Source organism: Polyodon spathula, chromosome 24, assembly GCF_017654505.1.
Source record: "Polyodon spathula isolate WHYD16114869_AA chromosome 24, ASM1765450v1, whole genome shotgun sequence".
NCBI classification, from domain to species: domain Eukaryota; kingdom Metazoa; phylum Chordata; class Actinopteri; order Acipenseriformes; family Polyodontidae; genus Polyodon; species Polyodon spathula.
Window position 1 is genome coordinate 14246542 of NC_054557.1, and position 136939 is coordinate 14383480.

Below are 136939 nucleotides of genomic sequence, written 5' to 3' on the forward strand. Positions count from 1 at the left end.
CTTTTCCTCTGGGCAAGAACACTTGACAACGCAGATCTTAATTGGTTAGAACAAGGAATGATTCTGTTCTTCAGCGTTTTGAACCATTTACTTGATACTGGTGTTTTTGCTAATAAAAAAGCAAAGCATCCCCCATGGCACAGTGTAATGTGTAGCAAACAACTCTGGCCAGAGACTTATTAACAGTGTTGCAACCTGAGCTTCAAATTCACTGGCATGCCTAAATGTGGTTTGTGAGATCTGAGGTTTTGACTGCCCAGCAACCTTCCTAGAGGAAATACAGTGTTTTTCACTCCTCATCTCGCGTCTTCAAAGGGCGCACCCTGACGCTGAAGGCAGGCTGCTTTGTTCTCGGCTGGGTCCCCTTTGAAGTAGGAGGCTAAAGGCTACACTGCAGAAGAACAGCACCCCAACATACTGCTCTCGTGCCATGGTCATAATAACTAAAGACTAGCTGACCCAAAAAAGCACACTGTAATGCAAATAGCCACGAGGTATAGAAAAGCAGTGGTCCTCACTTGTGGCTCTGTCAATCCATTCCAGTTGAAGCCTGGTCTTTAATTATTTAATGGAAATCCAGGTCCTGGACTGGAATGGACTGAGTGAGTGAGTAGCACTTACTAGACCCTAGAGCATGTGTTGCATTGGTATAATGCTGGCCAGTGTGTATAGGGAGATTTAGATTCTGCTTCTAAATGTTCTGCTTTTCCTAAATGCTGAGCAATCTGTCAATTGATTTACATTTGTAAATGATCCCTGTGCAGTGGCTATGCAATCCAAGAATCTCTTGAAGGTATTTTAGTCTATAAAAGTATGCAAACAGCAGCGAGGCTCCTATTGTACTATGTACAGAGCCTTGAGAGTTCTACATCTGATTGATTGATATTTTAACTATGTAAATGCTGGTGGTGCTATTATCTGACTCAGACTCCCTCAGTGTATGTCTGTGTGTGGGTTTTTTTTTTTTTCCAAATGAGATCGAAAGGCTGCACAGTGAAATTCTAAATTCAGTAATGCATTGCAGCACTTTGGGGAAACTACAAGCAATTTCCATTCTATTGATCCTGTCCAGGCACCAATGACACACTGAGTTATTTAGGAAATTTAATTCAAGTGCGTGATTTTCTGGAAACTCCAGGTTCGGTTAGCAAGCATGGCTAGACATTTTAACATTCAGATGTTAACAAAATGCATCATTTGATTACAAATCAGTTTTAAAATACAATTATGAAATGTATGCAGGTAGTTTTACTGGCAGATTTGGCTTTGTCAACCTTTGCATCATTTCAAAAACATGTGGTTTCTCATGCAGACAAACCCCACTGCTAAATAATAACCTGTCATTTACAAAAGCACAGGCAAGTACAGCAGTGATTTCTATAAGGAGATTCAGAACTGCTTGACTGGATTCAATTATAAGCCATCTATAAAATTGTTGCATATATATATATATATATATATATATATATATATATATATATATATATATATATATATATATATATATATATATATATATATATATATATATATATACCAGTTTTGTCAGTGTCAGTCAGTCATATAAAGCAACTACTTGAGGTCCTACTATTTCGACTTGCTGGCAAAACTAATTCATCACATCAGCGACGGACGAGTCAATGCATAAGAATTGCTACTCACAAAACCTCTTGCCATCAAAAAATCCCACAGAATTTTGAAATGTCAAAAAAAAAAAAAAAAACTTTCAAATCAGATTTCATAAGACAATATCATATATAATTTACTTCTTACTTCCATCAATATTCGTTTCAAATTTTTCATTTTATCACAAACATTTTATTAAAATCCGTGACTCAAAAATACTTTCTTTGAGAACTTGAAACTTTTACGAACAACAGCAGAAACTTTTCTTTGAAATATACCAGCTGCTTGACGACTAGGTTTAAAAGCAGGGAATTATGTTGATGCTTTTCCGAGCAGAACAGGCATGTGGGCTCATCAGCAGTATTTGTAAAAAGTCACTGAAGTCCTTGGAGAACCTCATTGTCATTAAGACAAACTAGAACAAAATTGAGCAATCCATTAATGACCAGACTGCTCCCCGTGGTCCCGATACTTCTAAACTGTCACTCTTATAAACTATCAATTCGGCAATACGTGAGCTTCAGTGAGGAGATCAGAAATCCTCTCTCCTGGGACAATGGTTTACCACAGCGATCATGTCTACTCAGCTATCTGGGAAATATCACTTATTCAGCCAACTGTTCCACTGCAGAAGCTCCTAGGACGAGGATTTAACATCTCAACCTTGCTTTGTTTAGTTTGTTTTCTAGCAATGTATAGCCTAATAATGGAGTGCAGTGTTACTTTTCAGAGTCCTCTTAGACCTGCTGCAGAGAATGCGAGCACAAAGGCTTAGAACTTGAATACACATTGCAGCAGACTGCCTCTCAGGATTCTTGCAGCTCCTAATGCACTTTACAGTGAATGCTCGGCCACTAAGAAAATCATTGAACAACACTGCCTCTCTCAGGAAGACACTCTGCCCCACTCCACAGGTGCACTATCTAGTGCCAGCATGAAACATCATTGAAGCCACGCAATCCTCTACCACTACCAGCAGCAGGCGCTATTAACTAAGATGAACCAAATGACATACAAAGCCTGGTGTCACTGTACAGTGTCTGCATAATAATCCAATGCCCCCCCCAATCTCAAAGAACAAGTCCCAATATCTCTTGAGATATCATGTAGGACAGAGGATGCACAATCCAGTCCTCAAGCTCCTGAGACCAGGTCTTCTGTTTAAACTCCTCCAGGTCTCAATAAACGGAACCTAGAAAACCAGGAGGGACTGGATTAATGGACCCCTGGTGTAGGAGACGCCCTTCTCCCTATCAGCTCCAAAGAGAAGGGAACAAAACATACAGGTAGCGATGGAAATGTGCGCCAGGTCAGTGATGGGCTATGGGCAGGTGAGCCATCAGATATGCATTGTAGTATCCCAGCGGTCCCCTCCGTTGAAAACGGAGTGGAATGGTGTGTCTGCTGATTGGTTTCCCATGGATGATGACAGGCTTGCTCCATCGTGGTAATTAAGAACCAGTGAGGTCTCGACTGGCATTATGACCTAAACTTGCAGGTGCTCTTTAAATGACAAATTGAAACAAGTTAAAAAAAAAATCATCATACAATGGAATGTACTAGCAGACTTGTTAGGCTGCCATTCCATTTCCTTCTCTCTCTGGAATAAAAAATGCAGTACAGTACATTATCACGCTTGCAGGTAAATGAGATAACTCCAAGTCCATTTGGTTTTGCTTCCTCGAGCTACAGCAAAGTTGGCAGTTGGCGTTCATAGCCCCCCGCTGCTGCAGATTCTAGCGAGAGCAAGTCTGTTTAGTTCAGAGTGGCAAAGTGCAAAGGAAGGTTTCAGGGGAGAATGTGCCTGCTGTGGAAATGTATACAAACTAGAGAGCCAACAAGGTCCAATTTCCAATGAGGTGGAGCTCATCATTAGAACAGGACTCTCAACTACAGAAGAATGTAGCAATCTGAACATATATATTGAAAAGGAATCTCACTCACTAATGTAAATATATGGCTTATTCTATATGTGTTGTTTTTCAAAAAGAATACCTAAGAATAGGCTTCTTTAAAGTCCAGATCCTTAAGGCAAGGGAGATTTTCTGAAGAATAAAAAAGCGTTAGATCTTGAATTTGAATGGTAGAAGAGGAACAGTCACAGGGATCCTCCTATCTCTGGGTGCCTGTGCTGTAGCACAATGCTCCCCATGTATAGAAAGCATGTAAACTTGAAACTCTATTTGAGAAATTGGTGAATTATTCCTTTAAACATGCACACTACAGGAGCTGCACAATTAGACCCAGAGCCTTGGCTGAGAAAATGCAGCTCCTTGATTTCATTAGTTTCTGTTAATGTTCTATTCATAGCTTCAAGGCATTTTCTAATAGAAAACTCACATGACTATTTCTGATAAGAACAGAATCAGATCTCAATCAATCATCAGCACCTCTCAAATCTAATTTCCTTTGATGGAGAAGAACAGCATCACAGGCAGATTCTCTGGAGAGTCACGGTGGAATTCTCTCCCATCACACACTCAGCGAAACCAGCCTGGTTAGTCTCTACTTCCCCTCCTTGGGGAACTAAAGTTTACCAAGTTCACTTTTCACAGTCATTTAGCATTCACCATAGTTTACCATCGTTTGCCTTTTTTTTTCTGTGCCATAAGATCAGATTTGATGTTTTCTGGCCTTTGTCCTATAATTGTGTCTGATGTTGGTCTGTCTTGCTAATGAAATATTAACAGCTGCAGGTAATGCAATGAATAAACACATTGGTAACTGGCCCTCCCTGTTCTGCTGTGCTGATTAGCTAGGACATGGTATCAAAACCATTTTGATTGGGAATCTGTACACCAGACCAGACTAAATCATTTATTTTCTACTGACAAATATGACATTTCCAGTACTGAATTATGATTTCCATTACATGAGAGTAGATGTTGAACTTCATGTTGATTGAACTCTGCCGTCGCAAAGATAAGCGCCAACTAAGACACAGCTTTGCAGTAAACTAATCGGTTATTGGGCAAATTAACCAACAACATTGAATGGGCATGAATGCAATTCAAGCCCACTAAATCAAGGAGCATCTCTATTATTAAAGGCAAAGTAGTAGCTAAAAGGTTCTACATTAATGGTGAGGCAATACCAACAGTGTTCGAGAAGCCAGTGAAAAGTCTACGGAGATGGTACGATGGGGATCTAAAGGACACCGTTTGTGTGGGAGAAGTTAGACAGCAAGCAGTGGAAGGGTTGAAGAGCATAGACAGCAGCTCTTTACCAGGCAAACTGAAACTCTGATGCTTTCAGTTTGGTCTACTGCCAAGACTGCTGTGGCAACTGACTGTGTATGAGGTTTCCTTGACAACAGTTGAGAAGCTGGAAGCTTTAATCAGTTCATACGTCAGGAAATGGTTGGGAGTTCCACGCTGCCTCAGCATGTCCTTTGTGTTCATCACCTGCAACACTAAGGCACATTTTGACAGGACGTAAGGTGGGTCTTAGCCAAGGACTGTTTACTTGGCGCCATGACCAGGTGCTGCGATGTTTGGCCTTAGCATTGGAAGACAAGCATAACCTGAGCAATAAGTTGCCACCAGTTCCATCAAAGCATTACACGCAAAAGACAATATTCCTCCATCCAGGAGAGCAACCATCAAGAAAAAGTGTTAAAACCAAGCCTTGCCCAGGACAACTGGAAGTTGCTAGAGACTGGAAGATGCTGGCAGATGTCAACAGCTTATTTTTCCACCTGAGATTGCCAGCACTAACCTTCAACCAGACATTGTCTTGTGGTCTGGATCAGCATGCCTTGTTCATTTGGTAGAGTTAACAGTGCCATGGGAAGATGCTGTGGATGAGGCATATGAGAGGAAGAAACTTCGGTATGCTCAACTAGCTGCTGAAGCGGAACAGCGAGGATGGAGAGTCCCTGTCTGGATGGGGATTTCAAGCACAATAGAAAGAAAGCAACGCTGATGTACAGTTAAGTAAGCTGGGCTGAGCTGAGTGGGGGATGGAGGGGGGTAATGCTGGGACACCAGAATCACTGTTGAGCCCTCTTGAGGTGTCGTGGGCTAGTTAAGAAAACACTGAGGATGGAAGGTGTCCACTTGAAGACCCCAGAGATGTATCCTACTTAGCTCAATCCAGACGGTTGTCATGCTGATGCGCTGGGGAGACCGCAGTAGGTTGATCCCCGGAGCCAGCATTGCAGCCGTTGTGTGTGCTGATGCACTGGGGAGGCAAAATGAGCTGATCCCTGGAGCCAGCATTACACTTCAGCAATCAATATCAGACAGAAGGATATCTACATCATCAGATCGAAAACAACGCAAATGGATGGAGATGCAGATGGATCACATTAGTTTACTGCAAAGCTAAGTCTTAGTTGGTGCTTATCTTGGCGAGAGCTGAGTTCAAATCAGCATTAAGTTCAATATCTGCTCTCATGTAACAGAAACCTGAATTGTAATTCTTTGTTGGTGCCAGTTTATTACTGGATTAGTCTGGCACAAATAATCTAAATAGTGCAAAGACTACTATTTAATTTCAATCCTATTTTTTTGAAAGGAGAAAAAAAAAAACATGTGAATGTTACAAAACGAGATGCTGAAGAGGACTTGAAATACAGAACTTGGTTGTTTGGTTTTAGTTTTGTGAAAATAGGAGTTTGTTAAAGGCTGGCATAAACACTTTGAAATATGTTCCTAAATGCCTTTGTGAAAGCTGTCTGACCGTCTGGACAAAACATTCGTTTTTTTTTTCTTTTATGTTATTTAAAATAAAACTCTAAAACTCTAGAGAAACTGTCACTATCCATTTAATCCTGGCTCTTTAATGGCCCTAATGCATTACTCTTTTCAGAAAATAGTCAGCAGTAATAACTTGTTTTGCCTGCATCCCTTTTTCCGAAGGGCATTAGGTCCTTGTAAAGAAGTAATGTATGTTTCCTCAAGTGAACTCAATATATTTCTTCTTTTGTCAGCTCTGTGCTCACACTGCAAGGCAAGAGGCCTCCTGAGAGCTAAAAGCCTTTTGCTGGGCTATTCAGCATATCTAACACTGACAGAGGCTCGCTCTGGTTTTGCGCACATTAATATCCCATTTGTGAGGGTGGAGGCGGGGTGGGGAGGAGGGCATTCATGAGCTTTGTTTCTGTATTGTTTTACCCACTTCCTGACCTGTCCTGCCAGCCAGAAGAGTATTCTTTGGTTTTCAGAATAAAGAGGCTACTGTACAAGAAAGCTTGGGGCGCAGACATTAAAAGAGGTTTTATTTATGTTGCAACCTCGTACCCTCTTGTGCACTGATTCTCCTAGCAAGCTGTTCTTATAACTGAGGCTGTAAATCTACATGAAACAGATTCAGATGTTTACAAGTTTTCATTCCTGTTTAAGCAGTCATATACATTAGAAATGGATTTAGTATTTATAGCCGTGCTTATTTATTTATTTTTTACTTCTGTTGTATTTATTACATTGTTTCATACATTGTTATTACTTTACAAGGACCTAATGCCACTGTTTAAAATAATGCGGCAAGACTACTTGCTTTCAGTGGTGTTTGAAGAACACAATCAACTCAGAACCATGTTACAGAAAGCATGGACATTAGTGTAGTGTGCAGCATACACCACACATACACGCTGCTGGTGTTCAACATGCTGAATCTCGCTGAAACTAAAAATAAAATGTTGTATTTGCAAAAGAATAACGCAAATTACTTCCCAGTGTAAACTGGAACATGCCTGGATGCCAATACATTTTGTCCCTGGGAATTCTCATGACTCTATTCCGCAGCCATACACCTTCATTAATCAACACTAATTAAATGTACTGAACCAGCAAACACTCGGATTGCTAGCTGAAAGGGTTTACTAGACTGCAAAACGCAGAAATGAAATTATGGGATGTATGGGAAAATGAACGAACGGCTGTTTTAACACTAGGAGAAGATTAATGTTACCTGTATTAGAAAAAACACATACGAGTGCTGAAAAGATGGCACTGCTGGCTAGTTTGAATGATCTAGACAGCAGTGCTGTCTATGTGAAAAAAATCTGTGCTTTTAAAAGTCTTCATATATTTGTTAAATACAAAAATATAGACCCAAACAAAAAAATCTCAAATACTGTACAATTAAATATAATCTGTTATATTACATAGTTGCGAACTGCTTTGATCAGGAATCTGTACCCCAGACCCGACTAAATCATTAGTTTTCCATTAAGAAATATGACATTTACATCACTGAATAATGAACTATTTTTGCCAAGGTAGTATTTGAAGTTTTCCCATGCTTTTTCCATGGTTATACTATGCATTTACCATAGTTGCCCTGCTTTGCCATGTTTGGTAATATGCTTTACCATACTTTGCTATTATTTATAATACTTACCTATGCTTCAACATGCTTTCACTATACTGTATTACACTTTGCTATGCTGTCACTAGGGGAAACATTCAGTTGCTACAAATACAGTATTTTGAAAGTAGCTTCAGATTACAGTATATTTGCACACGTTGGTGTTGCCTCGACAGTGTTTGCAGTGATTCTGAATGGTATTGGAATTTCACAAGTAATGCCCTGTTTTCAGTGTTTAATTTAATACTGTACCCAAGTTAAACAAAAACTTATACATTTTCCAAAATCTAAACAACAACACCAAAACCCACCGAAATGATACATCTTTACCAACAAAAACAAGAATAAGCATTTCAAAAATCTAACAAAAATCCTTCAATGCCATTACATTGATCTAACTATCGTCCAGGGGGAAGGGGTGGGGGTGTATTTGCCCATAACTAAAAAAACAGAATGAAAGTTGGCTGATGAATGTTATTAAAAAATATGCCATTTAATTAAGCTAAAAGCTTTTTTTTTCTTTCACAGTCAAAACAAAAGATGCATTACAAAATTGCAATGCAAAGTTATGACAAATGCCTCTAAGATAAATTGCTACTGTGCACGCCATGCTCTCATAGTAATATGCATGTGAATCTGCAGCGTGTGACCTGTTCCCAGGTCAGTTAGTCTTCATGTGCAGCCTGGGACTTTCTGATTTGCAGCCCACCTTGCAGCTCCTTAAAAGCCATCCTCTCACCCATTGTAACAAAACACTCATTGGCAGATTTTCCTGTAATTATTTAGTAGATTATTTATGTAGATTATAATAATAATAATAATAATAATAATAATAATAATAATAATAATAATAATAATAATCTTTATTTTGATATAGCACCTTTCATAGCGGACGAACATCACAAAGTGCTTTACAAGATACGAGACTAGCACAAGGAGGTTAAGCGACTTGCTCAGGGTCACACAGTGAGTCAGTGGCTGAGCTGGGATTTGAAGGTGGGACATCCTAGTTACAAGCCCCTTAATTATAACCTGCTGAAATAAGTGTGGTTTGTGATACTAGGGGAGGGGGGTCCATATAGCTATACAATAGGGTGCAAATGTATTAGAACACCTCAGATGTGGCATATATATATATATATATATATATATATATATATATATATATATATATATATATATATATATATATATATATATCCTTTATATACCTGCATGCATGAAAACCTCAGGGTGGGAGAATTTCAATCTCCGCTCAGTAATCAGTGATCTAGAAACAACAGGCACTTGTGTGTGAAAATGTTAGACCACTCTGTGCTTTAATCAGGCATCTGAAATAATTTCTAAAAGGTCTCATGCATTTTATCATTTGTGGCTATGTGTTTTTCCTTTCTGTTACTATTTTAAATGAACTGCATGAGTGGCCTATTAAAGTCATCAGTTAAATTAGACAATCGTTAATTTGCCTACATTGACAATTTTCCAAGACTTTCAGTTCCAGTGGTTTGATTTCATATGCACACCAATCAAAACATCAGAAGCAATGGGGTGTATAATACATGTGCACACGGCTGTATATTACACTATATTACTATTACTCAATAAGCGGTCAATTAATAAAAATACTAAGCGAGCCTTCATAAAATGCTGTTTATTTTAGTATTTCTGAACAGATCTATCATGATACTGAAGCAAACAAAACAAGGTAAATTCACAGGTCAAGTCACTGCAATCAAAATGGCACCTTTTACGCTTGCACTGTATTTACTGAAGAAAGAAACACATTTCACTATTCCTACATTGCACTGTATTTACTGAAGAGAGAAACACACCTCACTATTCCTACATTGCACTGTATTTACTGAAGATAGAAACACACCTCACTATTCCTACATTGCACTGTATTTACTGAAGAAAGAAACACACCTCACTATTCCTACATTGCACTGTATTTACTGAAGAGAGAAACACACCTCACTATTCCTACATTGCACTGTATTTACTGAAGAAAGAAACACACCTCACTATTCCTACATTGCACTGTATTTACTGAAGAGAGAAACACACCTCACTATTCCTACATTGCACTGTATTTACTGAAGAAAGAAACACACCTCACTATTCCTACATTGCACTGTATTTACTGAAGAGAGAAACACATCTCACTATTCCTACATTGCACTGCATTTACTGAAGAGAGAAACACATCTCACTATTCCTACATTGCACTGTAACAGGAGGAGATTCTCAAATAAAGACATGAATTAAATACAAAAGTCTGGCACTGTCATTGCAGTTATAAAGTGTAGCTCCAGTATGGCGGCGCCATCAACTTTGATTTAATTCAGGACTGGGGTTTCCAAATAAACTAGCTAGCTCAACCAGAAAAACAACAGCAGCCAAAAGCCAAACGGCAGCCAAATTTAACATTGGTATCTAAAGTAAGCCTAGTGTGTGTGCATGCGTGTGTGTGTGTGTGTGTGTGTGAATAAAACTCTCCTGCACTTTCTTTCTTTCTTTCTTTCTTTCTTTCTTTCTTTCTTTTATTATCCCAGCACAATGAATGAAAACAGAAAGCCTAATCCAAAGCCTTTCAGATACAATACAAAGGGGGGGGGGGGGACAGGGGGACACTATCCCATCCCCATGTTTATGCTTATTCTCCCCAGTAAGATAAAATCATCCGTTACAAACAGAATTATGAAAATGTGCCAGAGATTGCTGAAACACTGAGAAAAGAAATTACGTTATGAACCAATCAAATGGGCAGCTGGCGCAATCCATTCCCATTTCAGTTCACATTGGTTTCACATTCGCAATATATGACCCTATTCATAAAAATGCAGGCTGTTTTAAGGAATATTTTTTAAAAGGAATGTTTTTAAAGAATGTTTATACAAAGATTCCCACAGATTAAACAGTGCTTTGAAAAGAGAGAATGAAACAGCTGAAATGAGGTTTAATAAACAAAAAACTTGATTTAATCAATCAATCAATCAAAATTACTTTTTTTTTTTTTTTTAAACAGTCCTTAAAAATGTCCATTTAAGATATAAAATGAATAAAACACAGTTCTCTTAATTTGCTGAAGCTAAATTAAATCAAATTTCTGGAAATCCTTGACATTTACTCATATTTTCATGCAATTTCCATTTTATTCTTAGAATATAAAATATATTGTTTTAATAGTTATATTTTTTGCAAAGTGTACAAAGGTGGCCCTCAATACTTTGCTCAATGGGGACACCTACAGGCAGAGTGAGTTGCTGCAGTTTCTGTTTGCCAAAGCCCTGCTTCCATTCATTAAATAGAAGTCTTCCTGACAGCAGGAACAGATCGATAGTGATTCTGGGTTTTTTTTCCAGTTCTTGAAGGACAACCACTCACCTTATCTCAGACAATGGTGACCCTCCTGTCTAATACAATCAACACCCACAAACTGACATATCAATTTGAGATCAGCTTGCTCTGAGCCACTTCAACAGCGTGTACTGCAGTGCTGCCTCAATACATTGTGATCTGTTGGGAAACGCCAACACGTGTGCTTGCCAAATAAATAAATACATCAATAACATCAAAAGCAAATGCATACATCAAACAACGGAAGTCATGAAGCCAAATATGTTCCTGTATTTTTCCTTTAGTAATGAATTATGTATGTTTACATTATTATTTTATAATCTCATTATTGACATAAATTGAGCTTCAAACATGTACAATATGTAGGATATTTTATAATGTAATATACTGTATATGCTACACGAAATCCCGTTTTACTGAATACATCGCTGAAGAACACTATCATACATTATTATTATTATTATTATTATTATTATTATTATTATTATTATTATTATTATAAATAATAATATAATAATATTAAATTAGTATTTAGCTCACTTAATCGAGTGAATCGTATTAAATCTCTGGGATAATTTTGAAAAGGTAGCAACTTCAACTTTCATTAATATATATATATATATATATATATATATATATATATATATATATATATATATATATATATATATATATATATATATATTTTATCAGCATGTGAACGGCTGGTTTCACAATCCCCGATTATCATAGGCTAACCTCCAAGATCAGCTTTTTATCTGGATCTGTAAAATTTAGTGGCTCTTAAAGCAAAACAAAACCCAGACAGGCAACACGTCTCTTACTGGAATTAGCCAGGAGCCCTGCAAGGTGCGTTTGGCGACATGTTCTATTACTGTCTGCAGCAAACTTTCCCGATCGACGGACTGGTCATATGTAAAGTTCCCCTTCTCCAGCTTGCTCCTGGCGCCTGTGTAATGCGGTACTGACTGTACAGATTGCCACAGTGGAGCAGTGAGCGTTCTCTGTGTTCCAAACATTCCACACCTTCTGTTCAAAATCATCAGCATCCTATCGAGGCCAAAACGTGAACCTCCTCATCAGCTGTCTATTCGAGCTCTTCTTAGCATACAGGCATACAACTTGCATACGCGTAATGCTTACCAACTGCATCGCGCTGTGCAACAACAACATGCACCTTTAACTTGGAACTTCTGAGTTAACAAGACCAGCAACTGCACACGTTTCAACTGAACCGTTTGCTTTTTATTCTGAAGCAGCATGGCTCAGACACATTAACAAAGTGCTGACAAATTCTGTATTGCAATTCAGCGTGAAGCCCTCCTTAATCTAAGTGGGTACGCTTACTTCTACATTTTTACTGCAAAAATGCACAGTATGTGAAACATAACCGTGCATATATATATATATATATATACACACACACACACACGGTATAGAAGTAATACATGCAGTCAAGCGAATCCAGTAAAAGCATTCTAAGCATGCTATTGATGGCGAGTGATAACTTTCTTTACTCAGTATTAAGCACTTGAAATTTGTTCAATTACTTCTTGTTGCATCATAAATTATAATGGAAGAGAAAACTAGTTGTATATAAATGTCCGGTACAAACGCTCATCAACGAACCGACCATCGTGATAAACTAAGTGACTATGCCATTCTATTAAAGGAGATATTGAATATTTTACTCCGGAAATATACATTCACAATAAACATGAAACATGCACTAAATAGCGACACATTTGAAAATACAGAACTTATTGTTCTGTTTTTTTTTTTTTTTTTTTTTTTTTTTCAAAAATCAAATCTCATGCATCACCTTTCCTTCAATTCTAGCAATGTCTTGGTAAAATATTTGTACAACGACAATGAAGAGTGAATTTGTGAAAGAAAAGGTTACTACTTCAAGTGGAGTGGAAAGTTCTTAAGTGCACGCTGTCACTCAGATGCTGTGCAGTCTCTGCATACTCCTCATCCCTGGTCCAGAATAAGCGCAGCTCCCCCGGCTCATCTCCTCGCCTCTCTGTACCGCAGCTCGTCTGAACGGGGAAGAGAGCGGCCCACTTTAAACACGCCTTACGTCACAGACCCTGGTGCTGAAGCTGGCTGGGGCGGGTGCATCCTCTTCACCTGATGTACCATTTTGAAGATATGCATTTAAAAAATACAGAGACACACACAAACGCACACACGCACACAGACAACACACAGACACGCACGCACACACACGCACACACACACACACACATTATTATTATTATTATTATTATTATTATTATATTATTATTATTATTATTATTATTATTATTATTAGTAGTAGTAGTAGTAGTAGTAGTAGTAGTAGTAGTAGCAGTAGTATTGTTGTTATAATTATTTAATTTATCAATATGAGTTCCTTATTTAGTATTCAGGAAAACAAATAAAACATATTTCTTTCTGTCACTGCTGCACAGCTGTATTGAAATTTGTTGGATGACATGATATGACAACCAGCACCTTGAGCAAGATCTTACAGCTCCCTGATGAATGTGTCTTGTAAGTCAGGACCCCAATATATTAATATCACTACACTCTTGAACTATTTGCCATAGACCTAGCTTGACATCTTGTAATAAAACATGTTCTTTTTTGTGCACCACAGTAATAAAAGTTATTTCTAGTGCTGCACATGGCGGTGGAACTCATATAGCAATCATTTTTCATTTGAATCATTACTCAGGCTGGTTAATCAGTTAATTATAAAGAGCCCCACACTGAAAAGAAATACTCTTAAAGCAGGAGAAGCAATTATACCAATTATGATATTCTTAAGCAATAAGTGTTCATTGTTCCAGGGTCATTACTAGAACAGTGATTACATTAACCCTTCCAGCACTGCTTTGGGCTTAAAATTGATCAAATAAGAGTGTGCAAAAAGTCCAAAGAGACAGCCATCTTCAGAGTCCTGTTCCAAATCAGTAATTAGCAGATATTGCAAATCTGGAACTAATGCTAGCAGAGGATGTGGATTCCAGCAGACTAGCTAAAGATGTCTCATTTTCCCACCCACCTTCAGTTATTTTTGGTTATGCTTAAACTACCTGTCCTTATTCGTGTGCCTCATTGTAATTTTCAAATCTATAATCACTATCTCTCTCTCTCTCTCTCTCTCTCTCTCTCTCTCTCTCTCTCTCTCTCTCTCTCTCTCTCTCTCTCTCTCTCTCTGTGTGTGTGTGTGTGTGTGTGTGTGTGTGTGTGTGTGTGTCTGCTCACAGTGGGGAACCTTGTGTTGCTGATGGCAAGCTTTGTCACAAAGGTAACAGAATATGCTTTGTGCATGTTGCACAGTTAACACTCTCCTGTTGAGAACAGACCACCTAATTGAATCGTGTAATGTCCATGATTACCATCTGCAGTACTGGCCTCTGCAGAACTTAGAAATGTGTGCTCAATAAACAATTAACTGTGAACATTTTCTTTTTTACTGCACAAAATGCATTCGAAAAGCAAACACAAGTCCAAAACAAGGCCCTGTTATTGCTCCACTGCTCACATCATGTACAGTTTGATGCTGAAATATGCTTCTTGGGGGTTGTTTAGAATATTTGCACCACAGATTAATCCTATTTATTAGGGTGTCATGACTCCTGCACACTGGGACAGTTTAGGACAGTTCAGGCTTTTTTCCAGTCATATCGCAAAGAATACGCGTTTTCCCCCACAAATTGTGCTGTAGTTGACCAGATATTTCAGATGGAAAGGACATAAAACCCTTGTATATGCCAACACAAATTAAGCGTTTATACCTTTTATATGACTCTGAACCGTGTTACCCTTTTCCCGCCCAAACAGTATGACAATAAGCATGAATAGGAAAACGTTTCGTGTTTTAGTAGTAAACCCACAGCAACGACATATCAGCGTTATCTTGCATTCATTGGTTGTCTCTAAACTTCATTATTTCCGACCTGTCAACCGTCATTTAAGACTTAATTAGATTATGCTACTGACTTTTCGAGGTCTACACTACACAACAGGAGCTTCCTGTGACATATCGCAGGCAGCTCTTCCAGGTCCCAAAGCGAAGTGCCGATGGGCTCAATGTTTACAATTGCGTTGCACAGCCGCTGGTTTTATAAACTGTCAGTAACAGGTTAAGAAATCCGAATAATAAATGAACGAGAGCGGGAAATCCAGCAATGCTGTTGAAAACAGAAAGGAAGCTGCACTTGGAAAGCTCCCGGGGAAAGACAGTTCGAGGTCTCAGGGAGCACTATCTGAGGGAGCACGTCCCTTGCTTTAGTTCTCTGTGTCAGGCTTCATGTCGGAATGGTAAGGATTATTTGAACACGACGAAGCGTAAGAGAAATATCGCATTTCAGTTCAACACCGTAAATAAAAACTTTCGAGGATTTTGTCACTGTAGATATAATATAGTATAGTATATTTTGCCCACTGGTCCGCGATACTAGAGAATCACATTTGATTCCCCATCGTGCACCCACGCACCCAAACGTTTTAAATTATTATTATTATTATTATTATTATTATTATTATTATTATTATTATTATTATTTCTTTAATTTCTGAAATCGATTTGATTTCACAGAGAAGATTATTTCCATCAGCTGTAAATAGAGCTCTCCTGTTTGCTACATAGCTGTGGGCTCAGCGGCCAGTCACGTGATCTACTATTAACACCACTACATTAGCTTCAGCATCGTTTTCACCTACAATTAAATAGTTTTCGTTTCTAATACTGTACTTTATTTAATTTAATGGAAAAAAAAAAACTAATAAATGTAAAGGTGAAATGCAGGGGAAATGATACCGAGGCTGTCGAGTAATATCAGTAGATTCTGTAATAAGGACAAGAGCATGCTGTGTAGCCGAGATTATGTACCTTTGATATTTAACACACATATACTTTGGATTGTATTGATTTATATATTCATGTATTTATTTGTTTACAGATGGCAAGTTTCTTCTAGGTAACGTGACCCATTACCCAGTACAGGACAGTAGTAATAGTTATATTTCTAGACGCTCTGACAATTACACATTGATCTGAGTATAGATACCAGGTGATCCTGTTGTTTCTGGAGACACATTATAGTAAGCTAATAATAATAATTAATGTGATAGGTTACATATATACAGCAGTCCTATTCAGCACTATTCAGAAAACATATTTGTAAATAATACCAAAATTACACTTTTATCTGTCACAATGAATTTTGGTTTAAAAGAAAAATCTGCTAGATCCAGAAGGTTCTGGTGCATATAATATATTATATCAACAGAAGGATTTGATTGCTATGCCCCTTTTTCACTTCCATTGTAATGCAGGTGAAATCTGGTACTGTTCCACGTTAGAATAAATGTTGAGTTTGCATGCCTTACTTTTTAGGTAGACTTCCAAGTTCAAAGCATGTACGATGGCTGCAAAGTATGTCATTCATTGAGGTAGCAGATGGTTGATTAATGGTGGAAAAGAAGGTGTTGGTTGGGACAATTTGGCTGTATAGGTGAAATAACATAGGAAGTGCAAGATTACATTCAAATAAGTTATGTGACAGAGCTTCCTAGTATAAGTTTGCTGTAACGTGTGCTTATTTCAAAACTGCACACAATACCTGCATAGTGAATGGAAGTGCACCACAAGATAAGATTTACAGTGTGGAACTATTTTTATTAGCTAGAACCGCTTTAACAAAACTGCGCTGTCAGTAAATATCTGAATGTAAGGCAAGCCTTAACTAGCAAACTGCATATGTGTTTCTTACAAGCGTGATGCATATTAAAAGCTCAAGAGAATTTCTTTCGGTTTTTTTTTTTTGTTTTTGTTGCTTACAACACATTTGAATCTTTTGCATCATTAATGGGATGAGGCTTCGTTTTAATAACTCTGCCAGTAACTCTCCGTGCCTGATTCTGTGGTGCTAATTACTCCCCAGGTCTGGACAGTGAGAACCAGATGACGGTGAAGTCAGTGTTACTGCTGAATAAGCAGAGCTCGGGGAGGCTCTCTAATCCTGAAGTCTAATCTGTGTTTGCAGAATCTCACAAGGCTTGTGAGAACTAGAAGATCATTCACCTTGAAGTTGACCCATACACTTCTCATGGTTACTGCTTTTGCCCTTTTTATGAAATGGGTGCATTTTTTGCCTTCTGTGGAGCTGTTAGACTGACTGTGAAAGCTGTACAGTGAATGATGTCATTAATCTATGATGCCGAGAGTGGCAGGGTTGTCTTTTAAGTCTCCTTATTCCCTAGATGCATTTTCTGCCTTTAATACACATTTATTAAATGTATTTTGTTTTCAAAATACAGTATAGTAAATGAAAATAAAAGTAAAAGCATTTACATAATCTGTCCAAAATTAAATAAATAAATAAATACAATTCAGTGTTGATGTATAATGCAGGAAATCGCAGTATACCATCTAATGAGTGTTTCTAATATAAAATGTAACAAATAACTAGTGCAAAGCTAGTACAAAAAATACAGTAATGGAATTGTTATGCAGTGCCAAAAAAAAAAAAAAAAAAAAACCTGGTACTGTCTGGAGATATTTCTGAGATGTAGTTATGTTAGACTTTAGGGTGTCAGATGTGTCAGCTGCAGTGAGAAAATTATATAATTACTTTTTAGAAACAGCACTCAATGGTAATTATCTATTTTTTTCTGTCAGTAATCCAGCTTAGTTAAGAATTTGCAGCAAGGATCATTATCATTTTTTTTTTAAAGCCGTATCCCTAGGGCGCCTCTAACTTTTTTTGGTTTTGCAGGGCAGTGGGGTGAAACTGTTAAATAAATAAACATGTGCACATTTTGATAAATGGCTTAACCCAGACAGCATCCAAACACTGCATCTGCCAACACCCCAGACCACGGGGATCTCAAACAGCAGCTGTGCCAATCGACTTTATAGCGCGTGTCGGGATGAGAACCCTCTCATACTTAACACAACATGAAACGATCACTGCAGAAAAATGAGGAGGGCAGCGCGGTGTGTCAGGAGTCACGGGCTGGCTTCCTCATGGAAAGCACACGTGTCTTTCATCTAATTGGAATGATATAAAGCAGTGTGGGCTGCATATCACTGATTCCCATCAAGAGGCCGCTAGGCAAGTTTCATCTGGAAAACAAGATTGATCCCTTTCCGTCATGGATTATGTGTGAAGCACCTGTCTAGTGTGACTGGCACATACTTGTATGCTTCAATTATGTGTGCCTCAGATGATTTTTTTTTTAACCAGTAGTAGTTTGTTTCTGTTCATAAAAATGGTGCAAGTTTTGGTGTGTTTTAGTACAGGTCCATTTGTAGTAGTTGAGCTGTGAATAATAATATTTTAAAAGGGTTTATGATAACCTTAAGAAGATGTAATAAATCAAACCTGTAGAAGTGTGTTGAGCTGCTATCAACACATTTCATTTTGCTAAATCCAGCATGCGATTTTGTGTACATTGTATGTAGTTTGTCGCATGCAACCCATTTCTCTGTGTTTCTGGTGAACAAAGTCAACAGTATTACTTGTACTTTTCAGGACTACCTGGTGGGTTTCTGGCCAGACTTGAAGGCTGCCCACGAGCTGTACGAATCGCTTGCCCAGGCTCTGCGGGAGCGGGAGAGCGAGAGTCAGGAGAAGGAGTATGCAGAGCACCTGCCTGTGGAGATCCTGGAGGCAGGGATCAAGTCCTGGCGATACATCCAGGTCAGACCTGCAGTGCTTTCCTGCCACTGCATACAGTCAGAAACATCCACAGTGCTGCAAGCAGGCTCCCTCTAGTGGCTGATAACGTATACTGACTGTGAACAATGCTTTATGGGATGCCTGGTGTTTAAGGATGAATTCAGAGCACCATGCTAAACCGGCATGAGGCCACTAGTTCAATCCCAGTCGCTGTCCATACCTTAAGGAGTACAGTTCAATCTATCCCAAGAAATATGCTTTAAAATCTACCAGAGACCCTTTCTTATTGCATTTATTTATCTTTTGTTGTAGAAAGCCAAGGTATAACAGATTCGTTTCATGAGTTGTTTTATGTTTCAAATCCCAGGTCACGCTCAATGTAAACAAGCATAGAGCACAAGTAGAAGCCTTTGTTTGCATACAGGGATCTGCAAGCAAAAATACAGGTAAATATATACAAACTGGCTAAATTCATAACTATCTTTTTAGTTTTTTTTTGTTTGTTTTTCTTTTAAGTGTTCTGTTTAGTGCTCTTCTGGGACAAAATCAAGTATACAACACATCTTGTGTCATGTCACCTATGTATATGTAAATAAACTTTGTAAGTACATACATTCCTAGATACAGACATGCAGACATACATACATACATACATGAATGTGAGGGACTGTGGTACTCCCAGGATGCAGGTCGGCAGTGTATCTCTGTACTCTTGATAAGATCCAAGCAGATGGAAGTATTATTGTATATGTTATAAAAACATTGACTGCAAATTTGGTCACCTAATTATTATACTTTTTTTTTTTTTTTAAGCAATTGCCTCACTGTTACAAAGTTATTTTGATCCATTTGGTTTTAGAAAATTGAGAATACAGTAAGTTTAACTGAAAACCACTCAACTTGGCCAAGTGCAAATTCTCAGTCAGAAAAAACATCATTTTTCCAACATCTTTGCAATGCTGATGGAACAAATTATGAAGACTGATGCAAAAATCAGTCTTGAACAAAGCAAGAAAAATATGTTCAATTTTCAATGGCTTTCCTGGATTCTGCTACTATATGTTGCTCTACTCTGCACCTGATCGTTTGACTGCCTTTCTGTATCTAAAAAAGAAAATGTTGGGGTTTAAACGCTTAACTCTTGTCTTAATTCTTGTCTCAACTCCTTCAAACCCCTATCATTATTTCCGTTCTTTGACCTTGAATGCTTGTTTTCCTTTGGCATCACAAGTGGAAAACAAATCCCTGATAAAGGAGAAACGGCATTGCTTGTGTGCAAAGCTGTGAATGCTGTTTTCCTTGTTCCTTGCCCCTCAGGTATGCCATGAGTGTGATGTGGGAGCCGGATAAAAGCTCTTATGAGGTGAAGCGGGTGTGATACGGCCGCACAATCATCCGCTCCTCCTACAAGTTGTTCTACGAGGCGGCCCAGGCTCTGCTGGACGGGGACTGGAGCGTGGTGGAGCAGATCCTTGAGCTGGCTGGACTGGGCGGAGAGGCGAGGCAGGAGAAACTGGACCAGCTGGTCTGGGCCATTGGCAGCTTGGCGGACATCGCACACTACTTGAGGGCCAAGCGGGACAGAGGAGGCGCGCTGGAGCTGGAGGGCGTGGAGGTGCGCTTTCAGCTGGACGCCCAAAAGAACATCGCGCCCTGGTGCCCAGGCAGCCCCTGGAGGTGCACGAGACCGTGGCGGAGTGCATGATCCTAGCCAATCATGGGTCGCCAAGAAGATCTGGGAGCGTTTCCCTCACCAGGCCCTGCTCCGCCACCACCCCCCGCCAAGGCAGGAGTTCTTCACTGAGTTGGTGGAGTGCGTCAAAGCCAAGGGCTTCACCACAGACACACGGTAATGCTGAATTCGGTACACTTGTCCATCAAGATACAGCACCTTTTTTTTCTTAGGATATTCTGTCTCTTATTTATGCAGAGCAGGACAAATATGAGTTATTTATTTTGTTTTTGTTTTCATTTTGGGGGGGGGGAGGAGGGGGCAGATGAGTTGAAGCACAATTCCTTAGGGGAAGAGGATAGATAATTAGGGTCATTCACACAACTCTTTGCAGCATCAGTGACCTAGGAAGCCAGTATGAGTAGCCTAATGGGTTTACACCTGAGCTCTGCATCCTGGGGACCAGGGTTCAAATCCCAGCTGGTCCTCTGAGTTGAAGTGGTTGATCTAGCAACAGCTGCATTGCTGAGCAGTGCAGTGCAGCCTTTACACAACCATGGACATTAAAACTGGTTCCTGCCGACAGGGTCTGTCAAGTAATCGGACTACCTGTGCGATGGCTCCATACAATAATATCCAAATGAGTTAATATTTATAATTTTGCTATCGATTAACTAAAAATAATTATAAATTATCGGACTACCTGTGCAATGGCTCCATCCAAAACTTGAAAGGTTTCGTTCAGTAAATGCAGAAAAAAAAGATATACATTTATTAGCATTATATCTATATCTATATATATTATATATATATATATATATATATATATATATATATATATATAGAGTGACTGCTGTTCTGTGAATGGGAATTGCACTTTGCACACAGTGCCACATGATACAAATACTGCTATTCAGAAATGTATGTTCCCTCAAACTAACTTGTTATTGATTTTGGTTACATACCTAAGAGTAAGTCTTATTTATTTAAGTGAGCATTGATTCATTTTGCTGTTGATGCTAAAGCAGGAGAATGGTGTTTTGACAGTTCTTGCAGCTCTAACACGTCCCTGGCAGACTCCCTGGACAGGGCTGTGGACCCTGCTGACCCGCTCGTCAATAAGCTCCTGCGCTTCATGGCTACACAGGCCATGTCTAACACCCTGTATTCTCTACCAGAGCGTACCCTGAGGAGGAATACTGTCACTACGGTAAGCAGCAGCACTCGCACTCCTGTACTGAGGGGGAGGGGGGAATTGATCAATTCTACAACTTTAACTGCCCTGCTCTTAATAGGACAGAATCGGTATACTTCCTCTTAATGGGACCATTAAGAGAACCTTCACACTAACACTTGGGAGGTGGCATTGAAAAAAGACTATCATTGAGTTTATTCTGTTTCTTTGTGTTCCTCAGTACTGTGTTTTTTGTTTTCTCAATAAGATATGGAGCAGACCTTCCCTTACATGCAGGTTGCAGTGCTGCATTGCAAAACAGGTAGTGTAACGCACTGAAGTTCTTTATTTATTTATTTTCTTAAAGATATTGTACAGATTGTTTTCTAATGTTAAAAGTACCATTTTCTTTTAAAAACAGTAATTCTGTACTGAGCCAACACGTTTATACAGCTGCTCTGTTATAAAAAAAAAATAACACTAAGGTTGATAATGAATTGGCAGTCATAACAAGACTTTCTACAATTTAAAAGAAAAATATGTCTTGTTTAATCCCTGGAAACAATACATTGTTCTAACATCAATACCTGCCCAAGTAACAAAAGGCAGTCAAACACAATTCTTTGCAACTTTGCTGTCAAGATGTCCATTTTACTTTAAACCACACACAAGAAGATCAGTCAGCGTCTTGCTCTATACCATTTACTTTCTGCTGGTCTTCTGGTACAGAGGCAGAAACCTCCTCAGTGCTTGCAGACTCCTTCAGAGAATTTGCACATACCAGGGCTGCTCCTTCATTCAGAGAATCTGCACATACTGGGGCAGCTCCTTCCTTCAGAGAATCTGCACATACTGGAGCAGCTCCTTCCTTCAGCTCCCAGCCTTGTTCACAGGTGGAGTTAGTGTGTTTCACCACCACAGTGTCCAAGTCAAGAGACTCCAGTTCCAATTCACTATGCAGCTTGTCTGGATCTGTGGGTTTGGCAGGAGTGCTCTGTGTAACTGGAGGCTGAGCTGAAACATCTGTAAAAACGAGGAATTTAATAAGGTACAGGTCAGGTGTTCATTTCGTTAGCCTACTCTCCCCTGCCAAAATGCTGCTACACAGCGACATTACCATTACTGATCAGCGACTGGCTGTTGTCCTGCTGCAGTTTGGCCAGACGTCTCTCCAAGGCCAGCTGCTTGTTGCGCTCAATTCGCTGCCTCTGCTCCTCCGTCAGGCTGCTGCTGACACTGGGAGTCGACTGGACCACTGGCACGCTTTGATTTTCACCGAAAAAGGGCTCAGAGTCTTCAAACAGATGGGCTGATCTATTAAGCTCATCGTCCTCAACTGCATCTAACAGGAGAGGAAGAAGAGGATTTTTTATAATTATTTTTAGTTAATCGATAGCAAAATTATAAATATTAACTCATTTGGATATTATTGTATGGAGCCATCGCACAGGTAGTCCGATTACTTGACAGACCCTGTCGGCAGGAACCAGTTTTAATGTCCGTGGTTGTCTAAAGGCTGCACTGCACTGCTCAGTAATGCAGCCATTGCTAGATCAACCACATCAAGCTCAGAGGACCGGCTGGGATTTTAACCCTGGTCACCAGGATACAGAGCTCGGGTGTAACCCCACTAAGCTACTCAGTGATGCTACAAGGAGTAAGATGTGAAGGAGCTTGCCTCCCCCAAGCAAATCATGAACATTAGCAACTTTGGCGCATGCAATTCAGGATCAGCAAATCAACAATGCTGGCGTTAATCAGTGTAACATTATTTTGTTTGTATTAGTTTATGTGAAAACTACCTTACCTACCAGTAACATTACATTAGGTAGTACAAGTCAGAAACCTGCAATAACATTACAAAATGTGCATCCCGATATACAAAACCGATAAGCCAGTTTGTTTCAATAATCTCCTCAAAACTATTTCTCTTTTTTTCTTTGAAGAACGACTTAATTTCTTTTAACATAACCACACTTACCATCTTTAGTCATGAAGTCTTCATGTGTAAGTGGCATATCCAGTCTTATTCGTTTGAGGCAAGTCTAAAATAAAACAGGACGTTTTCAGCGTTTCAATCTTTCAATTCAGCAAGCTGAATGTATTGTTATTTTTTTTAATTCAGGTTTCTTCTTTTACAGCAATCTACTGTAAAACAACATGGTGAATGCTGCCTTGGGCTCAAGCTAGTGCCGATATCGTTTCAGGGCTTTTACATTAATTTCCCTGACCATTCCCTCACCTGAACTTCTTTTTTATTTCCTAAAACCTCCAGCTTATCAATGAAGTCCTCAAACTGTAGTTTAGGGTACAGTCTGTGAGCCCAGTGTTCCATGTGCTGCATGAGGACCTTCAGGTCTTCAGCCTATTAAATAACACACAGAAAACAGAAATAAAAAAGACAAATCATTGCATTTTGACAAAATAAATGTCTATTTAAAAAATAAATAAATAAATAAAAACCTGGAATGTTAAACTTAAATGTTGAATGTTAAACTTTGGAAATGTTGCATTTAAAAAGTTTAGCTTCATTAAATAATTATAATAAAACAATTGAATAATAAGTTATTTTAAATACAGCTGGTCCAGAAAGACAATACTGCTGTGCATGACTTGATAGAAATGCTTGGTGTGTTTTCACAAATGAAACGTGTGAATATCAAATTAGAAATATCTCATCTACAACACTCTCTCCTCTCAAATACACATCTGCCCAATGAAGGGACATGTACCGGACCATGAAAGTTTGTTCTGATCTAGGTTTTTTTTTTTTTTTTTTTTATTGTTACACTGATACTGTAAGGTTGAACATCTGACCCCTCTGCCTTCCCCCATAACCAGAGCTTCTGGCAGTCTACAATGCCACATTGGAAACCCCTGGGTTAAATGCATGTGTATGGGTTATGGCTGTCTTCACAACAGCCTCTTACCTCATGTCCTTTGCCTTTGAATCTTACATTGTTGAACATGGTTCGGAGTGCTGGAAGTCCCCTTTCAGAAATCAACCTAAAAACCCACATACTTATCATTAATGCACGGCAGAATGACAATGTCCAATTAAGCACATCGGGAGCATATATCGATTAACTGGAAGCGAGTCTAATATGATGTGCAATAGCAAAAGCTTCTGTTATTTATCGCTTCTCTAATTTGGCATTATACTGGCAGATTATAAAGTCACTTGTCTGCTTTTCACATCTTGAACAATAAAAATGAATATTTTGCAAGGATCTGTACCTTTGTGAATCCAGTTTTGGCTGTGGTCTCTTCACAGACCTCTTTTTGGCTACTGGAGCTTCTTCAAGCTTTGACACCTCTCCAGGATCGTCATCTAAAAACAGATCTATTACTAACAACAAGCCAAGCAAAAACAAACCCCCCCCCAACTATATCTGCTTCAAACAAAACTAAAGTTTCAACATAAAAGGACGAGTGAAATGCTATAAGCACATCACAATGTCCAGGAGAAATTCAAACTCTGGTAATGAAAAATAAAAACTATTGTTACTCAACGTTTCTATTAAAAATTAACACCCTTTGCATTTTCATTCCACTGTACTGTACAAACTGCTGCTGTAGCTGATAAGGAGATGATGTTTATTTCTCTTACTTTTCACTCTAGACAATAATATTACTCTTATTCGCAGCTTACCCACCAGTTGCGAAGGGGTCCCCGTCCCTGGGGGAGAGGGGGGGTGGGAGAGGTGGAAACTGCTCATCCTCTGTGTTTTCATAAGCAGGCATTTCTGACAGACTGTTCTCTAAAGGGTCCATCGTGGCTAGCAGCAGTCCTTGCACACCTGTAAGAAATCAGTGCTAGCAGTGCATCTGCCAGCTTTAGAACAGCAACATGAAAAACACAAAGCACTGAAAAACAGCCTAAATAGACGATCCAGGGGCAGGGCAGCAGCAAACACTTGCTCCTATTGCACCAAGAGCTCAGTGCAGCAATGCACCTCCAATACTGTGAATCCATACAGCCAGTTAATACCTGGAAACCTGATGGGAAGTACACTGCATAAGAACACAGTAAACAGGTTGTCAGCCCCGTGAAAAGGCAGAGGACTAGATCGCACAACAGCTCTGGAACAGAATCTCAGCCGGACTATATAAAGCACAAGGCTTATCTAAACCAAAAACGAGGGGTTATCAGCCTTTTCACAACACTGGTAATAACTGCGTGTTTGAGGCAACTCTTAGTAGTATTTTATTCTGGAACAGCACAAGCCTTATAGTTTTGTATAGCTAGTACTTAATGGGATGGAAGTAAAACTTTTTCAAGGTCTGATTTGTAGATGGTCCACATTTAATTAAAACACACACGTGGCAATACAATACAATAATGCTGCCGGGGTAGTTACCCGTTAAGTGTACTTACGTGTGCCTTTTTAAATTCATTTCGCTGGGTTCCCCGCCTTTTACAATAAATACCAAATTAAACTTAAACTACTATACTTGTTCTACCGCCAAAATGAACCGCTTGCTCTCTCTCTTACTTGCAAATCACTTTAATAAAACAAGATGCGTTTAAAACCTTATAAAAGTAACGTTTCAAATTCCACTACACTAGCAAACAGGATCCATCTTACCAGCTAAAGCGTGTCTCAACTCTAGAATCTGCAGCAAGCAGAGAAACTCGGTTCCGCACATGCGCAGAACACTATCCGAAACATTTACTAGAAAACAGCAGAAAAACTAAAACAAAAGTTCCAGACAGCAAAACTGTCTATTTTAACACGAGTTTAATTGAGAAATACTGAGCACGAATGAAGACAAGACATAGAAATAACGTCAAACTAAAATGAGTACAGACAGCTTGAAACACAATTTAAAAGGTTACTAAGAAACGCAGGACGAGCAAAAAATGCATTTTTAAAGACCGCAATTAAAAAATATACTTTATACAGTGCAAACAAAGCAGAAATTATTTTTAAAAAATTACTATTAAAGTTTTATAACCATGACCGCACACGTTTCCGAAGAGGCTTGCAACATTATAAAAAATAGCTTCTGCATCAAAGACCCCGAATGATGTGTCAATATTATAAAAAATAAATAAAATAAACAAATACCGTACCGTAACCCCTGCTTTTGACTTCTCCTCTCCACCTATGAGCAGACAAACACAGCCCGCTCGATAGCTTGGCCAATAGCACATAAAAAAGGATGACAACGAACCAATCAGAGATTAGTGTGAGAATGACCAATCAAGTTTTGCTACAGGTATTTCTTACTCAGCATCAACCACTTATCAAGAGGCATTCTATCGACAGCCTGCCGAATTGCCCAAAGTTAAAGTATCCGGGAACATAATCTGTTGTAGTGTATAATAATTTATACATGTGTACGATATTTTCTGAAATTCCTGTAGTTTATCGGTGATTCCAAAATTAGCCACAGGAGGGAGACATTTGGCACAGCTGTAATCCTCCGCGAAACAGATGTAGCTATTTTCGTGACGTAATTTCCTTTCAAACAGAGGATTGCCTTCTCCCATTGGCTGATACATGGGGAAAAATGTTGCTAAAACCAAACAATTCCATCCCACCCATAGACTAATTGCTACTGTAGCAGTGTACCAAGCGGGGCTCTCGTCTCAGCACTTGCGTTTTTCCCGATCACAGTTCAGCTCTCAGGAATATACATGACGTTCAGAGGCTGCACAGTTGCTGTGTTTGCGTTTGGCATTGTCCGCTGAACTGCCAGTCCAGTTGTTGCATTGTTTGGATTGATTTGGGCTGCAGTGTGTGCTGTGCTCACGGAAAGGAGATTTATACGGTGTATCTGATTTTCTAGCTGATCAAAATGCCCAAAAAGAAGCCTGAGCCGATCCTTTTACACCCAACACCCGACAGCAACACAGTGAATGGGACCAGTGCTGGAGAGTGAGTACGGGACGCTGTGCTTATAATTCTCTTACCTGCAGTTGTGTTGCCTGACTGTCTGTAGTGTGTTGCCACGCACTGCTGTGTATTATTATTATTATTATTATTATTATTATTATTATTTTTTTTTTTTTTTTTTTTTTTTATGGTGAACCACTTTGTGTACCGAACATATGGCTTGTTATAATCTACGACTGAACATACATCGCTCTCCGGAGAGAGGCCTCTTATGTAGCATACAGCGTTCTCAAACTCACCGGAGTGGCCAGACCATCGTCTGGAATTTTATATATATATATATATATATATATATATATATATATATATATATATATATATATATATATATATATATGTTTAAAGTATGTTTTAATGGCTTTAGTTGTGACAGAAAGAAAAGCAGAACATGTAGTCGAATGTATGCTGCACCTCATGGTTTATCATAAAAGGAAACAAGGTAGAAGTGTGCTGTTTTTCAGGCACCCCGCCGCTGATTAAAACTGCAGCAGCTTCTCTGATTCTGTACATTGTAGAGACCTGTAGACATGTTCCATTCTACAGAATCCTGCAGAAACATTAGTTAAAACTTTAATAGAATCAAATCATATTTCTTTAACCAGGGTAAAAAAAAAAAAAAAAAAAAAAAAATTTGAAACTTTGACCCAGCTGCCCTGGAAAGGCAGTATAATGTGTCTGCTGTGGTTTTATCCCAATAATCCTGTGCCAGTCCCTTTGCTGCTTCTGCACTCACAGGAGGAGTTAATCTGAGCCGCGATGTTGGGGTGAGCCAGTGCAGTGTTAATGGTCTCAGTTAATCTGAGTTGCGACGGTGGGGTGAGCCAGTGCAGTGTTAATGGTCTCAGTTAATCTGAGTTGCGACGCTGGGGTGAGCCAGTGCAGTGTTAATGGTCTCAGTTAATCTGAGCTGCGACAGTGGGGTGAGCCACTGCAGTGTTAATGGTCTCAGTTAATCTGAGCTGCGACAGTGGGGTGAGCCAGTGCAGTTAATCTGAGCTGCGACGGTGGGGTGAGCCAGTGCAGTGTTAATGGTCTCAGTTAATCTGAGCTGCGACAGTGGGGTGAGCCAGTGCAGTGTTAATGGTCTCAGTTAATCTGAGCTGCGACAGTGGGGTGAGCCAGTGCAGTGTTAATGGTCTCAGTTAATCTGAGCTGCGACAGTGGGGTGAGCCAGTGCAGTGTTAATGGTCTGTTAATCTGAGCTGCGACGGTGGGGTGAGCCAGTGCAGTGTTAATGGTCTGTTAATCTGAGCTGCGACGGTAGGGTGAGCCAGTGCAGTGTTAATGGTCTCTGGTTCTGGATACCCTTGGCGCTGGTGGCTGTTGAAGAATAAACCAGCAGTATTTGTTGTGTATCAATACCTCCCGCTGATCACAGCCGCTTGAGTAAAGCCTGGGCTCTGTACACTACAAGCAGTAATCCCAATGCTTTCTGTTATCACTGGGACACTGGCGGTGCAGCCAGTTCACAGTCTCTGAGCGCTGGGTCAGTGATGGCAGCAGGAACGGGAAATAATTGAAGCGTTTGCACAAGACTGTAGACCCTGTATAACAGCTGAACATCTCTGTAAATCAGAGGCCCTGAGAAAGTATCCTTCAAAAACTGTGTGATTTTCACTTGAGCGGTTGAAATAAAAACAATTACAAAAAAAAAAAAAAAAAAAAAACACTGACCATTGCAAGCCCTTAATACAGTATCTGTATTGCAGCACGCTTTTTGTTCCCTCTCTGCTGATTCGTTGGGAGTCACTTTCTTGTTACAGTGCTGCTGCAGGTTCTTCCATGTACAGCACAGGCTCTTTCTGGAATTCCTCATTTCAATGCAAAGCCTCCTGTTTTGTTGAGTGTTTTCCAGTGCAGTATTGTTAAAGTGACATATTGTATATGAATTATCAGATATGTGACTGAATGAATTGTTCACGCGCTCTTAGTAATCAAAGTAAAGAAAGCCCCTTGTGTATTTCTCTATGACCACGGAAAGTGAACTGTGTTACAGTTTCTTTCAGTCCCAACCTGAGCCAGTCTAAACTCTCCATTGTTCATTTAAGACTGGTGACTATGATGGAAATGCCACAAATTACACAGTACAGTAGCTTAAAGCTTTTAGCAACTAAAATAGTCATCATGCATAATGATATGCAGGTGATGCAAGAGCATTGTAGTTAAGTGCCTGATTGATTAAGCTTCATTGCTCTTAACTCCCATGTTGCAAAGCACTGCTGCACACAATAAAGACCCTGATAACCCCAATCCTGATGACGGGTTGGTCTCGGATCTTGTCTGTACTCTCAGGGCAGCACTAAGGAGTTCTTCCTCCAACTTTGAAACTTGGAATTCTGCACCTGGGAGTTCCGCCCACATGAAAGGGTCCAGTGATCTGATATGACATGACTTTTTAGATTTTGAATTGGTTTATTATTAGTCCTGGATACTGGTATGACGCTTCTGTTCATTACAGAAATCATTTATACAGCATTGGGGAGTTACACGTGTAAGCTTAACAGTTACAGAAAATGTCAGATTTCGGAGACCTGTGAACTGCATGGTGAAGGTTACAGTTGTAGCTTTGTTACAGCTATGGTGTATTTGTTGTGCTGTGTACTCTACACTGCACTGCTTAATCTGCTGCCAGTGGTGAATGTATTCAGGGTCTGTTGAGGGAATCAGTAAACCAGCATGTAGGTACTTGAGTGCTGCTGTTGAGAAAGAGCCTGGAATTTCCAGGAGGTGCATTCCGCTAGAAAAGAATGTTGATATGTGAGGCTCTCCCAGCCTCCTGCCTTTTCAATCTTAGAGAGCAGGATCCCTACCCTCCTGCTGGATGTGTCTTGATGTGGCCATCATCATTTTGTACACTTTTAACAAGTGATCTTCCTTCCCATGGCTTTTCAACAGGGTGCGATTTTTTTTCTTAAATGTGCATTTTCTATAGTATTACAAACATTTAGCAGGGCAATTGCAGGACTAAGCTGTGGCTGACTGGCTGTTCTTATTGATATTGTGGTCAGGCAGGGACCCAAGACAGCAAGCTTCCTTAACGTCACCAAACAGATGAGATTCCCACTCGGATTAATGAATCTATCAGTAGTAGTAATGTCAGGATTAAAAGCCTTGGCTTTTCACACTAGTTTATTAGATCGACTCCTGGCTGGATAACATGGATGTCTGTGTGCAGTAATAAAGGTTACTGGGTTCTTAACACAAACACACAGCTGCAGGAGAGCTGGCTGGCCTGCTTACACTGTGCTGTAGTGCCGGCAGGGTCTCCAGTCAAGCCCTCTGTCACGAAGACTGTCCTGCCAACAAAGTCCATTAAGTTCCCCATGCCTCTTTAATAGCTTCCTTTCCTGCCTGACTTCCTGTCACTTCTAGAAAGTGATATTCGTGGAGGTGGAAGTGGCAGCTCTGATCCGCAGTCTGTTTGCTTGTCCGGAATTGAAACCTGCAGTGTTCAGCACTCCTGCAGTTAACCCTGCTGCTGCTCGCTGGGGCTCCCCTGTGTTAGACAAGCTGTGATCATGTAACCCTGAATATCTGGGAATCTCAAACGTGTCACCTCTTCGCCACTGCCAGTATTTACACTGTTACCTATAGGTACACTGAAATGACTGCATTTTGTAATTGCACAGTTATACAATCGTAATAACACTAACGACAGCACAGCAACATGTGTTATTAATGCCACTTTAAATAAAAAAGCAGTTAACTGACTGGATTTTGCTGCAGTGCAAAACTTCCGATACTACTAATGGTAGAAACGCACAGTACATTAAATATTTTCAAACTGCAAAAGATTTTGGTGTCCAGTGTCCAGTAACTCCAGTTAGTCTGCTTATGCCTTGGGGAAGTTCGTAAGGTTTTAAAGTCCATTAGCTGTTGTAGTAGAATTCCACTGTTTACCGTAGTTATTTCTCCTGCTGCACTTGCTATCTGTATCCTAGATTATCAAATGGATATTGTTACATTCTGGCAGCACCCGTCTTTATATCCTTGCAAAGTGCCCTTGGAGGCATGGTCTTGAATTACGTGTGAACACCTCTGCCTGTTGTTCCGGATAGCTTCACTAGGTGTCACTGTGGAGGACAGGGTGGAGAGCCCCAGGTTACATAGCAGAGCAGTGATCTGTTCCACCTGCCTGGCATGTCTTCAGTTGTGTTGGAGCAGATTGAAATTGTCTTGTGGATTGAGAGGTTTCCACAGCAGTGGGTCTGGAGCAGGGCCAAAGCCCCGGGCTGCGGTGTGGAAAGAACTCTGATCTCACTCACACACAGACAGACAGACTGGCAGTGACCGCACTGAGGCTGGAGGAATCCTAATCTGATCCAGCTCTGCATTACCTGGGACAGAGAGAACAAGAGAGTGAGGGAGCAAGGGACGAGGGAGAGAGCGAGTGAAATCAGAACTCCTTATCTTGACATTTAGGTTATACACAGAGCCCCTGTCGTAACATGAATGTTTTAAAAAACGTGTATGATAAGATCCAACAGTAATGTTAATCCTGTAGTGCTTTGCATGCTACAGTGTGATACGGCAGCCTATATCCCCTTTAGGTTTGCCAAGGTAAATATGTTCGTTCGTTTTGCAGTTTCCATTCTTGCTTCCTTTCCTTTGCAATCCCTAGCCTTGTTTTTTTTTATTTATTTTATATATAGATATATATATATAATGCCTTACCATACATGGCTGTGATTTAACAGAATTAATGCCTGTGCTTTGCCCTGCTGAGGAGATATTTCTGTAATTAGCCTGCACATCCAGCACTGTGGCACATATTCCTGTAATACCATACACTTTCGGTGTTGTATGTTGGTGCTGAATGTTAATACTCTGAGCACTGGATACACAATACTGTAGGCCTCCTGGGTTCAGTTAACAAGCCAGGAAAATCGCTTCAGGGATTAATAGATACAGTTATACCCCCAAGGATATGTGGAATACTGTTTTTTAATTGTTGGATTTAGAGATTTTAATAGAAAACAGCTCAATGAATGGCTAACGAAAAGCTCACAGAATATTTAAGGAAAGTGTAATTTCTGAAGGGGTCAAAGGGAGTATAGTATCTGATAACATATCCGAAGTAGAGAACTGTATTAATACACAGCGGCTGACAGGAAGGAAGGTTGCAGCTGGCTGTTCTGCTGCTCCAGCATTCCAATAGCATTCCAGAGCAGAGCGATTGGACTGAAACACTCCCGGCCTGTGTGTGTGTGGATCTGCATTTCCATACCAGCAAGCCGGGAGACGGAAGTCATGTGGAATTAAGAGGGTGATTCAGAATCTCTGAGTCACAGCCAGCGAGCGTACATGGGGCTAGTGTTCACACAGAGAGGGGAAGTGAGTCAACGTGCGTCTCGAGTGCCTCCCACTCACTGTGAACGCACCGCTTCTTTGAAGAGGAGGGGGAAAAAAAGAAAAGAAAACAGCTTTGAAAAAGCAACACAGTCCTTGAACCAGGCCAATAAGTGTCACTGCCAATGACAGGGGCTTCAGAATTGAAGGTGACAGTATGTGGTTCATTAACTATGCCTATGTGCTGCCAATACATTGCCACTGATGGTAATCCGGAGACTGGTTGTTTGAATTGTACTGTTTACTGATCTGACTGGGAACCCTGGTGCTCACACAGCAGTGACTGGGAACCCTGGTGCTCACACAGCAGTGACTGGGAACCCTCGTGCTCACACAGCAGTGACTGGGAACCCTGGTGCTCACACAGCAGTGACTGGGAACCCTGGTGCTCACACAGCAGTGACTGGGAACCCTCGTGCTCACACAGCAGTGACTGGGAACCCTCGTGCTCACACAGCAGTGACTGGGAACCCTCGTGCTCACACAGCAGTGACTGGGAACCCTGGTGCTCACACAGCAGTGACTGGGAACCCTGGTGCTCACACAGCAGTGACTGGGAACCCTGGTGCTCACACAGCAGTGGCTGGGAACCCTCGTGCTCACACAGCAGTGGCTGGGAACCCTCGTGCTCACACAGCAGTGGCTGGGAACCCTCGTGCTCACACAGCAGTGACTGGGAACCCTCGTGCTTACACAGCAGTTTCTCTTGAGATCTAACTGATGGCTTTAATTATAAGGCTGAAAACATGGGAGTCGTGGAAAAGTCCTATTTGGCTGCTTAATTGCAAGGACAGCTTTGTTGCACAAGACATCGTTGGCTAGAGTGATCTGAACTGGAAGCTGAATACTTTTGGACAGTGTAATAATTCAGTGGCACTATACTGTAGATGGCTGTAGCGGTGGTATGATTTGAATTGATTCCAGGTTTTGACTGGCCCGTTCAGTGCTATTTGTATACCAGAGGGTTTGCTAGTATGAAGTATAGGAGGCTGTTGGGTTGCTGTGAACCCGTTGCACTTCTCTGTACATTCAGGAGGAATGTTTCTTCAGCCTCTTTCTTCCCTCAGTTTTCTCTATGTTATAACACTCGGAGACACCCTGCACATGCTGCATTCTGTACTAATCTCTCCCCCCTGCCCCCCTCCTCCCTCTCTCAGGACGAACCTGGAGGCCCTGCAGAAGAAGCTGGAGGAGCTGGAGCTGGACGAGCAGCAGCGGAAGCGCCTCGAGGCTTTCCTCACGCAGAAACAGAAGGTGGGGGAGCTGAAGGACGACGACTTCGAGAAGATCTGCGAGCTGGGCGCCGGCAACGGGGGCGTGGTGTTCAAGGTGTCACACAGGCCCTCCGGACTCATCATGGCCAGGAAGGTACAGAGCCCCAGGGCTACACTTCCACTGCCCGTTCCCTGCAGGTTCTGTACACCCTATATAGTGAAGACATTTACAGTTCTTTTGTTTAAGAGCTGAACACAAGTAAAAAGGTCTAATTTAAGCAAATTATCAGTTTAATTAAGGGTATAGTTAAGTAATTGAGAGCTCAGTTGGCATGAAAATCAGCAGACAGGGGGTCTCCATGACAGAGTTTGGGAAGCCCTGCACTAGACACTAAAAGACTGAATCCTGCAGTCAGTATTTCTCTGCCTCTTCCTTTCCTTTCACATTCACTGCCTCTTTGTCGCTGGCATTATTCTCTTTACAGAAAAGCTCCTTCCGCTTGCCCCCACGCTGCTCTTTGTGCCTGCGTTTCATCTTGATATCTCCATGCCGCTTGTGTGGGACCAGCTATTGAACAATGACAATCGGAACAGAAAAAATCTCATTTCATTCAAGGGTGAATCATCCTTTGACTAACTCTTTGTATTGTAGGAAATTGAGGATTAAAAAGCAAGAAAAGCAAATTAAACAACTGGGTGCGGCTGTGCTTGATGTTATCCTGCTGCTGCACTTGTCAAACCTTCCTAACGTTGTGGTCATTGGGGACTGATTTCTGATTACTGAAGTCTGGAAACCTGATGAGAGAAAGAAGAGGAATATCTGCACTTACTGTTGCACTCTGCAGTTGATACAGCGTGACTCATTCATACGTTTCTATGATGTGGTGAGGGTTACCGTCTCCTGCCCTTGCTGTGATGTTTCACATGGACTGGTAGTACCCCTGTGGGCAGCATGGCACTAAGTTGGAGTAACACAGATTCTGCAAGGTGTTCAATGTGCAGATGGCCCTAATATGTCGTGCCTTTCTGACTCAGTAATTTGTGTACCTGCCAGCAGAGGGGTGTCTAGATATGCTGTCTGTGGTACAGGGATGGAAGTGACTATTGCATAGCAGTTTCACCCATTACTATGAGCTTAATTAGCCACAGTGTATAAGTTCAGGTGAGTTTTAAACTCTTGGTATATCTCACAGTATTACAGAATACACGTCGGGGATGCAAAACAAATCCATCTGTTTATGTGCTGCATATCGCAGGGGGTTTCTGTAAACCTGTGTATTGACGGCACCTTTGTGTCTCATTGCAGTTGATTCACCTGGAGATCAAGCCGGCCATCCGGAACCAGATCATCCGGGAGTTGCAGGTCCTGCACGAGTGCAACTCCCCCTACATCGTGGGCTTCTACGGGGCATTCTACAGCGACGGAGAGATCAGTATCTGCATGGAGCACATGGTAGGACCTTGTTCCTTTCTCACTAGGCGTACAACTCAACTGTGGTATATTTACACTGGAACTTTGCACTTTGCCTTGCTTTGCCCATGCTTGTACTATATACAGTACTTGTCATACTTTGTTTTACAGTGTTTTACCATACTCTTCTGAGATTTGGCAAGCTTGCCAGCCTTAAAATGTTATTTATCGATCAGATTTAGTGACTTGCTTTTTGTTGATCATTTGCCTGACACATTTATCACTTTTGGCATTCTGCTAAGAGTCGGTGATACTCTTCATTTTAGCAATGCAGACAGATTAGCAATGCTTTCAAAGCAACTAAGCAAACTATGATAATGGCAGAACGAGAAACCCGGTGACGTCATGAAATGCACTGCAGAACTCTTGCCCATTGCAGACTGAATATTTAATATATGCACGGTATCTTAAGTCAGAATGGTAGTTTGTGTTTTTTTTTCCTGCAGATTTAGCATTGCTTTGGCATTGACGGGGGCTGTCAAATTACCATCCGTCCCAGAGGGGACTCAAAGCAATCAGGGCTGAGTCCATTATTTTGAACAGGTTTGGAGTGGCAGGCTGTGGAGTGGAGAGGAGAGAAAGATAGCGTGGTGCACTGTGAAGAGCTGCCCTGTCTGATGTTTTCACAGAGCTATGCATAAGCAGGCCCTCACAACAAGAGCATTGCAGCCCATCAGTGGCTCCTGTGCTGCTTATGTTTCCTTGCTGTTATATAAACGGTCCAGTTCAGCGAGCAAGGCTGAGTTAATAACTGCACTGGAGGTAGGCACAAATCAGACCCCCTCTGATGTGTCGAGGTCATTGGAAGTGATGATGAATATTGAGCAAGGGCTTGTATTGTTATGTAAGCCAAAAGTACTACAGAGCCGTGCTCTAAATAACTGGCTGCTGAATGTAGCAAGAATTCAACGGGGTTACAGCTCCGCCAAGATGAGCTCTGCTTTTGTAAATGAACAGGTGAGAGAATAAAAAAGCGCTTTCATGGTTTTATTCCGTTTCTCAGGATGGAGGTTCCTTGGATCAGGTGTTAAAAAAAGCAGGGAGAATCCCGGAGCGGATTTTGGGAAACGTCAGCATAGCAGTGAGTACCTGACGCTTTTCTTCTCTGAAACTGGTATGTAGGACCTGGTGTGTTTAACCTTGCTGCAAGGAATCTGCACACTTAAGCTTGTTAGTCAATCCGTTTTGAGGATGTTGCTTGTTGATTTGCTGTCTTGTCTTCTGCCACTCAGGTAATAAAAGGACTGGCGTACTTGAGGGAGAAGCACAAGATAATGCACAGAGGTGAGGTACAACGTGGGGCTGGCCGCTCCATACTGGCAGTGTTCTGTACTGGATCACCCTGCCCTTGTCTTTTTATGTTTCAGTGATGTTGAGTGGTTCTGGCTTCTGTTGATCCAATACAGTATATCCTCAGAGTTCAGAGCGCCTTGGGAATGGAGGCTGTATGTAAGTGAAAGTTCTATAACTGAAAATGAGCTTTCAGTGGTTTTAATAAATGTGCACACCCTCAATGTGGCTGGTAATACAAGGTTACAGCACAGTCGTGCAATGCTCATATTGCTGTGGCCCTTTTAATATCGCTGACCATTTCCAGATCTCCTATTCCCATAGCTAAGGATGATACCGCTGTCAAGTTTTTAAAGATACTTTCACGTTTTTCTTTCCAGTTGAAAGTGTGGCACGTTTGTTTTTTTTAAACTCGATTCTGTTTGCACTGTGGCATGGTTGAGTGATTGCATACTTCTAGCTGAAATTGGGTGTTCGGTTGAGCGATCAGTTTGTATGTTTGGTGTTCGTAACTGAGATTCTACTGAATGAAGTTGTTTGTTTTCAGAATATTTTGTCTGATATTTGGGTGGATCATAGAAGAGGGTTCGGGAACCCATTATTGTATTGCAGGTTATTTCAGAATCATGTATTGGTTAAATGTCCTGGATGCACTGCCCCCACAATGTCCTCGCTGGTGAGGGTGATGGAGATGCGCAGTAAAGCAATGAAGAGAAGCACTTTAGCATGGTTAATCACAGTGCTGGCCAGTATAAATCACACAGTGACTGATGGACAGCTTCCCATTTCACTTCTCTTTGATTAAATGACTCAGCCTTGCTTATCACAGCATGTGCATTCCAGTTCCCTTCCATAATTCAGCATTCTGCATTTAAGGCATATTTTTAACCCTCTTCTGTTCCTCTGGGGTGCAGTAACACCCCAGCTGGCAGCCCTCGCCACCAGATGCGTGCCACAAGATTGTTATTTAGTCAAACATTGCACCATCGTATCCGTTCTTATTGCTCTATACAGACACTCAATGGAAGAACATGTAGTAACAATGAAGTAGTTTTCCTTTTCAGGTCCTGGGAATAAATATTGGAGTATTGTGTTGTGTGGCGTTCTGTTACCAGAATATTGTATTTTTGTTCTTCAGTTAATGTTTGAAGCAAACTAGATAAACCATAACCACACAGTAATATAACAGAGCCTGTTCATCTTCTATATCATCAGTAGATTGATTCACAGAGCTCTGGATTATCAGTGGATTTGCTACAATTTCATCAGTTTCATACAAAATAGACACCACAACTGAAATCAATCAGATTCTATTGCTGAGTTGACTTCCCTATCAGCAACTATTCTCAGATCAGTTTATTTTGCCCTTGGGTAGGCTGCTTAAACCTTTAAATACAAAAGTCACTTTTATATAAAAAGGTTGATTGACATCATCGCTTGTTCTGAGTTCTAAAACCTAGTGGGGAAGCTGGTTAGCTCACTCGGGAGTATCGAAACCTCTTGCAGTGCTGGAAGCAGTGTAAGAGTGGATCACTGTTAAAGGTTAATGCAGATGAGTACACAGACAGCATCGCTGTACCGCCTGAGAAATGCAGAGTGCTGATTTAGCACCTGGCTGGCTTGGAGAGGCAATCTTCCTTGCTGGCAGGACACTGGGAGAAAGATGTAAATGAAATATCTGAAGGACGCAAGCGCAATAAGTTAAACTTGGCCACTAGTTGAAACCCAGCACCCCCCCAGATCCCAGTCCTGTACGCTAAACACCAGCAAGCACAGTGCTGTACACTCATGGGAGTCTTGAAGGTGCAAAGCAATTGTGTTACACAGGTGACAGACCCAGATACAAACACTACTACAGTACTGTACTGTCCAAATACAAATATCAAAAATCAGTACTAGCAGTGCGGGCAGAAAGTGCCCTGTTCACAAAGCTTTACTCGTGAGTTTTATAGTGGATGTTTTTTATGAATGGGCCATGGTGCTGGTCTAGACTGCTCCTGGCTTGTTTAACAGCTGTCTTGAAGTCTAGTTTCTCATGAATATCAAATGTTATTTTATTAATAATAACCCTTCTTTGCATATCCCATGATCAGCCAGGCGAGTAGCACAGTGGGCTAATATGTTCATCTGTTTTTAATTTCAGTGCTGGCACTGCCTCCCATCATCAGGTTCACATGAGACACACAGCTGGGCATGTCCTCCTATCCGCTCGGCTGGGAGAGCTACAGCCAGTCTTTATCACGGCCTTGGGGTTTATTTATGGGAGCGCTTTATTCTGTTCCTTCCTCTCTACTGCTCTCTTCCGATTTCCTGTATCTTCTTTCACGTGTGGAATCCTGCAGTCAGTTTAACAAGCCCTGCTTGAAAAGGACACTTTGTGAGAGTACGGTGTGGCAGCACTGCCACCTTGCTGCAGCCCCCATTGTAGACATTTTCACCTTGTTTAATGAAATGCAATGCAGTTCAATTTTTAAAAGGTAAAAGGAATAGGCTAGGTTTATTTCACACAGAAAACCTGGAAAGAAATACAGATGAGCGGTCGATGTTTGAGCAGTGAAGCAATATTCCAGAGATAGTGAGATCGAACCCGTTTCACCTTCCTTTTATTACTGCAAATGAAATAATTCAGTTAATCTTACCTGCCTTGCACTTCTGCTGTGCACGCCTCACAAACCTGTGCATTTCTGAAATAAGCACAGCCTTCCATTCTCTGTGCACGCCTCAAACCTGTGCAGTTCTGAAGTAAGCACAGCCTTCCATTCTCTGTGCATGCCTCACAAACCTGTGCAGCTCTGAAACCTCATTTCTATTTCTGTTTTATTGTGGTACCACACTAGGTTAAATTAAAGTTGTCATTTTGCATGGCTTGCTTATAGGTAATCTAATGCATCCACAACTGTTGTTTTCACCCGGCTTGTTCTACATTTCCTAATTGTAAACACTTAATACATGAGCAGATCCACAGCACAGCACCTCCCTCTAATACACTACTGCTGCCATGACTCCCTGGGACTAGCATTCATCTGTGCACTGAGCCTTTGTGCATTAGTAATGACTCCATGCAGGCATTCAATCAGGAGGAAAACTCTTCACAATTCAAACACAGTAGATGAGAACTCTCGCTACAAACCCTGGAAAAGCCATCAAGCACAGGCATTGCTACCGGTCGTCTAGTAACCAACAGTGACCGCTGCACTGTCAACAAGCGTGCTTTCTGCCTGTGAACAATATGGCAGAGCACTGTCCTGCATATTCCAGGCTGAATTGTACTTGTTGCTACCAAATGTGCAGTGGTCAGTGACCAACCCAATGATAAGAGCGCTGTAGGATTCTATTGAACTGGCAAACAGTATTCTAGTATGCATAATATCTTTGTAACTATGGGAACATAAACATGCTCTTGAATACTACACTGTATTGTTTCATGTTAGTGTAGTTCACTTATCACAGTGCAGGGATTGAAGAACTGAAACAGTCACGCTGTCTGCTCCAGTCAGTACATTAGTGTTTGTTTGTGTGTGTGTGGAGAGTCACGTCAATGTGTTGCCTGTTAAGACCACTCATTGGCTGACCTCCAGCATTAGGGCATTGAGGAACAACTGGAGGAAATGAAATATCGGAACTGATACCTGACCAACTGAAGGCTGCGTCCGGGTCCCAGGGACACGCTGCAGACTGCAAGCAATGCACTGCATTCCTGCAGTAATCCCCTTGTCATTCCAGACGTGAAGCCCTCCAACATCCTGGTGAACTCGCGCGGGGAGATCAAGCTGTGCGACTTCGGGGTGAGCGGCCAGCTCATCGACTCCATGGCCAACTCCTTCGTGGGCACCCGGTCCTACATGTCTGTGAGTCGAGTGGCTGGACTTTCTCTGAGCTAGGCTGCCTTTTCTATGTATTAATTGCACCCCTCCTGTGTTTCAGCCTGAGCGTCTGCAGGGCACACACTACTCTGTGCAGTCTGATGTCTGGAGCATGGGTTTGTCTCTAGTGGAAATGGCAATCGGACGCTACCCCATCCCCCCTCCTGACAGCAGCGAGATGGAGCAGATCTTTGGCTGCCCAGTAGAGGGCGACCAGTCTACCAACGAGACTTCCCCCAAACCGCCAGGCCGCGCAGCGAGCTGTGAGTCAGATAGCTGTGACTTACAATAGAGCAGGGATGGACAACCCAGGTTCTGGAGAGCGGCTGGGTCTTCTGGTTTTCATTCCAGTTACTTAATTTAAACCAGTTATTTTCTTAATTGGTCAACACTACACCGTTTCCAGGTATTTAGCCATTGATGATTAAAGATACCCAGAAAACCTGCTGGACTGTGGCTATCCAGGACCAGGGTTGGCCACTCCTGCAATAGATAATGAACCCTATTCACAGAACTTTAACTAGCTATGTTTTTTTTTTTTATTGATTCAAATAAGTGAGGGTTTCTTTAACAGTTCTGTACATGATATGTTTTTTAATCCATCGAAACAGACTTCTGATTCTTTAATTGAATGGACTTGCTAGGTAAAGTTTTGTGACTCAGGGCCCAGTAGTTCATATTTTGTGAAAACATGGCTTGGACTAATACAGAATCATATCAACATCACCTACTTTAGTCAGCATCTAGAAAGAATACAGTGACACCTGCTGGCCATCTGGGATAAAGTTCAACTTTCTTTTTCTGATAAAACGGTTTTGCTGAATCTTAAATACTCAAAATAAGCAAGCTTGATGACAATCTGTAGTTGGCGATCTCATTATTTTTTTCTTCATTTCAGCTCATGGCCCAGATAGCAGACCACCAATGGCTATATTTGAATTGCTGGATTACATTGTTAACGAGGTCAGTCGCTTCTGATAGCTGTTCATGTTCCCAACTTTTGTGATCTAAAACAAAAAGCATCCCTGGGGGCACAATGGAACAGGAAAAGCCTCTGATAGGACAGTTTATAATCATGTGTATAATGGGAATGGCCAGGGGATAGTGAAATGTTTTCTACGTTACAGCAATACGCCAGAAATGGAATACAGCTGCATACCGTGTATTTTGCAGAAATGTAATATATACAGCAGTGTCTCAACTTCATGTATTCTAAAATGCTTCTTTAGATCAACGTGCTGATTCAGAAGCTGAAATACTTTTATATAGGCCCTGTACGCAAACTCTCCTGATAAACAGGCAAATTGTTTCTTTCTTTTTAGCCACCTCCAAAGCTGCCAAGTATCTTCAATGAAGAATTTCAAGATTTTGTTAACAAATGGTAGGTAGAACATTCACATACACACCATAGATTTTATGTATACGGAAAAAAATACAGTATAATATTGGAAAAGTAATTACTCTTTTGAAGACACTGTATTCTGGCATCGTTCATGATTTTAAAGGCATCATTTTAAACTAACGATTCATTGTTTATTTTAGCTTAATAAAGAATCCAGCAGAGCGCGCAGACTTAAAACAATTAGTGGTAAGTGTAATCTTGATAAATGCTTATACTATTTGTAATGTCTTTGGTTATAAAGAAACATTTGTGTTTCTTTAAAAGGCAGCGATCTGAATGGCAATTTTTTATCTTTAACTTCTCTCCTGTTTTTGTAACCAGTAAGTTTCATAGAAAACTATACCACATCCACGCTACCTAAATAATGCAAGCCTGTTGACGCCATGCGATTGTGAATGGCAATCAGGTTTTCAGTACTGCAAAAGGGAATTTGTTTTCCCAAGTAAATAAATGTTAAGCGCTGATTGCTGCATCTTTTATTCACAGGCCCATTCATTCATTAAGAGAGCAGAAGCTGAAGAGGTAGATTTTGCAGGATGGCTCTGTACAACTATTGGCCTGAACCAGCCAGGCACCCCCCCTCACAATGCTGGGGTATGAGGGCACGAACAGACCACTCTCCATACCACTGCAGCTCATGTGCTTTGAACTGGTCTACCAATGCTACATTTCTAATGCTTTTTACAGTTATGTATTTGAAATTTTTTTGAAGGAAAGTTATCCTGGGGATGGGAGAAGGGACTTACTGATTAGGTAATTTCTAAATCCACATTAGTGCAAATTAGGCATCCCTTTGCTGTACAAGCCACCTTTCCTCTTAACTCCAAGCATAACATTAATAAAACACTAACTAAAGAGTGAAGCATTTAGCAAGGTTTCTACAGGAATGAGGTTACATACAAGACCAGAAAACCTTCCTTTGAAATCAAGCCAAAGCAGAATATATTATGTATAGTGTCAAATGCTGAGTAAGTTTGGTGTTTTAAAAGTCATGCAAATATTTTAACATGTTACACAAATAAAATTTCATTTCTTTTTGTTTGAAATTGTGTTTGCATTTCAACCCTAGTTACTGGAGGGCACAAGACAGGCCCCATACAAGGACCAACGCCTAACCCAGACCTTCAACAATACCTTTATGGATTTTATTTACAAATGAACAAGCAAGTCATTTACATGAACACCAGTGTACTTTTTAAAATTGGACTTTATTTGAAGTCAAACTTTTTTTTTTTTTTTTTTTTTTTTTTTAAATCCTGCACATGAATTATTTTTTTGCAGCTGGTGTTGCTGCTGGTTTTTCTGCTGGCTTACCAGCTGCCTTCGCTGCTTTCTTCTTTGGCTTCCCTTTCTGGGCTTTGCGCTGCAAAGAAAATCTGGATGTTAATACACTGAAGCACATCATCTTACAGAAACAGACTTACTGTAGAAACAGAACAGCTACAGTGCTGAGGAGTCTTCTATAAAGCTTCAGAACTTCCACTGTTATCATGAGTGTCAGAAACACGGACCATGAAGTGGAGACTCATCATTAGAGCTTTCATTTTTACACTCCCTTAACCCAGTAATACAGGAGTTTGCATTATCTGCCTTCCAGTTCCTCATTATTCCTCAATGCAACTGCTCATTGTACAAAACTACATCAGATATAAAACATGTCCCCAAATTATAAACCCCTCTTATGCACTAAATGGGTGAGGTTGCACATCAAGGTGTGCGTCACTTACAGCAGGATCGTGACACAGGATTGCTCTGCGTCTTGCTGTCTTGGAGTATGGATTGAGTTTCATCATGACCCTCAGGTTCTTAAGTGGGTTCTTCTTAAGCACTCTGCGGTGAATCTTTTTGCTGTAAAGACAAAGATTGGAGTTAAGTGTTAGTCAGCTATTGCAGATATCAAGATTGCATTGGTGAATACAATTATGGAGTGATTTTGAATACTTACCCTCTTCCAATGGCCTACTATGCTTACATTAAGCATTTACTCTTTACAGATGAAGCTTATATACAAGTTTCATTCTTGTGAGTAACTATTGCACTGCTGTTTATACCCAATCTACCCACCCTAGCCTGCTTTTATAAGGTATATCAAGCAACAAGTACCTGACTAGTTTTATCTGGTATTCTCAAAGAATGCTTGCTTGACCTGGTGTAACTATTCGATAATTAAAGTGGGTAAACACTTTAAACAGAAACAGCTCAGAACTTCCACTAAAATCATAAGTTTCAGAAACACGGACCATGAAGTGGAATCTCATCACAGCTCCAGCTTGAATTAAACAATTTAAAAAAGAGACTACTTACTTTGGTGCACGCAGGGCCTTCTGAATTTCCTGGCTCTTCAAGATTCTGCTCAGGTCTGTGTTGGTCATCTTATGCATTGGCAGGCTAACACAAGTTAAAGATAACAGCAGATATATCAGCAATGCATGGAGAGTTTTAAAAAGCATTACAACACATTTACTCTGCAGAACATGTGCCATTGGGCTTCAGAACTTCCATCAATATCATGAGTTTCAGAAACACGGACCTTGAAGTGGAGTCTCATCATTAGAGCTTTTTATTGGTACTTACTAGTGCAGAGACTTGCCATAGGTTAGTAACACTGGCAGGAAATCTTAGTAGATCATTAACACAAGCTTGCTCTTCACTCTTGGGACTTACTTGTAGTCCACCTTCAGGGTAGAAGGCTTGCGCCATGTGCCGTACAAGTCATCCAGCTTGCGGAAAGCACTCTCAGTCCAGATGCAGAAACGGCCCATGTGGCCACCAGGAGCCAACCTCAACAGGTTCAGCTTATTCACGTTCTGTAGGGTGATGCCTTAAAAAAAGATTGTTAAAAAAAGTTAATGAAAGAAATCGTTTCTTATTCTCATCTGTTGCAATGCTAGTAGTACAAGAGTCAGAACTTCCACTAAAATCACTGTGATTCAGAAACACGGACCATGAAGTGGACAATCATCATGTTTTAAAAACCTTTCTAATTATCTTCAAGGAAAACACTATTCTTATTGAGTCTATATTTAAACTTGAGGGTTACGGGGGGTTTTATCTCATGAAGAAATTGTACCTGGGATATTCCTGAAAGCCTTTGTAATACCGTTATCCTCGTTGAAGATGATGCAGGGTCCTTTGCGCTGAATACGGCGACGGTTTCTCATTTTACCCTTACCGGCACGCATGCGCTGAGAGGCGTACACCTGAAGAGCAATGAAGTTACATTTCCATCAACAGAAACGTAAATAAATCAGGATCAGGGACATACATCCCTAACCACAGCAACCGACACATAATTAGGTGTCTTCATTAACAGATAAAGGACTGGTAAATTAGCCACCCTCACTATATCCCTGTGCATCCCTTCAAGCAACCACAGTACATCTGAAACAAACCAGTGAAGCGGAAGATCATGTCCATTCAAAGCCATTTGGTACATGGCAGGTTTACAATAAACATGAATTACTGGTAAAGTCTCTGAGTTAAGTACCTTCTTGATGTCATTCCATGCCTTCAGTTTCTTCAGCAGCAGCACAGCCTCCTTGGTCTTCTTGTATCCTTCAACTTTATCATCAACCACAAGAGGAACCTCTGGGATCTCCTCAATACGGTGACCTAAACGCAAAGATACCTTTACAAAAAAAAAAAAAAAAACACACTGGCCAGGATGGAAATCTAAATCCTGCTTCAAAATGTTACCCAGAACCAAAGACTCTGTATCTGTCCCATCCACAATAGGCTAGTAAGGCAAATTTGCCAACATTAATATTGCAATTGCAGTTTGATCTTGCTCAGATAAAGAATAATCGTCACCCGCCTGTGCCAGCATATTGACAGCAGGCAACTGTCACTGTCCACAAGGTCAGACGCAAATTACACCATCATAGCAAGAATGAGCCCTGCTACACAAAATGCATACCAATTACTCACAAAAACTGACCAGATGCATTTAACTTGTGTAGAATCAACTGATATGAGCCAAAGTCAGAGGGCCCCTTCACTCCAATTTTAATGTTTAAAATTGTTAACTCACCTTTAGACATGACCAGGGCTGGCAGTGCTGAGGCTGCCAGGGCAGAGCAGATGGCATAGCGCTTCTGGGTCACATTCACTCTGCGATGCCAGCGGCGCCAGGTCTTGGTGGGTGCAAACATGCGACCACCGCGACACATCTACACGGCAAGTGAAGGCTTATCTAATTTACAGTGAGGGCTCATGCACAGAAATGTTTGCTTTATGCTCAGTTTCAAGCTTATCGTCAACCTTCTGTGCAAGCATACCGACAGAGGCACCTGTCGCTAGACACAGGGTAAGACGCAAATTACAGCATCATGGCAAGCAATCACAAAGGGTTTTCACTGCAACAGAACCAAACTGCAGAATGAAATGATCACTTTATCCATTAATTTCCACTATAAAAGCAAAAACAAAGTTCTTCTGGTAATACTCAGTACCTATTCCAATTTTAATTTTAGGGATCACATTTTGTTTTCTGCTTTCATGTGGTAAGAGTTTGTCTTAAAGTCCAGTAGTGTCAGATGTATACAGCAATGATGAAAAGCACTGGTTCAAGTGGAATAAAGGATACATTGCCGAAAGCACCCTGGCCGGAGCGGTGAGTACCACCACCACGCACACGGGGAATACGAGCCACAGCTCTGCCAGTACCCCAGGACTCTGCACTGGTCTGGTGCCCTGAAACATAAAACACACAGTTTCTCTTAAGATAATGTTCTTGTACACTTTCCAAGCAAATACTAAGCAACTTGTGTAAGGTCAGAACTTCCACAGTTATCATGAGTATCAGAAACACGGACCATGAAGTGGAGACTCATCATGAAAGCTTGAACAAAATAAATGACACTAATGTTTTTTCGTGCAAACACCCCCCACCCATTTATCTGTAGAGATTGAATTCCCCAAGTTATGGAGTGAAAATAAATGCTCCCCATTAAAGAGAACAGCATGACAATGCTAATCTATCTGCCGTTAAGAAAAAACATTATTCTAAAATTACTCACCAGCAAGCTCACTGACAGCATATGGCTGCCTGGCGTTCTTGCGCATGTTGGTGTGAACAAAGTTCACAATATCCGGGCGGATGGGAGCCTTGAAGACAGCAGGCATAACAACATTTTTGCCTGAAGTCTCTCCTTTTTCGGAGTAGACAGATATCAAAGGTCGGGCACAAGCCTGCAAAGCCAGGGGAAACAAAATTGGGAGTTTAGTACTGTAAACTTACTGTAGAGAGAAGATGTACATTTTATAAGCTAAATATTTAGTTTTTACTTGTAAATTAAGTTCAAAGTTTGCAAAACCTTGAGAGCGACATTATGCCAAGTTGCATTTACCACCATGGGACTCGAATTTAGTTTTGGTTCTCAGTACCAACAAGCAGGAACTTGCTCAGATCTTAGTGATCGTCAAGCCTATGTGCCAGCATAAGGACAGCAGGCAACTGTCACTGAGCACATGGTAAGACGCAAATTACACCATCATTGCAAGTATGTACAGATATTGAAGTCGATCAATCAATTTAATGTGTATTACTAGACACCCTTCTGTCATCTAACCAGCTTAGAGTCCAAGTACTAGCCATCGTTTAAATTGCAATGTACATAGGACAGCCAAAAAGCTAGCCCTAAAAATCATGTTTTGTCCGATTACCCAAAATGTGCATCTAGAAATACACTGGATGCGAATGTAACATCACAGCAACTTTGAGCAGATTCATGTCACCACACCTTAGTGCACTCAAGTCCCACATAGAAATTCTAATTGAAGCCATAATAAAAATGGCTTTCTCTGCACAGATGTGCCTGTTTTGTCAATGTTGCCATTAGTATAATAGCTAAAACCTGTCAGTGATGACCAAACCTACAATGCAAGCCTTCACCATACAGTACTGAACACTATACCGGTAGGCCTTGAACCCTCCCTCTACTTTTGAACAAAAACTGGGACAATCCGTAATTTAATAAATGCTGTCAAAATTCTAACTAATAAACGTCTTAAACGTAAAAAGCTGGCAGTACAACAATTTCTGAACATTCTGCTCGTTTATATATATATATATATATATATATATAAATATATATATATCATAGTTAATGTTTTACAAAACTGCCATGCGATCTTAGCTATCCAGTAGTAGTGGTACTGTGACTTCAGTGTTTTTTTGTTTTGTTTTGTTTTTTTTTTTCTAACAATGCACAGTACACAGGTCCTCTGTAAAGATTCAATTTAAGGAAACTGAAAACAAAGTCTCCCGAGACGCAATACCTTGCAGTAAGTCATCAGCCTTTATATAAATCAACTTAAGAGTTTGCACATATTTGTAAGGCTCTGGAAACTGCATTCGCTGTGAATATCTAAAGGTTTTCAATCGGATTCTCTAACTTCAGTGTCACACAACGTGTCTTTCCCATCCCCCACACGTTCCTACTCTAAAATGGCTCCTATGCACCATTCACAGAAAACAAGTAAACACGAGGTTTTAATTTTAAGATACACTCCAAAACTAAAACTCCCGATCCCATCCACTGTAAATATTCCACTTTTGGTAGTGTTTTAGGACGTATTAAAACATTTCTAACCATTTTCGCTCAGGACTTTCTCGGCTCGCCGCTTTCCAAGCTCCTCTATCGATGGCGGCCACGGAAGAAAAGGAAGGAGATAACTCGCACCGGTAGATATATACATCCGACACTACTGGACTTCCGACATTACCAGACTTGCACAAATTACCGCAGAAAACATATAATATCTATTCCTAAAATTAATAAAACCTAAAAAAAATAACACAACATGTTTTAAAAATGTTATTTAGCTATTTTTCTTTTTAAAATATTTTAAAGTAAATGGGGAACTACTTTCTTACAAATGGCACCGTGTCGGCGTATGCTGTAACAAGAAAGGCCGGACTACTTTGTAAAAAAGTATACATACATAAATAAATAATCAGAATAGGTATATATATTTTTTAAATTACAAATTTAAAACGACTTTATAGTCGATTAACTACCAATGTTGTATTATTATAAAATTATAATATTTTTATTACAGTGTTTTTGCTGAGAGACGGGATTGACGTAGGTGCATGCCCGCGCTATTTGTTTTGACACGGGAGGCGGTGTCTGGCCAGTTTTGTACATGAGTATATTGGACTGTTTTAGTAGTTTATTTTATTTTATTTATTTTATTTCCTGTAAACGTACACACAACTTATTATCTTTATGTTTAAAATCGGTTAAGACCTAGAATGAAGAGAAACGGGATTACAGCTGCTGCTGCCGAGTTTCAGAAGTTTCTCATGTGAGTAAAAGACACAAACAATTTTTTTTTTTGTAGTGTATCGCTTATAGGATTTTGGTGGTTGGGAGATTAATTTATATGGGCATTACTGCTTAACTTTCATACTTGAAATTGATGGGTCATTGACTTTTGTTTTTTGGTGGTGTTATTATTTCACGGTTTATACTGCTTGTGCACTCGGCTTCGTCAGAAATGTTTGTTTATATTACCAGTGATGTTAGCTAGTCACCTTCAGATTGAAACCGTGTCACTGAACTATAATATAGCCGTCCACCCGCTTCTACCTGCAGCAGGAGGGGGGTATAGACGCCTTACAGCTTTGTGTTAGCCAGATTCCTCGGTTTATGATATTTTGCAGAATTATAAAAATTTAACAAGACACACTCCCATAGCATAAATGGAAGAAGTGTTTTTTTTTTTGTTTTTTTAATTATATGGAGCACTGCACCCTGTTTATGCATGTAATCGTACTCCTTGCATCAAACAAACATTAAATAGTCGTATTATTATTATTATTATTATTATTATTATTATTATTATTATTATTATTATAATATAATGCATTATGCCTGTTTTCAACTTACAGTGCATATTACCAAGATGGACAAAAAGGAGAATTGAAACAGCCACTGGTTTATGAGGTAAGTTGTTATTTGGACGTGATAAAGAAATTCATCAATCAAATTAAGCTAAGAATTACACAGTTGTGTTTACAGTAATGTATAAGAATTCCGCCCTTAGGGACTGTACAGAAGTGGGCTGCATGGAATTAAACCTGGGACTAACTCGAGTTTGTTTCTCCAGAGTGATATCCAGGTACAGCTGGTAAACGATGAAGGCAAAAACCCCTTGCGCTGTATCTGGAATGGAAGCAAGTCTGTATTTATCATAGAAAAAGCTGTGAGTATTGCAGCACATTTCACCTGATATGCTTTTGTGCTGCTGTAGTAACTTTTAATGAAATATGTTGTTTTGTTCCTTATTGACACTTGTCATTTAATATGACAATATCAGACTTAATAGATTTGTTGTTAATCACTCTATCTGTTGTTTTATCTTTGGGTTCTTAGGTTGCTAAAGTTTTAAACCGCTAAAAAAATAAAATAAAAAAAAAAGAATGCATGGGACTCACTCTGTGCATATAATAATTCCTTCAGAAAGTCACAATTTCCAACAGAATCTGCAATTTCTTTCAGATCCCAAAGCTTGAGAATGAAGAAGAGACGACTGAGGATTCCTTTCCTTCAGATTCAAAGCTTCACTTTAAAGAAGCTCTAGGTCCAATGCCACTGGCTGTTATGAAAGCAAGGTACCCATACAGTGCCATTAGTTTTACACGCAACTCAACATTTGTTTTAGTATCTATTATTAAATATACTCTATTTCGTTTCCCAATTAAAAACCCAATTATCTGTTGTGTTGCAGACATTCAGTAAAATGTGTTAATCCTAATAAATCTGCAGCACCCTACCTTGGAAAACATGCTTTCATTATGTCTTGTTATGTTTTGTTTTATTTTTTTGTAACCTTGGTGTTGAACTAAGCCCTTCATTGTGTTTTTTTCTTAGGCAGTTGATTTCTTGGTATACCATGGCCAATAACCCTAACATGCCCCAGTTAGTGAATGCCAGCAACCCTGCAGTGGTGCTCCCTCCTGTGTGGGTGCGATGTGACAGCTCCGATCCAGAAGGCACCTGCTGGCTTGGGGCTGAAACCATCAGGACTGACGGCAAAGTCACTGGCATCAATTTCCATTCAGTGACATGTAAAGGTAAGATGGAGCATACATTATAGGGATTGTTAAAACAAGACCAAAGATGAACTTTAAGTAAATGGTGACGGTGTGTTGTACAGTATTGGGAATGGAGGTCCAGTGAGATTAAACAAAAAAAAAACTTCTTCAGATTGTCTGATTAGTATTACGTTTTACAGTTATGCTTTGCTAAATAAGACATTTATTGAGTTTGTTTTCATTTCAATGGTCCAGAATGACATGTCTTGCATGTTTTGTTTTTCTTCTTGCTAATCTATCTATTCATTTACATATTCTTTCATGTATTCACTCATTTTAGGTCCAGTTATTGGGAAATCTTCATTTATTAACCTAGATGAGCTGAAAAAAGCTCACAAAGGGAGACACCACTCTTCTACTGTAAGTAGTAGAGAAAAATAACATTTGTGCATTATTTTCTACCAATGCAATTAATTGAATAGAAGGTCAATTGAAATGGTGGTGCTCAAGAGTGCTTTCTGTATGCTTCTAATTGTAACAGGACATTAAAGTTAGTAGAAATGCAGTTACAATCACTGCATGTCATTTTCTGTGTGTATTTCCAGGTGACAACAAAGGGATACGCTCAGTATGATCTTTTTGGTTCAACAGTAGTGGAGAGCAGTATTATTGAATCACAGAGCAATATTGTAGTGGACTTCACCTGGAACAATGTGGAGAACATTCTACAGACTCCACCACTAACATCAGCTGCTACATTGGTAAGAAAAAATAAATAGTTTCTGTTGGGGTTAGTGTATGCAATACTGTGCAGTATGTGGGAGAGCTCTCGGTGCGCATAAGTAGAACAGATAGCATTTCCCAAATGAATAATATGAAGCTGCATATATGCATGCATTACTATGTATTTGTCAGAAGAGAAATGTAGTGTATAGTAAATCTGGAAATATGTCAAGCACGTTTAATTTGTAAACAAAATGAATGTTGTGAATTAGAATTAAAGTTTCAGCTGCAGATTTAACATTCAATACTGTTTAGATTATTAAAATAGACCCTGCATTGGGGTGTCTGTAAGTAACTGCACAAAAGTGCTACAGTGTATTTAATCCAATCTGGCTTTATTTTCTACTTAAAGAACATCAAAGTGGGATCTGGAGACCAAAAGAGTCCAGTGTACCAATTATACAAAGAGCTGGAGTTTCTCATTGTAAGTAGAGTATAACCTGCAAAGTATGTACAGTATTTATGACTGTTAAGACCAATAGCCAGTTCATTTTCACCTTAGTTTCCCCTTAAGTTTTTCTTAAGTTTAATGGTGTAGCAGCAAGCTAGTTAACCACTAAGTCAATATCTTAGATAAGGGCTATATATCCTTCAATGTTTTATGCAACTGGCCACAGACCATTGTAGTTTTTTCTCTGAATTTTTCCTTTTTTTTATTGCTCAGTTGCAATTTTGATGATATAAAAACAAGCAAGAAACAATTTAATTTCATCAAGGCTCCGATACATTGTTGTTTTGAATAATTTATTACCATTTTTTGTTAAATCATTTGCAAACTTGCCTTTGCACTTTGCTTTAAAATTAATTCAGTATTTTACATTGTATGCAGCTAATTTGATATTTTGTGTTTTCAGGTTTTGGCTGAAGGTTTGAAAACAGGGGAGACTGACTGGCCAGAGCCTTTGGAAACCAAAACTGCTGTTGAACTTGTACAAGCATTGATAGAAGGTAAATACAATGTTTTTAATGCTGTTTAGACGTGATTCACCAAAACTGAAAGCAGTTCAAACTTATGTCTGACCTGCTGTATGATAATATTTATTGGATCAAATGCAGATTTTTTTTTTTATTTTATTTTTTTTTTTTAATTTGGGATTGCCAATTATTTTTTTACCTCATTTTCCCCAAATTTGAAATGCTCAATTTTAAGCCTGGCTCACCGCTGCAACCCCCACATTGACTCGGGAGAGACAAAGACAAACACACGCGTCCTTCGAAACGTGTGTTGTCAGCCGTCAGCTTCTTTTCACTCTGCAGGACAGCTATGAAGCTACCTCAGAGCTACAGTGTCGGAGGACCACGCAGCTCTGGAGCGCTTACAGGCAGGCCCACAGGTGCCCAGCCAGTCTACAGGGGTAGTTGGTGCATGGTGAGCTGAGGACACCCTGGCCGACCTAAGCCCTCCCAACCCCGGGCGGCACCTCCTGGGAACACCCATCCACAGCCGGTAGTGGAATAGCCTGGACCCGAACCAGCGATTTCCAGGCTATAGGGCGCATCCTGCACTCCACGCGATGTGCCTTTACCGGATGTGCCTCCTGGGAGCCCTGGATCTAATGCAGATTTGGTTGGATGTTCAGTATTAAAAATAATAATATAAAATAAACTTCTGTTTCTTGTCCATAGCAATAATATGTTGTTTACTTCTGTAGATTTAAAGAACAAATTTGATGTTTACCAGAAACAGCCTGCTAAGGAGTCCGAGGTAATTTTTGTTAGTTTTTTTGTAAAAACATTTTAGATCAATTCAAGTGTGTGTTTTTAGCTTGTGTTTTTTATTTTTTTTATCTTAGAAAATAAAAAGCGATGCTGCCTCAGTTGATGGTTCCATCCAGACTGCATTTGTCACGGACCGCGGAGATCTCGATTTTGCAGAGCAGCTGTGGTCTAGGATGAGGAGGAGTATGTTGGATTTTTCAACACCCTTTTCTCCTTTTCAGTCTTCAGTTTTTACCACCCTTCTGAAACAAGCAGACCTTGTAATTTTAAAGTTTGTTCTTCCGCATTGGTGTGCTTGGTTTTTACTTTTAAACGAGTACTGTTTTAAAGTAAAAAAAAAAAAAACTTACATTTTAAAAAGTTATTTATTGTTATATGTACAGGTGTGACATCCTGTCGAGATGTAGTGGATTCTCTTACATTGGTAATTCAGGCCTTGAAATTCGGTGACATTCAACCATGGGTATGTATTAAACTCTTTTGTTTTTTTAACCCTCCCAGTTTCCTGCTTAATTGATAACGGTGATCTCTAAAATGTATTGTGGGCTTACAGTACCAGGGATTTAGACGCCCTTTAGACCCTTCATTCGTTGTTTATGTTGTGGAATAAAATCTGAATTCTGCCTTTTGTTCGGAAAAACAAAAATAAATCAGAAGATGTTGTTTCTTTCTCTGATCTTGTCACCATTGGCTTCACAATGTTGACAGTGTCGTATCAGATAACTGCGCTTCTCTCTCTCAGATCCACAGAGGGAGCAGCAGTTCTCTTAGCAAGCTGATCCAGCAATCCTACCATGGCAAAATGGACAATTTCTCTCTTACTGGACTTGCACCCATCCGAATGCTGTTGGAGGTTGGGCTAGATAAAATGAGGAAGGACTATATTAACTACTTCATAGGTAACATAGTGCTATAGGTATTTGTGTTTGTGAAAGCAAAGGAAACATTATGTTGCTTTATTGTTATAGTGCAACCACTACAGCATAAAAACAATCCCAAGACGGTATGGTCATTGCTCACATTTTCCCAATAGTGCAATTTCATCATCAGAAAGTATTTTGCTTGCCAATATTGACTTATCAAAGTAACAAATGTTATATTTTCATGGAACAGTCATACTTCATACAGTTCCATTATTGATTTTTAAATTTGTTTCTGTTGCAGGTCAAGAACTTACAACACTAAACTACCTGGTAAGACAATTCTTAGTGTATTGGCAGTTCAGTTTGCTTTATTCCCTGGTAATAGGAAATGGTATCAGTCAATATTATGTATTGCATTTATTCCATTAAACCAGTGTGTGAATACAGCAATTGGATACATTATTTACAGGAGTGCGTTACTTTCCATGTATTGTTTGATAATCTGAATGTGAGACTATTCCTGCTTGCTTCCTCTTTTAGGATTACTTTCTGAGCTCGTCTGTGGATGTACAGGAGCAGGTCCAGCGGCTGAAGAAACTGCACCACATGCTGGAGATTGTGGTGAACTGCCATGCTTTCCTCAACCTGGCTCATGAACACCTTTTCCCTCTAACACAGTAAGGATTTGAAACTTGCTGCGCCCAGCTATAATGCATTGTACTGCTTCACACGGTATAGTATTGCCTTTGTTAATAATAAAATTATTTAAAATCAGGATAACACTTTTTGAAGAAAAAAAAAGTAATATATACAGTAAAAACATAAAAGCATTAACAAATCCTTGATTTTATAGCTCTTCATATTTTAAAATGAACTGGTTTGCAGTTCATCAGCTCTCGTTGCAGATCTGATTTAGTTCTATATTTTGTTCTTGTCTACATTATCTATAAGCTACAGCAGTAACAGATGGTTTGCATGTTCACAGCCTCCCTTTCTTTTCTTTTCAAGGTCTTGCTTGCAGTTTTATAAAAAGCACCCTTACAGTGAAGAAAACGTGTTTCACTTGCAAATCAGACCCTCTGTGATCAGCAGCTTCTATCAAAAGTAAGGACAGCAGTAATTGTCATACTGAAATTAAACATGGCCTTTGGACTGCAATTAGCTGTTGAGATTGAGAAATTTACAAGCATATGAAATTTACAAGCATTTTCTGTTGCTCAGTCCATAGACTGGTATGGTTTGCCAGTAGGTTTGTCTAGCTTGCAAGGTTTCATTTATGATTTAGCATCCATTCAAAGAGCCAGCTGTTCTTTGGAATATTAGAAATCGTATTTTTGACTTTTGTAATTCTCAAATAATGTATACAATGGTTATTAATGAATTGATGAAGTGTTTGTATTTGTTCAACGTTGTCTTTGTTCTGGATTAGTGAGCACCCTCAGACGTGGAGAGTGGAGGTTTCCAGTGGACACGGGCAAAAGGAGGTGAAAACAACGTGGCAGCTCAGTGGCAAGGCGCCAGTGGAGCATGTGGTCTTCCATACACCAGGTGATTTGTGTGGTTTTGTGAACAGCAGGTTTCTTGGTCTGAATAGGGTTAAGAAGTCATCTCTAACTTGCTGTTTGAACTGTGCCACTATACTGTACAAAGTAAAATATTGATTTTGGTGTAGGGGGCAAATAAAATAATTCTAAATTGTTTGTCGGTGAAAACATTCTTTAAAATTGTTTTATAAAAAATGCATACAGCATTGGGTGGACAAACCAATTAATCTAAACTTATGCAATTTGTATACATTGGTGGTTTGTGTGAAGATGTTCATTATTGATATATTTTGTGTTCTAGATATCCCTTTTGCAACAACCGTTAATGGGGAAGACGAGGAACCTGCATATTTCACTACAATCATTAGTTGTAGCCAAGTCCATTTTATGTAAATAACTTCACAGGTACGTCAGAAATCTTTCAACCATGTTTTTAATTTGTAATGACTTAATAATACCAACAACCTTAAATAATATACTTTTCAATACCAATATTGTCTTAACACAATTTCAATTGAGTGTAATAAAATGTAGGGCTAGATCAGAAGTATATTTCATTATAAGCCTGGAGGCTTGTTTTGCAAAGGAATTATTCTGTAATCTTACACAGGTAAACGAAATAGTTTGAAACCGGTGATTGAAATAATCTCCATCTTTCAGATAACACAGCATCTCTTTTCTGTGCAAAGCAACCTACCTATTTTTTTCACATTAAACACCAAACCTGACAGCAGCATGAAGAAATTTTACGAGCACATGGACTTTGTTTTGCAAAATATTTTATCATTAAAAATATTAACATAATACGTCTGGACATGTTAAAGATATTGTTCACGAAAAGTAATGTCAAGCAGCACTTGTGTTAAAAACTGATAAAATAGAATGTGCCTTTGTGTGTGTGGGAGGGGGGCTGTCAGATTTATAAAATTAGCTTTTTAGTTAAACTTCTATTGATTTCTACTGAAAATACCCTTGTCTAAGTTCATTGCTAGTTGTGCCTTCGAAGAAGGAACATGAGGAATATTGCGCTCAGCAGTATGCAGAGAGTGCACACAGTGGGGACAACGATCTCTGTCACCATCTCTGTGTGACTGGTCAGGGGATCTGAAACACAGCAAATACTAATATGAAGAAATAGCAGCTCAGTACTCGGTACTGTAGAGATTTCCTTTAAACGGTAAACAATTATACAGTGCCCACTTGTGATTTCGCTGTCATAATGGAAAAAGTGTTTATCTTTAGGACACTACTATTAAATTCAAGAAGGGTTTTCTTTTGTTTGTCTGCCTGAAGAATAATAGTATTCAGTGCTCAAAGGGTTAATTATACCATGCATTCTCTCTTTTTTTGTGCTTACCATAAATAAGTCTTAGAATATTGGCAGCAGTAGTCCGCTGTTGTTCTATTATTATTAAAGGAGAAAATCAATTACTAAAATGACATTTATTTTGTATTTAGAAGTAGTACATTCACCCTTTGAGGACTGTGATCATCAACCAGTTGCTGTACAGGAAGTCCAATCACTGGGTCTTTCTGTAGGTGGTACTGATAATATACAGAATTACACATGTATGTAGCTCTTTATAAACGTTTGTGGCTTAATTTCTATTTCTTACTTTTATCATTTTAACAGTCTTTTAACTTTTTTTTTTACATATTCTAGGGACGCAGACTTTTAACACAAAGGAAATAACCAAAAGCCCTCAAAGAGTTAATTGTTAATACAAATAAATCAATCAATCAATAAATTAACATTTAGTAAAAACACAGCATAAAAAACATATACCACACCCTTTTTATATGGCAGTTTCTTATTTGTCCAATCTCTAATTAACAATGTTTTCAGTCAGACTGTATCTCTTTGTGGTTTGTTTTAATTCCAGTTATTCAGATATTGACATTTGATGTATGTGTTTTTTTTGTTTGTTTTTTTGTCCATTTCTTAATTAAAACCAAGCCATTGATTTCTAGATTTTAAGAAACCTTTAAGTCTCAGGACATATTTTCTTTAAGTTGAGCCCTAGTACCTAAACTTCATCATGCACTGGCCAAACCTTTGGCATTTCTGCATGTTCCTTATTTTCCTTGGACTTTCTTCTAGCTGGAGGGGCAAACAAAGAAAAGTCCTGTTACTTTGTAGTATGACTGACGTCTAGTTTTTTAAATTTTCAGAAAAATCATTGTCTTTTTGAACGTTAAAGTAATGTGTAATTGAACATGTCGCTACTTTGTTGTCGTTTGGTTAAAAAATAAGAATGTGTCAAGAGTGGGTATTTTTGAAGCACAAGGAGCACAAAAATGCCATTTGTTTGTTTATGACAACCAACTCCATACCTAAACAATATCTATCACAGTAAGTGTTTTGTAGACATCGCATCAATGATTAATACCTTCCAAAAAGCCATCCTCAATTATTTCATATATACTGTTATGTATGGACCATGCTTTTTTTTTTTTTGTTTGTTTGTTTTTTTGGCAGGGACATTTCAAATTCTTGATAGTATTGGAGGCAGAATCTTTTGTTTGTTTGCCCCTGCTAGTGTTACTAAATTGTAACCTATATTTTGTGCAAAAGTTAAATACTTTATTTACTCACCTGCAGCAAGAAGTTGATTACTTGCAGAGCAGCTCTCTATTGCCTTGCGATACCAGTTTTCAGCCTGTCAAAAGCAATAGTCTTAATTATTAGACCCACGACAAGAAGGCAGAAGATTTTTATGGCAATATGTATGCTTGGGCCGCATCTGTTACTGAGAGGCAAAAAACAGATAGACTTTATACATCATTTAAAATAATAATTGCAATATTTTTTTTTTACTAAATTGTTTTTCAGTCTGCTGCTGTTTGGTCTTCGTCCTGATTCCATACCTCGCTTGCCGTTCCAGCACTTATTACAAATTGTGCACATTATATATTTCGAACTTAAGATACACAGGTAGTTCACAAATAATGGTTCTGTTGTTTTTGGATTTCCCATGATTGTGACGCCTTCCTTTTAGAAATGGAACTACAACTTGTCAAAAATGGATTTGGATAATTCCTGTTCTTGGCTTTCTATATGTAGTGTTGTGTATATAACTAACACAATCATATTGGATCAGTCTCTTAAGAATCCATTCACATATGACTGTTTGTGATGTTTTTGTGTTGTAATAAAATCTAAATAAACCATCTTTTCTATCTAAAATGTTACTGGCACTTTTCCTTTTCATCAGTTCTTACCTCCCTCTGGTTCGGGAATCCATTTGAACTGATGATCCTTTTGTAGTACTGGACAGAGGCCTTTGGATAGCGTGGTTTATTCTTGTTTCTAAAATCAACATAGTACAATCCAAACCTCTCGGAGTAACCCTCATCCCATTCAAACTTATCCAGCAGGGACCAGGCAGTGTAACCTTTCACATTCACACCATCCTTCATCGCTGAGGAAAAAAAAAAAAATTACATTAATTAAGAAGCACTAATAATGAAGATGAAAATAAATTCGCCAACAGCAATTTATCAAGGTCATCTTATCAAAATGCAATTCATAGCGTGATATTCTTTGCACCTTTAAGCATCTCACTGATGTATTCCTTGAAGTACTGCATTCTCCAATCATCACAAAGCTCCGTACAAGTCATCTTTTCAGACACTCCATTCTCTGTCACATAGATCATGGGGTTTCCATAGTGAGTCTATAAAGAGAAATGGAATCGCGAGGCCTCAATAACAATATAGTTTTCTTACCTGTTAAACGCTTCTAAGAGAGACAGTTGTATTTCTTTTGAAAATGTTAGGCTTTCAGAAAAGCAGCCATTTGCTTCCTCTGGTGTGATTTCCAACATGTGACTACATTCTGATAACCCTAGAGTGTTTTGTACCTTCACGAAATTGAGCAAGCTCCTGAATCCCCACGGCACAGAATACAACCATTCAGAGCCAGGGTCAGGCCACCGGGGGTCCACCAGCTCCACCAGGTCCCTGTCAGTGAAGTAGCTGGGGCCTTGACTGGCTGGGAAGTTTTTCTGTGTGATGTAGCGTGTAGTGAAATGCCCGATTCCAAGGAAATCGCATGTTCCCTTGATGTAGCTCTTTTCCTGGGATGAGAAGGTCGGCAGCCTTGAGGTTCCCAGGCCTTGCTGTGCACTCTTCCTACCTTCACAAACAACAACATCCGTCGCTTATTTGTTTTATATGCTGAACAGTCTTGAGTGCTACGTGCCAAGTGACAGCTGCGCGTTTAACCTCATCGGGTTAAATGATTAAGAAATGGGTGGGATAATTGGTCACTTGTTTTTTTTGTTTTACATTTTTAAAAAAAATCTAATTTCCAGTTGTAGCTTTAGCATAAACCTGTTTTTCAATAAATGTGAAGTGAGTAGAAATAGTATTTGGTGTTTGGCAGCTTTTGTAACACCCACTGAGAAGCATCATACAAGTTGTTTAATTTGTAATATACCACAGGAATACTTGTGCAGTAATACCTGCTGAAGTTCTTACTTATGTAGTCTTTCATCACTTGTGGATAGTCTCCATTAAAAATTGGGGTTGCGAACCAGCCAAGGTAAAACTGGATGTATCTTTCAGCGGCTTCAATGTCCTTCTGGCTTGTAATGTCAACAGGCTCTCCCCAGTCACCGTTCAGGGAAATGCCAACCATGCCTAGAAAGAGAAACATGCTTTCCATTCAGATGTAAATAATTCATATAAACATATCTTATGCAAGTGATGAGACTTCTAGCGCTGAAACAACCCATTTGCCTCGTTTCAGGGGCTCAGTGGTTATTTGTAATAACTACAGTACCCCAGAAACATCCATGGAGTATCCTCGCCTATATATAGATACATTTATAACCATTTTGACCAGTGGTACAATACCTTTTTGTTTGCTGCGCCATTGGTTGTCATAAGTGTGCCAAACTTTGGCATGAGTCTGTAACAGTAGAAAATAATAATTAATATTTTAAAAAATGAATATGTCTTCAGTCAGCAAAAGCAACTGGAACAATGTAACAAATAAGCAGATTTTTGTGACAAATGTGTTTGGGCCCTTTGTTAATTATTAAACAGTGACAATACAGTTCCACTGGCGTTTGGATCAGTTGAGTATACCCCACTCTGCTCCAATACCATCCATTGTCTGACATATTAGTCTACAATGCCTGCTAATTCTGCCCTTTTTTCTTTTTTTTTTCTTTTGCCTCAATGAGCAGACTGTCTCATACCTTGATGATATAATGAGCTGCTTTGTATGGTGCTGATCCTCTCAGCTTCATCCCAGGCGCATGCTCTCCTGTTTCGTATCCTTCAACAGCAACAGACTGCAGACGAGATTGGTCACTAAGCATTTCTCAACACAGCACGCATGAACTTAACTGTACAGCGAGTTTGATCATCTCTTTGTCACTTTGTCTCAAGGCTTTTTAGAAAGACCTAAAAGCTAGATTCGTATACAGTGCAGCACTGTGTAGCACATCTTAAAGCGAGGTGGCTGAGGCAAGATGTAAATTAGATGAAGAATATGCCATGCCAAGTTGAATACAATAGACTCTTGTGATTGTGTTAAGGAATTGGCATCTCAAAGCATTGCTGGAAAGGCGAGGGGAGGACGTGATCTGCAGACCATACAGTTCAAAGATGAGCGTCCTATACCTCAACAAGAGAAAGCTCTGTAGTCGAAGGGTGAGTTTGTGTCTCATGATAATGTCAGTGTTATCAGCCGCTAAGAGGAGATCCATTCCAATGGGCGTGCAATGCAAATCTAAAGAGCTGCTTTGGGTCTCCGGCTCCACGTGCTGTAAACAAAGCGTACTGTATATTTCTTAACCGCACTGTATATAACTTACCCAAGGGTTGTTAAAAGTAAGCCAGTATTTCACACGATTACCAAACCTCTCGAAACATAGGTTGGCATAGTCATTAAAGTAATTGATCATGCTTAGATTTTGCCAGCCCCCATATTTTTCTTGGAGAACCTAGAAGTAGAGGAAACAAAGTATTAGAATGAATGATTTTTTTGGGAGTTCCTGCCAAGAAAAATGCTGCTAACACCAGGTGTGATTGGAATAGCAATCCTATTCATAACGAGGTCACAGACCTGAGGTAGGTCCCAGTGGTACAGCGTCACAATGGGGGTGATCTTGTTCTCCAAGAGAAGATTAATTAAGTCATCATAGTATTTTATTCCTTTTTCATTCACGTGGTCAGCTGTGGGTGAAGAAAAGGGAATGTTCTTGAGGGTTTCAGTTAGATTAGTGCAAGACATTAACAAACAGGGAATGTGGATTATGGGGTTTTGTAGAACAGTGGATCCAGTTTGCTTACAAGAATCTTTTTTTTTTTTTTTTTTCTTGATTTAAAATAATAAAATATAAATGAAAGTTATTCTTACATTGTATTCCTGTTGGCATGATTCGGGGCCAAGAGATGGAAAATCGATAGTGATTTAATTTCAGCTCTTTCAGTAGGGCAATGTCGTCCTGGGGACAAAAGAGACAAAAACAAAAAAAAAACAAAAAAAAAACATGTCCCTATACAGGAGTAGTTGATTTAATGTCCCTATACAGGAGTTGATTTAATATGCATTTAGTGAATACGTCTCTTCAGAGATTATATCAAAGCACACGTGGTACAAAGATATAAACAATTACTGTACTAACTGAAACTGCTACAACACCGGTTGCATGAATTGCTGATCCAAAGAAAACATTGTTTTTCAGATAGGTAAAATATACCAGCATTTTCTGATGTCTTTACATTTTTACATAGGAATTTAATATAGTTTTTGTTTTGTTTTTTTCCTTTTGTTGTTTAATTGTCAATCAACAAATTAATTTAAAAAATGCTATGCATGTGTTACTACAGTACTCACATGATACCCCTACAGAAAGAGGGGTATCAAACAAATGTAAGTGATCTGGTTAACAAACAGCAGTATACTGCCCATTAAATTCCTAAAAGCTCCCTGGTGCACTCTGCTGGAAAATGGAAGTATTGTCCCCTGTAACCTTTGAACTTGATCCCCTACCAACCCCTGTCCTGAACACTATAGCATTTGTTTCAATTGTGCTGAACCAAAAGAAATGAAAAAAGCAATAAGGTTGCACCTGCCTCTGTACTTTTAGTTTGAAATGATCATGTAAAAAATAATAGTAATAATGATACTTCACTAGTCGCTACCCAGCATCTTATGGTTTCCTGTTACCTTAACTTTGTAGTATCCTTCACATGACGAGTCCCCAGTTTCGTTGTAGATCACCTTCCCCTCTTTATGGGAGAAGACATCCCAGATGCTCATTCCTTTTCCGTCCTTATCCCAGGCTCCTTCTGTTTGATAGGCTGAGCTGCCGACCCCCCAAGAAAAACCTGCGAGAAAAATGACACCCTGGAGCAAAAACGCCTTGAGCAAATTAAGCGAAAAAAAACAAAACCTTAAGGTGTATTTATTATGCATTATTTATTAAAACCACCTTTCAAAAACGTTAATCAGTTTGAGCTCCATTTTTACTCTTGTGCAGATCATGGTGTACCTGAAGATTTCTGTGTTTAGCTTGTTAAATCCTACCCTGTTCTGGTCAGAGTAGCTGGAGGCTGTTTAGAGCTTACAGCCTCCCTATCAGCTTTTCTCAAATAAGCTACAAACTTTGACAACAGAGTGATCGTGGGGCAGTGTGGTGATGGTATTAAAATCCAATGTAATTGAATATACTAGCAAGTATGGGTAAACCTTTGTAGAAGACAGTGCGGGATAGGGCTTCAAGCTGAGGCTCGGGTGCTGGGAGATCCTGGTAGTTCTGAATCCCACCACTGCCACAAAACGAAGTGCATTACAAAATGTACCAGTTGGAAAAGTGCCATAATAGAAGGAGCCGCGGTCGTTCTTTGTCCAGTCGAAGTCCTCAGCCGCAGACAGACACAGCACCAGCACAAGCACATGGCAAACGCTCAGCACATGGGGCTGCAGCATTGTGAGTTCAGGAGGGCAAGCAGTGTTCACTTTTCAGAAGCGTCTGGAGGAGCAGGGCGGAAAGGACAATTAGCATACGAGAGAGAAGAAAGGGTAAAGAGAGCAGGGTCCAATCACCAAGGGCCTCTCATATTGTACATCATCAGCACCCCTTTGCACTGTGTTTTGCTTACTGAACTGCGATAAAGGAAGGTTGGGGGAGATGTTTATCCCTTAAACTGTACCTTGCAAGCAATATCATCTCATAAAAGGTCTTTTAAAGCATCTAGGTTTAGAACCTGTTAATTACAACATTGTAATGAAGTAGAAAAAGGGTGCTTACAGTGCTTAAACTCTTCACTACATAATAAAACATACTTGTAGTATATTGAATCTACACTATAATAATTTTTTAATATATGTATTAATATAATTCTTTGATACTAGATTTAAATCTGCATAAAAATCGAAATAAATAAATCTACTGTTGCTTTTTAATAGAACCACTTGAATTTTAAATACAAATATAAATTATAAACTTCACTTCAACAAAACTTACTTTATCTCTTCTGATGCAGAATAATAAATTCATATTTCCATATTCTAATTTAAAGAAAATGCTTGAGCCCACCTAAAATAAACTAGATTACATTCAGCACTTTGTCATTCACCATTCCCATTGATGGAAAATCTGTTAATCTAATGGGGATCTAAATGAGAGCTGTGGAAAGCTTTAGTAAAAAAAAAAAAAAAAAAAAAAAAAAACATTCTGCAATACCAGAAATAAATGTGGTTATAACACATTGCCTTAATGCTCCTCAAGTACCAGATGCTACTCCGCAATAATATGCATTCTCTGCAGATTTCTTGATGCTAAACATGTTACCATTATCACAAGTAAGGTCTATCACGGTTCACTGTAAACTTTACAGTGTAAAGCCATCTTCTGCTCATGTTGCTGCATTGAAATAAGAAGTACAACATCTTTCTCGAGTTCCATTCACACACTAATAACAGAATGTGTGTCTGTTGTAACCATGAAGAGGTACTGTATTTCAGCAAATGTGATCACATGGATATAGATGAGCTCAGTGCAACTATAGACATCTAGTTATTCTGATGAAATCTGCTTAAAACAGGTGCAAGATATCGGTGAATTTCATTAAAATACCCCCTTGTTTTATGTGACAAATAAAAAAAATGATTGTACATAAGCACCAACCAGCCTCCAATAAAAGAATACAAGAAACATTGTAAACAGGTAAAGCGTTCTTGAACATCTGAAAAGAAATCGTAAAGCTCTTACCTGTGACCCAATCAGCATTAGTCCTGACTGGAAATGCAAGAAATTTACCCGAGCATCCAGAATAAATGAACCTTCACAAAATACCTCTTTCGCTTTGCAATTTTCAAACAGCTGCCACAAAACCCTGGAGAAACATCCAGCAGGGAACTTCTATTCAAGGGCCTCGTGACCCAAACAAAATTAAAAATCCCTCAGTTCAGGTTCAATGATGTAGAAACAAATTTAGCTTAGGCAAACAAAACCCTTAGAAATGGAGGTTTCACTCTGTAAGCAAAGTCAATTTAGTGTGGTGATCCGCCTATGTTTCTAATGAAAAAGGTGTTTCAAGTCATACAATGCATATAGGAGGGTTGCATTTAAGTCTCCACTGACCGCTCACCACACATACTGTACAACCTATTGTGAGGTTTGATACAGCATTTCACAGGAAAACCTCCCAATGCAGATCTATACAACAGTCATGTATGTATGTGGGCAGTTTCATTCAGAGTGACATGTTGAAATTCAATCAGTTCATTACGTGTGGAAAACACAAGAGGTATTGCCTCCAACTTTGAACACTTTCAGCTGGTTTCACAGACACCAATTAGCACTAACCTTGGACTTTCACTTTAGGTAAGATAGTATGAGATTAGTGCTGATCGAGAGCTGTGAAACCAGCTTTTTATATGTCGTGGGAATATTCAGACTTTATTATAATTTCAGGGGCAAAATCCAAGACTTAATGACACCGGTCCTTATATATACACACAATATAGACATTACCTGCTGAATGAGATGCATGTAGAAATACTTAATATGCATAGACCCAGGTTTACCACTGTATATCTGCATGTTTAGTTTGCAGTTGTCTATGCTTTTCCCGTGTGTATGCTATGCATTTACCATGGTTTATAATAGTGTTCCCACCCTGCTTCCATCCATGTTTCTCTTTTCATTGTTTGCCTGCACAATGCTTTCTTACACTCTGCTATTCTTTTGCATTGGCTTAAAATAGTTAAGTTCGAGTCTATACAAATAAGCTTGCTTGACCATCTGTTTAATAAAATGTAAAAGGATGTATACAGTGAATGGTCATTGTCCACTGCAATCATGTGCTCGCTTTTTAACATGATCACCATTATTGCGCTGGCCATTGTTTCTAGCTTTTTTGTAAAAGAAATGCTGAATTGTTAGATTGTTTGTACTGCACTCCCACTAACTTCACCAGGTTAACACATTTCCGGCCCTAAAGAGAAATGCGGTATGTGTGTGTATGACCTGTATTTAGCATATCAGTACGGAGCTAGGGTTGCCAGAGCGAAAGGGCTATGCATGTTCTAGTGCCCCCCCCTGAACATATGCAGTATATTTAAGCCTCTTCGACCTGGACTCACAGAGCTGACATGAACATCTTTACTAAGGTCCCTGGAATAGCTCAACAAACCAGGTATGTGCAGAGTGCTGTGATCAGGTCAGATTGAGGACTGTTGTGAGGCTTTGCAGGGGGATACAAATAAAACCCTGTTCAGGAATCGCCCCTCGAAGGAGTCTATCCAAAATAATCTCAGAAATCTGCACTATAAATATAATCACCCGAAAAAAAAAATAGGTAGCCAAGGCGTATGACATACTAATAGGTGTGTTTTATTGCCATTCGTAGCACTCAATTATAAGGTCGTCAGTAACACAGGAGACCAACTTTTCAATGTGGTGTCTGTGTCAGATTCTTTAATAAGGTATGTTGTTGAGAAGCTTGTCAACTATAACTCTTGCTGAATGTTTTTAAGGTGGAGGCGAGCGACTCTACTCAACGTGGTTGTTTTTGTGTTTTTGCAGCAAGCTGGGGTCTGCACTCCAACGTGCTTTTTACGGGTCCAGTGGACGGGTGAGTTTTCTCTCCCTCTCCTGTAAGAGAGCCATTTTCTTTTAAAATAAAATCAGTCACATTACTTAGCCATCAGGCAACAATATGTATTAAGCAACTACTACTGTTAGAATCAAAGATATGACACCTTAAAGGGGAGGGTTTTTTTTGCCAGAAATCATGTACTCAAATTAAGTAATGCCATAGAAAAGTCTACCAAGGTATAGGCAAGAACGGGAATGCCAAGCAAAGACTGGTAAGAGTGTGGCCAACAGCGGCAGTCCTAGATGTCATTTTGTTCATACTGTTTTATCTTCTCCGCTAGGTGACCCTGTATGAACAGCGAAACTTCACCGGCCGTCGGCTCGACCTCACCACAGAATGTCAGAAACTATCGGAGAAGAACTTCCCTGAGAGATGCAATTCTGTCCGGGTGGAGAGTGGGGCGTATGTGCTTTATCTTTCATTACTTCCATCAAGGGAATCATAAGGCAGGAGTGTTAATGCCTGGAGGCTTGGAACCAGGAGGTCCTGGTTTTTAATCCCAGTCCTGTCATTGACCAGCCAAGTGACCCAGGGCAATGTTACTTGAGCTTTTATACAGCCATCCCTGGTCACCCGTCTGTAATACCTGGAGCACTGGAAACAGGACTCCCCATTTATCACCAACTGCCCTGAAAAATAAAACAAAAGAATCCAGAGGATTACAGATTGAAATGAAACAGTACAATTTGAAGCTGGAGGCTAAAATTACAGAATCATTTCAGCATCATAAAACTAGTATTCAACAGCTCCAATGTGCAACTACGTTCTCTCTTGCTGGTTTCGCATTGTTAAAATGGTTTGATTTTGCCTTTGCACTTCAAAATAAAAGCCACAGGGTTGCAATAGATGTACAGTACTGGCACACTACTGTTCATACACACGGTTTGCACAAGTGCACAGGGACTGAGGGGATGCTACAGGGCGTGCACAGAGCTGCACTGAACGGCTGTGTTTTTTTGCCTTCCTGTCTCCAGCTGGGTGGGCTACGAGTATGATAATTTCCAGGGCCGCCAGTACCTGTGGGACATGAGTGACAGGGGCGAGTACCACAGCTGTGACAAATGGAGCGGCCCCGTGGATCATGTGTCCTCCGTCCGAGCCGTCAGACAGGTGAGAGAAGCTCAGACAGACACTGGCCTGCGCTGGATCCAACCTCAACAGTGCTGGGCTGGGTTACTCTTGAACAGTGTTATTGTTAATACCTGCTACTAAATGATCTGTTCCAGTGGTTCTCAACCTATCCCACCTTCATAAGGATGAATGATATTTGAACCCCTTCAGGATTGGGATCACATATATTTCCAACTGTGTCCTGTGGTCCTAGTTTCTGTACTGCGTTAAAAGTATTAGGCTGTCTTAAATATATAAACTCCTTTTAAGATTTTGGAAGACACGATTGGTATCTTTACAATCTTAAAAGGAGTTGAGAGTCAATACTTTAAGTGCAGTAGAGAAACCAGGACCAGAGGACAGAAAGGAAGGAGTCACTTCACACAGTGGTAAGGGGATGGAAGGGGTTATCTTGTCATGCTGCTGGGGCAGAACCACTTGGACTTAAAGTTCTGAGATCAATCAGCTTCTAGGAACCAGACGAGCTTAGGTGGGCTGAATGGCCTCCTCTCGTTCTTAAATTGTCTTATGTTCTTATACAGTGTGATGTAAATATAAAAACCCCTAGCTGTGCCATGGTAACCAAGCTGTAACCCCACAGGACAACAACCCCCCTCGCGTCCAGCTGTTTGAGAGGCCCGGGTTTTCAGGAAGAAAAACAGAGCTTCAGGACGACATCCCCAACTTAATGATTCGATTCAGCATGAACCGCATTGCTTCCGTCAGGGTCCTGGGTGGAGCGTGAGTACCACAAAGAATGACACTGTGTGTTGTTATGTAGTGGTTTTCAGCCACATAAAATGTACACAACATGCAATTGCAGTATTGCATAAGCTATGTAACACTCCAATTACAACTCTTTCCTTATATAGCCATGTTGGCAAAGTGATCCAGGAATAGACATGTGGATCTCCATTGTGTAGCCATTTGAACGGCTGATGTCTTCATTAAAGTGATCTACATTAGACAAAGTGAAACCTAGTTCTAGCTGCTATGCTTAGTTCTATCCAGGACACTCACTTCAGACATCAGAAGGATGACTGCTACCATTTAGCAAAGGGGCTAGGCCTAGCAAGCTTACAGATTGTGTCTGGAGATGTTAGATACATATTTAAACCTTAGCATTAAACACATGTAAATGTTTAAACTTTAATATATTGGGAATTTCTGCAACCAAAAAAGCCATCATGATAACCCCTCCATTGCACAACAGGCACTTTATGATATACTACAAAACCAGTGTTGATAGATGAGACTGCATGTGTACAGTATATGGAAAAGACTTACTAATATTGAATAAACACCCTTGCCCTGTCCACATTCCAGAGTAATTACGTAAACCACATTCAGCGTTCAGGAAGCGTTTGTTTCCAGGTTTACCTTCTAATCTATTTACACCCATTTGTGCCGTGTTTCCTCAGCTGGGTGGTGTACCAGGAACCAAACTACAGAGGCACGCACTACATCCTTGAGAAGAAGGACTACAATACCCAGAGTGACTGGGGAGCACAGGGGAGCACGGTGGGGTCCATCCGAAGAGTCCGCTTCAACTAAACCGACCGGCCGTCAGCTAGCAGCCATCCACACAAACACAGGATTCAAGCTATTTTAATAAAACAACAAAAAACACTCGTATTATAAACATCTTTATTTAAAACACAGAACATTTTATACAACCTATTTAAAGATTCTGTCAACCACAATTCAAAACATCCATACAGCATGGCAATTAAAATAAAAGTTGAACAAAAAGAAGAAAAAAAAAGTTTATTATTATTATTATTATTATTATTATTATTATTATTATTATTAATCAAATACCCACTTTTCAAAAACCAAAAAGATCCTTCTAAGGATAACACTTGCTTACACTGTTCCGTTAAACTAAAAATAAGAAAACTAGCATTCAGGCTCAACAGTAGCATTGTTTTCTCTTCATGATTGAGACAGTGCAGTTATATTAAACTGTAACAAAAATAAAAAAAAGCTTTTTAAAGATTGTTAAGCTTCATAAACAGCTCTGCTGCATAAGAAAGAGCTAAGTTTCTTCAGTAAAATCAGTGACATACTCAAAAAAGGAACTAAAGGACGAAGAAGGTGTGGTGAACAGAAGAGATGCCAGATATTTTGAGAAAATGTATTCATGTCAGCTCCTCACCTTACTGACATGAATACATCTAAAACTGGCAGGCAGTGCCCGTAGTTCACTTCAAAATCAAAGCATGATCGAAACTGCAGACCTTAGTCATGCTTTTGGCATCCCAGAATAAATGGTGGAGTCAGACTGCAAGCAAATACAGTGCACTTTGTAAGAAGCACGCGCTGCCTCATCTCTCTGTGTAAGGTGGGTGCCCTACGCTGGCATTTAGAAAATGAACAACATTTTCTTTGGTAGCGATACACAGCACATTCTTTGGTACAGACAGAAACTGGACCTGGTGCTGTGCCAGGTTTGTGCTTTCTACTGAGTATTCACTGACTGACAATAAGGGGCACAAGTCTATTAGATACGCCTCTGGTAATCGCCTCTGGAGTTCAGTTGTCCTCTTCCTCTTCTTCCTCCTCCTCTTCCTCCTGCTCCTCCTCCAGGCCTTGTTCCACAGCAAAGGAGTTTAGCTGAAGTTCAGTCTGATTGATTTTGCTTTCATCGTCGACCTGCATGGCAATCTGCACTCAGACAGCAGAAACAATGTTTTAACATTTAACATATAGTACAGGTATACTTTTAGCTCAGTGAGGAGGACAGAGAGGGAATTCTTTACATTCTAATGGCTTTGACTGCCACTGATATTTCCTCAGGAGAGATGTTCGACATTACTTCTGATGAACGCAGACCTGGGAGGCATGATTATAAAAGTACCTGCAATACATAGAATTTTAGATGAAAAACTCCAGACTTCTTGTACTGTAATTGCTTTTCAGATTGGTTAATGCTGACCGGTTCATTGTGGAAAACCCGGACTCATTTTTTACGCCCCTGACACTGGAATGCATTAAAAAGAAGTGCAAAGCTACAGTGTGTTCCACTCAGCTTTAACGCGACAGTAACGGGGGTCTCCTACCTCTGCGAGGTCAGGCTGGGCTGGGCTGGATGCATCACTGTGCTCCCGCTCTGTGCTTATCATGGACTGCAGAGCCAGCTCCTCCACCTGCAAATACAGGGCACCTCCATTAAACCGGAGTGAATACGAAACACATCTGAGAAAGGAGCGAAACTTTCCAGTAAGAAAATCCAGCTCTGACTCCGGACCTCGGCCGTGCTTTATGTACTCCTATTAAATTGCACTGCAAACACACATCTACACACAAAAATAAATGATCAGTGTATTTGGTGTCATTGCTCTTCACTTTTTAACAGTAGAGTTCAAAAGCACCATTGTTCAAAATGATTAAAACAATAGGCTTGTTTGCCATGGTCCTGCAATGTCACATCTCACCTTCAGTCTGTTGAGCTGGTCCTGCAACACAGCCTTGACCTTCAGCAGGGTCTCCTCTTCCTTCTTCAGCTCTTGCAGTCTGCTCAACATGGTTTGCTTTTAAACTTGGACTGCTTTAGCTGGACAGTACCTGTTTCAAAACATCAAAACACAAAACTCTACAATACCTGAGTCTGTACCCTTATAAAAGTTTGCTATAGTAAATGCATAGCAAAAGTGTAACGATTAAAACACTACGAAAGAACGATAACGCATGGGTAAGCATTGCAAAGAATAGGGAGATATGGTAAAGCACATTAATAAAACAATGCAAACCAGGGTAAAATATGGTAAAACTGCAACAATGTCCTTGCAAACTTGTATAGGGGTGCTTACTGGCTCTGTGATTGTAAATCTCCCCATTCTTTTATTTCAACTACGTTTAATATTTGTTCATAGTAGATCCTAATGCATTTGACACTTTGTTTCTATTTATTACATAATTGGGGTAGCTTTATTTTGTATTTATTTGTGTATTTATTTTTTTGCAAGGGTTTGGGGGTACATATTATATATGGGAGTTTCTGCTTATGGTAGTACAAAATATGGACGCTGGCCCTTTATGAATAAAAAAAAAGTACTCACGTTAAACCATCCTCCAGTACAAATTACCGGCACCACTGATCCCTGAAAACACAGTCAAACCAGGCAGCCCAATCACCAGGGAAATTCACAGCTGTATTGAACAGAGAGGAACTTAACAAATGACAGAGACGACACAAAACGGAAAATAATAACAATGGCCGCGCAGTGCGTATATCCTATTTTGGCAATGCAAATAATTGTATAGCGAAACAGTCACGGATTATCTGTTTAAAGGTGTTCATTAGTTCTAATAACGTAATTAAGTGATACTTACTTTATCTACGTATTGGCTGAACGCATTCTCAAACCACTCCCCCCAAGTACAGCACCCACACTGCGGCCTGCTGCGTTCTGGCCAATGCTACTGTACTGAATCCCTGGATGGTGAGGAGCGACGCAGGGACCGCACAGTCATGACTTCAGCTGTGTCATCCTTATTTCAGATATAATACTCGCGAAGTGCAATGTGTTTGCAATGTGACGGTGCTACAGCACTCGAACCAGACTTACTGAAAAGCAGATAGCTCCGTGTGTGTGTTTTGGTGTAGTGCCATCTGCTGGAGAGAGTTTATATTACCGCGCTGTCATTGCCCAAGAGCGACGCGTCGTGGCAGGACAGCTGATTTCACAAGCTGGGTCACGCAGGCTAGTTCAGGCGGTGCTATTTCTGTACTGTTTTGCTTTTTAGATTTGATTAAACTGTTAGAATGTGCTGTTATGTATTAAATATCAATAAACATTTTCATAGCCTAAGAATAGGAAAATTAGTTTACATCCTCTAAGGTTTAGCTGTAGTTAGAAAAGTCATATATATATATATATATATATATATATATAGAGAGAGAGAGAGAGAGAGAGAGAGAGATAGATATATATTGCAAATTGGTCGTTTTGGAATGAAAATTCATTTTACAGTAAGAGCATTAATAAATAAATAAATAAATAAATAATCTCTCTGCATGCGGTTAGTTGCCAGGCACCCGGAGATTTGTGAGTAAACACACCTGGATGCCAATTTATTGAAGCAAAGAGGGTAAAGAACAGGTATTAATTCAGTGAAAAGGTGTAATAAATTAGAAAAGGAATTCAATAATACGAAACAGATCTAAAGCTGTGTTTAATAAATCTCAGAAAGAAAAAAAAAAAAAAAACATTAAAGGAGCCAATTAGGGACTTTATAAGATTCCTTGACTAAATTCTTCCAGATGTTGCCATTGATGATTACACCGCGTAAGTCTCAAACGTCGGAAAACTCGAAAGAAAAGTCAGGAATCTAATTAAACAAGCCATATACTGAATTTGTTATATTATAATCCAAATTCTAGCAACCATTCTGTGGAGTTTTATACCAAGCCCATAAAAGAACAAAGAGGGCATCAGAATCGTATACAGGACTCATGCATGGTGTTATTTTACCCTGTGACTGGAAATGTACATTTAAATAATAATAATAATAATAATAATAATAATAATAATAATAATAATAATAATAATAATAATAATAAAGAAGTAACGGTCCGTTAACTCAAAACCCGTTCTGCAGGTGATTGATGCGTCAAATTAAAAATAAATATATAAACACGAGCATAGACGTGCGGCTTGAAAGAAAGATTGAAACGCGACGCCTCAAGTATTTATTTTACATGCGAAAGTGATGCCGTGGCCCTGCTGAATGGATTCATTCTGCTGCAAAGGGGAGTCCAGCCGGACTGTAATTCATTATTTACTGCGCATGGCAGCGTTTCCTTCCTCTCCAAAACCCAGCGAGCTCTCGGGGACTTTACATCTGGCCGAGTCCTAATGAGCGCGCTGGCCTCAAAGATGTGCTTTATTTAACTGCGCCGAGCCGCTAGCTCATCAGAGAACTGGGGAATATAGCATTGCACACAAACATCCTGTATACAGCCCGAACTGCCCCCGTAACAAACTGAACCCCTGTACAGCAGAAATTAACACTAGCACTGTCACTTCATACAGTACGGTGCACAGATATAAGAACACCTCAAGTCATTCGCTTCCTTTATTTGCCTACCCTCATTTCCAATATGTAATGGGTGATATACTGTATAGGCACGCCTGTTAAAATGAACACCTCTGAGCTTTAATTTGGCTTAACCACTTCTGAAAAGTCTTCTGCATTTCAGCGTTTGTGGCTCTGTGTTCTTGCTCTCTTCTTATTTTACAGGTAAAGGGTACAGCCCAGGTCTGTCAGGACACGTTTGAAATGGAACAGCTTCTAAACTTCTTTGGTTTCATCCTCCCCCCACCCCCCCTTTATGGGAACTAGACCCAACTCTCTCTCAGTACACCAGAGTGTAACCATCAATCTCTTCCCCCTGCAACACTCTGGCTCTCAATGGATTTAAGAAATGTTTTTTTTTTTTTTTTTTTTTTTTTTTTTTTTTTTCCTGCAGAGATGTTCTTTTATCACACGAAGTAATAGTTTTTCCTGGATGAGGTGCAGTCACATTGCTGCAGGAGATTACTGCATCTCCGAGACCACCTCTGCACAGGGACCCCATTGGCACAGACTCCAGTTAACCTTTCTAGTGCTGCTAATATGACATCCTGCGTGGGTGGACTAATAAAACAGGCAGCAAAGCGTTTCCTTTGTGTGTGTCTGGGTGGGTTCATACACTAGTCGGGCGAATAGAGTATGCAGTTTGAAACGGATCTGCCAGTGAACTGGAAAACACTGAAGTCGCAGCGGTATGTTCTCTTCCTGCTGAACATGTGGATTCAACTTATTTTTGGCAAATTTAGTGAACTTGTCCAAACTCCTGAGCCCAGCATTCAAGCTTATCCAGGGATCAGCATTGTGATTTTAATTTTGTCTGTTTATATATGACTGCATGGTCCTGCAAATGCTACTGTTTACAGGAAACATGATGTGTCAGCTCTGAGAATGGAACACTTAAGTTTTGGTGTATTAACAGCAGGTACCTAAGCTTTATGGTTAATTATACACAGAGTGGCATTACCATATTTCACAAAACACAAGGCTTCTAAGGCAGGTATCCTGGACCCAAAAAAGCTCCAAATGCAGGGTTTGATTGGGAGTTTTGTTTTTCAATTCTCAGTATTCCCTTATAAAAGTTTCCCATAGTAAAAGCATAGCCAGGTGTAATAAAGCAGAGGTAAAGCAAAGGTAAGCATTGTAAAGAGCAGCAAGGTTTGGTAAAGCATGTTAATAAACATGGCAAACCAGAGTAAACTGGTTAATGCAGAGTGTATGCATAGGGCTAATAATTACATTTAAATCACAACAGTTTAAAACCTGAAAGTGAAATGTGATTCCTGTACAGCTTCAGAGGTGGTTCGGTGGTCTTATGAGTTCAGCATTCTTCACATTCTGTAGAGACCCTCAATGCACGCTGTGGTCAAAGCTGACGGTCAGCTAGATGGACCGTTACTCTTCTCTTTAGACAAAGGTTTGACTAGAATCTAGCTCATTTAACTGACAGTACAAGCACCTCAACAGGACAGTACTGTATATTGCCTAGATTAGTGGGTTAGTGTGAGTTACAGGTACAGTAATGCCAAACTCAGTGTGATGAATGCATGTTTAAATGCTTTGTTCAAATGTATGGTGTTATTCACTGAGTTTGCCTTTTTGATTTTAAGATCAGTTTCAATTGCTTCAGTTTCCCAAGTTAATTTTAGTTTACTTATCCTAGTTTTCCAACTTGAAACTTAACATTACACACTTTACCAATTTGAAAAGTTCCTCTGGGGGTTATTGTTATTATTTATAAACATTTGTTGACAGGAAAGATATACTTACCACTTTATCTTAATGTCATTATGAAAATATAAGTAATGTAATACTTTAATGATCCACACGGTGGCAGTATGACAACTTTATATATAAATGGTTTAATCTCCCATATCAGTACTGTGAAAAAAAAAACTGAGGCAAGCAAATCAGCTTCTGTTTTATTTTGCCATTTTATGAGTAAGTATTTCAATACAGAATTGCCACCTCACAGCACTGTACTGTACTTTGATAAAACCCAGTCTGGGTATTTATGTTAGTGCTGCCAAGCTGCATGAGCACAGTCCCTTTCAATAAAGGCTGCGTGAGCAGTTGAAGCAGAAACTCCCATCTCGTCCGATCTCTCGTGGAATTCTCCAGGTCTTATCTGTTCTTTGAGGAGAATGTCGTGCTGGGAATGAGAATGCCCTATCTCTCTCATACACGCTACTTTCTGTACACGTAAATTAAACGCCCTTATAATTTTACTGCACGCATATAACTGTGTGTTTGGACCCTATTCACAAAACTTGACAGCATTAGTATGGTATATACCTGATTTGTGTTGTATTGAAACAACTTTATAAAAATAATGTCATAGTGTTTTTATTATTATTATTATGATGATGATGATGATGATGATGATGATGATGATGATGATGACACATTTTAACCCTTGTATATCTTGAACAAACAGTACTGATTAATTAAACATAAAATGATGCATATGGGCTGTTACAATCTATAAAGCAGGATTAATGACATTGCCTTAATTAAGAGTTATACTGTAGTTGTATTTCTATAGCAATGACACTATTATTGTTTTATATCGGACACATCCAGCAGTGAGTTTTCTAGTGCGCTAGTGTATCTATTATATAAAATCTTGTTTTTTGACATGAACAAGGCTCCTTCCAAATAATTAAAACATACTTCACACAGGTTTGGGCAGCCCATATTAGTGGTAAATGGAGTTGTGTTGGCTGAGCCATAATTTCAATCGAATATCCTGCAGTGAAAGATGAATGGCTGTATTTAGAGGTATGGGGAAGTGATGACTGATGCTTGGAAGAGTTACAAGTCTTTCCTTTTCCACGTGAACCCACCAACCTGGCACTTCCATCCCAGCGCAAATACTTAGAGGGCTGACATCATCCAATTAGAATTTCCTGTGTCACTTTTTCACTTTTATAAAATGTATGGGCCAGAGAGATTTTTTTTTTTTTTTTTACAGAGGTCCCATGCTAGCAGTGTGAAAGAAGAGTGTGTTTAAACTAAAGTAGGAGGTTTAAAATGAAATATAAAAACATGGAGGTCAATCTAAGTCATGTAATGAAAGACTATAGTAAACGTTCACCCAAAAATTCTAATTTATTGTTAACATGTCAAACAAACTCACCCTGTATGTAGATCCAGCTACAGCACCTTCACTTACACTGTAAAAACAAGTCATGCTAAAACAGTGATTTACATTGTATTACATTGTAATTACCAATAAACTACTCTGTAATAAGAAGTACTATATAATAATTGATAAAATAGCCATGCTATGTATTTTAAATATTGGTATCCTGTGCATATCGTTTGTTTGCAAATATGTCATAAACAAAACCACATGCCCTGACTGTGTAATCAGCAGCAGGATGGTATTGTTCACCCATCATAAATAAAACCCGTGATGAATTCCTGCATCAATCACGAAAGCGGTTTTTAATGGTGTAGTGTGTCTCTTCAAGAAGAGCTGTTCACATTTGTATGCATACTTACTGTGTTCATGTCAGCCTAGTGGAATATCATGCTACTGATTAATAGTTTTGTGTATTAGAATAGTTTTCTTCTTCATCTGTCATCATGCAGCAGCGAGGGGATTAGAAGCCAGCGACTCCATTAATCTTTATTACCATTCCAGGGTTAGACAAAATTATGGTTTTGTAATGCTTTTCCAGGTTTTTAGGAATAGGGAATCGTATGGAATGCTCAAGTTTGAATGTATTACTGGAGCAATTATTCTCTTCTGGTGTTTAAGTGTAAAAGAGTTCTGAGATTCACAATGGAAACAACAGAACAGTTTTTATTTCAGTGGGCTAACTGCCCGGCTTTTATGCTTTGGTAATATGGGGGCAGTTTTCCATGCAAGTTGTGGGACATGACATCAGGGTTTTAAAAAAAAATCTACAATTAACAATGAACCACAACTCCAAATGTGCACTAATCTATACTAGAGTCTAAGTGCATTTAATCCCTTTTTTTTAACTCAAAGAGGTTCAGTGCTTATTAAATCTGGTGTTATCACTATGCACATGAAAAGGGCTGTTTTCAGCATATGCTGAACTGAGCGACTCTGACAATGTTCTATAATAAATGAATTTATTATTTCTACTTTATAATTTATTTATGAATTTAATGCATGTGAAAATTGATTTTTGGAACATGTGTGTTACATTTTTTACGACCGTGCTTAACAATATTTGTCTAATCAATTGCTGATTTGTAACGACTGGATGCTGAAGCAGTAATCGCCCTGTCATATAAAAAGGATAGCCTGTGGCAGCACAGCTAGTAATGAATGCTTTAAAGCAATCAGATTTCATTATTAGAAATGTTTAACTTTCTGACGATTATAAAAACTAACCAGTTGTATTGAACTTTCCTTTTCTCTAGACCAGTCTCCCAGCCAAACAACTTTCTTTATACTTCAGATTCTTTTTTGAATTGTTCGTGGTGTTGTTAACTTAACAATAGCTTTAATATAATACCAATTACTGCAGCTGATTTGTATTACCTCTAACCTGTGTTCTATGCCACTGCTGCCATACCACAGAGATTCCCAATGAATAAGACTCTTCACATTTCAGCTTGCCAGGCAGCTGTATTTCATACTCAGGTTTATGAAATGGTTGTTATGAGCACAACAGAAGTGTGACTCAGACTCTCAGCTGTCCCATAAAGAAGGGGGTTCAGCTGCAGTTCTTTGAGTCTCCACCCCACTCCCTGGCTAGTGTTTTATATGCCCCTTGGTAGCCAGACTACAAACTGCTGATGACCCTTGGATCACACCCAAGAGAATGTCAGGGCTCAGAATGATTTCGTTAGCTCACAATCGCCACCTTTGTGTTATGATTTATTCATTTCTTAGCAGATGCCCTTATCCAGGTCGACCTACAGTTGTTACAAAATATCACAATAGAAAGTATCACATTGCAAAATATCACCTTACACAACATTGCATTACGAAATAATGTCACATTACAGATAAGAGCGTTTACAGAGTAAAATCAGTAGACAGTAAGATCAAATTCAAATATGAGCAAAATAAAGAAAACAGTAGATAATTACATTTGAGCGAATTCGACTAAGAGCAGTACTTACAGTAAAAACATTTGCTTTTAAGAACAAAATCACTAAGGCGGCTGTGTGGTCCAGTGGTTAAAGAACTGGGCTTATAACCAGAAGGTCCCTGGTTCAAATCCCAGCTCAGCCACTGACTCACTGTGTGACCCTGAGCAAGTCACTTGTGCTCTGTCTTTCCTGCTCTTGTAAGTGACTCTACAGCTGGTACCTAGTTCACATACCCTAGTCTTGTATGTTGTAAAGTGGTCTAATATGAAAGGTGCTATATAAAAAAATATATATAGTTATTATTATAAATGAATAAGAACAATTTCAAATGAGAGCAATAAAAAACGTGAATATAGATACCTGTAAGAGTAAAATCAAGTACAAATACAGAAAATACCTTCAACAACAGCCTCATTGTTTCTGGTAATGTAATGATTTTGTTGGTAGAATTGTTCCGGAGCGAGTTTGAAAGGTCTAATGTGCTTGCTCCTCAGTCAGCCGTTGTTTGATGGCTGTTTTGTGTCAGCTCTGTATTTTCAGTAGTTGGGCAGTCAAACTGAACTCCCTGTGCAGCACTGTAGAACATTTGACTAAGGAGAGACAGAAATATCAACATCATAATAATATAAATGAGAATTTACTGTTTATAAATGGGAATTCAATTGAACTGTATACCTTCAGGTTTGTAAATGTAACTCCAGTAATTGCATGTGCCTTGGGCTAATACCGGAATTCGGGAATCTCCCTTTTTCCACACCCTACATGCGGTACAAGTTGGTTTAAATACAATAATAAATAATATTCTTGAATTTGTATTGCTGGCACTGTGTCAATCCTGAGTGCTTTTTTAGTAAGTCACGTTTGTCAGGCCTCTTTCGGACGGGCTTTATGATGGTCAGGCCCGAGAGGAAGAGCCCTATTTATCTTAACGAACGCTGGAGTCACCCTGCAGCTCCAGTCTGGACCGCTGCAGTCTCCACAAATAGCAATTTATCAACAGCGAGGTCCTCCTTCATCACGCTACTCTGCTGGAGCCAGCCTCGCCCCCTGCTCTCTGGGAGAAATCTCTGCCATCTCCCAGTGTAAGCTGAGCCCTTTGGCTGTGGTGAAGAGCACTGAAATTGTATTGATTATATGAGCCAGGGCCCTGTATTGGGATGGAATGGTGACAGTGAAACACTAGCTCCAGAGAATGGAAGCTCACAGTGAAGCAGGTGGGGGGGGGGGGGGGGGGGGGGGCTGTAGTGGTCAGAGGTCAGTCTCATGATCTAGTTGGCCCGTCACAGCTGCGTCCTGCAAGCTAGGTTTCTAGGAGGCTGGAAAGCAGATTCATGGGACTTAGCGCAAAGCCCTCCATGCCGACCCACAAACACGCTAAAGGAATTCTGGGTAACATATCTCCCCAGTTGCTATCCTCTTGTCATCACTGCAGTCTAGATGTCTTATTTTTTTCTACTTTTATATTTAGTCCCCCCCCCCCCTTCCTTCTTCTCACACAGGGGTCATCTCTAGAATACAAGCAGAGCTCATAGACAGAGCTAGAGACTGTCCTGTCAAAAAGAGGAGGAGATACAACAGCACTCAACGCTCATAAGGTAGCAACCTTTCTAAATATCCCTCATAAAAACTGAGCGTGGCTTACCTTGATGAAAAATAAAGCCTGTCGTAACTTGAAAAACAAACTTTTTTTTAGTGGTTTTCGTGGTTGTTTTGTTCTGCCATCAAAGTATTTTAATTTAAGTGGTAAGTCTACATCGATGGCAAATATCCATAGAATTCACTTGCAGGTGCTTTTGGATATTTGCTGTGTTAAAGGTTTTAGAGCTGACAGCTTAGGATTGTGTGCGTTTTCATTTTAATACTCCCAAACACTCACTAAAACTATTCTGTCAGCCTTTTACAAACTGCAGAGTTGATTAGCAAATAAACACAAACCTAGATTACAAAGCAATGAACTTGTATTTGCTGATCCCCTTTGTCAGCAAGTTCAGACAATAAGTGAATACTATAATATATAGCAGACCCTGACACAGATGTGGCAAAGCCATTTGAAATGTCTTTGTATCAGAAGGAAATGACGTCACATTAAAATCAGCTACACTGTTTCAGTATCCTCATTGAACTATGTATATAAATCATATAGCATAGGGTGTTGTGTAAGATGCAAGCTTATTTTCACTCACTCACGGTCAGAGCTATATCTATATATATATATATATATCTATAACATGCTATATATGTGCTGTACCTCCATCAATACAAACCCAATCTCATTTGAATGGTTTCACTTCGGAATGCTTTAGATCTCACTGGGACTTTCTAAAATGTCATTTTTATTCAATCATAACTTTGATAGTAAAAAAGGTCTACGGATTTTTGCACTGAGAGCCTGGTCTGTTATTGAGGAAGTATGAAACTATGTTGCCCACCCATACAGAGCCTTCCTATTCTGTTCCCCTCCCTCTGTACAGAGCCTCCCTCTCCTCTGAGTTATTGTGTGATTAATTGCACTTTCATTTTATGTACTGTTTAGTTTCTTTGCGTGTGTTTTTTCTGAACCCATTTTCCTCTGTGACGCCGGTATAGTTCAACTGGCAAAGAGACCTGCTTTATATCTCATCAGTGGCAACAACAGCAAGGTAACTGTATAGTAAGGAATTTTCTCCTGGCTGTTGTACTCATTTGCTATGATGGAGCTACACCCTTTTCCCATTGTTTGAATGTTATTGCAAGTATTACCAGCAAAGAGCAATAGTGGAGTCACTACTGCTGGAAGGGTCCTGGGAGCAGAGTTCACATGTAAAGTATCTCTCAGATGCTAAGCCGCAGAGAAGCTGCTGACAACATTATACAATTTAAAGAGTGGCCAGCCGGGGTTTTGCTGAGTTTACTGAGTTTGATCCAAGAAGAAAGGTGAAAAGAATACGTCACAGAATTCAAGAAACTTGCCAGGAACAGCAGAAACAGGCCCGGTCTTTCTCGTACTGCGTTGGAATAAAATCTGGTTCCCATTTATGTTTTTTCTGTACATTGTACTGTAGGTTGTGTGTAAATTCTATGTGTCAATCAATTCTTTTCCTTATAAAAAGGTTACAGTTATACAATTTTAGCTCAGTTTGTTTGAACTTCTCTTTAGGGCTAAAAAAAATCATTACAAATTGTCAATGAAACATTTGTCATTCAGGTATTACGCTTAGGACATCCTCAGAAACTCTGCTGAAATTCATTTGAATTTGCGGCCATATTTTTAACCCTTTCAGTCCTGAATTATGTTTGCTGAGCTGAAGAAGGAACTCCTTTACTGCAGGGAACAGCACAAAAAAATGTATATGACAAGGACTGTAGACTAAACCGATAGTAACCTGTCACAAATGAATGTTTTACACATCAGGCTTTTTATAAAGTCAAGTGACTGAGTTGGAAGTCCAAAGCACTCCTTTGATTTGCATTAGGGGGAACCAAAGTGGGCACGAATATTGTGTTGTTTTATTGGAGGCCTTTTAAGTGAGAAAACCATGCAAAAGATGGGAATCTGCCCAATAACTACATTTGAGTTGAGCCAAGTCTTGCCCTTGTGCAAATCTTTACACTGGAGCATTTTGTTCATTTGAAAACGCGATATTGAAACCTTGGTCAAGCTGGTAGTGCTGGATGCTGTTTGTAATATTTCTTATTAAAAAAAAAATATATATATATATATATATATATATATATATATATATATATATATTTATATATTCCGATATATATATATATACATATATATATATTATAGAAATTATTGATAATTATAAATGTGGTAAATTGACTAGTTTATTAACATTGTTAACATTTGTAATTGTTTCTCAACTAGTTTATTAACACATTTATACATGTGTTACATTGTTTGTTAATGCCAGTTCATGCTTATCAGCGTTTATTAACATGTTAGTAAGTTAGTTGTTTCTGCCTAACATTAACAGTAAACTAAAAACAAGCTTTCAACTGAAATAAAGACCCAGATCTTTAAAGACATTGCACTGGCAGTGATAATGTTGTAGTTCGGCAAGATGCTACGCAGTTAATACATTTGCATTGGTATACTGTGACAGTAAAATCTAATAGATTTTCGCTTTCCCTTATCCTTGACACATGTGCCTGTTTTCTCAATGGATATGGTTTATCTTGGACACTCATTGTGAGAGCTTGTGGTATTGCTGAAGTGAACACTCACAGCATGCTTCACTGCTTATCAGTTCTCATACCAACATCTACCCTGTGTGATCATTGGAGGAGTTCTTCTATTTCCCAAGAGTGGTGACCTGCGTGCTAGCCTCCCGATTCACTGCTTCAATGTATAGAATGACTGAGCTGTTCCTATCATTTCATCTAAACCAAATATTGGCTGAGAAAGGTCAGGAACATACCTTACATTCCTGAGAGGATAACTGCAGGAAGTTGGGGGGGGGGGGGGCTCTCCACTGCTGTGTCAAGTTTAGCTGTATACGTTGTTGTTTTAATTGATATGAAAAAGGTAAAACTTCAGAGAAAGTAAGTCAAGGTAGAAACTGTTTCAGCTAGTCAAAATAGACAAATGTTGTGAGCAAGTTTCATACTACACTACAGGACAAAACAGGAACATATGATTTACAATTAGCCATATATACAAAATGAAACCCTCCAGTTGGATGGCAAATACAGCTATATGGCTAATATCAACAGTTTGAAATTATAATTTTATAAATGTTCTAAATGAAGCTTCCCCAAGTGTGCTCATGTGTATTTTGAAAGGAGATTAAAAGCGAAGTCCTGTACTTGCTCAGGTTGGTCTCTCTGGTGTAATAAGCTGGCAGCTCTGCCCTTCCCCCAGACCTTGGGAATGTCTGACTACGGTGACAAAACCATTCATTTACAGGGAGTTCCGCTTTGAGGCCTAACACCTTGAGACCAAGTGCAACACCCTGGAAGAGACAGCTGTGTGTGAATCTTGTAGCGCCAGCCCGGCAGGCTTTGATCGGGTCTGCTGGAGACAGGCCTTAGCCAAAGAAACACACAAATATCTTGTCTGATATTTTGCGTTTGTAAACCTAGAAATTCCATTTGTTTCGATTCCCAGTGAAGAACGAGTTCCTTCGAGTGTGGCCAGCCCAGGAGGAGTGGTGATTGTGGATCATCAGGGAGAGGTGAATCTCCTCCAAAAACTCTTTAAAATCAATAGCAAATGATTATTTTAAAATACGCCGTCATCTGTCCCTATGGCATTGCTACACAAACAAGCAGCATCCAGAGAGGGGGGGAGGTGTTGCAGGGTTTTCATTCTCATTCATTTCATTTCTTTGAAGCATCACATGTCCTTGCCTTGATATTACAGCTTATTTCTAAAACCAGCCTCTGTCTCCATATTGACAAGGGCCATCATTACTTGTACCAGCATGTAGCTTGCTGTGGTTCTTTCAATAAAGAAGGTGTCGCAACAGCTGGTGACTCGCCTCACAAGCTGTGCTTCAGTATTTGGAAAGCATTGTCCTTGCCCTTTTAATTGTTGTCACTGCTTTTTCATTTAATGAATCCATTTTTCTTTTGTTCATTGAGCGTAGGCCAGCATCACATATATATTTGTGTTTTCCAAAAAGCCATATATGTAAACATTTGAGCTGCTGTTTTTAATTTAAAGCATGCTATCTGACATTATTTCCCAGGTCTGATTATTTCCCATGCCTGAAAGCTCTCGTCAGTGTTCAAAACTCACACACATTGCATTTTTCTCCACTGAAGTGAAGCCATTTCGTCATTTGTAATGAGATATTTCTTTAAAACTTCTAATTGCGCTTTGTTTGTTCATGCCAAAAAGACAGCATATGTTTCTGAGAGTGAGTTAAAGATATCAACAACTGATGGTTATGTCTTTGACATGCGGCTGCCCGGTTTTTATCAGTACAATCTAGGTTCTAGACGTCATATTCCTTCCAGTCATTGCATGTTAGAAGGAAGCTCAAGGGATCGACGAGAGTGATAAAAAACCACAAAGTCAAATTATTTGTTTTAGAAAACATTCTTTTCTATAATCAATAGAAACCGGAGCATGGATGGAATACTCTCCTTATTTAAATTTAGAAAATCTTCATTTTATTAAAACATGGTCCATTCCTGCGAGATGTAGGAACGACGTGGAAATTGAAGACACAGCCTGCGAGAGGAATGTTCTTTGTCTTCAATGCACACTTCTCACCTGAAGAAGAGACCTCTGTGAGCTCAAAAGTGTATGCATGTATTAGTTTTTATGGAAGCACTGTACATGAAGTGCCATTAATTACTGTGTATTTACATTGTAGTTACTTAATAAATACATGTGTACTAACACATGATTACACTGGTATTACACTAACCCTTTTCTGGTACAATTGTTTACTTACATCGTGATAAAATATTTGCAGTTGAAGTACGTTGTAAATATTCATAACATAATTTTAATTATGTGTAAGTACACATGTATTTGCAAAGTAACTACTATGTAATAAACACATTGTAATTAGAGACACCATGTAAAGTGGTACCGTTTTTACATATATTAGTGATCCTATTAAAAATCACCAAAAAGAAACTTGCTCATACATACTAGTACAATAGAAAGAACTCCTCTAGTAAACAAGAAAATAATTGGTTGCTAGGTTACGGAGTGAGCAGGTTTGGGTAATGACCATTCTGCTCAGTGCTGCGGGCCTTGACTGGAAGAGACAGGCCAGCTGGAGTGGTCCAGAACAGGGCTGACACTGGGGCCACCTGCCCTGCACAATTATCACAACAGCTCACGTCAAAGAGCGACATGGCAAACAGACCTAATTAAGGGACCTGCTCGTCCTCCTGCAGCCAGCCATCACTAACACTCAACAGAACGTTTCACAACACGCTTTTTTGGGTGTTTTTTTTTTTTTTGCAAATCTCAAATTAACAGCAATGTGTTTTTTTTTTGTTTTTTTTTTTTATCGTAGCCGTAACTCTGGGTAATCAGCTTGCATACAGGTGTTTTTTTTTTTTTTGCAAATCTCAAATTAACAGCAATGTGTTTTTTTTTCCAGCTGAGATTTCCTTTTTTATCTGTTTCTTTCCAGTTTCCATCTGACTTCCGATGCGCATCATAAACACATTGTCACCTCGACTTAAAGAAAGCCTCGGCTCCACTTCCATTCAAGTGCTTGGTCTCATTTAAAGTTGATTTTCGCATAAGTGGCACAGCTTTCTACACCGCGTCTCTTCAGCTTTTTTGTTCCTTTACTTCACTTCTTTAAATTTTCATAAATTAACTAATTAAAGCTGCAGTGTCCTACAATCATATTCAATATAATTCTGCTGAAAGTACTTTTTAACAGTAACCCCCCCCCAGTGAAACCCACTTGCCATCTGCCTCACTTTGTAAAGCATGCTCCTGCTACTTGCAGCAGTTAGGGGTTATAAAATGAACCTTCAAATGGTTTTACAGCTTGTGTTAGAGAAAAGTAATAAGAGTTTTGACTTTTCTTTCTTCATGGCGTTTGTGTTGATAAGATTCTACAGGCAGCCCCTGTAAAGTTTCAACATGGGTTTGTAAGATTGTGTAAAACTACATATAAAAAATAGAGTATTGTACTTTTTTAAAATGCTATGCTGTGAGCGCTGTAAAGACGTGAAACTGTAAAAAAAAAAAAAATGCAAAAGAATGCTTTTTTTTTAGCTTTGAAATATTTTTATTATCATGTTTTCTTCCAGTAACCACGGCAATGACCAAGACCAATTCGTCACTGTAATAAAAGAAAAATACAAATTTCATTGTGAAATGACCTCATTACAAGAAGTCACATTAACAGAACTTGATATTACCGGAACGAAAAGTGCGAGAGGTAAAGGAATTTCCTCTCAGTGGAAAAATGTTATTGTTGGAACCTTATGGAAAGCGAATGTATAACATTTCTCATTCCCTGTTGGGCTACTGATTCTACAAGTCTGATTATGTAAAATGATGTCATTGCTGGACCTGCGCTCAGGTTTACCTTAAATCTGAAAATTTAATGCACTTTACAACCTCTCTGCTCCCAGAGACTTTGCATGAGAGAACAATGTGCACCTTCATTATTGAGCAATTTAAAAAACTGAGAGGCGTCTACCACAACACTGTCAATCTAGCACAGACCCCAGCATGCACTGCACTGGTGTAACATGACAATCCTGCACAGCGTTGAGATCATTCAGTGGTGGGGGGGTTACATGATCCTTCCTCATTCAGGGAAGTAACCCTTATTAAAGTTTACCACAGTATTTTTGCAGTTTTACCATGCCCATTACAATGGTTACACTGTGCATGTTTATTAATATGCTTTACTATACCTTGCTATTTTTTCTTTTACAATGCTTACCTATGCTTCACCATGTTTTCACTCTTACACATTGCTAAGCTTTTACTATGGGAAACTTGTAGAAGGGACCTGCCAATGTTTTATATTTCAAAGTTCCAATAAGGCACTCAGTGAAAGTCTGCTGTCTACATTGCGTTATTATAGGTAGGAGTCATTTAAAACACAACAATAAAGTTTGATACAAATCCTTTCTAGACTTGATTTCTTTATAAACATTTGAAATGGGCCCTGCATTAAAGTTCTCCACATATTTTAAATGAGTGCAGGAATGCATTCCCTCTTTAACATTTATATTATAAAATATGAAATGCATAATGAAGCCTAAATCAAAACGCATATATATATGAAAAATGATTTACATCTCTTAGTGTAGACAGTCAAAAAGAATCAGCATTCCACAGGAATATGTTACATGCTAAAGACTGTTGCTAAAATCATTATTGCCTGAATTAGTGTATTGGACCGAAGGTTTTAATTACAGTTATGGGATTAGTTCATCAAACTTTCAACACACATTTCAAGAAGGCAATGTTGCACAACAAAAACAAAACTTGCTTGGCCAGCTGATTTTAGTTGAACCCTTTCATGCACCCTCATATGGGGAAGGCTCAAAAATCTTTTAGGCTTTATATGAGGATGTGTGGAAGACAGAAATGCATGATGGCTTCATATAATGATGCCATCTCTTCCATATATAAAGCAATAGGAAAAAATTAAAACATATATTTATTATGTTTCCAAAACTACTTTTCCCAGCTATCAATATTTCATGCATGCAAGGGTTAGTGGGGGCATTCTTGCAGATAATTAATTGCTCTATCACTAACAATTGTCTGCAAGGAATTCAATGTAATATTTTTTCGAGATATAACAATTGAATACTTAATACAAGTTTAACCTTTAGGTTTGGTCTGCACGTTCTGTTTTAAGATCTTTTTACAAAACATTAAAACACATGCCATACCATTGTTAGCGTATAAGGTGTTGACAGGGGGAACCTACCCTTTTAAAAGTGTAGCTATTGCACTGTTTTTTTGCAGTTTCCCTCCATGGTTCTACCATGGTTCTGCTATGCATTCCCCATAGTTTATCCTGCTTTGCCGTGTTTGTTATTGTACTTTACTACGCCATTGATTTGCGATACTTTACCATGCCTTCACTGTGCTTTATTACACTTTGCCATGCTTTTATGGGGAACTATTATAAGGGTAGTAACAGGACATAAAACTAACCCTTTTCTGGTACCATTATTCTCTAAGCACTGGCTATAATGGGAACCTTCCTATGACCTGTGTTTGTGCAAAAATACCCACAGACAACAACAACAACAACAACAGCAGCAAAACTGCATTGATTTCACTTGGTATAATAATGTCCAACCTTTTAAAAACACCTGCAGATACAAATCAACCTGCAAGCCTGCTTGTCAGGGAAATTGTGGCTCCAGTTATTTTTTCTAATGAGTGCTATTAGGTACTGTCACCTACCAAAATGTGATGTAATTTCACTTCACGCAAGCCGTCAACTTCAGCCCTCAACAAAGCCTGGCCTGCCCTTTGCTAACACTCGATGCGCTGTCACTTCAGTTTGGGCCTGACAGCACTGTACTGTTTTCACAGGGCGGCTGCTGACATTGGGGGGTGGAATAGGCCGTTTTTCTTGGCAATATTACCTTAGGGCATGGAGGAGCGAAAAATCCATGACAACGATGGTATGACAACGGTTTACCATGTAAACCGACAATGTTGGAAATATGTTTATCTGTCATTGTGTAACTATCAGTTACTAACTAAAGTGTTAACACTAATAAAAAACGATATTTTTTATTAGTGTTAACACTTTAGTTATTAACTGACGTTTGCATCTTGTGTCGTGAATTGTTATCCGATATCTACCTGTAATATCGTTATTGTCCACAGCAGAGGGCGCTGTGTTCTTCAGACAATTCAGATCAACAGACAAGATGCTATTGCTGCTCATCATCACCTATGTGGATTCGGTATCAGTTTTATTTCATTGTTTTTTTTTCTTCTTCAGAAAACACTGCATTTGCATACCTTTTATGGTTAAAACTGTGTCCTGTAGATTGCTACAGTATACGCTTCTGTTTACTCAGAGGGTTTTGCTTATTTTAAACATCACAATCATATACTTGATTTTAGGTAAGTACATTCAAACCTCAATGCTTTTTGTTAAATAGACACCTATAATTCTTTCACTTTTTAAATATATCCTGTGTCCGTTTCTCAGCTCCCTTGCTGTATGTGGGCAAATATCTCCTATATAAATAGACTATAACATTATGTAGTGTATACAGAAGATCTTTGATGTAGGCAAGTGCATAGATCATTCTTTGCATTGGCCAGAGGCGGCAGTGTTTCTGAATTGGCTGCACAGGAGCATCAATGTGTAGGTAGCTGAGCATCACTGCTTGTAATAGTCATTTTTCACTCTTATAAAATATGCGATGGTGGTATAGTGGTTAGCATAGCTGCCTTCCAAGCAGTTGACCCGGGTTCGATTCCCGGCCATCGCAAAATATGATTTAACAATTGTCTCTTTCAGGAACTAAAGATACAGTGGAACAAAACTCTGCACTGACTCCATCGAACATCATCACACAGCCCCATGAGATACTGCACTGACTCCATCAAACACCATCACACAGCCCCATGAGATAATGCACTGACTCCATAATAATAATGATAATAATAATAATGAGGATACATATGCAGATCCCTGAATACACAGCATTTCCACAGTATTTATATTTCAGCAGTATATATTTCTAGAAGAGAAACATGCATTTATGTGTTGACATAAATTATTAATTAAATGATCCACCACCTAAATTACATTTTGTTACCTTGCTCAGCTGGCTATGATTTAACAATTGTCTCTTTCCAGGAACTAAAGCTACAGTGGAACAAAACTCTGCACTGACTCCATCGAACATCATCACACAGCCCCATGAGATACTGCACTGACTCCATCAAACACCATCACACAGCCCCATGAGATACTGCACTGACTCCATCAAACACCATCACACAGCCCCATGAGATACTGCACTGACTCCATCAAACACCACCATCACACAGCCCCATGAGATACTGCACTGACTCCATCAAACACCATCACACAGCCCCATGAGATACTGCACTGACTCCATCAAACACCATCACACAGCCCCATGAGATACTGCACTGACTCCATCAAACACCATCACACAGCCCCATGAGATACTGCACTGACTCCATCAAACACCATCACACAGCCCCATGAGATACTGCACTGACTCCATCAAACACCATCACACAGCCCCATGAGATACTGCACTGACTCCATCAACTCCACACCATCACACAGCCCCATGAGATACTGCACTGACTCCATCAAACACCATCACACAGCCCCATGAGATACTGCACTGACTCCATCAAACACCATCACACAGCCCCATGAGATACTGCACTGACTCCATCAAACACCATCACACAGCCCCATGAGATACTGCACTGACTCCATCAAACACCATCACACAGCCCCATGAGATACTGCACTGACTCCATCAAACACCATCACACAGCCCCATGAGATACTGCACTGACTCCATCAAACACCATCACACAGCCCCATGAGATACTGCACTGACTCCATCAAACACCATCACACAGCCCCATGAGATACTGCACTGACTCCATCAAACACCATCACACAGCCCCATGAGATACTGCACTGACTCCATCAAACACCATCACACAGCCCCATGAGATACTGCACTGACTCCATCAAACACCATCACACAGCCCCATGAGATACTGCACTGACTCCATCAAACACCATCACACAGCCCCATGAGATACTGCACTGACTCCATCAAACACCATCACACAGCCCCATGAGATACTGCACTGACTCCATCAAACACCATCACACAGCCCCATGAGATACTGCACTGACTCCATCAAACACCATCACACAGCCCCATGAGATACTGCACTGACTCCATCAAACACCATCACACAGCCCCATGAGATACTGCACTGACTCCATCAAACACCACCATCACACAGCCCCATGAGATACTGCACTGACTCCATCAAACACCATCACACAGCCCCATGAGATACTGCACTGACTCCATCAAACACCATCACACAGCCCCATGAGATACTGCACTGACTCCATCAAACACCATCACACAGCCCCATGAGATACTGCACTGACTCCATCAAACACCATCACACAGCCCCATGAGATACTGCACTGACTCCATCAAACACCATCACACAGCCCCATGAGATACTGCACTGACTCCATCAAACACCATCACACAGCCCCATGAGATACTGCACTGACTCCATCAAACACCATCACACAGCCCCATGAGATACTGCACTGACTCCATCAAACACCATCACACAGCCCCATGAGATACTGCACTGACTCCATCAAACACCATCACACAGCCCCATGAGATACTGCACTGACTCCATCAAACACCATCACACAGCCCCATGAGATACTGCACTGACTCCATCAAACACCATCACACAGCCCCATGAGATACTGCACTGACTCCATCAAACACCATCACACAGCCCCATGAGATACTGCACTGACTCCATCAAACACCATCACACAGCCCCATGAGATACTGCACTGACTCCATCAAACACCATCACACAGCCCCATGAGATACTGCACTGACTCCATCAAACACCATCACACAGCCCCATGAGATACTGCACTGACTCCATCAAACACCATCACACAGCCCCATGAGATACTGCACTGACTCCATCAAACACCATCACACAGCCCCATGAGATACTGCACTGACTCCATCAAACACCATCACACAGCCCCATGAGATACTGCACTGACTCCATCAAACACCATCACACAGCCCCATGAGATACTGCACTGACTCCATCAAACACCATCACACAGCCCCATGAGATACTGCACTGACTCCATCAAACACCATCACACAGCCCCATGAGATACTGCACTGACTCCATCAAACACCATCACACAGCCCCATGAGATACTGCACTGACTCCATCAAACACCACTCCACACAGCCCCATGAGATACTGCACTGACTCCATCAAACACCATCACACAGCCCCATGAGAACTGCACACTCCATCACACCATCACACAGCCCCATGAGATACTGCACTGACTCCATCAAACACCATCACACAGCCCCATGAGATACTGCACTGACTCCATCAAACACCATCACACAGCCCCATGAGATACTGCACTGACTCCATCAAACACCATCACACAGCCCCATGAGATACTGCACTGACTCCATCAAACACCATCACACAGCCCCATGAGATACTGCACTGACTCCATCAAACACCATCACACAGCCCCATGAGATACTGCACTGACTCCATCAAACACCATCACACAGCCCCATGAGATACTGCACTGACTCCATCAAACACCATCACACAGCCCCATGAGATACTGCACTGACTCCATCAAACACCATCACACAGCCCCATGAGATACTGCACTGACTCCATCAAACACCATCACACAGCCCCATGAGATACAGCCCCATGAGATACTGCACTGACTCCATCAAACACCATCACACAGCCCCATGAGATACTGCACTGACTCCATCAAACACCATCACACAGCCCCATGAGATACTGCACTGACTCCATCAAACACCATCACACAGCCCCATGAGATACTGCACTGACTCCATCAAACACCATCACACAGCCCCATGAGATACTGCACTGACTCCATCAAACACCATCACACAGCCCCATGAGATACTGCACTGACTCCATCAAACACCATCACACAGCCCCATGAGATACTGCACTGACTCCATCAAACACCATCACACAGCCCCATGAGACACTGCCCTGACTCCACTCCATCAAACACCATCACACAGCCCCATGAGATACTGCACTGACTCCATCAAACACCATCACACAGCCCCATGAGATACTGCACTGACTCCATCAAACACCATCACACAGCCCCATGAGATACTGCACTGACTCCATCAAACACCATCACACAGCCCCATGAGATACTGCACTGACTCCATCAAACACCATCACACAGCCCCATGAGATACTGCACTGACTCCATCACAAACTGCACACCATCACACAGCCCCATGAGATACTGCACTGACTCCATCAAACACCATCACACAGCCCCATGAGATACTGCACTGACTCCATCAAACACCATCACACAGCCCCATGAGATACTGCACTGACTCCATCAAACACCATCACACAGCCCCATGAGATACTGCACTGACTCCATCAAACACCATCACACAGCCCCATGAGATACTGCACTGACTCCATCAAACACCATCACACAGCCCCATGAGATACTGCACTGACTCCATCAAACACCATCACACAGCCCCATGAGATACTGCACTGACTCCATCAAACACCATCACACAGCCCCATGAGATACTGCACTGACTCCATCAAACACCATCACACAGCCCCATGAGATACTGCACTGACTCCATCAAACACCATCACACAGCCCCATGAGATACTGCACTGACTCCATCACTGAAACACCATCACACAGCCCCATGAGATACTGCACTGACTCCATCAAACACCATCACACAGCCCCATGAGATACTGCACTGACTCCATCAAACACCATCACACAGCCCCATGAGATACTGCACTGACTCCATCAAACACCATCACACAGCCCCATGAGATACTGCACTGACTCCATCAAACACCATCACACACACAGCCCCATCAGATACTGCACTGACTCCATCAAACACCATCACACAGCCCCATGAGATACTGCACTGACTCCATCAAACACCATCACACAGCCCCATGAGATACTGCACTGACTCCATCAAACACCATCACACAGCCCCATGAGATACTGCACTGACTCCATCACACAGCCCCATGAGATAAACTCCATCAAACACCATCACACAGCCCCATGAGATACTGCACTGACTCCATCAAACACCATCACACAGCCCCATGAGATACTGCACTGACTCCATCACATGAGATACTGCACTGACACCATCACACAGCCCCATGAGATACTGCACTGACTCCATCAAACACCATCACACAGCCCCATGAGATACTGCACTGACTCCATCAAACACCATCACACAGCCCCATGAGATACTGCACTGACTCCATCAAACACCATCACACACAGCCCCATGAGATACTGCACTGACTCCATCAAACACCATCACACAGCCCCATGAGATACTGCACTGACTCCATCAAACACCATCACACAGCCCCATGAGATACTGCACTGACTCCATCAAACACCATCACACAGCCCCATGAGATACTGCACTGACTCCATCAAACACCATCACACAGCCCCATGAGATACTGCACTGACTCCATCAAACACCATCACACAGCCCCATGAGATACTGCACTGACTCCATCAAACACCATCACACAGCCCCATGAGATACTGCACTGACTCCATCAAACACCATCACACAGCCCCATGAGATACTGCACTGACTCCATCAAACACCATCACACAGCCCCATGAGATACTGCACTGACTCCATCAAACACCATCACACAGCCCCATGAGATACTGCACTGACTCCATCAAACACCATCACACAGCCCCATGAGATACTGCACTGACTCCATCAAACACCATCACACAGCCCCATGAGATACTGCACTGACTCCATCAAACACCACCATCACACAGCCCCATGAGATACTGCACTGACTCCATCAAACACCATCACACAGCCCCATGAGATACTGCACTGACTCCATCAAACACCATCACACAGCCCCATGAGATACTGCACTGCACCTCACACAGCCCCATGAGATACTGCACTGACTCCATGAAACACCATCACACAGCCCCATGAGATGCTTCACTGACTCCATGAAACACCACCATCACACAGCCCCATGAGATACTGCACTGACTCCATCAAACACCATCACACAGCCCGAAGAATTTCTTTTATTGCGCTTCCTTACCATTTCTTTTTTTACAATTCCTCCCAGGTGTATAATTTGACAGAAAAGCAGTTTATCTAATGTGATGGATGGAATCCCTTTCCTCATGGTTGGCGTGAGGTTGGTACAGATGTGTGTTCTGCACTCAGGGCACACCTGGAATGCCTTGCAATGCACTAAAGGAACAGCACTGCCCACTGCTTCAAGTCACGTTTCTTGTTAATGTCACATTTTTTTTTTACTCCAGCACACAGTTTGCACTATTTTATTTTTTTTGTAAAGGGATTTTTTAAAGCTAGCTGTGCAGCTTTGTATTGAAATGTGAACCAAATTAACTTGCAGCTGTTTCTTACCAGTAATGTAAGTTACAAGCTTTGTGCAACTGGTCATGGTAAATTAAGCTAAAAACTTCGATATTGTGAAACTGTATGGTGGAAAGGTTTTTGGCTTGTGCTTTTACTGCTTTTAATATGTTATGAGACCATTATAGCATATGGCATCACTATATAAAAAACAACTTTAAAAGCTGATTTTTAATGGGAAGGGTTTGGTTATATCGTGCAAAAAGATGTACACATTAAGTGCATTGTAACTTTGCATAATAATATGTAATTGTGTGTAATATATAGTAACTACTGAACACAGTAATTAGAGACACTTCACACGAAGTGTCACCTGCTGTACCTACGATAGGCTTGGACGCAGCAGCCACTCAATGACGTTACGAGCTGGCAAGGTGTTTGATATGTCTGAGGCCACTGTGACTGATGTGATCCTTAATGGCTACCTGTAATCTCCTCTTAATAGAAGCAATTCACTTGTTTGTTTTTTTTACACAGCCAAAAGAACCAGACAAGAAGAGTTCAGCCAAACCAATGTTTTTTTAAACGAAATGTTCTAAATGTGTAGGCCGTTGCTATTTTCGGGCATTTATATATAAATAAAATAAATGAATGAACAAATAAAGACTTTTGGTAAGTTTAATTTTAGTTTGGATAAATAAAACCAAGTCTTTAAAAACATATTTAAAAAAAAAAACAAACCTGGTTTGCTTAATTTAGTCGCTCTGAGTGCCACATTTTCCATAACTTTGCTACATTCTGGAATGTAATGCCAACAAATAAGAGTGGGTTTCCTTGACGACTGTGAATTGAGCAGACTGCATATATTCAGTAATAATCTTACACAGCGTCCATACTTAGGAGAGTTTTTTCTCAGGTTAGGCTCACTTCATATTACTAATGACTGGAGAAATAAGGTTAACAAGTAAAAAAAACAAAGTCCCTCTGACCTAAATCATTTTCATTATGGGGGCTGCTAAAATGAAGAGCTTTGTTCAGTGAAGCCGCGTCGCTTGAGCAAGGGAGTGCAGCAGAGGTCAGCGTGCCGAGGAAGTGTGGCCAACGGGCCATTAAGATTTGAGAAGGGCCGAGGATTCCTCAATGGATTCAATTAGATTAAAACAAACACAGAACCTTATTATTGCTACTTTGGCAAATTACACTTGTGCTCGGGTGCACGTGTTTTGCCTTAAATACATGGAACTCCTAAAACAATTCGAGTTTTTTGTGCTTGTTTAGTTTTGCTTAGAATTGAGAGTTGTGTTAAACTGAAGGCAAGGAAAAGGAACCTGCATTGTTTGAATGACCTAATTAGTAACACAAAGAGCCTTATTCACTTAACTTCTAGCGGGGTGGAGGAAAGGCATTTTAGCAAAATAGAAACACCTGCAATAAAATATTTGGAGCACTTCTTCCCGCTTTGATTAGCACGCTCGATGAGGAATTAAAGTGAAGCTGTATCCTTTGAGCAGTCAGTGTAGTGAACTTGTCACTGTCCATCTACCAGTATGTGAGCAACAGCTCTCCTTTTAGGTTGTCATGAGGTTTCCTCTCAGCCTGCTAGCCTGCTTCTGAACCTCGCGCTTGCACACCGGTTTTATACGTGTGTGTGTTTATTAAATGCTGCAGCACAAAGCTGATCTGTCAATAAAGAAAGGCCCAGCAGTCACTAAGGAAAACGTTGCTAAGGAATTCTGTTTACCCTTTTAGAAGAGTAATACAGCATTACATTTTACTGGAAATCATCAAATATTTTTTATGGCCAGCTGTACCAGAGTTAGCAGAAAATAATTAGGGGGAGTTTTTGGAAGGGGTGACCAGTCCAGTTGTCTGAGCTGCTGTGGCCTGTTTGTCCACTATTTACAGTTGCATAACTTTCTGAGCTCATACATACTGTTCATCATCCTAAGCGACATTTAAAAAATCTGAACGTTATACAAAACCACCCTGATCGTTTTATGAACATGTAAATCGGTTATTTAACCGGTTTCCCAGTCGAAGCAGGGCCTTTGCAAACACAAGTCTGGTTTTCTTCAGCCATGGTTTTCCCTGGCAGGCTTTCCTCAATGAGGTAGGCCCCGTGGGAGAAATGTGCCGCTTGCATGTGGCTCTACTAGAAGTAACCATTCACTGAGCCTTCAGTATTGCTTTTTACTCTCCGTGGGGCGAATTCTGGATGAAATTTCAGCAGAGTATGAGGGAATGTGTTAAGTTTAGCACCTGATGTTTGATGTGTATTAAAAGGATTTGAGTCTTCGAAACGAGCCCGGAGCACCCTTGGCATGGCACTGGTGGTGATACGGCAATAGTTAATATTTCAAACCCCTTTATTTTTCAATTTGGAGATGTCATCTTCACAATCATTTCAACCTGCCTCATACACTTGAGCTGCAGCAGTGAAATGCAGCGCAAGTATATTTTATTGGCCACTGGAGTATTCAATGGAAATAATATTCAGTATAGCATAAATCTGTACTGCCTCTGTGAAATATACCTGTGCAAAACATCTGCTTTCACTGCATATGTCAATTTACTTTTGGCTGATAGGGAACATCTCTGAAACAGATTTTTCTTAACTTGAAATCCTGCAAATTTTGAGCAATTACAATACACATGTTAGACTGTCATGCTCAGATCCTCAAATCAGATGATAGATCTTAGATCAGCTTATTTGTACGCTTTACTTAGATTTTTTTTACCCCAAAACGAAAGCCTGGGTGAAGTTAACACATATCAGCTTCAAATACATAGGAAGCCAAGTGAGAATAGCCATTCGGGTTCTTCTGTTAAAAAAGAAATGTGATATTTGAAGAAAATGGAAAGTATGCCGTTGAAGAGTTAGCAGACAGTAGATCGATTGAGCAAATTAGGCAACAGACAACAGAATCCACTGTTTCTTTTCCTAGAGCTTCCACAATCATCTGAAGAGCTCTGGCTCATTTAAACTAGTGTGGCCGTTGCTAGAATGAGTGTGGGATTGGCTTTCAGCCACATGCAATGTGTTCCAGGGTGACCCTCTTACCAGTGGACACCCCTTGGCATTACAATGAAGAGTGCCTGCCATTCCAGGTTAGCTCACCTCTAGGAGCTGCGTTCCCTTTCAGTTCCTGACATGTGGTAAAGACGTTTCGGTGCAGGAGGAAGGGGCTTAGATGGAGGAAGTGGTCCTAACTCACTGAGGGTTTGCCTCTTACACACACTGGCAGTGAGCAATGATGAGAAGGAGATATCCACAGTGATCCTGCTCTGGAAAGGGTTATCCAGGAATAAGAAAACTCCCTGGCACTGGATACCGAGGACATTTTCCTCAAGGACAGGGACTTGCTGATGCACAAGAACTTGTTTGTGTGAATTAAAGTGGACAAGCAACACATTGACTAAACCGTATATTCATGCAAATAGTCTCACGTGATTATACTTGGGCATACACTGTCTTCTGAGAAAAAGCACAATAAAAGCATTGGGTGTGTATCTTGATAAACCTTTATTGTTGTGAACTCACTGGAGCGAATCCATTCAGACACTCCCTCTAATTAGCATTGTATTCGAGGTCTGTTTGGCTTTAGAGTGTGGAAATACAATACCATACAGTAGAGTACAGTACAATGATCTCAAGGTTCTTTATGTTAAAGACTAAAGACATCTAAATGAGCAGCGGCTTCTCAAGTGAGTGCCATTTAAAGTGACTATTGACGTGACTTTCCTTCAATATTCACATAGCCTTACAGCATGGCAATGACAAGTTCTGATACGCTGAGACTTCAGTCTATATGAACAGTCTTCTGCAGGTCTTTTCTTAGCTAACAAAGGTCCACAATATCAGCCCTATAAAGGCTCCTGTTTCCCATTCATGCAGCGCTGGTAAAGCAGGGTGCTTCCTCTCGCCGCTGTTTTCCCACGGGTGTGCTTTTGTTTACAGTACCTTCTATTCCAGTTCACTGATCTTCAATGAGCAGCTATTTATAGGGCTGGTTTGTGTACAGTCTTTCCTTGTTGTGAATGAGGTTCATGATTGTGATAACGTTAGGTTCAATTCAGCCTTTGAGATAAGGAGGAGAGGGTATGACCTGCAGGACAATGGTAAGAGTATCACATTTTAATATTGTCCGTGTATGTAAAAACAAGGGGCTGATTCTCAGAGCTGCAGCTGGTGATACAGGAGTTTGTGCAGATGCAGGCATGACTGTAGTGCTGTATCCTGGAGAAATGTGTTCCAGTTGTGTTAGAAATGCAGGAGTTTGTATTAGTAAAATTATGATATAAGCATAACGAAGTTAGCTATTCTTCCTCCCGTATCCCATTGGAGTTCAAAAGCCAATGCGTTCGCTGTGGGCCACAAAATCATCAACTGTACACTAACGGGACCGGAACCACGCTTTCATGACTCTCCCTGCACATAGGAGCATTTATTAGGGGAGACACTGGGGACCCTCGTCGAGTGTCATGCTACATACAGGTTTTATTAGGGGAGTCAGGGACCCCTGTCGAGTCTCATGCTACATACAGGTTTTATTAGGGGAGACACTGGGGTCCCTCGTCGAGTCTCATGCTACATACAGGTTTTATTAGGGGAGACACTGGGGACCCTCGTCGAGTCTCATGCTACATATAGTTGAGTAACGGCTTTGAATAGCTTGGAAATACAGAAGACACTCCCTGGTAGAAGATATGGCAGCAGGAACATATTTTGAAATCTCTTTTGTGTTTAAATGAATATGATTGCCAACAGGTGAAATCTGTTTCCTAAGTGTGTGCCTCTCAATGAAGGGCTTGTGGCATTACTTGAGTTAAAAGCATCTTATTGGGGATTATTGTGGGATCTTTGGTGTGTATTAAACATGAATAACTATTTTTTTCCAGCAGCTTCTGGTTGTTGCACAGTGTTCCAGCAGCACCCTGCTTCCCCTCTTTGAACCTGCACTTCTGTGAACACTGCAATAGCTTTAAATCACGGCGCTACTGAAAACAATGATGGGACAGGAAAAAGCACTCCACAGAGCAGTACAGTGGGAACTCGCTGGAAACTGACTCAATTATCCCCTAATTACTTGTCAACCTGAAAGGGAAGATAAGCAGAGACCTCCACTGAAACCCAGCCTTCTGAGTCAGAGGGTCCCCCCTGAGTTTAACAACAGTCTGAGCCTCGTTCAAATAGCGCAGCTGTGAAGGCCAGCTCTGTATTCCAGCCAAAGGCCAATAGTGAGCCACTGGCAATGCATTGAGCGTTTGCATTGACTCTGTTGGTGGCTGTGTGGTTTCCTAAGGTTCCCTTACTGTTTGAAAAGGTATGTGTAAATTTGGAAGTCTTTTTTTGTGACAGATTTTTGGGATTTGCTTTACAGCTGAACAAACCGGTCTAGCTAGGACTTGCTGGCCTACGAAACAGGGGTCATCCTCCTTTTCATACTGTTAGTCTGAGAGCCTGGTAATTGGAAGCTAATGTTTTTTGAAGCCATAAAACATAAAATACCAAATAAGTGATCAAATGCCTCATAAAATCTGTCCGAATATAAATGTCATATCTTCTGGAGACAGTTTAAAACAAACCTTTCCTGAGTTTATATTAAGTGTGGGCTTCTGTAAATGCACACTCACATTCCTGAACCTCCCATTGCTGTGCATATGCAGTAAATGCAATGCATTGATGATTATGAATGCCAAATTGTTATTAAACTCTTTTGTACAGAACTAAAATGTTAGTTTAGTCCGTTGAAAAGTTATAGAAGGCTCCCGCGAAATATTAAACTTGTGACTAATTCCCTTAAACAGTGATTTTCAGACACTTGCATAAAAGAATCTTTGAGAATTATTCTTTCTTGGAAGTACATCTTCTAATATAAACCACTGACAGAATCTCTAAACATTCCATCTGTTGTTTCTAGGCAGTGAGGCAATTCTACAGAACGTTCATGTTTTTAAACAGATGTGCAGTCCCACCTCTCTCAGGCTGCTCAAGCAGTGTTTGTTTGCACATGGCAGAAAGAGTTAATCCGGTTTTGTTTTAAGTCCTTTGGCATTGTGATAGACACTGATCTGTTTATGCCCTGGCTTTTAATTAGGAGAATGCAGGACGGGGTGTTTATTCTGCCTCTGTGCAGAATTACTTTGCAGGGTGAAAGCGGGGCCACAGCCACAATGAAGAATTTAGCTCTTTGTCATTTCTGAAGCCTATTAACAATACACTTGAAAAGAAAAAAATATGGTTGTATTTTATAAGCCTTTCTGTTTTCGAACAATACTACAATACTACAGTAGTTTTTCCCATTAAATTGTGGAATTGCGTAGTTTTTATTAATCTATTGATCAATTAAAAAATGAGCACGTGTCCCAACCATATTGATATCCCAAAACCCTTAGAAAAGTTTACCACAGTAAATTTGTTTGATACTTTTCATAAAAAATATCTATCAGAGCTGTTCCACAATTAGTTCCTCTACAGAACTTCTCCTCAGTGCAATCTGTTTCCACAGCCCTGGCTTCAGCTAATGGCCTGCCACACCTTGAAGGCTAAGTGGCAGTAGGAATGTGCATGCCTGGGGGCAAATGAGACTGAAGCCTCGGTTACCAGCTCCCAGTTTGAATGCAGATCCGTCTCCTGACCCCAGTGTCGTGGGATAGCAGCCCCTTGATATAACATGGTTCCTGTGTAGCTCTCCAAACCGGCTCTGGAAACTGTTGAGTTGTCTCTGTCTCTGATGTGTGCTCCCTCCAGATATTTATCTCCCAGGCAATGTTATTTCCAATACCTCGGCACTAGCCACCCACAACGAATCTGCGATATGATCTTGGATAAACAGGGTCAGTTTACCAGTGCTGCTGTGCTCACAAAGATACATTATGTGAAGAAGGCTTCAACCCTTTCCCTGAATTAGCAGAGACACCCATTACAGTTGTTTGGTTTTCTTTTCCCCTACAGTAATCTGGTACAGAGGACACTGCAGTTTAATATGGTAAGGCTGAGTGCACTCTGCAAGCCAGGACATGCTGGATGTGCACAAACTGGGGTTTATTGAGTATTAAAATGAGTTTGAATAAAGAAAGGGGTATTCAGGTTAATATGCTGTATATACATGCTGTATTCATTCAGAACCCTGACTCTTAAATGCCATGTATTCATGTTGCATTAGGTCAGTAAATGAACCCGATTGGTCTAAATTGTTCTAAATGATACAACTTTAATTTAAGTAGTGCATGAACCCACATGCCATCTGCCCTCCACCAAAGGAAAAAAAACAGCATTAGGTTTGATTCCCAAAGCTTTTTACTCCAAATCATCATCCACCAGGCAAGGAGTTTAGTGGCTTGTAAGTTTTTTTTTTTCTTAAAGTGGTTTCATCCAATAAACAATTCCATTATTTTACGTCATTCACTTTCATTTGCTATAAAGGTCTGAAATGTGCAGTTTTGAAAGAAATACATCTGATAATGTTTTCATTGTATATCTAGCGCTACGACAGGTTCAAGACATTTCTGTTTCCCATCTGTGCTTTAAACTGGTCGTGCACCTCAAGGTCACTTCACCTGGACAGTGAAACTGTCCCTCCCCTTCAGGGCCTTCTGTCCTGTCATTAACCAATCAAAATGAGCCAGAATGCAAGGCAAGCAAAGTGAGAACTTCATTTAACCTAGCGTAGGACCAGGTATCAGGTTTTACAATGACAACACACTTTCACTAAAACAAGAATAAAAACGTACATCCTGAGACCAAGATAGCGGTTAGAGGTGTGTGACAGATCACAGTTATGGAATACATTATTAACTTGTATTATTAAGGAACCTGTATTTTTTTTTTCTTTTCAGTAAAAAAAAAAAAAAAAAAAAAAAGACCAATAATAATATCTAATAATAATAATAATATCTTTATTTTATATAGCGCCTTTCATAGTGGACCACCACCACAAAGCACTTTACAGAGGTAGGCTGTGAACAGTGCATTATATGCAGAGTCATTTACAATAGGACATTGTGGAGTTATAGCTCTGAGAAGTTCCCTAATTGTTCCCACTCAGATTATGAACCCTTGGAGCACCACTAGAACAATCGTTCCAACATGAGAAGTGTCACTTTGTACCAGCAATAACACTAATACCGAAAGGCCATGTTTGAGTTCCAGCATACAGGTATATATGACAGCCCTTACCTGACAGCGCTATATTGGATTGATCCTAAGCACAGTGCAGCTCTGCAGTCTCCAGCTGCTGGCATGCCTGCACATCTCATTGTGCTCCACACCACCTACCGTAACATTGCAAAGACACATTAGAAACGGGAAGAAGAAAAGAACACATTTTGCAAGAGTGCTTCTCCTCCTTCCACTGCAGGGGCTGTCAGGAGTCACTAAGATCAAAGCCGTCGCTGATATTTTTAATTAAACACCCCACGCCACTAAGCTCACTTTCCACACTGTTATTTTTCTAATGGCTCTGACAGGCGCTTCGAAGCTTGACTACATTCCAGCAGTGGTGGCAGATTCCCATTTCTCATTAGCTCCTGCACCACAGATTGGGCAGCGTTTAAATTAATAAGGAAGTGGAATTATCAGCTGCTCTGGCACCAGACCAGGTGCATTGTGGGTGATGGACTAAACCAAAGAGGCTGTGGCTACAACAGTGGAAGGTGACTTCGAGAAACATGTGCCTCCCAGTGAGGACAGCAGTTTTCATGACTTATGTGTTAAATGCACAATCTGAATACTGTTGGGTATAATTAATGCACCTGCTTGTAGCTGGCCTATTTATTGAAAAGCCACCCAGACACCTAAACAGTAACCTAGCAATAACACCCTCTGCTGGAAGCCATTTGAACTTTGTATCAGAGATTTGCAGAGCTATTGTTTCACTTTTCATTAACCATTGCAAGTATTGGTTTTAGTGGCTGGTTATCAATATTTATGGAGATTGTTTTAAGTGTAAATTGACTAATATGCATTTTACTAGCAAGATGGCTGAATGTAAAAAGTATTCTCTTTTGACTCTTTTAAGACCCAACTTGACAAAGGTTTGAGATCAATCAGCTGCTAGGAACTGGGTGAGTTTGGATGGGCCGAAATCCCTCCTCTTGTTCGTAAATGTTCTTGTGTTCTTATGTTGTCACCATGGTAATTGATTACATCCACACTACGTGACTCAAATGATTTGGATCAAACTGGAATTAAGCCATCTAAAGTAACAATGCCATTAACACACCTATGTCCAGGTGTATGACGTACAACAAAGGAAAAACAAAGATCCTGATGAAAATCAAACAAGTTTAATTTGACCTGGTGTGAAATTTAATAAAAGATTAAAAGTTCCAGCATTTTTTATGTTTATGAGCAAATATTTCCCTGTACGGATTGATTTAAATATTCATGCAAAATCTCATGGAAAAGTATTGAGAGGAAGTGAAGAGAGTTTTACCTGAACTTCTCATTTCTTCTATTTGAAATCTCTTTTAAAGGATTATCATACTGCAGCCAGCACTTGGATATACGACAATCAGATATTGCATATTTTTTGAGTTCCCTGAAAAACGGACAAGGGTCTTTTAACCTTCACTGAAGTCAAACTTTTACAGAGTCGGATATGTGAGTTCTGACTGTGCTTGCTTCTGTCACGACAGCATCGTCAGAACCAAGAAAATCAGCCAACGAGCATTATTTCATTTGCTGGGGGTTGAAAGTAATACTAGTTTTTAATTATGGTATGCCATCATCCAAAATATGCCTTTATGTTTTCAATACATAGACACCTGGGCTCTTAATCATGAGGCTTGCTTGTGTAAGGTCGTGGGTTTTCTGCCGTTTCTGATTGAAGCCTTCGCCACTGTATGTTCTCAGTATAGCATGTGTGCAAGCTTACTGAAATCCCCATTTACAAGGAAATGGACTCTATAGTGGCATTTTGTTTTTTTTCTTTTCATGCTTTTATTTTGATTTGAACAAACAGATATTTTGCAAATTAAAAGCTTACCCTTGCCAATGCAGTACCAGCTGCTTTTTGTTATAAACCTTTTAAGATTAAATCACAGCCCTTAATGCACACTTTAACTCCCAGCAGCCCAGTGCTGGTAAGCCAATTAGAACATACCGTGATGATTTCTCAGGCTTTACCATGCAACAAAAGCACATTGAAATGCGCCTTTCAATGATTGTCTCACTAAGTATGTTCACTTGCCTGCAATAATGTTGATCCTTCAAAGCCTTGTATTTTTTTTTTCTCCTTGTCTATCTAATGGTAGATTTAGTCTCAGTGTTTGTAGAGTTTCGCTATGTCTGTGGGGGTAATCACGGTCCCTATTTCCTGCTGTTTTACAGCAATTCCAAGGAAAATATACAAAGGCCTGCAGCATTGCATGTTGCATAAGGGGACTCACAGCAGTTCACAACCAAAGAGTTCAGCGGGAATCTCCAAACAAGACCCAGAGGAAGCTGGCATTGCAAATAAACCTCCCTCCCACCACTGAAATAATCCAGGGGGGAGAGCAGGGCAGTCACTGTTGAGCTGCCTTTTTATCATGAACAATGACTGTGAAAAGGAGCGAGTGAAATACCAAAATGCAATCGGATACCTTTTCAAAACTTTTTACTGCAAATTATTATTGGCATGTTTTATTTCCCCCCTTTCTGAACACCAATTCAATTTCTAAACAAATAATCTGTGGTTTGGTAGTTGTGGTGCAGCTCCATTCTGACAAAAAATGTGTGCTGTTGAAGACTTGGGATAACAATGGACATTCCTATCCCAGCCTCCCCTTCTCCATTGTTTGAAACCCTTGGGCGCTTGCTTGAGCCGCAAAGCCAGACTAGTTCTCTTTGTCGGTGTTGTTTAGTGGAGAGATGTCACTTTACTAACCCCAGTCCATTGAAGTGGATGAGTACTGAAGTCCTACAGTTCCTGACAATCTGGGATCGTGTTCTGAATCGATGCCGTGCAAAGGGGACATATGTGTTATCTTCACCGCTCATTGTGTTGTGACTTCTGGTGGCGAATGTATATTAGGTCCCACGCTGTTCTATCTCGTTCGTTACACCATCCCGTTTCATTTATCATCAGCTGGAAACACTTCCAGCAGTGGAGCACAAAGTTATTTTCTTTGTTGTGCAGAGAGGAAGTGCTTGTTAACTTCTTGGCCTCCACATTCTGCCATTGTAAGCTGGCTTGTCTTTCATAAATAACCACTTTGCTGGATTACACAGCACTCCTGTTTTTCTATATACACATCAAATGCAAATGACATCAACAAACTGTCACAACGAAGATCAGATGAGTCCCATTACAATGCTGGGACGATTGTTACACTGTGTGAAGACCACTGATGGGAATCAGACTTTTTACTGCGTTGGTGTTCTTCCTGCCTATTTTGAAACGCCCAACTCAATATGTCACTTACAGATTCAGGAGGACAATAGGCAATGGGCAATGTTTAAATGCTTGCATTGCCACAGAGTGTAAATGCAAGACATCTGAAACTCATCTCCAACTGTAGCTGGCTTTATTGAGTTATTAAGCTTGTAAATATTGTCAGGTTAAGATAACTGCTTTGACATCACAATGGTATCAAACTCTTCAATCCCCTAATGCTGATGCTAATATACGATGCTTTTCAGTAGCTCCCAACAAAGAGCAATGATGTTTTCTGTCTCACAGTGATTTGCATTTGTAAGCAGAGAGCGAGGTCCAAAATAGACTTTTTTCTTAATATTAACAAGATTCAATTGTGGTTGGTTGGGTGTCTTTTGGAATAAAACAGCTCTGTTATTGGACTCCAATAAACATCACAACAAATCACTAAAGAGAGAGATTGTGTGTTCTAACAGAGACCCCCTGTTCCACCCCTGCCTGAGACTGGTTCTGTAGCTTTAAAACTGCCTCCTCTGAAGTAGCTCAGCCCAGCATTAACATAATTTTCTATTCATCTCCAGCAACGAGGACTAGGCGTTCACGTCCTGTCAACACTGCCGTTATAATCACACCACAGAGACGTGTAAAACACAACTTTGTTGTTTGCATCCAGTTTAAAAAAAAAAAGAAAGTGCTATTGACAGTTTAGAGTGAAAAGCTCTGAGAATCCAACCCTGTGCAATATTTAAAGGTATACATTTTTGCAGTTTGCATCAAAACTGTATTAATTCAACAGTGTTCCATTTTGCAAAGTTCTAATCTTCTTTTTTTTATGTAAACACGGAATTTCTTCTGAAATTGACTTATGCCAGATGAAGAGACCTTGTAAGCTTTAAAATATTTTAAACTTCTATGTTGGTTCAATAAAAGTGATCAGCTTTTTTCTGGGCCTAACCCTAACAACTGTTTCATTGTGTTTCTCATTATAGTGAAATGGACTGGATGTTTACATGTGTAAAAATGATTTGAGAGACCTGTTTGTTTGTAGTTATTTAGTCGAGGTGCGTATCTTTTTCCAGGATCAGATTCCTTGGTTTCCAGAGTTCAGCCTGACTTCATTAAAGCCTTGTGTGAAGACCTGGGTGGCCCGAGCTTCAAGCCCCTGCTCATTTGTTTATGTGTGTGAGTTTTGCCAGAGTGGTAGCAATACACGAAAGCATTCTGTCAATTGAAGATTGTGACTGAGTCAGCTTCGTTTTCTTTGTTTGCACCCCTTGTTCAAATAAGTTTAATTCTATAGATAAATAAATAGAAATCTCTTTGACCTGCGAAGGACAATCAGCAATCTCCTTGATTGCCCCTGGCTATAGTTCCACATATGGTTGTTTATCTAAATCCTAATCCCAGATGAATGTAAAAGCACTTTATTCAATAAGAACAAATACAAACGAGCCTACTACAAACTACTAACTTTACCGTCCTTTAATACGGGAGGGTAAAGTCATGCATACTGAGGCTTTGCTTGATGTATTTTCTGAGAGCCACAAGATAAAGTAATGTTGCAACTATGGCAGACTATAGCTGGAAAAAAAATCTCTATCATGAGATGAATCTTTTCCAGAGCCAATCTCTTTCCAGAACCAATATTTATCTGACTGGTGGAAAGACTTGATCCACAGCATCCTGCCCTCATGCAAATAACAAACTCTTTTCAGAGCACGTTTTTTCATTTGGAAGCGTTATCAGTTCGCTGTCTGTTAATTAATCGTCCTTGAAGTTGTTATTTTGGAGCACAGAATACAAAGCAACCTCCAAAAAAAAAAAAAAAGTTTACCTAGCAATAAAGCGATTTTGCCAAGTTAAAATAATGTTGTTCTGGATCTAATTATCCAATTAGAGCTAAAAGACAGCTCACTGGGATCTGTGTCTGACTGGGCGCTTGATCGCATTTCAAAGCCTGCCTCCAAACTGATTGTGACTGAGATAAGTTCACAGATCTGGGAGGAACACACACACACACACACACACACACACACACATACACAAATACACATAATGCCCCACCCCCCCAGGCCCCCCATTTCATGTCACTGATGTTAGGATAAGAAGTTTTTACTTGGATTTAAAAACTGTGTGTATGATTTTGCTTCTTAGTGCCTTTCCATTTTGGATACCAGCATATAAATACCCTTAGTGTATACATGCGCTTCTATATACAGTAGCAATCCTATTTTGGTTAATTAAGTTGTATACTGAAGAGAGCCACACAGATAAACAAGTATTGCGATGCCAAGATTAATATTTGTTTGCTGTTTTCAAATTAAAAACAGGCAGCTTGTTACTTGGAGAAATAAAGCCACTTTCTAAGCTAATGTGGAAAATTTGAGGCAGAAGACTTCCTTCAGTCTGAGCTGCATTCATAAACATCGTCATGTCTTTTTGAATTTTGGGATTCATTGGGTCACTAGTAATGGCAGCCAGGAATGAGGCCTGATTGTTTGAAATCACTGGTCCATTCTGGTGAATCGTGAATGCTGTCTACTCTCTTAAATGAACGTTACAGCTGTAAATCCGCTTTATATATCTGCAGGCTATCCAGTAAGAAACCAGTAAATGTTCCACTTCTAATTCATGGCAATCAGCAGATAACTGAGATCCCTATTTTTACTAACCCCTTTGTAGGTTATGAGGAGCCCAATATCAGGGTTTAGCCTACTGGGAATGGAGACACGTCACCTCTCCAGACAGCTATGTTGAGTAAGTAGAGCAGGACTGACACTCGTACAGCACTAACTACAATCTTGTTATACAATTATAAAACACCAGCGATGATAAGCATTCAACTGGGTACCTTCTTTGTTCCAGTAGTGATGGTAAGAATTGACTACACGTTTGCATTATAAATACACTGGATCCTATGAAAGGAAGTTGACTGCCTCTTGCTATACCCATCAGATGATCCTTAGACAGTACTGGGTTAGGTTAATGTTAACAGTGGCACATCAGTTGAAGTGTAGGTTTCATATTTATAAGAATCAACAGACTCTATAGTCGATGAACAGAAGCTCAAATGCTTGTGGTTGCATTACTTTAAATAGAGACGTTGGTCAAAAGGCAATTTCAATGTTTCTCGATGCCGAGAATAATTTGTGACCAATAGTGGTGAAAACAGCAATGAAAGTAAAGCACACTTTTAACATATCCTTTTTCTAAGCTCGTTTTCACACATAGATAATTCAGTAGGGGACAGAAATACAGCTAACTGTAATTAAAAAATAATAATAATAACAAAACAAATGAATAAATAAATACTATTACTGCTACTATTAATACTACTGATAAATAATAATAATAATAATAATAATAATAATAATAATAATAATAATAATAATAATAATAATAATGGTATTTTTAGCCTCCCCTTTTATTCTGAAACAAAAACAGCTGACACAGCCTCACTGTGCTCTTTGTACTGGCTGTCTGTTGAAGGGACACTTGATTTTTGCAAGATGTAATTAAATATGTAAACATTGAAATCACAGGCGTATTATTCTTTTGTGGTATGGGAAGGGGAAGGGTGGAAAAACAATATTTCATGTGTTTGCTTGTGAAGCAGGCATGAGTGGAATTCTGGCTTGTCAGTGACAGGCTTGCTGAATGCAGACTGGCTCCACAGGCAGGGTAGAGAATTCAAACTGCTTCCCATTTAATTACAGCTCTACTGACGGATCTCACTAAGGTCCCTGCAATGCAACTTCCATACATGGCACTTTCCTCTCAAAAAAGGTTGTTTGATATATATATGATATATATGATATATATATATATGGTAGTACCATGAGTCAAATTTCATTCTTTATACTACAGTACTTTCAATCATTTTGCCAGTAAATCATAAATGTAAGATTTTATTAACCGTGTGGGTTTGTGGTAAGATGTTGGGATGAGGTAATTCCACTCATTTACAATGGAGGGTTTCTTTTAGAACTTTATTTCTTCAGAGGAAAAAAAAACACCCTCTTTAGGTTGTTAAGAACTTTCTGATTTGAATTAGGAAAGGATTGTTCAATATATTGCTTTCTTTTGGGTTGTAGCTGTTCAGTATATATAAAAAAAGTCTGTTTGATGATTTTTTTTTTTTTATATGCTGTGAGTCAAAGTTATTTTTTTTCTTAACAGCCTACTACAGTAGTTATCAAACATGATGCCAGTAAATTAGATGTAAGATTTGATTAACTTTTATTAATATACATTCAAATCCTCTGAATGTAGGTTCATTAATGGTGACAATTAACTTATAATGATAAGAACTCAATATCAGAGCAGCAGAGCCCAGCCCCACTCAAAATGAGTGCAAACCCCATACAGCACTAAAGGAACAGTAAAGGACGTCTAAATTACTTCTGAATTTGCTGACTCTTCAATACAAGCTGTGTCCTTCAGTTTCGTTGCACAGTTCCTCCTCTGACGAATCTCTTCACGTAGTCTAGGCAGCTTGAGGTCAGCTAGGATTTGCCTTTTTTTAATTCTATAACCGGAACTCTGTAGAGGTAATTAGTACAAACTTCATTCCGGAATGCAAATTAGGATTCTTACTTAATCAATGTTCTCATTTCAAATGAACTCATACGTGTGAGTGTTTTGCTGCTTGTCAATTGTAATGTATTTTTGTGTTAAGCAGCTGCAATACAGTTATCTGGTGGAAATAAATGAGTTGATTTCTCCAGTCTAGTAACGCAGCTGCTGTCTATCTTGATTAAAAGAGGGCTGGTATTGTAAGAATTGTACCCAGATTTCTCCCCAAAGCAGCCAACACTTTTCTCTAGCTGTGGCATGCTGTGAGGTTGCTGTTTTATTAGTACACTGAGTCGTTTCCTTCCTCTGCCTCAGTGTCAAACTGGAATTCCCAGGGGGCTGCCAGCCATTAGCTGTGCTATTAATGAGGCTTGTTTCAGCTGCCAGTCAGCTTTTCACATCTTTCATGGATTGATCTCATTGCACAGGCAGCAGATCTGATTGTGAGCTAATCAATAATAGCAACAGAATCAAACCAACACACATTGAAGGGTTTCACATTCAGGTTATGGTCTTTTTAATGCAGCATATATATATATATATTAGATTTATTTTTTTTTAATGGTTGTTGCCTGTAATGCCTTTGGCATGGGAGGATTCCAGGTTGATGAAAATCTAAAGTAATTACAGAAATCGTCCTGCCTGAGAAAATGAACCATCGAGGGAGAGACAAGTTTTAACCCTTACCCTGGTATCACGGGATTGTCAACAGGACTAATATACAGTCAGCGATATTGAAGGTGTGTCTGCAGTATTGCAGGTATGAGCAGATGTTGTAATATAGCCGTGGGGCTGGATAGCTGATTGTTGTATCCCTGTACAGTTCTACACTCACCCATGACAATGCTCTCTTATTGCAGGTTTTTGTCGGCCATTCTCTTGCTGCCACTGCAGACTTGTGTCCTTCTAACAATGCTGTATTTGGTCTGAGTGTCTGAAACAGACACCACTCCTGCTGTACAGGGATGTGGGCTGTGCATGAAACACTCTTTGTGATTTATAACAAGTAACATTGATTAATGTTGTGTGTCCTGACCATTAAAGGAAACCTCACCCTAGCAGGACAGGGTACATAATGATAGCCTGGCATAGTCGGGCTACATGAGCCTCATTGAGCTATTAGAAGAAAGACTGGGCTCTTTGTTTGCACCCCCTAAAGGAAAAACAAGGCAGACGCGCATTTATCAACGTGTCATAAAGTCAATAATTACCACAGCCATTTCCAAACACTATCATGTGTTTAAAAAAGGTTTTGTTTTGATCGACCATTGAGACGTTAAAAAAAGATGATGTGTTATAATGCCCTTCTGTAGTATTGTCTATGACATGATCCAATAAAAGCTAAACTCATAATTTATGTGGATGCTGAGAAGTTCATGGCCAGCTTGTGGGAGTCCTAATTCAATTAACCTAAAGAATTGTAGCTAAAGAATTGCACATTCATTCAAGAAACAAAAGAAATAGGGTTGAATCAACACATGATCAATGGTCTTCAGGCTCACCTAAAATAATGACATGCATGTGCGTAAATACCAGGCTATCCTAGTTATACTTGAGTACTCAGACCCACCACCAGACAGATTGGGACGCCCCTCTCTTAGGGAATTTGCCATTCATTTCAATGAGCTGTAATGTCTCAAACATCCAGCAGGTGGTGTTGGTGTATATACTGTGATGAATTCTGGCTGTAACCAAGAAGGGAGGTGATTGAAGTTAAGGAACACACAAAAAAAAAAAGACTATGCTTAAAGGTTGTTTTGTGCTTACGACTTTATCTGTAAATCATAAATGAGACACCTCAGACTCCGAACTAATTGATTTTGTCCCACGCCTGTGTCCCAGGGTCTTACGACTGAACGTATCTATATATATATAATATATATATATATATATAATAATATATATATATTATATATATACGTAATATATATATATATATATAATACTATCTTCCTATATATATAGGTTGTAAAAAAAATAACACCTAGTGGGATCTAGCTTCCTCTTAGCACTCCATGTGACTCTCCTGTCAGTGTCTCCCTCTCACCTCTGATTTATTGGTACAATGAAATAATCTGAAAAAAAGCCAAACAAATCAAACTGCTAATGCTACAGAGCTAGCAAGGAACTACTAAGGTGAATGCTGGAGCATTCCTAATTGAGCCATTTATTTGAATTTGTTAAAGGTGTTGACTTAGCGTGGTGGTAAATTCTTTGTAAATATAGTGTCTATATTTATTTCTTTGTACTTAAATAAATAATTAGTTAGGGTCGCAGTAACCCTGCCTGCCACCTTAGACACCTCCCAGTCAGCTAGTGCTGTCAGATGTGTTAGTTAATAAATGGAACGAGAGTATAGAATCAGGAAGCACCAGAAACATGTCCAGGTGCTTGGCTTGGGACATTGCCCTCTACTGTAACCGGAGAAGTGTTCCCTTGAAGCTGCTTCCACAAGTTTATTGGTTTTGCTTTAATAGCAAGTGCAGCGGGAAGAGTGGGCAGACGACAAACAATGGTACTCTGTAACATACCCATATACAGCAGCGTTTCCACCATGGATCTTAATGCACTCTAAACAAGCTTAATCAGTCTTGCTAATCATATGTTTAAAACCGCATAGATGCGCAGAGGGAGAAAATTGCAGTTAACACAATACTCTGAAAAAATGTAGCCGTCTTCTTCTAAAATGCGATATTTAAAGTTACACTGTACTTCATGCTCAAATCTCACAACTGGATAAACGTGTATTTTTATAGGGTAATACATACACTTGGCAATACCATTTCAAACTCTGTCTTGTAAGTTATTGGGTATACAAGCATTGCACCAAAGCACATTGGTTACAAGCCAATCCAACCCTGTAAATTAGCCAATAAACCGGTAGCAGCTTATCCAATCAGAAACAGCTTTATCCAATGAACCTAACAAAGAAGGGAGTCTCCATAGCAACAAACACTCATAACCATGGAAAAAAAGGACTACAGATCGTTTATTGCTGAATAAAGTGTCTTATGTTTGTTTTATATTGCTGATGTGGGTTGTTTAGATGTAAACTAAAACGTCCTACGCTTTTATTTTCAAGTAAGCTATTGATGCTCTTCAGTTATTACTAAAATATGTCTGAATACACAGGGGAATTTTTTTTACTGTAATTGTTTAAACAATAGATATATTAAGCAAGGTATGTTTGATGATGTGAAGCTAATAAGTGAAGCTATTCTGCCAGAAAAGGATGAATCTTTTATAGAGAAACACAAGTGACATATATTACTGAAAGAGGGAATAAAATAGTCTGTTAATGTCAACTCTCATGAATGTCGACCAAAATATATAGACTGTAGTGGCAGGAAGGGATGCAAACAGCACATAGTCATGTGACAGGGAGGGATGAAGCAGTGCATTGCCGTGTGACAGGGAGGGATGAAGCAGTGCATTGCCGTGTGACAGGGAGGGATGAAGCAGTGCATTGCCGTGTGACAGGGAGGGATGAAGCAGTGCATTGCCGTGTGACAGGGAGGGATGAAGCAGTGCATTGCCGTGTGACAGGGAGGGATGAAGCAGTGCATTGCCGTGTGACAGGGAGGGATGAAGCAGTGCATTGCCGTGTGACAGGGAGGGATGAAGCAGTGCATTGCCCTGTGACAGGGAGGGATGAAGCAGTGCATTGCCGTGTGACAGGGAGGGATGAAGCAGTGCATTGCCGTGTGACAGGGAGGGATGAAGCAGTGCATTGCCGTGTGACAGGGAGGGATGAAGCAGTGCATTGCCATGTGACAGGGAGGGATGAAGCAGTGCATTGCCATGTGACAGGGAGGGATGAAGCAGTGCATTGCCGTGTGACAGGGAGGGATGAAGCAGTGCATTGCCGTGTGACAGGGAGGGATGAAGCAGTGCATTGCCCTGTGACAGGGAGGGATGAAGCAGTGCATTGCCCTGTGACAGGGAGGGATGAAGCAGTGCATTGCCCTGTGACAGGGAGGGATGAAGCAGTGCATTGCCGTGTGACAGGGAGGGATGAAGCAGTGCATTGCCGTGTGACAGGGAGGGATGAAGCAGTGCATTGCCGTGTGACAGGGAGGGATGAAGCAGTGCATTGCCCTGTGACAGGGTGGGATGAAGCAGTGCATTGCCATGTGACAGGGAGGGATGAAGTAGTGCATTGCCATGTGACAGGGAGGGATGATGCAGTGCATTGCCCTGTGACAGGGAGGGAAGAAATATAGAGCCTTCTCCAAGTAAGAGCGGTGCTATGAGAAAGTGCATATACCGCTCGGCTGAATGTCAGACTACTGTACAGCCTTCAAAGAAAGCTCTTATCATCCTTCATCTCTGGCCGGGCCTGCTTACAGAGAGAGAGTCAGCCCAGCCTATTACGTATCACTGCATCGAGATAAAGAACAGCAAAAATGAAAACTTTAATAAAACAGGAATGTGAAGCACACTGCACATCATGCAGGTTTTCAAACAAATCAGACAGGAAATACAAAAAACCCTCTGGAGACTCTGTTATGGGCTGGGCTGTGTTTGTGGAGCCACAGGAATTTCATATAAAAACGGAGGCAGCAGTAACTACAGCCCTGCATTGTAAATGCTGTGACTTGTCATTACTCAGCATTCATTACAGAGCATAGGTGTATAATAAGCCAAGACGTTAAGTACTTCTGAATGTAAACTATTGAGGGCTTGTAGTCACTGATTTTACCCACAAAATGACAAGAAGGATTACATGTTTCTGCAACTCTTAGTTACAGCTATTCCTAAACATTACGCTTCACTCCACGCAGTGTTGCTGTGTTAACATTCCTTGGCAAAAAATAAAATAAAAACACACACATACACACGCACACAAACATGCACACGCACACACACTATCATTCTCAGAAAGTGTCTCTTTACTAAGTGCAACTCTCTATCTACAGTAATTACTGAGGCCTGTGGAGGCACTTTGAGTCTTTTCATCGACTTTATTCAGATTTGCCAGTGCAAGGTTTAAAAACGCATGCCAACCAGCATTTAGAAACCTACCTACAAAGCAATTGGTATATACTGTAGAATTCCTGATTTGGTCATTTTATTGGGTGTGCTTTTACTATCTGAAAATATTGTGCTGATGACCTTTTGCAGTAATCAGCTTTGAGAAGCCCACTAAGTAGTCAATTAGATTTGATATCCTTACCTTGAATTGGCCACTTCAATTGCAATAAGCATGTGTTTTAAATGTCTGAGGGTAAGATGGTCAGCATTTCATTAGCATCAGACGAGAGCTCTGAGGTGATTTTCAAAGACCTCACTTATTTACATCTACTGGGCTTTTATTATTGAAATTTTCCGTCGATTCGGTCTTGGAGGAAATGAGAAAACCGTTGAAAACAGGAGTATTTCTAGCTTCCTATTTTGGTAATTTGGCCTGTCCTTTTTGATCTTTTTCAAATTAATTTTGATACTGTGTTCAGGTGGTGTTTTCCAAGGCCAGCTTTTGTTTGTAATTATGAATTACATTCTTTTCAATCCGGTTCAAATCCTTTTTATTTAAAGCATCTTCCAATGAAGTAGAGTATGTCTGAATCAGACTCAGATATTACCTCAACACAAATCATAGCCTGCCCTCAAGATACTGGCCGTGGGTTCAGCACCCCTTACACCAAAACATGTATCAGTTCTGCTTCCAGAGCACAAAGGTGTGAATACAGTATATATTGTGAATCTGGTGTAGAAAACAACTTAGCTAATGTATAGGAGGCTATGTGGTCCAGTAGATAAAGAAACAGGCTTATAACCAGAGAGTTGCCGGTTGAAATCCCAGCTCAGCCACTGACTCACTGTGTGACCCTGAGCAAGTCACTTAACCTCCTTGTCTTTCGAGTGAGATGTTGTAAGTGACTCTGTAGCTGATGCATAGTTCACACACCCTGGTCTCGTATCTTGTAAAGCACGCTGTGATGGTGGTCCACTATGAAAGGTGCTGTATAAAGATTATTATTAATGTAGACTGCTGTTCTGTAGCAGAAGGAAGAGGAAGTGGCATTCAAGAGTTGTGTTTTTACAAAACAATTAACTGTGATGTATTTTGATATTTCAGCACTATTGTGACACTAAGGCATTTGCAGTTCCCATCATTTTCCCATATATAGGAATTTTAAAAAGAGAGCGTGGGCTGTTGCTGGTATTACATTTTAGTTACTATAATATTTCAAAGGATCTTATGGACCTGAAAGCAGCGCCTGGTTTGTTTTATTTCCATTTTGGCTACATGTGAAGGTGTGCTTCTTTTGAATGAGAAGGCAGTGAAGCTCAGGTAGAAAGAGCACTGGGTCAGACCCAAAGGTCCCTGCCACTTCAAACGCTCTGGTTTTCAGCTAACCACAGACACATCGGAGCGCTGGGATCTTCTGTTTTTTTAAAACATTTTATTTATTTCACTATTGATGCTCATGTTGGTCATGACAAGCAGGACCAGCACCCATGATGTAAAATGCTGTACAGTAAGCCAGAAGTTTGGCTGATCCCTGCGGGTGCAGGTTGATCAAATCCATGCCAGCTAATACCTTAATCTGTGTGTTATGAAGTCCTTCAAGTGGTAACCTTATATTCTGAATATTCCCGCTCTTGCTTCAAAGGGCTTTCCCTGATGAATAAAATAAATGAATAAATCTGGCTGCCCCATCCATCAACACCTCCAATGAATTGAAGTCTCCTCTAATTGAACGGGGTCCCGGTATTGGGGTTTGTTTTCCCTGGTTGTAGGCCTGGCACTGGCCTTGCAGTTCAGTGATGAGATGATGCCGCCGCTGTCCCCCGGGAGACATGGGAGTGGGTCCGCCTCTGTAGAGCTGGCGCTGAGCACTTGTGCTGTTTAGGTTATAAGAGTCCCTCAGGGCTTTTGATGTTGCTGCGTTTCTTTATCTTGATGGCAATTAACTGTTTCACATTGGGCTCTGTAGTCTGTCAACAGAATGAGTTAGAGAGAGACATGAAAACGAGAAAGCCTGCATCTACAAAGCCGGGAAGCAGATAAGCACACACAGGAGAATGGGTTTATCGCACAGATAGAGCAGGAATGCATCGCAGTAATGTACAGTAAGGAAGCTGCTCACTGCACTGTACACAGTGTATAGCAGTAATGTACAGTAAGGAGCTGCTCACTGCACTGTACACAGTGTATATCAGTAATGTACAGTAAGGAAGCTGCTCACTGCACTGTACACAGTGTATATCAGTAATGCACAGTAAGGAAGCTGCTCACTGCACTGTACACAGTGTATAGCAGTAATGTACAGTAAGGAGCTGCTCACTGCACTGTACACAGTGTATATCAGTAATGTACAGTAAGGAAGCTGCTCACTGCACTGTACACAGTGTATATCAGTAATGTACAGTAAGGAAGCTGCTCACTGCACTGTACACAGTGTATATCAGTAATGTACAGTAAGGAAGCTGCTCACTGCACTGTACACAGTGTATATCAGTAATGTACAGTAAGGAAGTTGCTCACTGCACTGTACACAGTGTATAGCAGTAATGCACAGTAAGGAGCTGCTCACTGCACTGTACACAGTGTATATCAGTAATGTACAGTAAGGAAGCTGCTCACTGCACTGTACACAGTGTATAGCAGTAATGCACAGTAAGGAAGCTGCTCACTGCACTGTACACAGTGTATAGCAGTAATGTACAGTAAGGAGCTGCTCACTGCACTGTACACAGTGTACAGCAGTAATGTACAGTAAGGAACTGCTCACTGCACTGTACACAATGTATAGTATTGCCCTTTCCAAAAAGTACTGCTAATTTAATGCTCAGTAATAAAGATGTACATATTAGTGTCCAGTAATATTGGCAGAGGCAACATTTATAAACTGCTTAACTACCATTAATAACTACGTTTTCAGACTTTGACCATCTCAGATATTGAATTCTACTTATCTTTTATTATTATTATTATTATTATTAGTAGTAGTAGTAGTAGTGGTGGTGGCAGCAGCAGCAGCAATGTTTCCATCAGATCTCTCCAGGAGGACCCATTCCTGCATGAACCTGTTATGATCCAGTTGTAAAAATGAATATGAAAGGAAGAATTAAACTAGCACAGTTTGTTTGCATAGAAATTCAAAGTGCTGTGCAACTGGCTGTATCACGTGAAATGCACAGAGGTCTACTATTCCAATAATGCACGCACTTCCACACTGTAGCTGGGTTCACTGGGTCTGTTATCCAGAACATCTGAAACCAATCCATTAAACAGGGTGAGCAATACCAATCTCTGCGCTGGCAAAATTATTAGGTCTAAACAGCTGTGTTATTGGACATGTTTATATGATGTTTGTAACTGTTTCTAATTACTTGTTATAATACACTTCAGATCAGGGTGAGTATTCAGAACAATCATGAGGAGGTACTGGCTCACTTGCATAATGATTAACACATATATTGTTTTAACAGCTTTCAGTGTCTCATCATTACAGCCTCTTTTATTTTTATTTCTAGGAACAAAGGTCCTCTTTTTCCTCTGCTAAAACCAAGAAGGTCTCGTTAATCAACAATTGGTGTGAAATGAACATTCAAATAGGTTCCAGAACTCTTTTTCTTGGACAGAGTTATTACTAACAGTGCTGTTAGTGTTGGCAGCTGGTCCACTAGCTCAGAATCTCTCACCCAGCAATAGCAAAGCAGGACTCTGAGCTAGCAAGGTGCCACCGTGTCAGGTGAGGAGTCCACATAGGAGTCCAGCACAAATCAGGAGAGTAGCATCTGAAATCCCTACTAGTTTTGAACGCTGCACTGTATAAATACAACCATTTTATAAAAAAATATAAAACACTAGTATCGCTCCCTGTCAGAAATACTACCGCCTGATTTTCACCAAGCTCTGGTTCAGCTGAAAAAAATGCACCTTTTATCCTGAATAAAAACCATACTGCGCTATAGCATTAAGACTGTGTTGTAATAATCATCGTTATTAGTTACAGACCACTGAAATGAAAGACTACGCTGTATTTTGCAGTGTCCTTTTGTGCAGGTTGATCAAATGAAAAGAGACAAAATATGTTTTAAGGAACAAAATAATCACACAAGAACGCTCTGCCAAGTTCTTTACTACTTGCCAAGACCACAAAAATCATGGAAAATTCAAATGAGTCTTTCATGTGAAGTGACAGAATTGGTATAAGGTAACATTTACTGGAATTAGTTTGTTAGATCTGTCCTTTGATGCATGGTGCCTTCAAACCAATTATTACCAAAATGAGTGAATCAGAACTGTTTTGTTGTTATTGCTTTAACCCTTCACAGGGAGGAGTATGCTGGGAAATATCCTCCTCAACTAGCTGCTTGAACATTTGCCTCGTGATTCGTGGGACTAAGACCTACAGCTATACCCAAATGTTTTGCATCACCTAGAATTTTAGAATTGAGACAAATAAAAAAAAATTAAAAAAAATATATGAACATAATTGAGATCTTTTATTTAACATCATGTAATCAAAGAAACTTCAAGCTGATATTGCAAAAGTGCACCTAAAGTCATAATAGTAGTACAGTATTTCATGTTAGATTATATAGAAAACTACAAAGGGGTATGTAGTTCAATATGTTAATATAACATTATTAAACAGGTTTTATTCGACTTTTTTAAAACAAAATGAATTCGTTCTATGGGGTGATGCAAAACTTTTGGCCATAGCTGTAGATAGGAATCAGTGGGGGGCTCCAGATATGGGTTTGACTTGTATTGTTAGTAAGCTCTCCTTCTCCTGAGCTGCACTTAGCCTCAGTGTGAATGAAATTGCACCAGGAATGTGCTTAGTCTCCTGCCCCTGTCTCCACTGTCACATTGAACTGAAGTGTGAGAACAATCAGGCTGTTCCAATATAAAACCAGCCTGTGCTGCAGGGTTAGAGAGCTTAGTTATAAGTATCTAAAGTACTGTTTCTGTGTATTTTATATGTGTATCTTAAAACCATGAATCAACATTATGAACATTTGAAGGGGGACCTTTCAAACATTCACTGTGTGTAAAATAAATCAAGCAAATACACCAACCCTCCTCCTTGCATCGCTGTTGCAAAAGCATTGATTCTGCAGGCTGCTTTAAGAACTTTAGCGTGCACTGATGTCATTCATGTGGGCGGGGGTGTAATAACTTTAACCTCAAGCCCCCCCCCACCATTCTTAACTGAGCATGCGAGATTGGCAGTCTCCAGTGGCGTTCCATGTCGTGAGAGTGAAGCCAAGCCCGTGTGAAATGAGGGCAGAGGTGCGTCGATGAGCAGAACCCAGAGATTGCAAGAGCGTTGAGAATGTGCTTGAGAACGATAACTAGCCAGCATTGCCACTGCTACCACCAGCCTTGAGGTTGCGTGCGCGATTATCACTATCATAAGCAAAACAATTCTGTGTGTGTGTGTCGTCAGTCAGAAACCTATCTGCAACATCTACAGATAGGTGTTTGTGAAAGTGTTGATCAGTGGCTTTTAGACCTGGAGGGCCAATTTAAAACACGGGGTCTACAGAGACCTCCAAGAGTCAGGGTCAACACTACCTACAGCCTGTATATAAGGATCTCTCAGGGCTGCAATGCCAGGGTGTGCGCCACCTGCTGTTTTATAACAGCCCCAAACCAGCTGTCATTGCAGTGGATGAGATTCATCTATAAGCTACACCTGTCTGTTATGGGGCTATAAAGCTGAGGGAACACAAAGCTACTTTTTCAGGAACAGTGGCTCGAGTCCTAGTTCCAGGAGACCAGGAGGCCAGTTTGAGGAGGCAACTATGCTCTATCAAACCCCAAGTCTCCCCTGGTGTGCCATGCAGTGGCCTGAAACATGAGTCTCCTGAAACCAAGTTCCAAGCCACAAAGTGAGTGTGTGTTTCCTCACAGCTTATTGGAAACAGCAAGTGGAGCACTCTGCTTCACTGCCGTGGAGTCTGGGATGACCTGACACTAGTGATGATCACAAGCAGTGCAGCTCGTTTGTAATCTAGGCGCATTACCGCACGTCTCCAAGCAGAGACAGCAGCAAGCAGTTCAAATTGTCATTAGTACATAAGGCGCCAAACACGAAATAATCAACTGAGACATTCATGTAGGGTTTGTATGAGGTCTAGTAGCTGTTGCATAACTGCAGTTACTTAACAGAAACAAAACCTTTCTTACTTATTTCTTCCTCCCCCTTGAATCTTACAAATCCTTCTTCATTTGATTTTACATTTCCTCTGTGATTTGGTTTTCTAACGCAACCATTGATATAACTGCATTTCTGAAATATCACACTGCTGTGATTTGTTGAATTAATTCGATTTGTGAATTAGTTCATTGTACTGCAAGTCATAATGGAGGGATTTTGCACGCACTGAGGATTCTATAAAAACTTAAAAATATGTTGGCTGTGTGCATTGCTTATTTAAAAAAAGCTGGCAGGATTTTAAAGCTTTCTCTCATAAAGAAGCCAAACTGATGCCAACGCTTGTGCCGCTGTTTTGCGAGAAGTAAAAAAAAAAAAAAGATGGATTTCACTTTTAACTTGAGACAGCTTTGATTAGAATGCTTGTCTGTTCATCTATATGTCCAATTTCTTAGCTTCATTAATACTGTATAAACCCACTTTGTTTGCCAAGTTTAACAGAGCGGGCTTTTTCAAGACTGCCTGGGATGGCCATATTGTAGACGCTTCCAATACCCAGAACAAATCATTCAGTTGACTAGCTAGTAACTTGTTCATCTTTTAGATAAACAATACGTGCAATGATTGGCAAGGAATGGGTTTATATCTTACCTCAATCCATTTGGTCCCTGCTGTGCGCCAGAGTTCGTCTCCTCCTCCCCAGCCTTCTTGGCTTCGTCTAACAGGGAGGGTAGATATTCTGGCCCCCTGTCTTCCCTACAATCAGTCTCTCCACTTATCTGCAGGCTAACTTATGGGCAGGGGTACTTCGAATGGCGAGGCCAAAGACCAAAGAATGAAGTGTGAAAATATGTATAATGGAACAATGTTGTCTGGTCTAAGCTTAGATCAGTGGCATGAGTTTCCCGACTTACTGAGAAGTGGGCAGTGCTGATCTGAATGGAAACTGGAGCAGTACCCATGGCCCTCAGTGGTAGCCATTTGAGGCCTGGCTGTAAGCACCAGCTTCACAGCTGCAGGCAATCCACTGGGCTGCCAACACGACTCCCTTGCACCCAATCATTTCACTGGGTAAAGTAAGTCCTCACGAAAACGTTTTCCACAGTTTGTTTCGAGCAGAGCCCGTCCTCGTGCTTCAAGGCTGGACAGAGCAACGGCTGCACTTGGTAATAGTTGGCATCATTTATGTTCATTAAAAAAAAAAAAAGTTTATTTAAAAAAATAATAATGAAACATGGAAAAAAAATATGTTCCAGAAGGAGAAAATAAAATGAATGAAAAGTAATTCCAGCAGAGTTTTACTCCAATAAAATGTATCAAAAAAAAAGTATTACTTTGGTTTACTCGTAAAAACCAGGAAAATTAATTAAGACAAGTCTCTTTTAATTTGCATTTTCAAGAGGTCTTGATGTTGAATTCAGCTCAGCTGTTGACCACATTGATGTGATTATAGTTGTTTTTCTACCCAAAAATATCAAACAGCTACAGTAAAACACTGATACAGCTGAATTCTCCCCGACTGAATGTATTCTGCTGCTAAGATATAAGTCTGCTTATTCAAAGAGCCTCTGTCGCTCGTTTGTATAGATTTTGTCAGGTAGCCAAAAGTTTTGCATCACCTAGAATTTTAGGATTGAGACATAATTTTTAAAAAATGAACATAATTTAGGTATTTAACATGTAATCAAAGAAACTACAAAATGATATTGCATATGTCTGCCAGATGCTATAATAGCAGAACACATTTTTCAAATTTGTCAGTTTTTCGTTAAGTATGTGGAAAACTACAACGTGACATGTAATTCAGTAGGTTAATGTTCCATTATTCAGCAGGTTTCATTCGACTTTATGAAGCAATGTTTGTTAATTCTACAGGGTGATGCAAAACTTTTGGCTGTAACTATGTGGTTTTGCTTGAAACTTGAATTTTGACTTCGGCTTCGTGGACATAATATAAAAAGTAAAGCAATGCTTCAACCTCATATATGCAAGATTGTAGCTGTCTAAAGGTGCTGTTCAAAGACTGGAATACAGGTATCACACACACGCTCCGTCTCTCTCAAGCACACACAAACGCCAGCACAACAATATTTAATGACAGGTACTGAGAATTACCTCACCTTTCCAACAGAGATGCCAACAGACAACAGCACATGCCAAAGTCAATAGGATAATTAGCTATCCACTGCTTGCATATGATTAGGGTGTAACAGTATTATTTCATACAGCATTTAGGGTAAAAAGATTCCTGGACACAATTTTAAAAAATGAATGCTTTACCAACTAAATAAGAACATTTGCACTTTTTGTTATGAGGAATGTCTATCCGGCCATATATATATATATATTGCTCATAAGAGCCAACTTCCCCACGTCAAGGGAAACTATGTTTAAACCAAACAGTGCAGGCACTTACAGGCTTTTGATGCCATAGTAACTGCACTCATTTATTTCTATTTATATCCATTAATGTGCTTGTGATGTCATTTACTACATAGCTAATGATTTAACAATCTACTGTTCCTTTCTCTTTAACCCTTCAGCCATCCTGGTATTGAGTCTGTTTATCCATTAGCTTGCCTTTAATCTTCTGTATTGCACATTATCTCATTTTTCTTCTAAAACTACAAAACTACTTTTGTAAAGTGTTGAACCATTGTTTGTGTATGTCTTGTGTTTGAGAGGTGGTTCTGTGCTCTGTCATACCTGTCTCTCCTACATATTTTATTTTGTTAAAATTTTGGCAAAATATACCATAAACAAGGTCGCTAGTTTTGCATGATGGGTTTCTTAACAAATATATTTTGCATGCATTACACATGCTATTACAGGTTTGAATTTCCTATAGTGTGTCCATAATCTGTTTATGTGTACTGTGGACCACAATGTTAGCTACATTTGCATCCCTTCTAAAAGTATATATGCTCTGTGTGTGTGTGTGTATATATATATATATATATATACACACACACACACACACACACACACACACACACACACACACACACACACACAGAACCCTCCTGGCACACTTGGACCTGCAGTCTGGAAGGGGGTATGTACTGTATGTAATGTACTGTACGTGCATGCTTTCTTTATATGTACACCATCTGTTTCCATGCTGAAAATATGAAAACTTGGTGACACTATAAAAAAATTAAAAAAACAAACAAAAAAAAAACCCTCTTTCATGGTCACCCTTCTGATCTTTTAACCTGCCGGCGAAGGACTGCTCTGATCTGAGCAATATCAAGGTCTTTGAGGTGGTTTGAAGCTGCTGTGAGCAAGGAAGTTCCAAGTTTGAACTCGAAATATGGGCAAGCTAGCCAGCACTCCAGCCCTTTCATCTTCCTGGAATCAATGTAATTCAGGCTGACAACTGAGAATCCGCAAACATGAATCACATCTCTGATAAAAGTAACCATCGCTGATAGAGGCTGTGTTACATAGCTGACATAGCTATACGATTATATATATATATATATAATATATATATATAACTATACACAGTTCACACAAGGTCACACAAGGTCATTAGGGGCCAGATTATTCACTCCAAAATATATTCACAGTAAACTGTGAACAGTAAATCCACAGGTGAATGAATAGATTCACATTCAGCAAGGGTTAAAATCAGCAACAAAAGTTGAGAACAACAAAAATGTCTTCATCATAATTTTGTTCAAGGGCAAGGAAATGGTAGTTTCGTGTTTTTAGCCAGTGAGATTAAAATAGTGTTGCTTGGTTATTGAAAGCAGATGTTGCCTCTGCTCCAATCTCTGGAGCAGAAAAATAAATGTAGGTTTTATTATTGATTGCTGATCCTCTGGTATTTTTGAGCTATCAGTGGGGCTCTGCTATGAGCTTATAACAGAGAGAGAGCAGGGAGGGGAGAGAGAGAGCAGAGAGAGAGAAAGGAGAGAGAGAGGGGAAAGAGGTAGAGAGAGAGATTGAGAGGGGAGGGGAGAGAGAAGGAGAGGAGAGGGAGGGAGAGAGGGAGGGAGAGAGAGAGAGTAGAGAGAGAGAGAGAGGGGGAGGGGGTAGAGAGAGAGAAGGAGAGAAAGGGAGAGAGGGGGAAGTGGAGAGAGAGAGAGAGAGAGAGAGAGAGAGAGAGAGAGAGAGAGAGAGAGAGTGAGAGAGAGAGAGAGAGAGAGAGAGAGAGAGAGAGAGAGAGAGAGAGAGAGAGAGAGGTTAACTAGTGAGAGGTCCTGCTGAGCCAAATAAAAGAGAACATTTTCCAAAGTTGGTTTTGATATCTGTCCACTTTTTTATTGTTGATTTGGTCTTACATGTTTTCATATGTTTGCAACAAAACAAACATGCATGTGTGTCTTGCTTTTGTATGTATCCATAACAAAAATCATAGGTTTGCTATATTATTCGATTCCTGAGGGAAGAGCATACCTGCATTTTGGATTCTGCGACTTGTGAGAGAAGCAGAAGAAGCTCTTAATGTTCTATCTGCCGGGATCCATACAGCGTGTCTGAAAGCAGCCCTCTCAGTGGAATGGAATCTGAAATATTCCCCACAATACCACAGTGCAGCAATTATTCCAGCTCCTGGTTTGGGGCCAAGACAGTAAGACGACAGTGTGTGCTAACAGGGTCAAAATGTTTATACAATCAAAACAGAAAGAGGGCTGCCTCTGCTGGGGGCTTCTTCCTTGTGCAAAACAAAATAAAACTCTCTCTACTGTCAGGTTCCTTAACATAGTGACATATAGTGGCGAGTAATGAGAGGGCAAAGACCATGCAGTAAAGTTGTGAACCCATTTTAACTTTTAAGTATTTGTATTAAAAAAAAAAAAAAAAAAAAAAATTGCATCAAATATATTTGTGGACACAGTGGTAAACGTGGCATTGGCACGCTAGCTTAAGAGTCATAACAGGAAGAATAAAGTACTGGCCAGTGAATGATTACAAAGTTACTTAAATTACCTTTTTGTTGAAAATCCATTTAACTGACCATAACCAGGCTCATGCAAATTGTTCAATAATGCTTTGTTACTATTTTTTTCACAGCCCTCGATTAGGATTAATCTTGAACAACCTTAATTAACCTGTGAACCTTGTCTTGCCAGAAACAAACTAGAACAGTTTCATGAATATCAGACTTTATTTAACTCAGCAAAACAGGTTTTCTTAAATGAAACGTTTTCAACATTCTTTAAATGCCTTGTGATACGAAGCTTTGTGAACAAGGCCTGCTGTTTCAAAGGTTGGTGTGGGTTTGAACATTTTCAATTGCAGTTGTGAAACTTTTGAAACACATTGCCAAGTGAAATGAAATGATCCTGCAGGATAAAAAAACAATAAATAAAAAACAAAATAAATAAACAGATGAAGGTAACTCACCAGAAAGTTCAATACAGCCAGTCACAGTCTCTCCCCCTGGCGGTTAACACAGGAGAAACAATTTTCTGCACTTAAAAACCCCCGACATTCACATTCTTTCCAGATTTCCCCCTGTGTCTCTTTCCTTGATGGTACTACTGATAGTTTTCACTCACACCCTACAATTAACTGGCTCAGCCCTTTAAAAAAAAAAAAAGGTTTGTAGACTTTGAAAGGAGAAAAAAAAAACGCTTGCTGCCAGTGTGTCTGGCTCCCAGGTCCTGACAACATCCGATGGTCCATGTTATCAGGCCTGGCTGAGCTGCACGGGCAGACATGAAGCTAAACAAGGCAGTGTTTATCTCGCAGAGGCTGTATTCATTACACAGTGGGATGGAGAACTCCCCGGCACCACTTAAATCTCTGCCTGGCATGGGAAAGTGATAGCAGACCCCTGTTTCACAATAGCCTTCTGCTGCAGTAACATGCCAGACAAAGTCACAATGCTGCTACAATTTCTGCTTCACACAGCATCCTTTCAGCCCTTTGCTGCTAGGCCTTGCCAGATTAGGGAGTGAGCAGCACTATCTAGAAGTATGGAATTTGCATTAAGTGAGTGTAGTTGTCATGGCATTGAAAGCCTATAAGTACCTCCACTGTTTGTTTTCAAGCACACTTTCCCTTGACGAAGGTATGTTAAACGTTGGGAAGTGGGTTCTTTACACAACAATGTGAATGATCATCTTTCACATGCAGTTCATTGCAGCGTCCAGAACTATCCTGAGACTCTTGGGTAATTGCAGTTGAATTGGAATTATAGTTATTGAGATTGGGGCTGTGGCAGTACAGTTCTCACACACAGTTGGGAAAAGTATATAAAATATTCCTGTAAACACTGTATGTTTTTCATCTCCACCGAATTTGAAGCTTCAAATAAACGAAAGCCATTTATTTTAGCTATGGTATTATGGCTATTCGGCCACAGTCATATGTTTTATTCAGTTCAGTGCTACATGCTGACAGTTAGATGTTTAAATCTGCATGGCTCATGTCTTCAACTATAGTGTACATGATATTCTTTTTGTCTGTACAGGCTCTCTTTGTGAACTGTTTGTCTACATGGTGCCAGTTGAAGTTCTTTGAAAAAAAAGAGAACTATGTATGCTTTTATTCAAAACAAACAGTCATTTAAAAAGCGCCCCAATACAGCTGACTGTTGAATTAAGAGGAAAAAAGATACAGAGACAGTTTGTTGAAGACAAAAACAACTGCTGGATGTGCAGTTCATCTAGAGAGGGCCGCATTGTTTGGTCTCCAGGGGCTGTACCATGGAGGACCACTGGTGCATAGACTCCTCAGTGAAAGAAGACTGAGTATTAACTTTCATTTCATAAAAAAACCTACATCCTCCTCCTGACTCACCATTGGGGTTAGGTTTGACTAGCAGCCAAACCCTCAGCGTAATTCAACTCAGGTTGCGGGGTTGGTTGCATTGATGCTGAATTACTGAGAGCAATAAAAACTGAACGCAAAGCTGTAGTATCACAAATAAAGGAATGTTCTAACAGGAGTCAGAATATTAAGGACATTCCTTCTGATGGATAGCAGAGGCAGCAGAAGATACCCGGCAGTCTTTATCTGTGGACACAAGAGCCATTATCAACAGGCTCTCTGATGTGGCTGGCAGCTCTACCAGGTCCAAAATCCAGTCTGAAACCCTTCCTGGAAGAAACTGCCAACATCTCTCATATAGGCCTTCCTTTCACTCTTATCTCCAAAGACAATAGTTCTGATTGGGCTTGACGGACACAGAGTCTGTTTTGACTCATTGTATTTCCCAAAGCAAAATCACGTTCATGTTTGTAGCAAAACAGCAAAATGCATTGGTTTAGAAGTCTTAAAACAAATCGTGCTTATTCCTTGAAGCATGTTAGAGCTATGGACAATGTCTTTGTTGTGGCTAATGTTTCCTTGGAATACAGCCCAACAGATTTATTTAAGAATCATGACCCAGGCAGTTGCAGTTCATATAGTAGCCGCTGTGTTTGAACTGTGTTAGACCTGGTGGAATAACTTTGGATCCTCACACCCATCGTAAGAGCCCAGGACACTCTTACAGAGTCATTGATGTGGAGGTGGGTGGGCGTTGACTATAAACCTGAATGCATGCAGTTTACTTTAAGGGCCCGAGTATGACAATGAAAATGTCAGCAGCCCAGATGAGAGGAACATTTGCTTCCAAATGGCTTTTCAAACCGTCAATGCAGAACTGAATTGTCATTGATTGTTGGTACTCAATATTAAAGATGAGGGGCGGGCAGCTTTTCCTGTTTTGAAATCACATTAATGAATGGATTTATTTAATACCTGCCTACAAATACTTCTTAAAGGCAAGTATGAGTATCAGCTGCTCCTGGTATTTAGAGAGCAAGATTTTAACCTTAAAGAAAGAAATACGCAGCATGTTTTGTCATTTCCTATGCCTTAGCACTTGAAAACTCTTGACAATAGAAGAAAGTTTGGATTATTATTATTATTATTATTATTATTATTATTATTATTATTATTATTATTATTATTAATAATAATAATAATAATAATAATAATAATAATAATAATAATAATAATAATAATAATAATAATAATAATTAGTCATTAGCTGACGATTTTATCCAAGTGACTTACAGAGACTAGGGGGTGAGCTATGCATCACAGCTGCTGCTGCAGAGTCACTTACAATAGGACCTGGGTTTTATGTCTCATCTGAAGGACGGATTACAGAGATGAAGGCTCCCCCCCTCTGCAAGTTGCATATTTCTACTTCCAATTCCCCCCTGCAGGAGGTCTTCATCCTGGTGCAGTTCCTCCACACCCAGCATGTCTCAGATCCAACATGATGAAAGGACCGTTTGCCCCAGTGGAAACCTGATATGATATGATACGGAGAGAAGTGGAATTAATGGCCTTTTTGGGGAATAATCGTCCTGCTTCAGGGTCAGGATGAGAGGGGGGGTGATAACATTCCTAGCAGAACAGCTACGAGGAGAGTCTCGAAGGATAGAGGTATTTCCATGGGCAACACAGCCAACATCCACTACAGAAGAAGGTTACACTTCAGAAGTCTTTCCCCTCTCTCCCATATAAATTAAGGATGCAAAACTAGAGGGTATTTGCATTTTTTTGTCAAACAGAGCATTCAATCAAGAGACACAGACCTGAAGAACCAAATAAGGGAAATGTAATTTCTGTTCAGACTAGATTGGGGAAAATAATAAGTTTGCATTAAACAATTGCATTGTCCAAATACAGGTGAACAAAAACAAATCTTAGAGCAATATTACAGGAGGGACTGCTCGTGAACTGGACAAAACACTGTCGGTACAGAACTGCCTTTACACCTTTGAAAAGAAGGAAGCGATTCAGCCTGTTCAGAGCAGGGCTAAGCAATCCGAGTGCATGCATAAATAATGAATCATTATTCAAATTATGCCTTGCCTTTCCATAGTAATGAATCATTTTGTCTTTTCTGGTGCCAGAATGAACATTAAGCACAATCACTCCTTCAAGTAATATCCAGTACGGCCACAGCTCCACAATTTGTTAGAGAAATAACCAAGGTCCAAACTGAAGACTTTGGTTCCAGTTAAATTTAGGATTTAGGCTTTCTCAGTTAAAACTAAACCCAAATACCCAGCTCATCTGCGTAAACGTATTCCAGTGTGATACAGCTTCAAAGGTAGAGTCTTTGAGAAACTGAGAGGTAATCAGAATATGTATTTCATACACCATCTTGTGAATCATTGTTAGTTTGTTTGGAAACTGTATTAATGTCATATAGTGAGTACAATGCAATATCAGATGAAAACACTGATTTCATTTCTTTCTAATTTGATAAAGTATTTGTCCATTTCGACAAGATCACAACATTACATGCTTATCCTGCCTCAATAATATAAAACAATTAATATTTTTATTCTGTGGTACCTCTTCAACACTGGTCAGCTTGGGGTATAGGGATAAAAAAAACCCTGAACACCGATAGCCCTTTTTACATTGGCACTCCTACTCGGGTCCGGACCCAGGTTCTGGCTACCCGGGCCACAATCCTGCATAGTGTGAAACCACATACCTGGGTCGTACCCGGGTTGACCCAAGTTCCAGTGACCCACCTCAGGATGTAGCACAAAATGTTCAATAATACATATCCCACAACATCTGCATTATCATAACATTATCATACAGTGTCTATGACTAAATATATATAATAACTACAGTATGTTCAGGATTTCAAGATAATAGAAATATATCTTGCAACCCCTCAGCCATGTTATTTGCAGACACCGTTGTATTTCTTGAAGTAAATTAAAAAATGTTTTTTAACTGCGCACCAGGCTTTCCTTGTAAACCAATCTTTGGTCTTAATTAGTCCTGGAAAAACAGAGTTTCCTAATATAAAAGTAGCCTGTGGCAGAGGACTATCAAACCATTGGGATCCTGTTTTCTCCTTTTCTGTGTGCAACTGCATAAAAGTGTTGGAAAAACATACTGTATATAAGAAAAGCCTTGAGTATATGGAATGCTAGTGGGTGTCTCAATCTTGCATCTCTGGGGCTTTTGTTTTTTGGAGGTTTTATTGGCAGTTAGGGGTAACATTGTTCTCGCTGCTGTAATTTCAGCAGTGGAGCCACGAGCTGTGCAGTAAGAGCAGTCTCCCTCGTCTGTGTTGGTGCGTGTGTGTTCAGCACAGCGCTCTTATCTTCAGCCTGTCCTGACGCCATGCTTTTCCTGTTTAAAATCTTTACTGCTGATTTTTCTCTTCACTTGTGCCTCTCCGACAGCGCAGCCCAGATGGCTCCCCCTGCTCCTACTAAAGATTTTTTTTAACAGAGATTAGATATTGTGACTGTCGACTGACGCAAATGGCTGCTGCATCGCCCCCTTGGACGCACGCGAACAATTGGCAAAATATTTTCCATTGCTACTGTGCCCAGCTGGTAAAGAAAATAAATAGCCTGGGGAGGGGGGTACTGCATAAGCAGAGCATTTACATAATAAAAGGTTAAAGGTTAAAGATTAAAGGTCTTTTACCAATAGCATGAAATAAGTTAAAGATTCGAGCGTAGTTGTGTAATGTATGTTATATACAGTTAGATTAAAGCTTTAATGGAGTGTATATACTGGCATATGGCAAATTACTTGAAGTTGAACTTTAATACATTACTAACTATAATTCTTGATTGTGTTTAATCACGATAGCTACTTACATCTTTACCTTGCTTTTCAATGCATTGTGCTATTCCGTTACCAATGGCTCAATCTAAATCTGTAACCTTAATGGAACTTACAAGTAGCTTACAAGATCTATGGCTGCTCATGAGTCTGGACAGTCTCGGCCCAGTTAAACGTGCAATATGCTGAGCCACCATCACCTCATGCTACATTTAGCAGCGACAGCAAGAGCAAAACCCTTTGACCAATAGGAATAAAACAAATACCATATGAGCCCCTTGTGATTGAACAGCGTTTGGACAGTGACGGCCTCAGTTGGGTCAGACAGGACTTCAGGTTGTTTTGAACTTGACCCTGGCGTGGGGAATGACTCAAAACCCAAGAGCTGGAACAGGACGGAGTTGACACAACATCAGTGAGAGACACTCCGTATATCAAATATATTTTTCCAAACTGCTAGACTGCTTGAGAACAAAAAAAAAAATATAACACTTTTTCCCACTCTGACATAAATTGAATTTTAATCAGTGACGAAAATAATTTGGCAGCTGGGCTGAGCACAAACACAAGAAGAAAGACATATCACTGTGGGAATGCGAGGCTAGAGGAGACTGACTGGGGTCCCCAGCAGTGCGGATGACCGCTTCGTGATTCACATTCAGCTCAGCCTTTCGTACTTCATAATGCAGCACAGCTGGAACCTCAAATTTTTACAACTCTATAATGTCAAACAAGTGGAAATACACAAAACTGAAGAAGGTTTGTTTCAGTAATGGTGCCTGCACTACACACTGTGCACAACACAGAGGGAAAACTTGTCAGACATGCCTACACATATTATCTTGGAAAAATTGTGTAACCGTGCATAGTTAAATGATGGAAATGTGTGACCGCAGATAAGTGGCTCAATGTAATTTTTTGAGGTGGTTATCTCATGAAAGCTCATTGTGTAATGCTGTCTACCAAGAGTGCAATTTGAGAAATTGTATAGAATGCAAATCTGAAGTGAAACAGTATCAGAATGAGTCAATGAATCATCTCTCTGAAGTACAGACTGGGATTTCTTTACACAATGCATGTAAATAAATGAATCCCCATAGACAGACAGAAGAGGCAGTCATATAGACGCACTATTATATAAAGCTTGCCAGAAGGCACAGAGGGACGCTTCCCTCAAACAAACTCACTCGTCAAGCACAGAGCATTTTAACTTTAAAAATAAAGGTGAACTCATTTGTTTTTTTCTAATCAAAAACAACCATCTATATAAACACTTAAAATTGGCCTGACTGTCTGAGTGCTCAGTATTTATTAAAGTCGTTAATCTTTTTCCAAAATAAAGTCCCTGTTCTTCTGTCTTCCTTGACCGGGCTGCCTTCAGCCAATTCTGATGGCGCCATAGCTGAGCGTCTCTGCTGTAATCAGGAACACTGAGGGAACGCCACAGTATCAGAAAGGGTTTCTTTCCTTTTCCTTTGTTTTCAACAAATTTCCTTCCTACTTTTCTTCAATATTCTCTCCCCGCTGATGTAAGTCTAAACAGAGACTTATTTAGAAAGTAAACAAGCGAGCGAGTGCATGCTCTGAAACTAGCCCTTGTGGAGACATGAGAACAAAAAAAAATGGACTGGCTTTCGACTCTTTGCACTGACAAAGCAGTAATATTTAATATAATGAATAGAGGACAGTCCATCCAGGAGCCCTGCCAAGTCTGTGACTGGAATGATGTGAGCTGTGCATGTTTACAGCGTTTCCTAGAATATTGTCATACGTGGTTTTCCATTTGTTATTGTTGGGATCTCTGCGCTGCAAAGCGCTATGATGATTATAGATATTATCATGCCTGGGTTAAAAAAAAAACAGTGGTGTCATGCTTGGTAGCAGAATCATTCTCTTTCTTTATATATATATATATATATATATATATATATATATATATATATATATATATATATATATATATATATATATATATTTCATTTTATTGCTGAAAAGGGTAAATGGTTCAGTAGCAGTAGGTCGTTTATAGCCAGGGTTTCATCTATAGGGCTTCTTCGTTTCTAGTTATGTCCTGACTGCCATAATTCAGGAAACCAAAAACAAGAGCTGGGACTTGAAGCACTGACCGGTATTACATGTCAGGCCCACTGCCTCTGTCACAATCTGTGAAAATGGGTGCTGAATAAATGCTACCTTAGTATAATCTAAAAAAGAGTTGCTGTATATCCTAAATACATTAAATATATGAGTTTACTGTAGCACTAGGGTAGCTAATGCATATCATTGGTCCTTTATATCCTAAAGTTTCAGTCTGAAAGCCACGTATATGCCTCAGTCATGTGTCCGCGTAAATATTGCACCAGCAACTAGTAAAAGCTATGGCTGTCTTTACTTCTCTACCATAATTAAGGCTCAGCCTTCCTAAATTCATTCTTGGCAGTTTTTCATATCCCTCAGATGGGAATGCCTTTGGTTGCATCAAACACAGCCATACTGCATTGTTTCCAAAGGGAGGAGAGGCCCTGTAAAAAAAAAAGAAAAAAAGAAAATAAAACAAGAACACATTTATTCTCTGATCTTTTTACATGAGTACTAACTCGTTTTAATAGCAAAACCTTTTAATATATATTAAAGGAAGTGGGATAGCATTTTTGTTTGTTGCCCTAATGCACTGCCCTTGATTTACAGCAGCTCCCATATATGCTTCAAGCTCTCCTCTGCTTGGAGATCAGGGGTTTGTGCTTGATTGTTTGAACAATACCAGCGGTGGGAAGACTAATCTGAGGAACAAGAGCGGCGAGAATGTTAGCTTTTTGGTTTTTGTCAATTTGGGGTGTAAAAAACTAGTAATTTTTTGTGACTTTTTACCTAATTTTGGACTTCAGTGAGGAACAAATTACATCAGATATTAATAATGCAGGAGGCATGTAATTCCAAATTAAAAATGAAGACATAATTTGGCAAATGT

General features: G+C 40.0%; 7 protein-coding genes, 2 long non-coding RNA genes and 11 other non-coding genes across 27 annotated transcripts; 6 read left to right on the forward strand and 14 right to left on the reverse strand.

The window, feature by feature from the left end:
- The first annotated feature begins 18838 nt into the window (after positions 1-18838).
- LOC121298900 lies at positions 18839-20820 on the forward strand. Its single transcript, XR_005947345.1, has 3 exons — positions 18839-18998; positions 19345-19423; positions 20295-20820. It is a non-coding gene; the product is annotated as an uncharacterized LOC121298900 (long non-coding RNA).
- Positions 20821-21147: 327 nt separating this feature from the next.
- On the forward strand, positions 21148-21280 carry LOC121299421. Its single transcript, XR_005947418.1, has one exon.
- An 879-nt stretch (positions 21281-22159) lies between these two features.
- Positions 22160-26971, reverse strand: LOC121298858 (TIMELESS-interacting protein-like). 5 transcript variants are annotated; one of them, XM_041226111.1, is made up of 8 exons: positions 26901-26971; positions 25480-25658; positions 25061-25154; positions 24754-24829; positions 24066-24188; positions 23805-23868; positions 22941-23165; positions 22160-22846 (listed from the first exon to the last, which is right to left on the reverse strand). In XM_041226111.1, the coding sequence occupies exons 2-8, from the start codon at positions 25595-25597 to the stop codon at positions 22500-22502; spliced, it is 1047 nt and encodes a 348-aa protein (XP_041082045.1). In that variant the 5' UTR covers positions 25598-25658; positions 26901-26971; the 3' UTR covers positions 22160-22499. The 5 variants fall into 5 exon arrangements, with proteins under 5 accessions (XP_041082045.1, XP_041082047.1, XP_041082044.1 ...); XM_041226113.1 differs by lacking the exon at positions 26901-26971 and adding an exon at positions 26202-26828 and having other exon boundaries at positions 25480-25623; XM_041226110.1 differs by lacking the exon at positions 26901-26971 and adding an exon at positions 26202-26826.
- LOC121299420 lies at positions 23252-23384 on the reverse strand. Its single transcript, XR_005947417.1, has one exon.
- Positions 26972-27370: 399 nt separating the features above from the next.
- Positions 27371-43350, forward strand: map2k1 (mitogen-activated protein kinase kinase 1). Its single transcript, XM_041226264.1, has 11 exons — positions 27371-27708; positions 34233-34443; positions 35596-35742; positions 36764-36841; positions 36993-37044; positions 40774-40898; positions 40975-41176; positions 41812-41876; positions 42236-42294; positions 42456-42501; positions 42802-43350. Exons 1-11 carry the CDS (start codon positions 27629-27631, stop codon positions 42913-42915), a joined length of 1179 nt encoding a protein of 392 aa, XP_041082198.1. The 5' UTR covers positions 27371-27628; the 3' UTR covers positions 42916-43350.
- An 88-nt stretch (positions 43351-43438) lies between these two features.
- On the reverse strand, positions 43439-49015 carry LOC121298930 (60S ribosomal protein L4-B-like). Its single transcript, XM_041226265.1, has 10 exons — positions 48909-49015; positions 47334-47505; positions 46901-47007; positions 46346-46484; positions 45803-45927; positions 45386-45515; positions 44980-45136; positions 44620-44703; positions 44043-44163; positions 43439-43678 (listed from the first exon to the last, which is right to left on the reverse strand). Exons 1-10 carry the CDS (start codon positions 48909-48911, stop codon positions 43583-43585), a joined length of 1134 nt encoding a protein of 377 aa, XP_041082199.1. The 5' UTR covers positions 48912-49015; the 3' UTR covers positions 43439-43582.
- LOC121299405 lies at positions 43782-43852 on the reverse strand. The gene has a single exon (XR_005947404.1). It is a non-coding gene; the product is annotated as a small nucleolar RNA SNORD18 (small nucleolar RNA).
- LOC121299403 lies at positions 44511-44581 on the reverse strand. Its single transcript, XR_005947402.1, has one exon. It is a non-coding gene; the product is annotated as a small nucleolar RNA SNORD18 (small nucleolar RNA).
- LOC121299404 lies at positions 44801-44871 on the reverse strand. The gene has a single exon (XR_005947403.1). It is a non-coding gene; the product is annotated as a small nucleolar RNA SNORD18 (small nucleolar RNA).
- On the reverse strand, positions 45214-45285 carry LOC121299407. The gene has a single exon (XR_005947405.1). It is a non-coding gene; the product is annotated as a small nucleolar RNA SNORD18 (small nucleolar RNA).
- On the reverse strand, positions 46101-46201 carry LOC121299410. Its single transcript, XR_005947408.1, has one exon. It is a non-coding gene; the product is annotated as a small nucleolar RNA SNORD16 (small nucleolar RNA).
- LOC121299411 lies at positions 46550-46649 on the reverse strand. Its single transcript, XR_005947409.1, has one exon. It is a non-coding gene; the product is annotated as a small nucleolar RNA SNORD16 (small nucleolar RNA).
- Positions 47085-47155, reverse strand: LOC121299408. The gene has a single exon (XR_005947406.1). It is a non-coding gene; the product is annotated as a small nucleolar RNA SNORD18 (small nucleolar RNA).
- LOC121299409 lies at positions 47716-47815 on the reverse strand. The gene has a single exon (XR_005947407.1). It is a non-coding gene; the product is annotated as a small nucleolar RNA SNORD16 (small nucleolar RNA).
- Positions 49016-49320: 305 nt separating the features above from the next.
- On the forward strand, positions 49321-59430 carry LOC121298931 (protein zwilch homolog). Of its 2 annotated transcripts, none has more exons than XM_041226266.1 (19): positions 49321-49626; positions 50213-50267; positions 50431-50526; positions 50823-50935; positions 51195-51397; positions 51699-51778; positions 51964-52119; positions 52494-52565; positions 52996-53089; positions 53794-53846; positions 53935-54043; positions 54244-54323; positions 54603-54759; positions 55025-55053; positions 55264-55400; positions 55732-55827; positions 56153-56271; positions 56569-56672; positions 59101-59430. In XM_041226266.1, exons 1-18 carry the CDS (start codon positions 49574-49576, stop codon positions 56658-56660), a joined length of 1794 nt encoding a protein of 597 aa, XP_041082200.1. In that variant the 5' UTR covers positions 49321-49573; the 3' UTR covers positions 56661-56672; positions 59101-59430. The 2 variants fall into 2 exon arrangements, with proteins under 2 accessions (XP_041082200.1, XP_041082201.1); XM_041226267.1 differs by lacking the exon at positions 59101-59430 and adding an exon at positions 56928-57003.
- On the reverse strand, positions 57256-65600 carry LOC121298932 (lactase-like protein). 3 transcript variants are annotated; one of them, XM_041226268.1, is made up of 15 exons: positions 65501-65600; positions 64089-64258; positions 63454-63614; positions 62641-62728; positions 62347-62456; positions 62096-62224; positions 61475-61570; positions 61128-61182; positions 60750-60911; positions 60131-60405; positions 59818-59944; positions 59490-59689; positions 58864-58927; positions 57625-57669; positions 57256-57371 (listed from the first exon to the last, which is right to left on the reverse strand). In XM_041226268.1, exons 2-15 carry the CDS (start codon positions 64213-64215, stop codon positions 57256-57258), a joined length of 1755 nt encoding a protein of 584 aa, XP_041082202.1. In that variant the 5' UTR covers positions 64216-64258; positions 65501-65600. The 3 variants fall into 3 exon arrangements, with proteins under 3 accessions (XP_041082202.1, XP_041082203.1, XP_041082204.1); XM_041226269.1 differs by lacking the exon at positions 57625-57669; XM_041226270.1 differs by lacking the exons at positions 57256-57371; positions 57625-57669 and adding an exon at positions 57681-58368.
- Positions 65601-66738: 1138 nt separating this feature from the next.
- On the forward strand, positions 66739-70285 carry crybgx (crystallin beta gamma X). The gene is made up of 6 exons (XM_041225663.1): positions 66739-66743; positions 67319-67367; positions 67672-67793; positions 68366-68501; positions 69103-69242; positions 69923-70285. The coding sequence occupies exons 1-6, from the start codon at positions 66739-66741 to the stop codon at positions 70053-70055; spliced, it is 585 nt and encodes a 194-aa protein (XP_041081597.1). The 3' UTR covers positions 70056-70285.
- A 17-nt stretch (positions 70286-70302) lies between these two features.
- Positions 70303-73104, reverse strand: LOC121298934 (snRNA-activating protein complex subunit 5-like). Its single transcript, XM_041226273.1, has 5 exons — positions 72837-73104; positions 72563-72653; positions 71939-72068; positions 71564-71650; positions 70303-71168 (listed from the first exon to the last, which is right to left on the reverse strand). Exons 3-5 carry the CDS (start codon positions 72026-72028, stop codon positions 71037-71039), a joined length of 309 nt encoding a protein of 102 aa, XP_041082207.1. The 5' UTR covers positions 72029-72068; positions 72563-72653; positions 72837-73104; the 3' UTR covers positions 70303-71036.
- Positions 73105-90485: 17381 nt separating this feature from the next.
- trnag-ucc lies at positions 90486-90557 on the forward strand. The gene has a single exon. It is a non-coding gene; the product is annotated as a tRNA-Gly (tRNA).
- A 27889-nt stretch (positions 90558-118446) lies between these two features.
- Positions 118447-129075, reverse strand: LOC121298935. Its single transcript, XR_005947347.1, has 3 exons — positions 128764-129075; positions 127813-127922; positions 118447-119230 (listed from the first exon to the last, which is right to left on the reverse strand). It is a non-coding gene; the product is annotated as an uncharacterized LOC121298935 (long non-coding RNA).
- Between the last annotated feature and the right edge of the window lie 7864 nt (positions 129076-136939).

Bases quoted from the DNA above. Each gene is read 5' to 3' on its own strand.
- LOC121298934 (XM_041226273.1), bottom strand. From the start codon at position 72,028: ATGTTGAGCAGACTGCAAGAGCTGAAGAAGGAAGAGGAGACCCTGCTG. The intron at 71,651-71,938 runs GTGAGATGTGAC...CTGTATTTGCAG, and splicing joins ACCAGCTCAACAGACTGAAG to GTGGAGGAGCTGGCTCTGCA. The intron at 71,169-71,563 runs GTAGGAGACCCC...GTCTGAGTGCAG, and splicing joins CCCAGCCTGACCTCGCAGAG to ATTGCCATGCAGGTCGACGA.
- LOC121298931 (XM_041226266.1), top strand. From the start codon at position 49,574: ATGAAGAGAAACGGGATTACAGCTGCTGCTGCCGAGTTTCAGAAGTTT. The intron at 50,268-50,430 runs GTAAGTTGTTAT...TTGTTTCTCCAG, and splicing joins AACAGCCACTGGTTTATGAG to AGTGATATCCAGGTACAGCT. The intron at 54,044-54,243 runs GTATGTTGGATT...TTATATGTACAG, and splicing joins GTGGTCTAGGATGAGGAGGA to GTGTGACATCCTGTCGAGAT.
- LOC121298932 (XM_041226268.1), bottom strand. From the start codon at position 64,215: ATGCTGCAGCCCCATGTGCTGAGCGTTTGCCATGTGCTTGTGCTGGTG. The intron at 63,615-64,088 runs GTACATTTTGTA...TTTTTCTCGCAG, and splicing joins TTATGGCACTTTTCCAACTG to GTTTTTCTTGGGGGGTCGGC. The intron at 62,225-62,346 runs GTCTGTGACCTC...CTCTACTTCTAG, and splicing joins ACCACTGGGACCTACCTCAG to GTTCTCCAAGAAAAATATGG.
- map2k1 (XM_041226264.1), top strand. From the start codon at position 27,629: ATGCCCAAAAAGAAGCCTGAGCCGATCCTTTTACACCCAACACCCGAC. The intron at 40,899-40,974 runs GTGAGTCGAGTG...CCTGTGTTTCAG, and splicing joins GCACCCGGTCCTACATGTCT to CCTGAGCGTCTGCAGGGCAC. The intron at 41,177-41,811 runs GTGAGTCAGATA...TCTTCATTTCAG, and splicing joins GCCAGGCCGCGCAGCGAGCT to CTCATGGCCCAGATAGCAGA.
- LOC121298858 (XM_041226111.1), bottom strand. From the start codon at position 25,597: ATGGACCCTTTAGAGAACAGTCTGTCAGAAATGCCTGCTTATGAAAAC. The intron at 24,189-24,753 runs GTAAGAGGCTGT...GTTATTTAATAG, and splicing joins TCAAAGGCAAAGGACATGAG to GCTGAAGACCTGAAGGTCCT. The intron at 23,166-23,804 runs GTAAGTGTGGTT...CTCTCCTGTTAG, and splicing joins AGACTTCATGACTAAAGATG to ATGCAGTTGAGGACGATGAG.
- LOC121298930 (XM_041226265.1), bottom strand. The intron at 47,008-47,333 runs GTGAGTAATTTT...TTTATGTTTCAG, and splicing joins TGCTGTCAGTGAGCTTGCTG to GGCACCAGACCAGTGCAGAG. The intron at 45,516-45,802 runs GTACTTAACTCA...ATTGCTCTTCAG, and splicing joins CATGGAATGACATCAAGAAG to GTGTACGCCTCTCAGCGCAT.
- crybgx (XM_041225663.1), top strand. The intron at 67,794-68,365 runs GTATGTGCTTTA...TCCTGTCTCCAG, and splicing joins GTCCGGGTGGAGAGTGGGGC to CTGGGTGGGCTACGAGTATG. The intron at 69,243-69,922 runs GTGAGTACCACA...GTGTTTCCTCAG, and splicing joins GTCAGGGTCCTGGGTGGAGC to CTGGGTGGTGTACCAGGAAC.